Source organism: Copadichromis virginalis, linkage group LG3 (assembly GCF_057382275.1).
Source record: "Copadichromis virginalis isolate Kocher_CV1m ecotype Utaka linkage group LG3, C_Virginalis_male_GT1.1, whole genome shotgun sequence".
NCBI lineage: Eukaryota > Metazoa > Chordata > Actinopteri > Cichliformes > Cichlidae > Copadichromis > Copadichromis virginalis.
This window is the reverse complement of record NC_140620.1, coordinates 29,369,129-29,513,307: the sequence shown is the minus strand read 5'-3', so window position 1 is coordinate 29,513,307 and position 144,179 is coordinate 29,369,129. Positions and strand designations below refer to the sequence as shown.

The 144,179-nt window shown below is 40.8% G+C and overlaps 1 protein-coding gene and 1 pseudogene across 1 annotated transcript; one reads left to right on the top strand and one right to left on the bottom strand.

Moving 5' to 3' along the window:
- Window positions 1-8,453: 8,453 nt before the first annotated feature.
- LOC146714012 (E3 SUMO-protein ligase KIAA1586-like) lies at window positions 8,454-10,722 on the top strand (annotated as a pseudogene).
- A 12,897-nt stretch (window positions 10,723-23,619) lies between these two features.
- LOC146714011 (short transient receptor potential channel 5-like) lies at window positions 23,620-140,593 on the bottom strand. The gene is made up of 8 exons (XM_085439527.1): window positions 139,909-140,593; window positions 45,202-45,243; window positions 42,573-42,675; window positions 39,360-39,610; window positions 26,872-26,988; window positions 26,673-26,735; window positions 24,413-24,550; window positions 23,620-23,847 (listed from the first exon to the last, which is right to left on the bottom strand). Exons 2-8 carry the CDS (start codon window positions 45,232-45,234, stop codon window positions 23,620-23,622), a joined length of 933 nt encoding a protein of 310 aa, XP_085295653.1. The 5' UTR covers window positions 45,235-45,243; window positions 139,909-140,593.
- Between the last annotated feature and the right edge of the window lie 3,586 nt (window positions 140,594-144,179).

The following is a 144,179-nucleotide window of genomic DNA, read 5'->3' as shown; positions in this document are numbered from 1 at the left end:
TCCTGCCTCGATTGCTATCATTTATCAAAATGTCACACAATCTTTACCCCATTTGTCTTTTTTCCCCTCTGCGCTCTCCTTTTCCTCCTGTTTTCCCCAACTCACCTTTTTCTTACTTTAAAACAAAAACATTTTCTTTCTTCATTTCTTTTCTTCCAAACTTCAAGCCCCAAAAGAAAAACAAGAAAGAGAAGATCAATATATGTTTTGACCGCCCTGCTGTAATGTGACTCACTCGCTCTTCTGCTGACTCTATTTCTGTGCCGGTTCCCTCTGTTCCACCTCACTCAGGTTTTGTTTCGTCTCTCGCTGTTCACGTCTTCCCTCCACCTTCCGTGTCAGCTCATAACCACCGCTCTGTCTATCACAGCAACCCTCCTTCATCATCACCCTCTGCTCTCTCTCCTACAGGCTCTCCACTTCCTGTTGCAACCCATCAAAACAAACCGTGTAAACACTGAATATCACAAAGTCGTTTAGCTGTATTTCTGTCAGCTCAGCAGTTGGGAAGTAAAAGCACTTCCAGAATGTCTGAAACAAGTACGCAGAGAAATGTGAATGTATATCAGCTTCTTCATTTTCAGTTTAGATTTAGCAACTGCTTCTCACATTTGACACTTTATAAGTTAGAAAAATAAAAACAAAAAAAAATGGTACATTATCTGTCTATATCTATTTTGCTCTATATCTAACGTTCAAGAGAGTGTTAGAGATCTAAGCATCTTGAATAAAAGTTAAAAAAAGCTTTTAAATTTTTAAATCCCATACTTGTAATAGAACTATTTTTTATTATTTAAGTGTAAAACTAATTTTAGATGTGATGTTTCTTTCATTCAACATCTACTCATTAAACAGAAAGGGATCTCCAATGTAGAGATCTGAGCATTCCTCCTTGTACTATACCACATACACTATGTTGTTGAGAAGTTAAGTTTTTAACTTAAGGACACTCTTTCGAGGATGCCAATGTTCACATTTTGGACAGAGAGGACAGATGGTTTGAAAGGGGAGTGAAAGAAGCCATCTATGTCCACTGTGAGTGACCATCTTTGAACAGAGGCGGGGGTTTACGACACCAACTCTCTGCTATCTATAATCCAGTTTTGAGATCCCTTCCCAGACGCCTTAACGCCCACTCACATCCTGGGCCATCTGACCTCAGGAAATCACATGATAGGGTGGGGCCAGGTTTCACAATGAGCTCACCCGAAACCCTGGCTGATTGTGACCCACACCAGTTTTCAAACCTTGACTCGTGTGAGGTAGAGGATCAATAGGGGGTCCATCATCCCTTGGAGAAACTTCCAGAGGGCTTAAAATCTGGGACTCGCCACCATTTGTTCATCTTCAAGGAACTTAAAGAAGTCCAGATGACAAGTCCTGAGTAGTTTACCATCTCTATCTCGTTATGGAAAATGCTTGCGTTCCCAGTAGTGTGACGTCAAACCATAAAGTAGAATTTGTGCTTGAATGACACACAGAAGTGACTTGTGTTTTTCATCAAGATATTTGTTTTATTTTCTAGGGTTTTAATGCATGGTTGGAATGACAGATCAAAAGATCCTTGGCTACGTCTTTGTTTTGTTTTTGTTTTTTCTTTATTTTGAGATCCAGGGATGCCAGATCTAACAATGTCTAGTCCAGAGGCTTCAACACACAATACATATGCATTTGAAAGGATTTCGATATCACTTTCAACTAAAACATGGACAGTAGGTGGAATTTTGTTTTGCCACAGATTGTCTCATTATGTGAAGGAGGACATGAAGAGATTTGATGTGACAGAGAAGGATGCTAGAGGCAGGGTGAGATGGAGGCAGGCGACACAATGTGGCAACCTCTAAAGAGGAAAGTCGTACGAAATATTAGTGACTGATGAGTAAAGTCAATTCAAAAGAAATTTGAAGACTTCTGTTCTTGTGAAATTCTTTTTGGCTGTGATATTGCTGCATACAGTTGCTGCTGCTTCTGCAAGCCACTCTGCAACCCATCTCCATTTCATGCCATTCCATACTCCGTGTGATCTCTGTTATGTCTCTTCTGTTCTGTGAGGCATCAGGGTGGTGTTCTGCCCTGTGTTCAGTAATTGTTTTGAACACTGACCTATGAATCATTCAAGCATAAAAAAGAGACCTAAACTCCAGGCATGAAGCAGTGTTGTGTCTAAACATAACAGACAACAGATTTTAAATGGTGTGATACTTTATTACTAGCAGCCTGTCACAAAAACACACCATTTGTTCAAACTGGTTTAGCTGAACCCATTCAAAAAGACAAAAACAACAAAATCTGACAGGATCACCATCAGCACAATTCCCCAAAAGCCAGAAATGTGGCATATTTGAGCACAGTGTGGATAAACTAGAGGAGAAAAGACACACTGTCTACAGCAGATGAAAAATATCTCAGTGTTTTTGTGCTGCACATAACTGTCATTAGCAATGAAACTATTTTAAATTGTATCTTTAGGCACTTTGTTACCAGCAGCCCGGCACACAAACAGACAATTTGTTACTTTTTCTTTTGTTGAATGTACGGTTAATGGTAAAGATAACACTGTTTGACAGGCATGAAATTGTATTTTTGTACCAACAAAGTGATGCATGTTTACACAATTCAATAATTTTCTGCACCTATTTCCCCATTTACCAAAGAAAATGTATTAAAATCAGGGGTAACTCATGACTTTTGCACAGTACTTTAGTGCTGTAATACTAATACATTTTATCAGGTGCAAATAATCTCAAAAAGCTGAAAGAAATTAAAACTGAAACAACAGATCTCAGGGGTCTCGACACAGTTGAACTTTCAGTTATTCAAATATTAATTCATTGAGTAAGTATTCTTTTTTTGAATGAAATGTCAACTTGACTTCCTTAGTTTGAATCACTGTTGAGAACTGTGTGTGCCGTCAACTGAAGCTTCAAACTATTTACTAATGACTCCCACAAAAATTATTACCCCTCCACAAAAACAGTTCTCAACAACGAACCGTCAGTCTGATGATAACGACTATATTTTCTAAAAAACTTTCCATCTGCATTTAGCCACACTGCGTCTTTACTGCCCAGTTATTTATGCTCGAACACAATGCTTAAAGTTACTGCAGCGTTGCAGATGTTTTCGTCGGCTGCATCTTGTTTTGTACTTCTCTACACTAATGATAGCTCCATCACCATCCCGCTCTCCTCCCGTTCTCTCGCTCTCATTTCTCTGCAGCAGCAAAAGAAGAAAGTGAATAATTTGGGCTGTTATGGAAAGCCTCCGAGCTTTCCCTCTCTCCCTCACTGTGTCAGCAGTGTTGGATGGATTAAAGCACACACGCACACACAGAAAGATGCCAAGAACCACGGTGAAGAAAAACTGATGTAAGGTGCATCATTCACAGCAGCCACTTCACTTCTTCCTCTGGCTCCATCCCATCTTCCCATCATCTCCATCAATCTTTTCTTTTCTTCTCTTTTGTTTCTGTTCTTCCTGTAATTGATCTTTCCTCTCCAGGTTATGCCTTTCTGCCATTCCTCTGCTCTTGTAACTGCTAACTGCACAAGCAATTATCAAAGCTATATAAATGAACAAATAAGTGAAGTTCTGATGAACGAACCAAAGACCAATCAATTACAGGTATAATTATTCGACACCAGCAGCAGCAGCAGCACTTTGTCTCAATTTAAACTACTGCGACAGGTTTTGATTTATCATAATTCTTAGATTATTCTCATTATTCATTCTTAATCACAGCTGATTCAATTTTTCTACCTATTAAATTAGCACAAACGCTCAGCAGCAATGTTCACTACCTCTAAACAAATGACATAAAAGTTCACAAAAACAAAGTTTAGTTTATCCAGTCGAAGTTGAACACGGTTGAAAATGTGTCCCCATAAAACCACCATTAATTCATAATTCATCAATAATGCCAGTAACTCTAACTCAGATCACTCACGTGCTGGTCGTGTGTGGCAAAGGGGAGGGAGGTTTAACCAAGATGGGTTTGTGGTCAAACTTCGCCTCAGGGTGACCCTCACTCCTGACCTAAGCAATGTAAGGTCTCTCCCTCCTTATGGGGACGACGCTACCGTTAAAATATCTGGGTTTGGTGTTTCCAGCGTGATATTAGAGGACATCCAGTATTACTTGAAGCAATTTTTACAGTATTTTTTTATTGTGGTAAGTAAACAATTTGCATTTCAATAGAGAAAAAAAGGCTTCTTCAATGTTGCTAAACAGCTATTTATTCTCAGGGATATGGTCTTAATATTCATCAATAAATCAACAATTAATAGTTGCTATATATTAACAATAATGTTACAAAGACAATACTGAGCGTGAGCCAAGACTGGGACCTTCTCAGATTAGGATCAAACAACAATGGGATAAAAATCAGGTTAGTATCTGACAGGAAGTGCAAGGTACTACACCATCAGAGCCTGCAGTATGTATGTGTTTGTGTGTAGACTTAAAAGGAGGGCAGTGGTTTAACCAGGGAGGTCCAATCAATACAAGCACGTTTCTTTATGTGAGTTTCTATACGTGGTTGTGTGTAAACATGTGTCTGTTGGTCTTGTCCCTACTGCCAGCGATCCATGTACACAGACTTCCCCTTTAAATGGCAGCCTTAATTATTAAAGGTGTTTGAAGTGGATGCTTTTAAAGGTTTAGTACGTATAATCTCAGCATGAATAATACAGTGTGGCGTAAATACAGAGATGTGCTCAGATTTTCACTGACTTTCACCATATTTTTTTTTGTTATAAAAACAGACAAAAGGAAAGTCTGCACAAACCTGGATGAGACTCTACTGGATTAAAAACAATGACAGCTGAAATCATTAACTTAAGTATAAACAAACTAATATTTACCCAGTCATTACACAACACACAATTGAAATATCTAATCTCCCCATTACATTAAATATATGTCCAGCAAAACCTGGTTAGTGACAGTTTATGAACTCACTGTAATGTAAACAGGGAGTCTCTTTTACGTGAATAACGCTGCGTATTTCTCACGGAGTTGTATCGTGAAAATGTGAATCAGTGGCTCTCACCCACCATCAAGGGAGATCGTAGCCACCATTATAGTGTGAGTAAGGTCAGGTTAGCCAAGCAGCTTCTAGGCATTCAGGCACAAACTGTACAAAGATCTGAAAGAGGAGGCCTGAAGAGTAAAGCCAGCATAGAAGTGGATTCCAGCTATTAACCCTTAGCTATTGCTGATATAGACTCTTTTTGGACCAGGAGTCTATGTGAAGATGGCAAAAGGTAGAATAAACACTTTCCTGCTGAGTTTATGGTCATAAACACTCATTTGGGTCGTACCTGATAAAACATTGTAAACTATTTATTGCACTTTTTGGTCATTCTAAGCACCAGCCTTTGAATGTTCTCAATAATCCTCCTTCCTAAAGACACCTGATTGACAAGTCATTGGCCAATTAGCTTCACAGTCAGAGCCACCTCTCGATGTCACATTCAAAACACTAATCTGGAGACTTCAAAGTGGGAATTCAGAAATCAGTGGGTGATGTCATGGTAGTTATATCCTTGTATATTATGGTATCAGTCAATTTTTAAGCTAAGATTAGTTAACCCGCGGAGTTAAAAGTAGCTGGCAGGTAATAGTGACTTTTTTCTGGCTAATCACACTAGTTTCTTTAGCTTACTTAATTTTTTTCAACCAAGTTATCACACTACACTGTATTCGAAACGAGACACTCAAATATGGGTGATATATTATTTTAAATACATTGCGTTGGCCCTATCTTTGGAGTTAGGCCTAACAAATGGGATCAATACATTTGTTCTGGCCTAACAAATGGGCCAGAACATCTGTGCTTTTCTAACAAGTATAAATGGTTAGTTCTCACTGACTTGATCTTTTTTTTTATCCGTCTTCTTTTTGAGTCTTCACCTTTTACAAGCCTATTCTTATGATTGTTTTGTGATTTTCTGATTTCTTTATTTTGAGCTGGGGGATAAAATAAAAACCTATTTTCCAAACCGCACACCTATTGCTGTTTGTTCTTTCACTGCTGGCTCCCTCAATAACGAAACAATCGTACAAGGAGCTTGGCAACAACCAACACTATCATCTGTTAATAAAATGAATTTGTTGTTGTGGTCGATTTTGTATTTTCCTTATTTTATTATTGGACATGTAGTACTCAAAGCTTCTTCTGCAAGTAAACTGTTTTCTCTCTTTAAATCCCAGCGACTGGGACTATCACCACTATAGCTGGTACCACACATGCACTGCAGACTGGAACATTTGTAGACATTACTCGATGGAGGTGCATGTGACAAAGCACATTTCTGATGCATTCTAGGCAAATATTACCCGTTATTAAGTTCCTGTGTCCCCAGTACAAAGTCCGCTTGATGTCCGATTGAGCAGATTTTCACAGATTTGAGAACACCAGTAACAGTAATAGATGAATTTAAACTCCTTATGTATTCTGCCTCCCACACAGCCTCTTGATCTGCATTTCCTAAATATCGGAGGGAGGGGGGCGAGGCGCACACCCCCAGAATCCCACCTGTAATCTGCGCCTATGCCCATCTGCCTTTCTAGTTTGTTAAACTTTTAATCCTACTTTTTTTTCCCTCTCTTTGCACCTCTACATTCATTCCATCTCCTCACACCCTCTTTACTCGACCCTCCTCTGTTTTGCCTCTCTTCTTCCAGCCGTTCACACTTTTTTTCCCTCATTTATCAGCAGCTACCCGCCATGCTTTGCAAAGGTGTTGTGAAGGGTATCCGCCACTTTCCTACACCTCTCTGCCAGCCAGCTGGACACAGTTCATTAAGTCCCAGGTGTCAAACAGCCAATCTGAGAATTTATTTGACATTTAAATGCCCTCAGCATGAGGTAGCCTGTGGCAAGCCTGTGTGTGTGTCTGTGCGTGCGTATGTGCACAATTTACCCATTAAGTTGGAACCAGTGAGTTGAAACCCAGCGTTACATTGCTGTTACGCAACTCCTCACACTTCAAAACTTAATGCACTCCTGTCTCCCCCACCCACCCCCATCTCCTTGTCTCCTTCTGTTCGCTTTATCAGAAGAAAGGTTGGAAGTTCGATCAATAACCACGACCACGTCTACAGGGAGAAGACAGGACAGAAGACAAAGGAGGAGGAAAAGGCATGATGCGCAGAGGACAAGGAATAGAGAGGTGTGGAAAGCGGCGATGAGTACAGGAGCTGAGAGATAGGCAACAGAGAAGCAAAGATGATAAAGAGAATGAAAGGAAATGAGAGAAAAATGATAGACAACAAGAAAAGAGGAGAAAGTGGAGAAAAATTCAAGGGTACGACAGAAACAAGACAAAAAAGAAAAAGGAGAAAAAGTAAAGAAAGGAGGAGAAGCAGGAAAAGCAGGAAAGACAAGAACAATAAACCGGAAAGGAGATAAAAGGAGGCAAAGAAGAAGGGGTGAAAATGAAAGCGGAAAACAAACAGAAGAGAAGAGAGCATAAGGAAAAGAAATGAGGAGTAAACCACTAAAAAGAGAGGTGATGAGAGAGGTTGGAGAAGTGGAAAATGGAAGAAAAGGGTGCAGAAACAAAGATGAGAAGAAAGAGAAAGGGGAAAACAAAGGGAAAAGGGAGAAGGAAACAAGAGAGAAGTCAAAAGGAAAGGGAAAATGTGAAGGAAGAGGGGGGAGAAAATGAGAGAGAGTGGAGACAGAACAGATGGAACGACAGAGGTGATAAAGTCAAGAGAAGACAAAATAGCAAAAAAAAGAACATAAAGCAAAAAAGAAGAAGAGGAGATATGTGCAAGGCACAGAAAATGGAGGGAAAGAAGAGGGCACAAACAGAAGGAGGAGGAGGAGTGATGAAGAGATTGGGGAGTGCAAGGAATGGAGGGCAAGTTGAATTTAGAGATGCAAGGTTAAAAAAGGCAAAACGGAGAGAGACGCAAAGAATGAGTGTGTGTGTGTGTGTGTGTGTGTGTGTGTGTGTGTGTGTGTGTGTGTGTCAGCCAGCATGTATTGATCCCAGAGAAACATGGGGAGTATATTGGAGATGTAATTTGCATTGATCTCGCTGGAGAATGCTGACGAGGGTGTGCTCGTGCTCTCACGCTCTGGGACAAACGTGCACACACTTGCCGTACACCTCAACCCCGTTACACAGACAGGCTGTCGTGGTCGCTAGACTGCTGTCAGGTGTTAAAAGCCCCTCCCACCAAACAACACTGCAACTGATTGTTATTTCAGAGCGTGCATCGTGAAGCTCGGTTTAGACTCAACAGGTCAATGAGAGGTTGTGCTTTATGCACAGTGGAGCGGTGGATTCGACGCCGCCTCTGCGATGTTCTACACGAGCTGTTTGTGATTAGGCCGTGTTTGTGCTTCCATTGTCTTTGTGGTGCAGACGCGTTTATGTGATTGGAGATGCGACCCTTCTAACCGAACCGGCAAGCACATTACCCAATCGGGAGAGCCGATGAATGCCCGCAGGTAATGTACACAACATACATGGGCATGTAATGACTCTTCCCTTTCATTTAAACAGAGGCATCAAAGTAACTGCCTAAACACATCACCATGATGGCTGGTGATTGGACAGACCTGCTTTTAGAAAGACTTTAGTTTAGCTGCCTGAGAAGAGCAGACTGTTAGCTGTGCTATTTGCAGTGCTTTAAGTGGGCCGGTACGCGCCGGTACTCAGTACCGCCACTTCTAAATATAGCTCTTGAGAGTACCGCCACCTCTCCATGCGCCCAGAACGTGCTTTTAGCGTACCGGTACTCTCATTTGCACATCTGTTATAATCGTTTGGCTGCGCTGCCGCTTTTCAGAGCGCCCTTCACAAGCACGCTTCCTAATTCGTCCCACCGAGAGCAGAGACTACATTACCCATACACCAATGTGTTTTACAAGTGAAAAGCGCATGCGTCGCTTTTGCCATTGTCATGTCAACAACTCAACGTGGTCCGGAGAGGTTGTGTAAAACGCGCAAACAGCTGCTCTGTTAAAATACAAAAACAATGAACACTTAATATGCTCTCCTGGCTTCAGACTCTGAGTAGTAAAAGAACAAGGTCAGAATCAGAGGACTCGCTGGCTGACACCCCACCAAGCCAGAATGATATCGCTGCAGGTCAGATGAAAGCTGCACTAGTGCCGCAGCCGCGGACGACGGCACTTTTTGCGACGACGAGGACGAGAATGACACCATTTCTACCGATGACAACAGCCGCGTTAGCGAGCATGAGTGGCCAGAATGTTGGTCCCAAGCACAAGTCCGGTATTTCTCCACAAATTACAAGTGGCTGATCAGCAGAAATCAAAAGTTGGGTTGTAGTGTGTGTAGTCAAGTTTGTGCTCGCGTGGACATGCAGCAAGGGCAGAGAGTGTCGCAGGAGTGGAGTGGGTGCTTAATCTCGTCTTTTGGAAGGGACAAGGCTGCACAACAAAACTCACTACGAAAAAAAATAAAAGAGCACAGAGACTCAATTTATCACAAGAAAGCAGTTGAAATAAAAGAGAAGGCAACACAAAATACAATGCAAAAACACATTGAAGATATGAGAAAGGCTGACTACGCTTCAACTTGCAATGTGTTTAGAACAGCTTATAAGATTGGCAAGCATGGGCGTCCCTTTACAGACATGCCAATAGATGTCCAGTTGCAAGTCTTAAATGGTGTCAAGATGGGCAGAGTTTTGCACTCTAATAACTCATGTGCAAATATACTGGATCACATTGCAGCTGAAATGAAAAAGAAGGTAGTCAATGACATAGTGATGAATGAAAGAAAATTGTGTGTGCTCATTGATGAATCCACTACAATAAGTGGAAAGTCTGTGCTTGTCGTGTGCCTGCGGTCAGCTATTTCCAGTGAAAATCCAGACACAATATTTTTTGAACTGATTGAGCTGCAGGGGACCACAGCAAAGGACATCACTGAAGCACTGTTAGGATGTCTTCATAATAATGGCTTTGACCCTCACTACCTACAGGAACATTTGTTGGCATTTGCTTGTGATGGAGCCTCAGTGATGCTTGGGAGGAAAGCAGGAGTTGCTGCGCAGCTTTGTTCCAAATTCCCTTACCTGTTTGTCTGGCATTGTTCCAATCACAGACTGGAACTGGCAGTTTGTGATGTTTTGAAGGAGGTAGGAGGAATCAACCACTTTAAAATATTCTTAGATCAGCTTTACTCCCTCTACCATGCATCACCAAAAAAACCAAAGGGAGTTAACCGAGAGTGCTCACAATGTTGGACAACGTCTCCTTGTGATAGGCTGTGTTTTATCAGTGCGTTGGGTTGCTTCAAGTGAGAGAACAGTGAAAGCAGTATGGGAGAACTACCAAGCTCTGCAGGTACACTTTACAAGTGCTGCTGCTGATACCAGCAGGGACTCAAGAGAGAGAGCAAAATACAAATTATTTTATAATTTATTTTATATACATTTTGTGTAAAAAACAAAACAAAAAACTTTACAAGTGCTGCTGCTGATAGCAGCAGTGACTCAAGAGAGAGCAAAATACAAATTAGTTTATAATTTATTTTATGTACATTTTGTTAAAAAAAAATTTCAATACCTTTTTGCACATTTTATTTATGTTCAGTAGCTCTTTCTAGCTCAAGCAAATCCACAAACTAATAAAATGATTTATTATTTTGTATAAGGTTGTCTGTTGACTGTTGTATATAAAACCCATTCAATATAGTTGTTGTTACCTCAGGGGAGGCGAAAAAAAATAGAGTACCGGCACCTCTTTTGGGCCACTTAAAGCACTGGCTATTTGCACATGTCTATGGTAGCTGCCATCTTCATGCTGCTGCTGAATAAGAGATGACCACTGTGCAGTCACTGCGTGCAAAACACAACCACACTGTCTTTGAAATCCTTGTACTGAAGCTTCCTTATCTAAACACTTTGTCATGTTTTGACAAATGTGAATGACTTTTTCGCTGTTTTTGGATTACACACTGAGTGACCTCTGAAATACTTCTAGCCTGCATTAAGGTGGCCCTAATTTACTACCTCCAAATATCTCATAACTATACTAAAGTAGATTTGCATGATTCACAACCAATTTGAAATGGGAGGAAGACCATAAACTTTGGACTTTTAACTATTTTCTAGCTTTGCTAGATTCATACCACACCAAAATAACTGAGTAATAGAAAAACAACAAAATGACAGAAAAGTTCAGTTTTTACACTTTTTTTTATCAGTAAGAAACTAAAATGGTTGTGCATGAATAAAATCTTCTGTTTCATTATTATAAGACAGTTTGTGCACTGAGCTGCCAGGACCTTTTCTTTTCTTTCTTAAAACATAAGTCCAAAGAGTCGTGCTGACAGATTTCCAACATTTACCACAGCAGCATTTCTTCATTGTGTGGAAAAACCGAAACATGCACTTCCCTTTCTTATATTACCATTTCTCAGGGATTAAATGTAAAGTCAAACTTCTTTACACTGACAGAAAGGTGGATTTCACTTTTCACACCTTGAGGCGACAGTTGTAATTTGGAGCTTCGTAAATTAAATTGAACAGACTTGGTCCAACCCACTTAAGATCAGAGCTGGCTATATGTGGCCAACACTGTAAAAGGACTCTGACATCCCTGCTTTAAGGCCTTTAAGGTGATATTGCTCCTTGCAAATAAGAAGTATTGAACCGCAGGGTTGTGATATCTATTTTTAGTGACATCATAGAGATCCAAGAGTAGAAAAAAAAAAGACTGTCCAAAGTGGAGTGTTGAGAGTCATCTACAACCTGAACTTTTGGCTCACAGCAATTATCTGTACATATGTTAAGCAGCTTTAGTAAGAGTATCCACCACTGTAAAGGTTTAAATTTGCCAGTAAATAACAGATTATGTCCACATCAAAGTGTTTTTTTATTTTTATCTCTCTGATGTCACACATTTGGTTCCACCTCCATTGTGAACCACGACATTGTGGCTTAATTTCAAAGCCTTACTACAGATGTACATGTGATTCACATTTATTTTTCCAATTAAAATGAAATTTTCCAACATCAAATGCAGCTTCATTCTTAATAAGCTTTCTTAAAACACATTCCTACAGACCTAATCTGTGATCGATGTCATGCCCACTTTATTATTTCTACAGTCATTTTGCAATTTTCTGTCTTTTTTCTCATTATTGCACTGATTTCTCAACTTTACCTTCATTTTATCTCCTTTCTTGCCTTACTGGGCGTCCCATATGTTCTCCTACTTTATCTATCAAACAATTTCATAAATACTGTTTTAAAAACTGCTGTATAAACAATATGATTACTTAATGAATACAAACATGAGTATGAGCTTGCAGATGTATGTGAGTCTTTGCAAACACAGTATGATTCAGGGACAATAAAAGCGTGTGCAGGGCTACGTTTTGTATCACAAACACAGAGTCACAGCATTATATAATTTGCTCTAAAAGCCTGGTGTTGGTTGAACAGTGTGGCAGCACTTAGTGTGCGACACCGTGACCTCTGTCATGCAGAACGTACACACCGACACATGCATAAGCAACACACACACAAACCATAGATGGTGAATACAGGAAGAAGGCTTGGAGCTAAGAGGAGGTTAGCCACAGAGAGAAACAGACTAAGAGAAAGAGATGAAAAGAAAACACAATGAGAGAGCGAGCGACTGAGGGAGGTCTGGAGCAAACCGATGTGGCAAGAATAAAAGTGATGAAAGGAAAGATGCAAGAGATGAAAGTAAAGGAAGATGAAGATTGTAAGATCAGGTAAGACAGAAAGAAAGAGGATGTCACCTCCCTTACTCTTGCTGTCAGAGAGAGGGGAGGAGAGCGAGAAGGCGGGAACGAGGTTGCAGTATGTGGCAAGCTTATGTAAGTGTACTGACGGCGTTCATCACCCGTCTCCTGAGAGTGCCACAGATGCATGTGTGCACGAAAGAAGAGAGAGGAAAAAACCAAACCCACACCCGTGCGCTCGCGTGCACTCAAATAAACACCTGCGTGCTCTCGCTCGCCAGTGCACCCATAGGCAAGTGCACACATGCACAAAGGGCGCCTGGAGAGGCTAATGTGGCATCTGTTTGTTTGTCAACATCTGTTGTTGTCATGGTGTCCAGGGGCCACTGTTCCTGTCTGCAGCCTTTCTAACCACATGTCCCTGCCGTCTTTCATAACGTGCTCAAAGCTAGGGGCAAATTTAAATTGATAAACTTTCCAAGATTCTTAAGAAAAAAAAGCACTAAAAAACTTTTGAGTTATAAAGCTGGAAATGACTCAAATTCAGACATTAGGTGGTTTTCCCCTGAAGGACTTCCTTCATAGCTGTTCTAATGGAGAAAGCAGTATCTGCTCTGGGTTTCGTACTTCTGAGCGCACCAGCATTGACACACTTACATTCAGAGGTGCTGATAACAAGAAGCACCATTTTTAAATAACTCGGCCGCTTACAGCAGGAGCCAGATGAAGAACAGCATGACAAAAGTGAAAGTCACCCATGGATAAATGAGGCGCTGCCAGAGATTTTATATCAGAAAAAGATGGTGAACGAGGGAGAGTAGAAGGTGGAAGACGAATGAAGAGAGCGGGAGTAGTGGGAGATGAAACAAGGGAGTGAATTAGATAAATGAAGCAGTGTAAACAGGTGTTGCTTGTGACTCAGTCTGCTGTAATGCATGTTTGTCATGGCTGCCACACACTCAGAAAGAAGGGATGGAGACAGCGTAGAGGTAACCTGGTGAGTACTCGTCTGCAAAGGCCCGCATGTAAAAACATCATTACTTAGCTTAACTTTTGAAGACTTCCATCACGTTGTCTGAAGGAATCCATCAGTGCCATGAAAAAATGTCCAATTATGAAAAAACAGCTGTTAGCACAGTTAATAACACTGACTATGATTTAAATCACATCCATCCAGTTTTTCAAGTGGCATCATCCAGGATTCTATGGTCTCCCCAATTATTTTTACTGCTTACAGGTTAGGTGAAATGATTGAAAACATCCATCCTCTTCCACTTATCCAATTTAGGGTTGCAGAGGGACAAGTTCACTGTACTTAAATGGTCTCCACAGTCACCAGATCGTCATCCATTAGAGCACCTTTGGGATGTGGTGGGACAGCAGAGTCATATCAGCCAACAAATCTGCAACAACTGTGTGATGCTTTGGGGTGAATATGGACCAAAATCTCTGAGGAGTGTTTCCAGGACCTTGTTGAATTTCTGCCATGAAGAATTAAGGCAGTTCTGAAGGCAAAAAGTAGGTCAAACCTGCCACTAGCAAAGTAACTAATGAAATGGCTGGTGAGCATACTTATGAAGTATTATGGAAACAATCAACACTGACACTAACTATGTATTTACTAATATAGAAACCGTACTCTTTCTTCCCATTTCATTTAGACTTGCCTTAAGTCCTCATTTTATTAACCAATCACGACATTCTGCCCTGGTTTCCAGACCTAGATATTTCCCCACTTTCTTAACATCTCTCAGACAAAAATTCAAAAACACATTTTTGTTAATATCGTTTTCTCTTTCTCCTAAATTCTGTTAACTTCCTCACTCCATTTTTCTCTTTCCTTCGCTTCCAATTTTCCTCCCGCCTTCTTCTGTCTCTCACTTTATACCAAATTCGAGAAAAGCCTGATCTTTGCTAACAACTGTCTCTTCTCACTTGCATGCCGTCCTCCTGCTCCTCCGTCCATCTTCCACTTTCTTTCTTCTTCTTCTTCTTCTTCTTTCTTTCAGATCACTCACTTTTATTGGTACGAACACTTATGTGTGACAATACTGACGGGATTCCCATTTGTCAGGGCATCTGTAGTCTGCAGACTTTCAGAGTTTTTCATACTGCCACATTCTTGTTGTGTCAACATACACAAACACAAAAACACACGTGCTTGGATTTCGGTAAGTTGAAGAAAGAAAAAAAACAGAGTGCCTATGACTACACTACAAGAGGAACTCCAAGAACTTTAGTATAATATAAACAGTAAAAGGGAAACATTTTGTATGTGGTTTAAATTTCTTATAGCTGATCTGTAGCTAGCAGATCACGTGAAAATTTAAGTTCTTATCAGTCCTAAATCTGCCCTATAACAGACTCAATACACTGTCCTAATTAATAAAGGTCTAAAAGCCAAATCCTATGCTCGGTGATGGACGCAAACTGTCCAGGCTGTACCCTGTCTCCCACCCTAAGACAGCTCGGTCACTTTCCAGCTCTACTTTGCTCCAAATCAAATATTAGACATGCCAGGATTCCTAGTGAAGCCAGAACCTGCTAACGCTTGCTTTTAATGGACACAGACTGCTAAAACATTGCCATTCACACCAGTTACTCTGGTGTAGGGCTGGGCGATATGGCCTAAAATTCATATCGCGATATAATTTGAAGCATGTACGGTAACGATATATATTGCGATATATTCTTTTCTTCTGTATAACGTATTTTCCACACTATAAGGCACACTTAAAATCCTTTAATTTTCTCAAAAATCGAGAGTGTGCCTTATGTATGAATTCTGGTTGTGCTTACTGACCTCGAACCGATTTTGGCGTGCAGAAATCTGTTAAAAAATGTTTTAGTACAACTTTGGTAAGCCGCACTGCTTGCTGGATTGTAAGAGCATTACGGCTGCCGTAGTGAGGAGCTTCGCGGAGTAATCTGGGTCCAAAACTCCGTTAACTTCAGGTCCCAAAGTCAAACGAACACAGAATTAAAAACAGTCTAAATTCTTTCATCTTTAATTAAATCATCAGCGTTGCTGCTTTATCGGGTGTAACAATTAAGTTGTACATCCATGCATCCATGAAAACAGAATTTATTAAATTTAACGGAGTTAGAAGTTAACAGGAAGTTAGCTCGCTAGTTTACAGCTAAACATTTCATACCATGTTCTGACTGAGAGACTTTTGAAACTAATTAAAACGTACAGCTCTGCTACCAACATAAATGAAGACAGAAAACTAAACAGCAGTGGCGTTTGCAGGGTTACTGAAGTTGGACTACCTGGTATATAATGTTGTGCTACGTGAATGTGATTGCTAGCGACACAGCTAACTTTTTTTCCACTCAATAAAAGTTAACGTGAGGGATTCTGGTGGTCAGGGACAAATGCAATCACATAGCAGGATGCTATACACGGGCCAAACTTCAGTCAGGAGAACAACTGAGATTATTCATCCACAATACAAGGTTAGTTATTAATATACTGCAACAACATGGGAATAGAGCAGCTGCGAGAGAATTCAACATTAATGAATCAATGTTACGGAAGTGGAGGAACGGCAGTTTTTGGCTTTCCCCATATTTCAAAAGTGCTTCATCTCTTTGCTATGACTATCGCCCGCCATAATCTGCAGATGATAATGGTTGTAGCCGCTGCGATGCTTTCGACCAAAACAGGCGCAGCTTGATGACATCATCAACATGCACTATCGCGATAGAAATTTTGACTATATCGCTCTATCGTTAGCCAAATTTATATCGTTTCTATCATATATCGTTTATATCGCCCACCCCTACTCTGGTGTGCCCCCAAGGGCTTCAGATGACCGCTCGTGTTCAGCTTGTTGCTGCTACTGTGACTTGTGCTAAAAGCTTTAACATCCCAGTACACCAGTGTGTTTCAAGGGTATATATGTACAGAGTAGTTGAGCACTAATGATGTAATTCCCTATATTTAAGACTGTCCACTTGTGATCTCATCAACCATAATGTATGTTAAAACCAAATGTCAACGCAATAAATGGACTCAAATCCATCAAAGTTTCAGCCTTACTGTAGAGAAACTTGGAAGCAACCTACTTTTCCACCAATACCAATACAACAACAGCAGCTGCAGGAATGGAAACAAACCGTTGTAGTGTCTGACTCCAAACATTTCCAATTCAAACTCCCTCCAGAGATGAAAGTCTTTCTATCCTGTTCTTCATTCTCTAACTGAAAGCGCACGAGCTGGGTCTTCAGCTGAGCATTCAACTTAGTGCAGACTCCAGGGAGAGAGGATCAACCTGGGGCAGTGTTCCTGGATTTTCTTCCTGTACACCACTTAACACGCCAAGAGTAGATAACAGGTGGTTGTTGTTCTCCACCACCAGAGAAACAGAGTGACCCCGATTTTGGCACAGCTGTCACACCACCAGCTGTCAGATACAGAGATTTTAACATGAAACGTGTGATGTTAAGGAAACAGTAGTTCGTTGCAATATAGTTGTTGCTTATTTTAAACAGGTACTGCTTGATTTGAATAATTCAGTCAGTATTATATTACGTGATAACTATGCTATGTTTGTGTTTACCAAAAGACATAAATAAGACAAGATAATGTAATTTACTGTAGTAAGATCAAAATCAAAAGAGTTGTGTTTAACCCTTACATCCATTCATCATGCAGTAATTTTGGACTTTCAATTTCTTTGAACCGTTTTTGGATTTTCTCCAATCCGTGCATGGTCAGAAGTATTGGTTAAATGTTTGCTTGCACCTTGAGCCTGATGCTACCACCGCAATGCTTAACAATTAGTGCAGTGGTTTACGATGGAAAGGTTAACCTTTACTTCTCCAAATATACCTCCTCTTACTGAAGGCAGATAGCTCAATCTTTGGCCGTGTCTCAAATCAGGGGCTGCATCCTTCAGAGGCCTGAAGGATGTATTATTACCCACTTAAAGGACATGCATATCTCAGCTGGCATCTCTTTTGACCCAGCCATGAACTGTCTGCCTCAGTCGCAGCTTTTTGAAGACATGCATATTTTCTGCAGCAGCTCCACTTCATCTTTTTCTCAGCAAACCCTTCTCGTCCTGTTCATCTCCTTTTGCTTCTCATCCATTTCAGAATGTCTTATTAAGCACTGACAATTCTCTCTCTTCCTCCTTCCCTCTCAGTTGCTTTACTTCTTACATCTTCTCACTCGCACTCTTCCATTCCTCCCTCTCTCCCCTCAGTCTACATCTGAAGATGTCTTATTTTAAGAGCCGAGTGTCACTCGCGCAGTCTCCAGAATGCCATGGGATGTTTTGAAAAATACGACTTTCTGCTTTCTGTAAGAGTCTCGCTCAAAGGACTACTCTGCCAGCGCTGCAGCCAATTATACCTCCCAGCAAGGTGTAGTAGGTGTCAGCCCACTCCAGCACCAGCAAACAGCAGGAAGGCAGACCGTTAGTCAGTTTCCTCTGATTTAATGTGAGTTGCACTGCATGGAAGCATGACAGATTTTTTTTTTTAAATTAGTGTATTATTGTCACAAGTTGGAAACTGATGAACAGTGAACATGTTTCAATTGTGCAAACTGCCCATAAAGCTAGCTCCCATAATGTATTTACTTAGCTAAATCCCCACTGTGTATCAAAAGCTGTATTAAGTAGCGACATTTCTATTTCTTCTTAATGAGGCTTCCACTGCCTCATTAAACAAAAACAGTCATTTTGGGTTTTCCTTGATTCATCGACAAAGTATAAAAATTAAAATAGTTATGATGCTTTTTTTTCTTCACGTTTCCATTTTGAATTAAATGGGGTTTTTTCAGTTTAATTTCAATTGGTTTCCCGAGTGAGCTTTTAGGTTTTATTATTTAAACTCTTGAAATTGCTGTCGTTCAGTATTTAAACTAGTACAATTACCATATAGCTTCACTATGGCTACAAAAAATATTAAAAGCCTACACCAGGCTTTACTTGTACTAAGCGAGTGTAATAATGTTATAAAGCTAGATGCAAATGATTCATGCTTGTCTGATTTGTTTGATAAGTATGCAGTCCCATTGATCCAACTATGTTTGTTTGCAACAAACAGACTCAGACAGTTCCTCCCAAAAGCCATCAAATACATTTATGTCCCCTGTCAGACAAACAGAAAAGCCCTTAGAAATTACCGCCATGATCACAGCACTTATTGTCTGCGTTTGAAAAGATGTTAAAAACAAATTCAAGACACATTCAGTATTGGCTGATAGAGTCATACCAAAAAGAAAGTAGTCACAGAGCTCTATGCAGAGTCGAAGCATAGACTCGCATAGCATAGAAGTTGTTTTAGCTGCACAATGGATTCTCTAAAGCTTTTTTTTTATGGCTCCATCAATTTATATGATAATTTCTTAGCAGGCTTGCATTATATTATTTCCTCTGTCACTAATACACAAGGACAACTAAGCAGTTTTCATCTCTTCCCTATGTCCCATTCACATCAGTGTTTTTCCACTATAACTACTCAGGAAAGACACCCTCCATAACTCCAACTCCCCTTCACGTTCTCTCTTTACTTCACTTCTTCCCACCATACCAGAGACATAAAGTGCCCTCCTAAATCTCCATGTCACCACGCCTGCCAAGGCAAAATAGCTCCTGCCTCCATCCTCTTAAATCCTTTGCCCTGGAAAAGCACTTCAAGCCCCCCACTCATCTTCTCTTTTTTAATATCCCCCATTCCCGTTAATCTTTTGCAGCACCAACACACCTTCAAAGGTGAAAAAGTCATTCACTTTTCCTGCTCTCCATGTCTATTTATACCTCAAACTACTACTACAACACTTGAAAAGCCTGCACACATCTGTCATCCAAAAGTGGGCACACCAACTTTGTTTTCTGTCTGGGGATTGAACCCCAGTCTTTTTGTCTTTTTTGGTGTGGTTTTGAGTGGTACCAAGTACCAAAAGCAGCATAAATAAACATATAGTGCTCAAACACTTCCTCAACACCTTTCTTTACAGATTTGAATCACAAGTTTGCCTGTTTCAGCAAGTTTGTTTGTAGTGGGTTATCATTAGCATAGTCAGCATAATGACTGATACAAAGGTAGCATTCAAATTTTAAATATGCATATAACAAGTACAAGAACATTAGTAAGCAATCACAAAGTTTAAAAAAAATCTTATTCAGCTAATGTTTAATGTATCATTCAGCATGCTTTATTAGCATGTCAGCTGCAGGGTAGCATACACCATTGTTAGGCATGTTAGCCTATTAGCATGTCATATATGCATATTAAAAGTTTCACTTACAAGTTAGCATGTACAAATGATTCCGACATGATATCACATAAAACTATTAAACAGTATAATGGTTACCATGTTTAGCATGAAAACTGTCACTTTATTGTGGATATTGCAAACTTCACTAGATGTTCAGATGTTCAGCTCTGCTTGCAGGAATGTCTATAACCTTTAACTGTAAGACAGTTTTGAACATTTTGAAGATTACTTTAGGGTATGATTTTTTTCTGTGCTTTTAAATTTTCTCTACATTAAACAACACAAAAGCGTTTAATGTTTAATTAGTAGGGCTTGTGCTAAAGATTAAAGCAGAAAATTCTGATTTGGTGCATACTCCTTAAAGCTTCTCACCTTAACCTGTTTGATCTTCCTTCCCCAGGGAGGGAGAAATGCCATCCCTCTGTCTGGCACTCAGCGTGTCTATAGCCTCTCTTCAGATCTTTACCTTTGTCACCTCTTGCACTCAAGAGAGATAAAGCATTTCATTTTCCTGCTCTTACGTCTCCCCCAGTCCATCTACGTATCTTCCTTGACACCCCTCCTCTCCTCCCCTTGCTCTGGCCTTTCACTTCTGCTTTCATCTGTCTGGCAGTATCCCTCTGTTCCAGAAAGTTAGAAAGTGTAGGAAACAGACATGTGGATGGACGGGAAGAGACACAGACTGCCTTGGGGTTTTCCAAAACTCTGTTTTGTTCTCTAACTCTATCCCATCAAATCTCCATCTCTTTCTCGCTCATGCACTCGTTTGATCCCTCTAGCTCTCCATTTTTTCCCCTCACTTTCTGTCCCATTAAATCTCTCATTCGTTTGCTGGCTTTGTATCTGCTCACTCTTGTTCCAGCTCATTATCTCACTTTCCCTCCCTGTCCCTTTCATCCTCCCTCTTTTATTTAACCCTGCACCTCAACCGCTCACCAGCCTTCACCCTCTGTTCCTCCCTAGATTTTTGCTTCTACAGTGTACATCGGCTAGCATCCTCATCTCCTTTGACAAACCCCTATATAGCGAACTATTAGGTCCACCAATTCCTCAACAACATTACAGGAGGTGTTCTATTTTGTTTGTTTTTTTAAAAACAGAGCAGGAGTCGCAAGTTTGATTCCCACTCGGTATCCAGTAATGGTCCTGACTAGACCCCCTGCCCCATGCTAAAACTAAGCCCTGGAATGGCGCAGCTACATCTGCAGCCTGTCCGCAGCTTGGACACAAACATTTCACTACATGTTATACTGAGTATGTGACAAACAAAATTTTAATTTAATATATTTATATAAAACCTACTGATCTCATTAAATACATTAGAATGGGCATCATATGCATAGAAATACACTAATAGTTTAACTTAGAAACCTTCAATTATGAATGTGACTAAGATTGGAGAGTTTTCATCTGGCAAAGACCAATATAAATGTAGAATGTTTTGTGCTGGTGTGTGGGTTTATAAAGCATAGTGTATGTGGTCAAACCCCGCTGCATGTTAAAGGTGCTACAATCATTGAGAATAACTGAATATGACACTAGACCACCAGCATCTTAGACCAAAACAAGCTGATTGGACACAGCTCCCAGCCAACAACAACAAAAGAACCCATGAACAACCACTGAACCGCTCCAGGTTTGTAAAATGACTATGACACTGTCAGCTTCTCTCTTTGCTTTTAATGGAGACAGATTTTTTTGCCAGGCCTTCTGACATCTAAGATTAAAGTTATCTTAATCCCTCTCTCCTCTGCTCTGCTTTCTTATTGTCACTTGTCTTACTCCACTTATATACACACACAAAGTGAAATACAGGGAGTGCAGAATTATTAGGCAAATGAGTATTTTGTCCACATCATCCTCTTCATGCATGTTGTCTTACTCCAAGCTGTATAAGCTCGAAAGCCTACTACCAATTAAGCATATTAGGTGATGTGCATCTCTGTAATGAGAAGGGGTGTGGTCTAATGACATCAACACCCTATATCAGGTGTGCATAATTATTAGGCAACGTCCTTTCCTTTGGCAAAATGGGTCAAAAGAAGGACTTGACGGGCTCAGAAAAGTCAAAAATAGTGAGATATCTTGCAGAGGGATGCAGCAGTCTCAAAATTGCAAAGCTTCTGAAGCGTGATCATCGAACAATCAAGCGTTTCATTCAAAATAGTCAACAGGGTCGCAAGAAGCGTGTGGAAAAACCAAGGCGCAAAATAACTGCCCATGAACTGAGAAAAGTCAAGACGACCACCACTGAACAAGACACACAAGCTGAAACGTCAAGACTGGGCCAAGAAATATCTCAAGACTGGTTTTTCTAAGATTTTATGGACTGATGAAATGAAAGTGAGTCTTGATGGGCCAGATGGATGGGCCCGTGGCTGGATTGGTAAAGGGCAGAGAGCTCCAGTCTGACTCAGACGCCAGCAAGGTGGAGGTGGAGTACTGGTTTGGGCTGGTATCATCAAAGATGAGCTTGTGGGGCCTTTTCGGGTTGAGGATGGAGTCAAGCTCAACTCCCAGTCCTACTGCCAGTTTCTGGAAGACACCTTCAAGCAGTGGTACAGGAAGAAGTCTGCATCCTTCAAGAAAAACATGATTTTCATGCAGGACAACGCTCCATCACACGCGTCCAAGTACTCCACAGCGTGGCTGGCAAGAAAGGGTATAACAGAAGAAAAACTAATGGCCACCTTGTTCACCTGATCTGAACCCCATTGAGAACCTGTGGTCCATCATCAAATGTGAGATTTACAAGGAGAGAAACAGTACACCTCTCTGAACAGTGTCTGGGAGGCTGTGGTTGCTGCTGCACGCAATGTTGATGGTGAACAGATCAAAACACTGACAGAATCCATGGATGGCAGGCTTTTGAGTGCCCTTGCAAAGAAAGGTGGCTATATTGGTCGCTGATTTGTTTTTGTTTTGTTTTTGAATGTCAGAAATGTATATTTGTGAATGTGGAGATGTTATATTGGTTTCACTGGTAAAAATAAATAATTGAAATGGGTATATATTTGTTTTTTGTTAAGTTGCCTAATAATTATGCACAGTAATAGTCACCTGCACACACAGATATCCCCCTAAAATAGCTAAAACTAAAAACAAACTGAAAACTACTTCCACAAACATTCAGCTTTGATATTAATGAGTTTTTTGGGTTCATTGAGAACATGGTTGTTGTTCAATAATAAAATTATTCCTCAAAAATACAACTTGCCTAATAATTCTGCACTCCCTGTAGAAAGCAGAGCAAAGCCTGCACTGTTTGTAATCACTCTTTTTTGTCTCCCTGTAACAGCCGAAATAGCCAACAGCTTCCAAGGCAGGAGCTCACATATATCAACATGAATGTGTGGCCGGACAGGGTAAACTTTATAAGGGAGTTGAACTTAATTTGTGGCTCCGGACACCTTTACTTCATTATTCACAAAGCAAATCTTTGACTTTACCGTTGGGTTGTAATGTTATGTTTAACTTTAGGACCAAAGTGCTTATTCAGCCAGCTGATGGTCACTCTGCTCACATTGGGTAAAAGTATAGCAAATATGAAAAAGACATGCTACCTTGACTGTGATGGTCATATATAAAGCATCTTGGACATTCACACAGACTGTTTTATTCATAAGAAACAGAGTGATTTGATGAGGAGTGGTCTGAAAGATTCTTTAATAGGAGTTCCTATCCAAGCCGAGTCCCTACCTCTTTTTGGTGGTACTTGATGGCGAGTTTGAGCTTGGCCAGATCATGGCACTGTCTAGGGTCTAGTTCCTCACTCTGGTCGTTGTCTCTGTGGTTCAGGATGGTCTCAAGTTCTCTAGAACTCCTGGCCTGATCCAGGAGGTCCTTGGCGAAACGCTTGCACTGCTGAGACAGTTCCTCATACTCCTGACGAAACTCATTCTCCACCTGAAATAAGGGTGGAGTAAGATTAAAGCTGTAGGATTAATGGGAAACATGTGATGGCTCTTTGATTTCCTCAGTTTTAGATTCCCATCTGGTGTTGGAATAGCTTAACAGCATCACAATCTCCTTGTGGACCCCAAAAATGAAAGTATTATTTGACATAAACCATTCTGAAGTCTGCATCATAGAGACTCAGTATTGGAGAAGAAGTGTGTCTGTTCTTGTTACCCGAGAAAAGACTGCAGGGATTATAGTAAGGTATGGTGAGAGTCTTTTTGCTGTTACTTTTGAGACGATAAATACTAGAAAAAATGTGAGGCAGGGGGAGACTAGTCACTCTTGACAGCATAAGTGAAAGAAATACTTGAGGCAAATGAGTAAGAGGAAGATGATGCTGAATGCTACTCCTTCCACAGTTAATTTAACATCCCATCAAGTTTTAGGAGGTTGCTTTCCTCCAGTACATCTGTACCTTGGCTGTTTAGAAAAGTAATGGGCTATGTATGAAGAGAAGGAGTTTTGTTAAGTTTCTTCTTTTGGTCAACAAACATGACATCAACATCCATACCTTGCTGAGTTCTTTGAGTTCCCAGCCCAGTCTGAAGGCAGTGAGGATGGGATCTTCACTGGACAACGCAATGAGAGATGGCGAGGCCAAAGCCTTGTAGATGTTGAGTCTAGACCGTGAGTGTCGAAGGCTGTCGACCTACAAAGAATCAGGAAAGGTTTTTACCCCTCCTTTAAGATTTACATTAACTACGAGACTTGCAGAAGGCACCGTTAACATTGAGAAACAGTTTCAATCGGTATAACAAAAACTAACACACTGGCCATCTAACAGTTATGTTACACATGTAACATAACTGTTCCCAGAGTGGATGTTATACATGCATGGTTCAAGTGTTTTAACTGCAGGCCAACTATGTCATAGGGTAGCATCTATCACAGACAGAACAAGATGGTGAACTTTAGTTTTTCAGTTTTGTCTTCAGATTTTGCACCAGCAGTGTGATAACACTCGTTTAACCAGTTTGTATGAGTGACTATGGTGTGGTGAGTCTAGACTATGAACAGTCTGTTAACGTTTAGTGTTCATTGTAAATATAGATTAATAGAGAAATATTGCCTAATGCTTTAATGACTTATTGTCTGTTTGAACAAAGTTCTTTTCATTTCATTCCCTGGGCAAGACTAAAAAAAATAAGAGCAGCAAAGCAGCTTAACGGACATTATTTTTATCATTATCATTAGGGATGGGATGGGTGCCATGATGGCACCGGTTCTGACATAAACGGTAGTAACCAGACCGAAAAGCACCGCACATTTCGGTGCTTTATTTCGGTGCTTTTTTTTCCTGAGCTGTGATACACTTTAGATTCTAGCCAATCATTTTACGTTTCCGAGGATAGTAGGCGGGGCCAGGTACGTACGTTCTGTTAGAGCAGAGCTACAGATTAAAAATGTTCAAGGCGAAGCGGTCAAAAGTCTGGCTGTACTTCACAGCAAAATATGCAAACTCAGCAGCAACAAGTGCTTTAAGCTGATACTGTGATACTGTCAAAGGAGGTAACACCAAGAATCCGATGAAACACCTGGCGACGCATAGCGTTTTTTTTAAAAGCCCAGAAATGCGCCGTATTTGATAGCTTGCTGCGAGACCTCACACCGAGCACATCTACTGCGGGTGGGTTGCCTGTTATGCAACATCCCCCAAAAACACGAAGAGGAGAGTCCTGGCCCCTAGTCCTGCCAGTGTAGCAGAAATGATGACGGATGATGGTGGCAGCAGCCGTTCTTCTCTGCGTGAGTAGCTAATTTACGTTGAGTAGGCTAACCACGTTATTACATTAATGCATGTAAGGTGAACTAGCAAACATCATCATAGCTACATGCTGCTGTCTTCTTGTTTGATGGCAGATACTCCCTTCACCCTGGCTAAAAAGGCTAAAATGACCAAAGAAAAAGTGGGAAACAGCTGAACATGAGAGGTTTAGGACAAAGTTTGTGTTTTTTTCCATTGTTTAAGCACTGCTTCCAGCCAAGAGTGATACCATATATGCCCTATAGCTGCAGAAAAGGCTAACATTGTTATATTTTTACAAAAAACAGCTGAACATGAGAGGTTTTTGGACCAATTTTGTGTTCTCCATTCTTTAAGCACCGGTTTAAGCACCGGTTTAAGCACCGGTTTGAGCACCGGCACCGTTTCAAAAGTACCGATTTGGCACCGGTATCGGATAAAACCTAAACGATACCCATCCCTAATTATCATCATCATCATCATTATGGTGGAGCTGGGGTAAATTCGGTTTAAAGTTGCAGACTGCACCTTTTCAATTTATATAACAAAGCTGAGATCTACAGTATTCCTGTGTAATAGAGTTGGTGGTGCCTTGTATGGAAAGCATAAATAGAAGACAAGTCTATTTTTACATTGGATCTGAGGGAAATTTACTAAACCTATTTGCTGCTCTCAGGCCTGAAATGATTAAACAAGATTTCAAGGATTTACTATAAAGCAGTTTTGTACCATGACCTTCATAAAAATGTTTAAGTCTTCAAATGTAAGGCTCAGAGCCTGGTTATATCACTAAAGCATGCTCATTCATCTTTCATATTGTTGCAAAGTATAAAGTAAGAAAATTAAATGTGGGCGAGTTCAAAAAGTTGAAATGATGTTGGAAATTTCTGATGTCTAATCTAGGGTTCATGCTGGAAGTTAAAGTTTGTAAAAGCAATTTCAATATATTCAAATATAAATGTTTAGCAAACCAAACACAATGCAAGCAATGCAAAAGATGCAGCACTAAAGAACGAAAATCCCTTACCTCTGAGCTGGATACACACTCAACACAGTCGCATCGTATCTGATGTGGTCTGGGTATGGTGACCTACACAGAGCAAAAACATCAAACAACAAATCACTGATAAAATAAAGATCTCGCTTTATTCATTGACCATCAAGACAGACAAAAAAAGAGCTTACTACTCATTATGTTGATAACTTGTGCGTAAAACAACCATTACCTTCCGCTGGACAAGCAGCTTGATAATCTCATAGTTGTTTGTATGAGCAGCAAGCATGATGGGAGTTATATCTGGGGTGAACTCTGAAAACTGGCTGTCCATCATTAGAGAAGGAACCTGTAGGAGAACAACGTAAAAACCTCTTAAACTGGCTGTTATCTACCTTTTAATATTTGGGTAAAAAGCCTACTGCCAACCGCCAGTTAAACAGGAAAAAATGACTAAGAAACACTTTTATTGTCCAATTAAAAAGCTTTGATTCAGCTCCACATGTGACACTGTTACATAGGGGGAAAACTGGAAGTGAAAGACAAATTAAGCAAATGATGAATCCAATCAAACACTCTTGAATCAGATTAAAACAAATTAAATTAGTGTAATATATTTGATAAAAAGAAATTTCCTGCTTGACAACTCTGCAGAGGTATATTATTTAAAGCCACATCCTCTCCAAAACTCATTTTATCCCTCATGGATGCAGCTCTGAACACCAGCTGTACCTGGGAGAGAAGAGGGGAGTGGAAGATTGTTTGTTTGCCACGTGAATACCAGGAGGTCTGTCATTACAGGAAGACAAAGGAGAGATGGAGAGAGAAAAACAAGAATGTAACGGCTGCATATAAATAAAGAAAAAGAAATGCAGACGCATGTTAACAAGACGCCTTAACTAAGAGGATACAGTTTTCTAGACTAGTGCCACGTCTTCAGTCTATGATGCTATCGATCACTAGGTTAGTCCAGCCCATAACGGACACGTTACATCTGCTTCATATAATCTGTACAAAATGTAAACACGACCACTTGTAGCTTTACAGTCAGTTATATCAGGGGGCTGTGTGCCAGACTGTTTCTTGGCCCAGAGCAGGAACTTTCTGGAATCTCTGCCTGGCAACCTCACAAAGACAACAACAAGAGTGCCAGCCATATGTAGCAGAGCTTGGAAGATTGTTTTTGAGGCGGAGATCACATCGTCTTCAAACAAAATGCTGGGATCTTCAAAACACCCAAAACAGCTGGGAGTGCACTGCCATCAAATTTGTAATCTGCAGCTTTAAACGTCAATATGGAGTTGAGTGGTCACAAATCATTTTTAAGACGCAACACAAATGTGCAGTATTTGCCATCAATTGCATTTCCCCAAGTAATTTGATGTTATATTTATTACTGCGTGTTTTATTAATTGTTCTGCACTAACCTCTGTAGAAAGATAACTGCTATAACAATAAACTTAAAAAATATGTATCAATAGAAACGTGGATGGTAGATTTTCTTGAGCATATTTTAATAGACTCTCTTCAAAAATTCTTTAAAATCTCTTCAAAGTTTTGTTGAAGCATGCTAGAAATTAAAACTTTTTTGAGAAACTACCACAACACAAAGACGTGTGTAAAACTCCATTTACAGTACAACACAAACCACATCTGGCCAATGTAGAAAGACAAGGTACAGGCCCTGCTGCTGAGTGAAAAAGAGGGTAAGTACATCAGAGTGTCTGTGTACTGCTATATTATTGGGTCCTTGTCATCCAGGTCATAGTTGACCTGAGTTAAAGGCAACTCAAACTCACACAGAAGGCTTCTTCATTTTCCTTCAGATCAGGAGTCCCAGGTATTTAACCACAAGTGCAGTTTCCATAGGCTGGTGGTGGTTTATAAAGGGAGTAAAGTGTAGTTTAAGGTCCCAAGTATGTGCACACTTGAGCCAGTTGAGGGGTGTTTACCCACTGCAGTCGTGCTCTAGTCCAGATCTCCAAAATCCCAACTGTGTGTCTCTGGAAGTGGATGACATAGGCATCTGCCAAGTGCAATATTCCAGGAACAGGAGAGGTGTGAAAAAAAGAAAACCCTTCAAAGATCAAGACCACATTCTTTGTACACCGTCTCCATCAACAACAGAGCTCTCTGCACATAGATGGCATGCAGTGCTACACCAGTCTAGCAGGGGAAGCACTGCAAACAAGCTGAATAATGCGTACTGTTGTGTGGACTCTTTAGTCTTTTGGTAATTTCCAATTGTAAATGGCACAGAATAGGATTAATGGTTTAGAAAACAAATATTGCTCCAGACACTCAACTAGCCAAATGTCAACAACCTTGAGCTTTGCTGAAACGACCAACAGAACATGGAACATAAGAGCGATCAATGTTGAAAATGAGTGTAGAGATCTCATTAAAAATAAAAGCTAAAATTTATTTAAAAGGGTATCTTAATCCACTACTAACAGTGAAGGAGACATTCGTGATCAATTGATGGTATATTATATAAAGTTGAAGGCTGTCTTATGCTGAAACCAGGACCCTAAAGTAAAAGTTAAGAATGAGGCTGACAGGGTGCTGGTATGTCAAAGAAAAGCACACACACATGTACTCCCAGACATCTGAAGAAGAGAGAGGAGGGGGGGCTGAGGAAGGAGGGTACACGTGTGGACTCTTTCTGTCATGGTCCTGAGTCTGAGGACTCAGTGTTTTGTGTTCCTTATGCTTTTGTTCATTCAGAGTGTGTATTCTGTTGTGATTTTGCCATTTGTTAGGTTTCTGTTCTTTGCCTGCCTGCTTCCACTTCTGTGTTCCCTCTGTCTGTCCATGGTGTTATTGTGTCTGCTCATGAGTCTGCCTGTCAAGTTCAGTGTCCGGTCTGGTTCTCTGTCTGTTAGTTTCCTGTTTTATTCTGAAAGTTCATGTCTCATGTCAGTGTGTTCAGTTTTACCTCTCCCCTGTCTCGTTAGCCTTATTGCTCCCAGCTGTGTCTCCCTCCTGTGGCCCATTCCCTGATTACTCCCCGTGTATTTAAGCCCTGTGTTTTCCTGTGCTCTCTGTCGCGTCGTCTGTTTAACTCCATGTCAGTCTGCATTATTCTGTTACCTGGTATTCATTCTGCGTTTCTCTGTGAACCTCTCGTGTAGTCTGCTCTGTTCCATGTTTCTTCGTGTCTCTCTGCCCCTCGCCTCGTGTCCTCCATTTTGCATTAGTTTTCCCAGTTTAGGTTTATGTTCGGTTCTGTCCACACCTTGGTTTTCTGCACTGTAAATAAAACCCACTTGCACCTCCGCCATTGTCTGCTATTGGATCCTCCTTTCTCACCCTCCACACGACTGCCGCCCCAGCCGTGACAGTACGACGCGACCACAAGATGGATCCAGCAGCTTTGTCCGGAGAGAGTGACCTCGCACGCATCCAACGCCTGATGGACTGGGTAACCCACACCACCAACGCACGGGCAAAAGTGGTGGGGTTAAACGCCATCGAGGCAATCCTGGAGGGAAATCCCTACCTCTGCCAGCTTAAGGGAGTGTCAGCCTTCGTTTGCGACCTGCATAAAGCCCGAGGGGTGGTGCAAGCTCGGGGATCCACAGGCTTTGTCCAGCAGCAGCGGGCTACAGCCGCCCCGGAACGGCCACGTCAGCTTCGCCCGCCGGAGGAGTTACCCGGCCCGCTGGAGGAGACTTTGCCCAGCCCGTCGGAGCCGTCGGCAGGGAGGAGGCGACGATCGCGGCGTCAGCGCGTCACCCCGCAGCCGGATATCAGGACTTCAGAGCCACCGGCTGTGGTTAGTGGGAAGGACCCCTTGTCTGTTTTGGACTGTGGGACAGTTTATTCAGGGGCTTTGTTTGGTGCGGCAGATGACAATGAGAACTGTTTGTTGCCTGTTCATTCTCCTGCTCGGCTGTCTTTGCCTTGTTTAGCTGCACTGCCGCAAGCTCGTGTAGATGCACTACAGCATTCAACTCGGCCCCCGGCATCCCCGCTAGCCCGGTCATCTATGCCGTCTCCGTCTTCACCGACTCCCTCTGTACGGGAGGCTGTGCCTGTGCCTCCCATTTTGGACTCTTTTTCTAGTACGCATTATTCGCAGAGAGTCAAGCACGTTAAAAATGCAATCGTCCCTCAACAGCTGGCTAGTTTAGAGACTGTTACTTGCTCCAGGGCCTCACCAGAAGCTAAGTTACAGCCCTCAGCTGACTCTGGACCCCTGGAGGCTAAGAACCCAGCTCAGGACTGCACCCGGCTGTCGCTGCCTGAGCAGGGTCGGTGCTCCGCGCAGCCACAATCCGATCTGTTCCTGCCAGAGGCCCGTGTGCCTACTGGTTCTGATCTGTTCCTGCCAGAGGTCCCCGCGCCTGCTGGTTCTGTTCTGTCCCTGCCAGAGGTCCCCGCGCCTGCTGGTTCTGTTCTGTCCCTGCCAGAGGTCCCCGCGCCTGCTGGTTCTGATCTGTCCCTGCCAGTGGCCCGTGTGCCTGCTGGTTCTGTTGCGTTCCTGCCAGAGGCCCGTGTGCCTGCTGGTTCTGTTCAGTCTCTGCCAGAGGTCTCCGCACCTGCTGGTTCTGTTCTGTGTGTGCCAGGGGCTCCAGTGCCCACTGGTTCTGAGACTGTTTTTGCTGGGGGGCCCGAGGAGCCCGTCCAGCCATCCGCCTCGTCAGCTGGGGGGCCCGAGGAGCCCGTCCAGCCTTCTGCCTGGTCAGCTGGGGGGCCCGAGGAGCCCGTCCAGCCCTCAGCTGCAGTCTCATCACCAGCTGCAGTCTCATCACCAGCTGCAGTCTCATTACTCTCGCCTGGTCCAGCATCCTCATCAGCTGCTTCGTCTGGTCCAGCATCCTCATCAGCTGCTTCGTCTGGTCCAGCCTCGCCTGGTCCGGCCTCCGCGTCCTCGTCAGCCTCCGCTTCGCCTGGGGCTGCAGGGGCCACGCAGCCTTCGGGTCCCCTACTACCACCTCCACATCGTCGGTCATCTGCCAGGCCGCTTGTTGGGCATCTCCCCCACCGTGGACGCCCTCCTGAACGTCCTCCTGAACGCCGCCACTGCCTTCCGCGTGGCCGGCCTCCGGACTTGTTTCCACGCCGCCGTTGCCGTCCGCACGGCCGGCCTCCGGACTTGTTTCCACGCCGCCGTTGCCGTCCGCACGGCCGGCCTCCGGACTTGTTTCCACGCTGCCGTTGCCGTCCGCACGGCCGGCCTCCGGACTTGTTTCCACGCCGCCGTTGCCGTCCGCACGGCCGGCCTCCGGACTTGTTTCCACGCCGCCGTTGCCGTCCGCACGGCCGGCCCCCGAACTTGTTTCCACGCCGCCGTTGCCGTCCGCACGGCCGGCCCCCAGAACTGTTTCCGCGCCACTGCCTACTGCGTGGCCAGCCTCCGGACCTGCCCCACTGCTGCTGCCTTTCACGCGGTCGGCCCCCGGAACTGAACTGTTTTGGCCTCCGGGTCGGCCCCCTGACCTTGTCCGTCTGGGCCTTTTCGGACTATGTCCCTCCGTCCTGGACCCCCACCGCCCGCCCTGGTCGGGTCGTTTTCTGTTTTTTGGTTCGTGGGGGTTTTTTTTTTGGCTTTGGTCCGTTTTTGTGTTTCTGTTGGGCTGTCTGGTGCCAGCCCTTGAGGGGGGGGGGGGGTACTGTCATGGTCCTGAGTCTGAGGACTCAGTGTTTTGTGTTCCTTATGCTTTTGTTCATTCAGAGTGTGTATTCTGTTGTGATTTTGCCATTTGTTAGGTTTCTGTTCTTTGCCTGCCTGCTTCCACTTCTGTGTTCCCTCTGTCTGTCCATGGTGTTATTGTGTCTGCTCATGAGTCTGCCTGTCAAGTTCAGTGTCCGGTCTGGTTCTCTGTCTGTTAGTTTCCTGTTTTATTCTGAAAGTTCATGTCTCATGTCAGTGTGTTCAGTTTTACCTCTCCCCTGTCTCGTTAGCCTTATTGCTCCCAGCTGTGTCTCCCTCCTGTGGCCCATTCCCTGATTACTCCCCGTGTATTTAAGCCCTGTGTTTTCCTGTGCTCTCTGTCGCGTCGTCTGTTTAACTCCATGTCAGTCTGCATTATTCTGTTACCTGGTATTCATTCTGCGTTTCTCTGTGAACCTCTCGTGTAGTCTGCTCTGTTCCATGTTTCTTCGTGTCTCTCTGCCCCTCGCCTCGTGTCCTCCATTTTGCATTAGTTTTCCCAGTTTAGGTTTATGTTCGGTTCTGTCCACACCTTGGTTTTCTGCACTGTAAATAAAACCCACTTGCACCTCCGCCATTGTCTGCTATTGGATCCTCCTTTCTCACCCTCCACACGACTGCCGCCCCAGCCGTGACACTTTCATGTCTCAGAGGGAGAATGACGGAGAGTGCTTCTCCTCACCCTTCCAATCTTTCTGTCTCCATCTTTTCTGCTGCCTCATCTTCTCCTCGCCTCCCCTTTCCACATTCTATTTTCTCCCCCCCCCTCCAGCTTCTTGCATCTCTCTCATTTCCTTGTTTTCCCTTCATCTAACCCCCTCCTTTCCATCAGGTTACTCCCCTCATCTCTCTCTATCGTTGTCTCTTCCTCCTCTCACCTGCCACAACCCTATTTTCTTCATCCGATCGCTCTCTCTTTTTCTAATCCCTCTTTTTTTCCTGCCGTTATAAGGAGTGTGAGAACAGCTGCCACGGGCTGGGCCCCAAATAAAAATTAAAGAGACAGACCGAGAATACACAAACAAGTAAATATAAGCAAGGACACATGCAAATACAGAAACGGCAAATAACAGAATGAACATAACTTGAGTACAATTGATTTTTCATGCATTGAAATTGGCTGCACCATCTGCAGCTGCGAACGAGCACCACTTAGGAAACTCCAGCCTTATATTACTCGGGATTTAAACTTTTTCAATTAGGTGAAACTACACCAATGGCATATTTAGGCTCCAGATGTACACTGTTGGTTCCCCCAAAATGGAGCAACACGGTGAGATAGCAGGAGGTGTGATTGTTATGGGCTTGTTGCTCTTACATGTTTCTGAAGATGGGTCAGATCGCTGAGAGTTAAAGCGACATGATGAAATATGAGAGAAAGGTTTAGTTAAACTCAATCTACATTTTTCCCCCGATTTATTGCTGGCTGGATTATGTTCAGAGGAAATGTTTATCTTTATCTGCTACAACGGTGCAAAGGCTGAGTCCCATCTAAACTTGACTGCCACTATATTAATCACCTGGCAGCACTTCAGTGCACTGGGTATCGGTCAAAATGACGTACTGAGAATCAGAATGAAAAAGAAAGGTGATTTAAGTGAGTCTGAATATGGCCGGTTGTCTGAGACAGGCTGATCTGAGTATTTCAGAAAGTGCTGGGATTTTCCCACACAACCGTCTGTAGGGTTTAGGAAGCCAAAGAAAATCTGCAGCAACTGTGTGATGCTATCATGTCAATATGGACCAAAATCTGTGAAGAATGTTTCCAGCACTTTGTTGATATCACAAAGAATTAAGGCAGTTCTGAAGTCTAAAATGAGGTCCAACCCAGTACTGGGTGTACGTAATAAAGTGTGCGTTGAATGTTTAGATTTAGCCAAGAAAAGCACTTTAAACTTTTGAGAAAACGTATGGTTTCAGTTATAAGTTGGTTATCAGGTTCATTCACTCATTTGTGGAGTCTTGAGTATTGAGCCAGTTTCTGCACAGAACTGCGAGTGCATAAAGTTTTAAAATACTGGTATTCTGATACAAGACTTTTGAGTCATTAAAAAATACTTTAAGGGATACTTAAATTACTGGAAAGAAATGATAAGTTACCATTGTGTGTGTCTCATAATCAATTTTGGATGGACCAAAAGACAAGTTTAATTCAAAGCACTGAAAGTCCCTGAGAAGGCAACTCCAGGAAAATAACCCAAAGAGTAAAGGTAACTTTGAAAATAATTAAGGGCAAATAAACTCACAACAGACACAGGAGAGATGAACAGGAGAAGATCTGATAAAAGCTTCAGGGTGGGTAGGACTATTTATAAACAAGTAACTGATAACTGAAGGGAAACAGGTGAAAACAATCTAGACTTGGAGAATACAGACAGGAAGCAAACCTGAGGCAGGAAACAAAGTAAAACTGGAAACAACCGAAGGAAAGAAAACAAGAAAACACAAAGTGGCTGAGGCATGGCCAAAGAATCGGGCAGGACACTGAGGGAATTAAAAACAAATTCAAATTAAAATGGGAACCCACACCATCAGTACACATGTACCAAAACTCCACAGAAGTGATAAAGATCAAAGCAGAAGTGAGAAACTCAAATATCAAAAGCCTCAAAGACCAACAACACAAACTACAGAACCAACACAAGACAATAATCAAGACACCATGTAGCATGTGATCCCACTGCGACAACACCAGTAATCCTGGGACGGCATTTGTCTCCACAGTCTGTCTTTACTTAAGTGTTGTCTGCAACCCTAAAGTCTCTTGACTGTGTCATGCTGGACTGTGACTATAGTCTTGACAAAATCCACAGACAGACACATAAACACAAGCCAAAGTACTCAAAACTACCTGGTAGTGGTAGTAACAAGTGTCTCCAGGACCATATGTTGCCATGATAACACCACACACACACACACACACACACACACACACACACACACACACACACACACACAAGGTGAAAACAATTTCAGCCACGACAGAGTGGCACCTGTTAGAGCAGGTGTCTCTCAGACCACATTTTGCCATGATTACACACAAACACGCACCCACACAGACTTACACAGTGGAAAGAAAACCAGCTATGTCATTAGGAGGTACTAATACATTAAAAATGGCAATAAACAAAAGGGCTTTTAGTAAAACAAAGCCAATGTATTTAATGGCAGGCTGATAACCAAGCAGTCTGATATTTAGAACATTTTATTGATCCCAGGGGGAAAGATAAAGCTAACAAAACAGTTTTGTGTTTCTCACTCCCAGGACTTCATCAGCACTGAATATCAAATATTAGTATCAAGACAAGACCTATATCAGCCTGCTCTATCCTTTTGCTCCTGATACCTGGTGACTTTATTCAGTAATCTGAGGTCACACCACATAAAACTTTATACCCAAACCTTCACATTAAATTCAACAACTCAAAATGTCTGGCGCTTATAGAAACTGAAGTAAAAATAAAAAAATAAAAAAAAACCCAAACTTCCTTAAAATCTGTCCACAAACATATTAACACCTCCCAAAGCAGTACAGCACCTTTAGTAGTAGCTCCAGGTCCTATAAGCATCTCCAGGACCATGTGTTGCCATGATAACCACACTCAGATGCACATTCACAATCCAAAACATTTTTCAGCCACAACAGTGTCGCTGTCAGTCAAAAAATCCAACATATCTAGGGCACGACTGCTGTTGACCCCTTGAAAGGAGAACGATTGAAAGCAAAATTTATATAAAAGGTTGTTTTTGACTCCAAACTGTGTCAGAATTTGGACCCCTTTTTATTCTGGACTCCATTTATTCGTGGCTATTATCTGAAGCACATTATGATTTGGCTCTCAAATTACCCATTCATACGCTGATGGCTGCAAGCTCTCGTGAAAGTCACTGCAGGAAATGCTGGGAACAGTGTGGGGGTACTTTGGGATGGGGGCACACAGAGCCAACCATCAAACTGGAAATTTTCCAAAGAGCAGTCAAATGGTTTCTGTAGTTTATCACAGTGGGTCACACTTGCTTTGTTACACTGTAATGTGAAGAAGAAAAAAGTCCACAAAGGAGCTGCTGGTTTACTGAAAATGGATCTCAGCTAGAGTCCTGTGAAGTTATAACAAGAAATTAGGAGTGAAATTGCAGAAAGTTTGTGCAATGTTTTTCTGGCTAAATCATAAAAAGATGTTTTGTGTTATGGATTTACTTTAAATTAGATTTCACTTTAAAAACAAAACCAGACAATGCATGACAATAAAAAATCCACTGTATTGTCTCCTCGCATCCATCAGTGCAGACACACGTGCATCCAATCCAGATGAATACGCTCAGATCAAAACCCAAATTAACACTAACTCCAGTTACACACATGCAATTCTAATTATTTGCTTCACACATCAAAGGACACACAAAACCTTCCTTCATCTGCATCTCTCTTCGCAACTATTTCTCACTTTGACTCCCTCCTAATGTGTCTTGTTTCCTATATTTTTCCTCAATGCCCATCTGATTTCCTACATGCTGCATTTGCTGTTTTTCTTCTTTGTTTGACTCCACTCCATCTCTGTTTGCGCTCTTCAGGGCAAAGAGCTCCAGATCTAATCCTTTTGTCCATGCTTAAAAAATAAAAATCATTCTCTTCTTCCTCCTTCCCTCCCTTTTGTTCTTTGGGCTGTTGCCTCAGTCCTTCTATTTCGAGTATGCTGGTAATGAAGAGTGAGGAGTGGATGTGAACAGGGGAGTGAGGGAGGATGGACGCAGAGATATAGAGAGGTAATCAAAGAAAGAGGGGGAGTCAGACTGAGTCAGATGGAGAGGGATGGCAGAAAGATCAACAGTTTAACTTTGCAGGAGCAGATAAAAGGCCCTGATTCTACCTGTCAGTAGAAAAGTGCAGTTTAGAAACATACGTAAACTCACAAAGCACACATCCAGCTCTTAATATAAGTATCGAGCACTGATGTGCGAGTGTGCATATGTTTGTGTGTGCAAAACTCAATACTGTGCCCTGAATATTGGTGAAATAGATAGTTTCAGGGGCGTAATTTCCAGGGGGGTTAGGGGGGTTATGACCCCCCAAATAATCAGATCAAACCAAAATAACCCACCCAATAAAATTATGAATTATCTTGCATAAATAGGTGTTGATTTTCTTTACTCATTACCAATCTCTCTGTTTGCCACACTGCTACTCGTCTCTTCCTGTATCCATCTTTAGACTTCGGTAACTGTGCAGCAGCAGAAAAAAATGTTAATATTGTAGTAGAAAAGCGTTTGGGTTTTTAAAGCCACCCCCGATGATAATTGTGCAGGGGTTGAATTTTTTTCTATAACTCTAGTTGGGGTTCATTTTTTCCTACAGAAACTCCCACAAGCACAATTTTAAGCCTGTTATTCACTTAGCAAACTTGGTATTCATGTAATTTCACCCTGAATTACACCCCTCGCTAACCAAGCTAGCCAGCACCAGCAGCTACACCCTCCAAATTCAATCCTGATGCCGTAGCCTACACACACATATTGTTTTAGCATGCTACAAGACTGAGATCTTATTGAACGTATTGGACAATTGAAATAAACTGTATATAAAAGATAGACAAAAAAAATAACAACATTAATATGGGAGTAAGTTCAATTTGAATTCTTTCTAACGGTCAGCAGGGGGACATGTAATTGCAAAATTCCCATACTCCACGACCTCAGTACTAACTTTTCTGAGGATTTTATGGTAACAAATGTTAGTTTCAAGTCTTTCTGGTTAAAGTATGATGTTTGTTTTAGTCAAAAAGGATAAAGTAACATTTTCTTGGGCAGGTCTAACTCCATGCGGTGTGATTAACAACTACATTATGAGCATCCGGTGACCCTCGGAATCGTGGTCACATCCATCTCGCTTATGATGTCCTTGACAAAGCTAATATGACAATGACCAAAATACTCAATGCTTCAACAAACCAACATCATGGTGGTTATGTGCATCTTTCATATACAGTCTGTGCAATTCTGAAACAACAACACGGTGCTGCATGTCTCTTGCTTTCTAAATCTCACACATAGGCCAATATTTTATACAAGACAGTAAAACAGATTAACATGTATGCGTTGCTGCCCACTGCTTTATTATCATTATTACAGAAATCTGCGCTGTGCTGACATCACTGTGTATTACGCATGTGTGATGTGTAAGGTAACTGAAGAGAGACAAAAAGTATGAGAAGATAAACAGAAACACTGGAAGAACAGATTTGTTCTCATCCACATCCAACTGAGAGGCAATCAAAACCTTCCCACAATCCTCTGCTTTGGCCAAGGGTTGGTTGCTATGGTGACATCGAACCTCACAGCCTCAACAGTCCAGGAATATTTTTCAAGAAGACGTCTTTGTTTCACTTATTTATTTTTTACATTTTGCAATTTACTTCCCGTTCGTTCCGTCTTCACATTTACTCCCCTGTCAGTTTGAATCGCTGTGAATCAGTTTTTTAACTACCCATCTCTGAATCTCTCCATCTTAACCCCCTAACACCTACTCTTTAAACTAAACTGTGGTGTGTTTTCCTTCCTCTGCTCCTCTTTCTCTCTCTGACACACAAACAGAAATGCAGCAGGCAGACAAACATGCTGTCTGTCTCCAAATCCTATTTCACAGTTTGTCTGTGAAACGGGCTGTTTAATTTCCCTCCTCTCAGCAGAATGTGGCATGGAGCATTACAATGAATGGATGTGCTGCTCATTATCTCTCTCTCAAACACACACACACACACACACACACACACACACACACACACACACACACACACACACACACACAAAAATGGAAAAATACTCACACAGGCGCACATTCACGGATGAGTAAATGCAAACACGTGCATGCATGGATGTGTCTGGATGCAACACGCTAACATATACCCACAGAGGGCTCGCTCTCCCTCTCTGTTTGGTCTGAACCAGTGGTGTCGCCAGAAACATTTCCAGAGTCCAGATGGGGCCACTGAAAATGTGAAGTCGGTTCACCACAAACCAAAAGACATAAACTTTAGGCGTAGTTAAAAAGAAACATCCGCACACACCTGTTTCTCTCCGCTGGGCCTTTTGTGTGACAGCAGCAGTTCCACGGCACCCACCACCTCCTTCCTGATGGCGTACAGCAGGGCGTCGCCCGTGTGGATGCCGTGGTCGAGCAGGAGCTCCATGATCTCCAGGTTCTCGTTCTCGATGGCGATGAGGAGAGCACTGCGGCCCAGCGGGTCCAGACAGTTCACATCCATGTTGTAGTACACCTCTGCTTCGCGAAGGGCATGTTTCACTCCCGCATAGTCACCTACAGGAAGAGGATAGTTGAAGTGTGCAGGTGGCTAACCATGCTTGATCAAAAATTTCACTTTCTCACCCAAATTATTCTTTATGTGTCTACTGATGTGAAAGTCTGTAAAATACAAATCTGTCAGGGAGCTAATGCCAATACAGATATGTGTATGATATATATGCTTATTCATTTATACTTAAATATATATATTTATACACACAAACTCCTTGAAGAAGGGCCCACGCAGGTTTGTGATGAAATAAATGCCATCAAACTACATTTAAAATGCGGATATGAATAAAATATGTATAACAAAATAATTTTAAAAAAAAGCAGGGTAAGGTATCCTGAGAAAGGGCTAGTTACTGTGCAACTTACTATTGTTGTTTGTTGAAAAGCACTGTACATGTGTGTATGACTAGTATCTAATGTATAATGATCTTTTTAAAAGCAGGGGTGTCAAACATAAGGCCTGGGAGCCAGAATTGGCCTTGCAAAGACACTTTGGAAAATGTGAAGGAGTGTAAAGATTTTCAACTTTTAACTGTGTTTTCAGGAGTTGAAGAACAAAACAAAAACAAAAATCATTATAAATACGGAATAGTCTGGATGATGGAGCTACATGAACTACTGTAATATTACACATTTATTATGCATCCTGTACTTTTTGTTACATTAAGACATCTCAGGGATTAAATATTTAGCTAAATATCTTTACGCTAGAAAATGGAGTTTCATTTGGCCCACGATGTAAACTTATTTAAGGTTGTCTTCATTTTTGTGTTTGAAATATGTTGATGAACTTGATTTAAACTTAATGCTACGTTGCTGTATAAGCTGCATGCAGGACTCTTGTGAAAACCTTTCCTGTGTTTCTTACAACTGGTTGCAGGAAAGTGACATATTTAGAAAGCATAGTCAGGTCGGCAAGTGTTTGGAAAATGACACTTTTTGCTCTGCATGAGCATCACCCAGTGCTGTGTTTACTTCCTTAAGGTGCTCTGCTAGGCCTCTACTCCAGCTGCTTTCAGTTGGTACTTTTCTGTGGGTCTCTCTGCCTTCAGATTTGACTTTAGAGTAAAATGCTCTGTAAGGTTGTGATCAGGTGACTGAACTCGTTTCTTTGCTTTGAGAAACTCTTGGGTTGCTTTTGCAGTAGACTTCACGCTATGAAGCTGTGTCCGATTAGTCAATGAATTTCTGGTTGCAGCATCTTGTTCAAGGACGTTTGCTGCAGCACACGTTGCAGAGACACCTGTGTACTGACACACTGACTGAGCAGCTGCTCAGCTATCAGAAAGTATACAGGGAGTGCAGAATTATTAGGCAAGTTGTATTTTTGAGGAATAATTTTATTATTGAACAACAACCATGTTCTCAATGAACCCAAAAAACTCATTAATATCAAAGCTGAATGTTTTTGGAAGTAGTTTTTAGTTTGTTTTTAGTTTTAGCTATTTTAGGGGGATATCTGTGTGTGCAGGTGACTATTACTGTGCATAATTATTAGGCAACTTAACAAAAAACAAATATATACCCATTTCAATTATATATTTTTACCAGTGAAACCAATATAACATCTCCACATTCACAAATATACATTTCTGACATTCAAAAACAAAACAAAAACAAATCAGCGACCAATATAGCCACCTTTCTTTGCAAGGACACTCAAAAGCCTGCCATCCATGGATTCTGTCAGTGTTTTGATCTGTTCACCATCAACATTGCGTGCAGCAGCAACCACAGCCTCCCAGACACTGTTCAGAGAGGTGTACTGTTTTCCCTCCTTGTAAATCTCACATTTGATGATGGACCACAGGTTCTCAATGGGGTTCAGATCAGGTGAACAAGGTGGCCATGTCATTAGTTTTTCTTCTTTTATACCCTTTCTTGCCAGCCACGCTGTGGAGTACTTGGACGCGTGTGATGGAGCATTGTCCTGCATGAAAATCATGTTTTTCTTGAAGGATGCAGACTTCTTCCTGTACCACTGCTTGAAGAAGGTGTCTTCCAGAAACTGGCAGTAGGACTGGGAGTTGAGCTTGACTCCATCCTCAACCCGAAAAGGCCCCACAAGCTCATCTTTGATGATACCAGCCCAAACCAGTACTCCACCTCCACCTTGCTGGCGTCTGAGTCGGACTGGAGCTCTCTGCCCTTTACCAATCCAGCCACGGGCCCATCCATCTGGCCCATCAAGACTCACTCTCATTTCATCAGTCCATAAAACCTTAGAAAAAACAGTCTTGAGATATTTCTTGGCCCAGTCTGGACGTTTCAGCTTGTGTGTCTTGTTCAGTGATGGTCGTCTTTCAGCCTTTCTTACCTTGGCCATGTCTCTGAGTATTGCACACCTTGTGCTTTTGGGCACTCCAGTGATGTTGCAGCTCTGAAATATGGCCAAACTGGTGGCAAGTGGCATCTTGGCAGCTGCACGCTTGACTTTTCTCAGTTCATGGGCAGTTATTTTGCGCCTTGGTTTTTCCACACGCTTCTTGCGACCCTGTTGACTATTTTGAATGAAACGCTTGATTGTCTGATGATCACGCTTCAGAAGCTTTGCAATTTTGAGACTGCTGCATCCCTCTGCAAGATATCTCACTATTTTTGACTTTTCTGAGCCTGTCAAGTCCTTCTTTTGACCCATTTTGCCAAAGGAAAGGAAGTTGCCTAATAATTATGCACACCTGATATAGGGTGTTGATGTCATTAGACCACACCCCTTCTCATTACAGAGATGCACATCACCTAATATGCTTAATTGGTAGTAGGCTTTCGAGCCTATACAGCTTGGAGTAAGACAACATGCATGAAGAGGATGATGTGGACAAAATACTCATTTGCCTAATAATTCTGCACTCCCTGTAAACTCAGCATCATTTAACGGGTGAGTGGATCAGTAGAATGTATTTATGGAGGCAACTATGCGGCTAAAAAAAAGAAGATGGCTGTACAAGGCTGTGTGTGCATTTACCTTTCTCTACAGCTGTGAGGTAGGCCCGCTCCTCAGCAGACAGCTCCACCTCAGCACGGACAATCTGAAGTGGGATGCGGTCGCGGTACGGCGAATATGTCGCCTAAACCACAAAAACAGAGGACGCCAACATGAGGCAAACTGCATGTAAGTAGCGACATGAACAAAAAACAAAAAAACATATGAGCCAGCTATGTTATTGAACTAATGCACGTGCAAAATAAATTTTCACCAAAGTTGCACCCGTGTAGTGGTGGGTACACAGTTGTTTTGCCAAAATACAGCCATCATGGCCATACGTTTAGTTTTTTAATAATTTATTTAAAACTGTTCTTTTTCCCAGAGTGGTCTAACTGTACAGCTTTAATGACTTTACACAAAAACAAGACCTGGGTGTACAACTTATAACTTATTTTGAATTTAGAGTCAACAGTATACATACAGGCTCAAATATATACATACCATTATATACCATTTATATCTGGCACAACTTGCATAATTTTGGCTGGATATTTGACAGCTCTCGGTGGTCAAATGTAAGCCTTGGTGGAGTTTGAAGCATAGTTAATTCGTTTTTAACAGGGTTGAAATCGAACCTTAATATTAGCCCGCTTTATCCACTCTAAATTAGGAGATAGCACTCCTCCTCCATCATTTTATCCACTTTACTACCAGTGGCAAAAAACAGCCCCAGAGCATGACGCTACAATCACCATGCTCGCCAGCTGATGTAGTGGTCTTAGGTCTGAAAGCCTAATTATTACTTCTCCAAACAAACCTCTTGTCTTTGTTGCCAAATAGCTCAATCAGCTGACCATAAACCTTTCCTGCAGATGGCATTTGGCTTGACTATGTGGGCAGCTGCAAATTTCAGTCGAGCCTTGAGCAAAGGATTTAAAGCTGGCTTCACTGTGGACAGTAACCCTGGTGTTCCAGCAGTTTCCAGTTCATGCCAGGCTTATGCTCTGGTATTTCCTGGGTTGATTCTTAGCATCCTAGCCAATTTGCTCTCAACTGAGAGTGACAGTTTGGGTCTAAGCAAAGTGGTGAAACATCCAAATTGCTTGTTTCATGCAACTGTTTGAACTGATGATCTTGGAATCAGCAGTCGTTTTAAGCTCTTAGTTTTTTGGACATTCCCAGTGTTCTGATGTTTACTCAATCCAATGACCACTGTCAAACAAACATTTTATATGTGTAACGAGCAACTACCAGCTGTAGTCAAATGTATACTTTCCACCCTCTGTTGACAAAAACAGCATTTATAAAAATTTCAAATGTGTGTAAAAATTTGTGTTTTTTTTAATGTCATTAAAGATGTTTGCTGTACAATTATTATTATTATTATTATTATTATTATTATTATTATTATTATTCAGAATAGTTCACAGAAATCAGTAAAGGCATCAAACTAATACGAAATTCATTCTTACGATGAGCAGATTTAAAATGACAACAATTTTAACTTTATTGTTAATTAATTGATTTTTTTGTTTATGTTATTCGGAAACTATACGAAAAACATTAACATTGAAATTTGTGTTGATAATGTATATCTAGAAAGGGTTAATACCATAAAATTTCTTGGTGTAATCATTAATCAGGCCTGTTGGAAATCACACATCACTTATGTGAGGGGAAAGTTAGCTCGGGGCATTGCTGTCGTGGGGAAAGCAAAACAATTTCTGGATAGGAAAACATTGTATGTGTTATATTGTGCTTTACTATTACCATACGTGAGTTATTGTGTAGAGGTTTGGGGAAATACATATAAAAGTAATATTCAGACTATAATCATAATGCAGAAAAGGGCTATTAGACTAATAAATCAGGAGGGGTATAGGGCTCACACAAACACACTTTTTATTAAGACGGTGAAGTTTAAAACAGTGCAAATAATATATAAGGCAAGGAAAGGGATGTTACAAATCCAAATAAGTAAATGGTTCTTAGAAAGAGAAGGGAGGTATAATTGTAGAGGGAAGTGGAAATTAAAATTGCAAAGAGTAAGAACAACATTGAAAAGGATGTCTATTTCAATAGCGGAAGTTAAATTCTGGAATGAGTTACAAGAAGAAATAAAGGTTAGTAGTGATACTAACCAGTTTAAAATAAAACTCAAAAAATAAATTTTAAATAAGTATAAGAATGAAGAAAAGGCAATTAATGAAATGAAATGAAAGCAATATTAGGAAATCTTCTGTCTCTCTTGGCCACTTAAAGGGATCAGAAGCAGTTCTCATGATGACTGGAAAATGAAACTACTACCATTGGATAGTTTTTTTTTTTAATACTTCAGTGTATTTTAATGTGTTTTTCTTAGGGCAATGTGCTAAAAATTATTTCTGTCTTTAAGATACAGTTCATCTACCATCATCAATCAACAAGATGCAAGCACACTGAAACTCTCCAAGTGAAGCCTTTTCACTCAGGTATCTTCTCCACACACCACTGTAAACCCAGCAGAGTGATGGAGAGGCTGAAACACCAACGTGTCTGCTTTGTGCAATTCAGAACTTCTAACTTTGTGGAGATGAACAAGTTCCAATTACGAGAATGAGGTTAATTTTACAAATCAGCACATCTTGTAAGTTGGTTTCAGGATCAAGAACGAGACTGTTTGACTCACCTTTTTGTAGTACAACTGCGTCATGGGATTCATCTGGCCAGTCTGGAAAAAGGAAGAGAGAGCTGTGTTACTACCACGAGTGGAGCAAAAACAGTGTGAGGTGAAAGACAGGCGTGTGGACGGCTGCACAGGTTTGGTCCAGTTATCATTACGGTCAACAGCTGAAGCCACAAGAGCGGTTGCGAAAGAAAACTCACAGAGGTTAATCGAATAACGTGCAACCCCGAGCTCAGGATTGCGGACACCTGAAGTCTGCTTAAAACCAGACTCGTCAGTTCATGGACATTTTCCACTTGAGGACTTTTGCTTCTGGCCACGGAGAGAGCTTAAGCATTATCGAGGAAGAGCTTTTACTACTGCTGCAATCGTAGCACACAATGCTCCATGAGTCATGTTGTTCACACTGACACAGCACATATGCTTTTTATGACGATCATTTTATTTCTGTGCCATTTTCACTCAGTGGTGTTATCATTAAAGGAGAACCATCACCTCATAACTTCAGGTTTTATGTAAAAATATTCAGGCTTTATATTTTCTGCAGGGAAGTAATCTCGTGAACAGCTGTTTCTAAATCTCAGGTACAATCCACACAAGAAACGCTAAAGATAATTCTGCCACTCCACCAACAAAAAACTGAAAAAGGATTTACTCCATGCTCATTTACTCAATACACGTTTCAGATCATCAAACAAATTTAGCATAAGACAAAGATAACCGAGAAAAAAACTGCATTTTTTAAATGCCCCCGCCATTTCAGGCTGGGAAAAGTTTGCAAACCGTTACCGTCTAATTTCTAAATAAAGAATGTCAAAATGCTGCAATCAATAAGTAAGTCTGCACCAATGAGTGCAACTCACCTCTGACACGACTCTTTGCAATAAGGGACTCGACCCACTCAAGTGCAGACATTTTTACATAAAAAGCAAGCATGCCAAATGCCGATGTAAGTTTATTATTATTTGTATGGGAATTTTTTGAATTTCTGTTTTAAATCTATGAGGTTTGCAGCACTACACTGAATTTGCACTTCTGTGTATTTAGATGGACAGACAGCGAATTTTGTCTATTTATAACCGTTGACTGCTTTATTCTCACAGACTTAATATAATTGCCAGGTTGACCCCATTCGAATCGTAACATAACAGCATGCGGACTAGTCTCTCTTTACCACTATCTTGTTGCGCTAAAGCTACTTTGAAGAAGGCAAAAGTGTGACTGGTTGCAGACCTGGTTCCGGTCTTAGAAGGAGCCACTTCAAAAGGAAATGAGATCACAAATTCACTGCACACAGTTACAGCAATAACTGTGCTCTTTCTTTGGTCTCCAACCACAAAATGCTATAATTGTAGCATTGAGCAGGTTCACTCTCAGTGACATCATGTGGAGCAAAGAGTAGAAAAAAAGAGCCTGAGAGCTTTTCGCTCATAGGGACTCCTTCCATATACAAATACAATATGAAGATTCATTGTAGTAACAACACATGTATGACAGAAAATAAGGAAAAACATAACAGGTAACCAACACCGATGTCTTTACAGAAACCATTAAGTAATTCTACTGGATTTACAGTCACTGTGGAAGACTTTAAAAGCAGCAATGAAGACCTAATATCTTCAAATCTACTTATGGCTTCAGCTAATTCTACCTGATACTTAAAGAGAAGCTGACACAATGAGCGACTGATGAACGAGTGGACAGCTGGAGCAGTGCAGAGTAGCGAATCCACATACATTCAGCACAATACACAGCATGCAGGATAAGCCTCCAGTATTAGTGTCTCCAGACTCATTAATACATGTAATCCCCATGAACCACTGACTCCTAGAGAATGTTTAGAAGCTCTTCATATTTGCACATCTGTGCGTGTGATTGTGTATGTTACAAATCACATAGACACTGCACAGTAATTACCCCACAGTTGTTTACTTTAACAGTAAGCATTGAGGATGTTTTCCTACACTGTGTGACATCCGCCTTTAGGTCAGGAGATGCACACGCCTACAGTACAGCCAGGGCTAATCTAAAGAAGGGCATCAAAAAAGCCAAACACCATTACAAAAAGAAGGTAGAAGAACACTTCTCCAACTCCAACCCCCGACGCATGTGGCAAGGACTCCAGACCATTACAGACTACAGGACCACCAAACCCTCCCCCGCATCCTCTGATGTCTCCTTCCTCAACGAGCTCAAAAACTTTTATGCTCGTTTTGAGCGAGGGAACCCCACAACCACAACCAAAGCAGACGTGACGCCAGACCACCAACCTCTGACTCTCTCCCCCACCGATGTAGGAGCGGTGCTGAGCAGGATCAATGTCCACAAGGCTGCAGGTCCTGATGGCATCCCCGGGCGTGTTCTCAGAGTGTGTTCTGGGGAGCTTGCAGGAGTGCTCACAGACATATTCAATCTGTCCTTGGCCCACACTGTGGTACCGGCCTGCTTCAAATCCACCTCCATCGTCCCGATACCCAAAAACTCCAACCCATCTTGCCTCAATGACTACCACCCAGTAGCACTCACCCCCATCATGACTAAGTGCTTAGAGCAGCTGGTCCTAGCACACTTAAAATCCTGTCTCCCCCCCACCCTGGACCCCCACCAATTCGCATACCGCCAGAACAGGAGCACAGAGGATGCAGTCTCCATCGCAATGCACTCTGTCCTCTCACACCTGGACAACAACACCTACGCCAGAATGCTGTTTATAGACTTCAGTTCAGCATTCAATACAATCTACCCCTCACAACTCATCAGGAAACTGACAGACCTGGGCATCAGTTCCCTCATCTGCAAATGGTTACTGGACTTCCTGACCAACCGCCCCCAACATGTCCGGCTGGATAACCGCTGCTCATCTACCATCACAATGAACACCGGTGTACCACAAGGCTGTGTGATGAGCCCTTTCCTCTACTCCCTCTTCACCCACGACTGCAGACCTGCTGATGGTTCCAACACCATCATTAAGTTTGCAGATGACACCACGGTGATTGGCCTCATCAGTGACAACGATGAGGCCGCCTACAGGGAGGAGGTGGATCGTCTGGCTGAGTGGTGCGACACAAACAACCTGCTGCTTAACACCGAGAAGACCAAGGAGCTCATCGTGGACTACAGGAGGAATGCTGGCCCACATCCACCCATCCACATTAAGGGGACGGCTGTGGAGCGTGTGAGCAGCTTCAAGTTCCTGGGAGTCCACATCTCCGAGGATCTCACCTGGACGACCAACTGCTCCAAGCTGGTCAAGAAGGCTCACCAGCGCCTCTTCTTCTTGAGGACTCTGAGGAAGAACCACCTGTCCTCAGACATCCTGGTGAACTTCTATCGTTGCACCATCGAGAGCATCCTGACCAACTGTATAACAATCTGGTACGGGAACTGCTCTGCCTCGGACCGGAAGGCGTTGCAGAGGGTCGTGAAAACTGCCCAGCGCATCGCCGGAGCACCACTTCCTGCCATGAAAGACATCTACAGGAAGCGGTGTCTGAAAAGGGCTGGGAAAATCATCAAAGACCCCAGTCACCCATCACATGGACTCTTCACCCTCCTGCCCTCTGGGAGGCACTACAGGAGCCTCCGGATTAAGACCACCAGGTACCGGAACAGCTTCTTCCCCACAGCTGTCAGACTCCTGAACTCTGCCTCCTGACATCTGACCCACGTTAAACTCATGGACTGAACACACACACACACCCACAATGGACAACCGTACCCTCAAACACAATAATAACATGGACTGAACCACCACTCACAACCACTAGCACTTTATATAGCCTCTGTAGAAATTATATCTCACTTATCTTAACTGCACTACTGTATAGCTCTGTGTAAATAATCATTCTGTACATTCGATAATTTTTAACCCTACAACTGTTTACAACTTGCATAGTTCCCATTTCTGTATAGCTGTATATCTCAGATTTCTGTAAAGTTATTTATTTCATATTCTGTATAGTTTTTCATATTTATATCCTGTACATAGCCTGTACATAGCTTGTACTCACTACAGCCTGTACATACTTATAGTTATAGAATATTCACAACATACTTCATACCGTGTACATTATAACATACCATAATAGACCCATTTCTGTAATATACTCACATATCTATATTATTGCTTATTCGTTGCCCTGTACCTGTGCATGTGCAATGACAATAAAGTTGAATTCTATTCTATTCTATTCTATTAATAATCCAGCGGTAGGAAGCCATCAGAATGAGAGGGGGGAAAATGCAGATAATAATCTTCACGTGTCTTTGAGTAAGAAAGAGCAAATTAATGAAGCTGCTGGTTTGAATACTGATGTAAGCAAAGTAGTTAAGATCTTACTCGCTAATTACTGCTGTGGTGCTTCTGTGTGAAAGAAAAAAACACAACTCTTTAGTCAAAAAAGAGCAGTTCTGTAAGTCAGGAGCGACAACAGAATGAAAACGGTGGAAATCAGCACTGTGTTACATCTGAATATCATTAGTCACACAAGTTAAACACAGAGGCCAGGGGCAAACTGCAGTCAGCACAGGTGCTCATTTCCAGCTGTTCTCTCAACGGTATAAACACCCGAGGAGGTAAAAATAAAGCACAGACTGCAGAGTTATGCAGAGCTGACTGCAGTAAACAGGGGAGGCTTTTGAGAGCTGGTTCTTAAAGCTCTGATGCCAACAAACTTAATAAGGAACCTTTAATCACCCTTTGCTCGCCCTCGTTTTTAACTGACGGTTGCTCTTTAGAAAAGCTGCTATTGTAAGTGGTGGATCAGATCAGCTGTGGCAAACCCAGATCACATTAGTTCAACACTTTAATCTGTGGATGTTCAGTTAGACATGTTTGTGTGGGGCTGGAACTTATCCCAACAGTTAGTCCAACCAGGACAAGTAAACAAATGGTCACATCCATGCCTACACCTAATATAGAATCGACAATTAACCTAACAGACAATCAACATTTAAAATGGCCTGCATCATGTAAGACTAATGTTAGGTGTCTGCTTAGGATAATTCGAAGCTTATTAAGTTACTGATGGCCTAGAGACCAGTTAGCAACCCCTTGAAACATTTGGTCACTAAGGACACAAAGAACTGCAGCAAAAAAACATTTGTGATTACTTTGGTTGTTACCACAATCCCCTGCTTACCCACAGTTTGCATGGAAGATACCAACTTGTCTCCAATCACTTGCCAACCAACCATTAAGAAGTCCTAAAAATTGGAAAAATCTAAACCAGAAACGGGAAATCTTTGCCTTCAAAGTAAAAGTTGTGGCACATCATGAAACCACCATTTTTCAAAGGGTGCGACTCTTACTTTTAAGGCAAATGGTTATACTTTCTGGTTTTTGTCACACTTTTCACAATTTCCCTTCCATAGCAACTTCCACAAGACTTCTATACAAAATATATGCGACTTCAATTTTTTTTCTTCCCACTCTCACCAAGTGCTTGGTCATTTAGGAATTTGCATAGTTTGGTTTTTCTGAATTGCTGAAGGGCTTTTAACTTATAATATTTTATACATTTTATATTGTAACTGGCTTAGACATAATTGTTGAGTCTTTAAAAACAACTAAAAATAAAAAATGCTGATGATGAGCTTAATTGTCACATTAAGATAAGAAGAACACTAGTAAGCAACGGAGTTCTTCAAGTTCTAAAGGCTTTAAATGTAGACTCCAGTGATGCTCCAGTCTGTGACCAGCACACAGACTTATGGACATAATCTTGCAGATGATGACAGATATGCTAATGTCACAGATGTGGGTTAGGACTCAGTCTGACACTGTAAAATGAACCTATTATTGCTGCACCGATATAAATCTGCATTTCAACAAGGCTGTAATTGGTTTGGCGACGCAGCAGAGAGGGAAGAAGATGCTGATGGAGCACAGAGAGATATTTTTAGAGGCTCTGCCATTTGAACACGAAGAATGGAAAAAAAAAAGCACTGGGCTTTATTTGGTGAGGGGTATGAGCAGACCTGGTTTTACAACAGTGACTGAGGAGAAAAAAGAAGAAGTGCCTGCTGGTCACAAATAATGATATAGTTCTTGTACTTTGTTCAGGTGTAGCTAATTTCACAGTTCATTATCTTCGGTGTGTAAACATTAAATGGCACATCTCAGAAGACAATAAAGAGTCAGAACTTGATTGCTGGAGAAAACGGCAACAACAACTCAGTCTGCCATCAGTCTGAGACTGAATGGGGTCAAGTTGGCAATGTGTTTGTGATAATTCAGTGATTAACTGTGATAAATCAGCAATAATCACCAATCTGTTGCCACCTGCTGTGATCTACATACACATAAATTTACATTATTTACATATCCAGCAAGAACATCACAGATTTGAAAGAGAAACTCTTTCAATTCTTCCATAAACAGTGATGTAGTTGCTGCAGGACAGCAATTTAATCATAATTTAACATTCGGTTTGGCTGTGAAAAAAAAAAAAAATCAGTCTGTGCAGAATGAAGTTTCCGTTCAGGACAAACATGCAACATGATCTAGAAACAAACTAGAGATAGAAATTACAGAACTGATTGAACTACAGTAAACTGAACTTAAACCACCATCTCACACATGCACCTCGATAAACACACTACAACACTTTTTTCACATTTGAATCAGTAGTAGAGTACCTTCTAGGTAAAAGTACCGACAGAAACAGTTCCAACATAGAAGAAGTGGTTGAAAGCTGAACAATACAAAATAAAGCCCAATAAATTCAGGACTTTAAGACCAATACTGATATTTGGTGATTTACGATAGGCATCCCAGTGTAGCTCACCAGTTGAGCCACATGGCTGAAATACATCAACCTGGGTTTGAGGCATGCTCTTTTTTACTTGCTACATGTGGTCCCTCTCTCCCCACTTCCTGTCAAATCAAATCTACCATGTAATGAAGGTAAAAATGCACAGTGCCCTCTGGTGGACAGTAGACACATAACATGCTTGAAGGGTGTTTCTCCCATCCCGTTTTTACTTAAATTCTCATTTATTGGTCACCGATATGTAAAAATAATAATAATAATAATAATAAGGTAATATTGGCTAACAATATTGGTTTGGCTGATAATAAATTCCAACAAATATAACATGTTAAAAAAAGGATGACTTTACAAAAACAAATGAATAAAGTTTATAAGCTCTCTGGGTCAAACTCAGACAGCTGCTTAATAAAAACAAGACCAAAAGGTATGCTTGTGTGAATATAGTCATTTATTAAAATTTATCTGAAATGGATAAAAAGCAGCCTAAAGAACAACTGAAACACAGGAACACTGTGTCAGTGATGGATGCATCACACAGCGATAGCAGAGGTTCTTGTTTCCGTCTCATCCTTGAAGACCTTTAATGGAGCTTAAAAGAAGTCTTCAGTGCTGACTCACTGCCCTCATCAGGACACCAAAGATTTAAAATACTCAAAGTCCACACACACACACACACACACACACACACACACACACACACACACACACACACACACACACAGCTCATCCTGTCAAGTTCAAGCAGTTTGCTTCTTTGGAGAAGAGCGACAAATCACTGGCACAAAGCTACAAGTCCTGAATTCTAAATGTGACCACAGAGTCCACTGTGAACGACCAGGTGTCAGGTTATCTGCGCGCGCGGATAGCCGTGGTTACAAATCAGAGATTTCTTCACCTGAGAGTGACGCAACCGGCTTTCTCTGCTGACACTGTCGCACTTTCACAGTATTAAGTTTGTCATGGGGAAAAAGAAGAAGAAGAAGACGTCGCCGCTGTCAGTGGCCCCTTTATCAACAGTTGACAGACAAATTAATACCTCCAGTTACCACCATTGTCAAGTCAACTGAAAATGACAGTTGCTGACTGGCAGAGGCCGTTTCCATGGTGCTTTGAAGCACAAGCGCTACCGAGGGTTTTTACACTGAGTGCAAGGTCGACCGTCATCCCCAAATCCTGAAAGCACTTTGGTCGTTGCACCTCAGATCATTTATTTCTACGTTAATGAGACTGATTAGGCTTTATTAGCCACACAGGAAGGAGGGAAGAGGAAAACGCCGTGACCTCGGCGTCATGTATGTGTCTGCCCTTTGTGTAATGAGCTCTAGTTTGCCGTTTTGATGCAGCCGATTTATTATGCAATGAATTCATTCACGGCCAGGGTGACCTTCACACCAGTAGAGGACTGGACTGGATCAGGATTCAGGATGTAGAGCGGTGAACCAGTCTGAGCTGAGCTGGACTGCAGCAGACAAAGCTGGACTGTAATGTAACAGAGTGAAAGTGACTTGACTTGCATTAAGTGCAGTTTCATTTACTGTGAGTGGGCACTGCCAGGACAGTTTCAGTATGAAGGGTGGGTGAGAAGATGAACAGAGTGTGGTGTCCAGCAAGCAGCTTTTTTTAAACTATTGATTTTGTTTGGGACACCTAACACACATCAGCAAGTTGCTCCTCAAGGGAAAGAGAGCTGAAAAGTGCTGCCCCAAGGCCTTTTATTCAAAACTGAAAAGCTATTGTAGTAAAGTAGCTCATGTCTTTCATCCTGTCTTTTCATGTCTTTATCCCGTCTTCCTTCTCCCACCCCAATCGGTCGCAGCAGATGGCTCCGCCCCTCCCTGAGCCTGGTTCTGCTGGAGGTTTCTTCCTGTTAAAAGGGAGTTTTTCCTTCCCACTGTCGCCAAAGTGCTTGCTCATAGTGGGTCATTTGATTGTTGGGTTTTTCTCTGTATGTATTATTGTAGGGTCTACCTTACAACATAAAGCCCCTCGAGGCGACAGTTGTTGTGATTTGGCGCTGTATAAATCAAATTGAATTGAAAAGTCCAGGAACACAAGTGTGGAAGTGGGGATAATAGAAAGAGATAAGAGGCAGCTGAGCTCCTAACAAAGCTAAAGAGTAAGGGATGGAAACATTATTGTCTTTACCCAGGCACAATTCCGGTTTCTCATGCAAGTTAGCAACAGACTCTCGGACTAAAGCAAGTAGGCAAAACATTTTTAAAAAAGGCAGCGGCATTTGTTAACCAGCCTAGAAGTCTGTAGTGTTGATGTCTGTGAATGTGCTGAGGGTGTTAAAGTCTGTAGTGGTACTGATGGGTGAATGCAGAGCTAAACTTTAGCTCAGTGCAGATTATGGAGAACCAGGAGAAGGAAAAACATCATAGTTTGTCTCCCTTTTATGTAAATACCTCACCAATAATGTAGCTTTCATCATTACTGTCTCTAAAAAACTCAAAAAACAAGACATGTCTGCTGCCGTGCTTTTCTTTGGTTTGCAGCAAGGTTACTAAATCTTAACTAAAGACTAAAAAGTAAGTGTGGGAAAAAAGTTTAAATATTCATAAAATAAGGAAACGTACAAACAATATTACAAAAAGTATTACACTTAGAAAAAAATAGAGGTGTCTGAGAGGTAACAAGTAAATGAAACTAAAGTGAATGGAGACTAAAAATAAAATAAAAATAATTAATCACAATGGCTCTGGACTGAACATCCAATGTGTGGGCAATAATGCAGAACTTTATTTAGTCACTCAAAGGTTTATTAAAGACCGACAGTCAGTGAGTTGGTTGTAATGGAGCTACAACAGGACAAACACTGCAGGATCCTCCCCACTGGGAAGTTTGCTGTTAAATGGAATAAATCCAGGTTGTTTGTGGTTTAACACTTATCCTACGACTGAAACAATGACATCGCCGTCTTGCTCAAAAGTGGTCCCAAACCAAAACAACAAAAACAGAACCAGGGATGGAAAAACAATGATGTTGATTCCACGTTTACTAGCAGGTCAGTTGGACTCAGAACAAAAGAAATACTGTTCATATCGCTGCATTAGAGATCGTTCCATTAAAGATTTAATACATTAACGGGAAACTAGTTTTGGTTGCCATCAGGCTGTGACTGAATCAATTGATAAATAAATATATACAAAAATTAATTAATAAAAAAATTAATCAGGAATTATGTCTTGTCAATTAATTTCTCTTTGCTGTAAGTTCAGGCAGGACTCCCAGATGGCGACATCACAGATTTAATGTAGGCACGGCTATTTTAGGGGACCGGTTTAATTTAATGTAGAAACCCTTTATGGGCGCGCGCACACACACACACACACACACACACACACACACACACACACACACACACGTTATCGATAACCCGCTCACATATTAAAGGATGGATCGGTGCAGGCTCACTCCATCTACTGAGGGACCGTCACCAATAAAATAAGATTATAACACAAAATGAACCTAAAATAAGATTGATCTAATTAAGTTACACTCTCTCACCAACCGATGGGAAAAACGTGTATATTTTAGCTCCACGTTTCACGGGCATTCATTTTCTCGTGCCACATATATCACACTGTACACGACTGGGAACATTTTTTTATCCGTACGCCTCATTTTTCTTGTTTTTCTTGCGGGCTGTTTTGGGGAATAATCTGTTATATCCTCCTTCACGGTTGTTTTGACAGCCAAGCGATGCAACAAATTATGCTTTTCATGCATCCCAGTATAGATGTTTTCCTCTGGCAGGTCACTGTGTGACAGAGAGAAGCCAGAAGCTTTTAAATCTCACCAAAAAACCCAACAAAAATACCCACAGCAATTTCGCCATTCCCTGCCTCGGACTACTGAGCGAAGCCTTATGTTTACTGCTGCAGAGCTCTTGCTGCCCCTTTGCTAATTAACTTGTCTCCCCCCCCCCGTAAGAACACAGGCAGAAACAAACACACAGACATGCTGACTCTGCTGCAGAGAAACAGCAGTTTGCTGATTTAGCTCATTTCTGCAGTTGCGTCTGACTTTCTGGCTCCCCTAACCTTTAGGGGAAGTTCTGAAAAAAATAAAAATTTAAAATAAAATTCACTAGAGATTCAGTTATTTAACTTTTGTGAAAACAGGAGTTACACAAATCACGTCTTACTCATGCTTAGCCGAGCGGCTAAACAAGAATATTGTGCATTCACAGAAGTGGAAGTGATGGGATCTACTCGTGCCTGCAGGTCATTGTTGATGGCTGAATTATGTGGCTGGGTTTAACTCTGCAGTGGCGGGCGGGCAGTTGCTGGAATGCAGATGCGTTTAAGATCTGCATAGCGAGGAGGAATTTATGCTGACGGCTTTACAACGCTCTACTGACTTGTGGTACAGCACTGCAGATAAACCCTCTAACTCACCTCCTATCTTGCTCCTTTGCTCCCTCTTTCTCTCCTCTTGTATTTTATTTTTTACAAAAGTTTTTCACCACCCACGGCACACATCCATCTATCATTAACTCCCCGCCCGTGCCGCTTTCCTCTCTACCCTGAACTGTGTTCCCTCTTCCGATCTACCCTCATCTCTTCTCTCCTGCCAGCTTTCCCACCTGCGTTTTGTGCATGCAGCTATTTGTAACCACTCTTTATTTCCTCTCTTTCTTATCTGCCTCCCTCAGACGTCTCTCCAGCCTGAACATCCTCATTTTTCACTTCCTGCATCTTCAAATTTTCTTGTTCCTTCATTTATTTTTTCCTTCTTTCTTTGGCTCTTGTTTCCATCTCACACTCACTTCTCCTTACACTTCTAATCTTTCCTCTGTTTCCGTCTCATTGCTTTTGGGTTGCTGTTCCCATCTCGCTCTTCTCTTGGCTACAGCAGAAACAATCCTCCACAGCTCTGCACGCTTGGCCCACTCTCTTCTTCTCTTGCATTTCTTAAATCGTTGTGCTTGTTTACAGTGATACCACACCATCATCCCAAGCTCTTGTACAATTTCCTTTATTAAGACGAATAGAATAGAATAGAATTCAACTTTATTGTCATTGCACATGCACAGGTACAGGGCAACGAAATGCAGTTTGCATCCATCCAGAAGTGCTTTAGTGATATAGATATATTACAATATATATTAGCAATAATATAGATATGTGAGTATATTACAGAAATGGGTCTATTATGGTATGTTATAATGTACACGGTATGAAGTATGTTGTGAATATTCTATAACTATAAGTATGTACAGGCTGTAGTGAGTACAAGCTATGTACAGGATATGAACAGGATATAAATATGAAAAACTATACAGAATATGAAATAAATAACTTTACAGAATCTGGGATATACAGCTATACAGAAATGGGAACTATGCAAGTTGTAAACAGTTGTAGGATTAAAGATTATCGAATGTACAGAATGATTATTTACACAGAGCTATACAGTAGTGCAGTTAAGATAAGTGAGGGTGTAGATAGTTTCTACAGAGGCTATATAACGTGCTAGTGGTTGTGAGTGGTGGTTCAGTCCATGTTATTATTGTGTTTGAGGGTACAGTTGTCCATTGTGGGTGTGTGTATGTTCAGTCCATGAGTTTAACGTGGGTCAGATGTCAGGAGGCAGAGTTCAGGAGTCTGACAGCTGTGGGGAAGAAGCTGTTCCGGTACCTGGTGGTCTTAGTCCGGAGGCTCCTGTGGCGCCTCCCAGAGGGCAGGAGGGTGAAGAGTCCATGTGATGGGTGACTGGGGTCTTTGATGATTTTCCCAGCCCTTTTCAGACACCGCTTCCTGTAGATGTCTTTTATGGCAGGAAGTGGTGCTCCGGCGATGCGCTGGGCAGTTTTCACGACCCTCTGCAACGCCTTCCGGTCCGAGGCAGAGCAGTTCCCGTACCAGATTGTTATACAGTTGGTCAGGATGCTCTCGATGGTGCAACGATAGAAGTTCACCAGGATGTCTGAGGACAGGTGGTTCTTCCTCAGAGTCCTCAAGAAGAAGAGGTGCTGGTGAGCCTTCTTGACCAGCTTGGAGCAGTTGGTCGTCCAGGTGAGATCCTCGGAGATGTGGACTCCCAGGAACTTGAAGCTGCTCACACGCTCCACAGCCGTCCCCTTAATGTGGATGGGTGGATGTGGGTCAGCATTCCTCCTGTAGTCCACGATGAGCTCCTTGGTCTTCTCGGTGTTAAGCAGCAGGTTGTTTCTGTCGCACCACTCAGCCAGACGATCCACCTCCTCCCTGTAGGCGGCCTCATCGTTGTCACTGATGAGGCCAATCACCGTGGTGTCATCTGCAAACTTAATGATGGTGTTGGAACCATCAGCAGGTCTGCAGCAACAAATGAATTGATGCAGGAAGTTGCAACAGTCATACTGGGTGTGTGTTAAAACAGCCTGCTTTGTTTACCATTAGATCCTCATCGTGCACACTAAGTGGACTACAGACAGGGGCGGAGAGCTCGGGTCTGCTGATAACAATATGTCACCAGTTACTGCTGCTCTGAAGTGCTGATGGGAGTTGGTCCTGGCAAGCGCCTGATGCAGCACAGCCCCAATCTGCAGAGATGCTGCTCACTGCCAGCAGCACGTCACATGAACAATAGTGGCACTGCAGGCTGCCTCTCACTGTAAACGGAGCCTCCAAACAGCAGCATGACCTCAAGCCCCGAGCTGCAACCACAAAGGCTGAGAAGAGGCCGGCATGGTGTAAAATGTCCTCTGATGCAGGCGTCCTGTTGTGTTTGTTTGATTCCCCAATAAGCTGAAGCTTTGCAGCTTTTTGAGAAGTCAAACAAACACAACAGGGGGAACCAAAAGAAATTCGACTGTACACAGAACACTCAGACTGTATGGGGAACAATGAAGGAGTATTAAGGCCACATTAAGAAAAAAAAATATTGATAATTTTGAGAATAAAGTTGAAATATGGAGATTAGAGTTCTTGTTTAAAGGGAAAATGGCACAGCTGCTATACTCTCTACAAAAGTTCTTAGTTGGACTTTGTTTCACTAATACTAATGAGTTAGCACATAAACACAGTGTGGTGATAAGAAAAAGGATGCTGAAGGTGCAGGAAGTTGCATCTGGTCAGAAGTTTAAAAAACAAACAAACTTGGAAGAGTTAGTCAGATGTGCACAAAATGAAATGTCCCTATGAAATGGACACATGCAAGGTTATCCATGGTTACAGCCTCGTACAATAAAGAGGATATATGATGTATCACACATGATAAGGCGCCTGATCTACAGGGCATTTTGTAGAGGGTACAGCAGCAGTTTGTCTTAAAATAACTGTAATCATAGTTTATGTTGCTTTATAAATCTTTGCACACAGCGCTGTGCTTTTGCTCTCGCTTAAAAGCCCAAACTTCACTCACTAATTATTTCAGCTCCAGGCAAGATGATGTGAGGCTTTGGTCAGCAAGGTCTATCCAAAGGAGTGTAGGATGAACTTTTAACAAGGTTCCTGTCTGCACTCATGCAAAATCCCTCCACTGTCGCTTTTGTGCAGGTCTCAGGAGGCGTACCATTCTGCTGTTCACAGACCTCCCGTGGTGGAGGCTGCAGCTAGCTTGGAGCAACGGTTCCTCTTGTGAGAAAGGCATCATGTTACCCATGATGCCTTTCTCACAAGAGGTGAGAAAGGCCTGGTCCAAGCACTAGACCCCCAGCACATCAACCCAAACCCATTTCCCCATCACTGATTTATTTTGCTCTCAGTTTAGTCATGTTTAAAGTTCGAGGAAATCACTGGTTTCGCACCAAATCACTGAAAGCACAGCTAAGTGCTTACTATTCGTATGGTTTGTAGTCTCAAGGGAGGTAGTACGCACTCCATCTGTTTGTCTGTTCGCTTGAAGCATTCACAGTTTTCAAGATATCATTCTGAGATTTTGTGTGATGGTAGAAACCAACAGCTGATTTAATTTAGGTGAAAACTGGGTCACACCAAATGTGAAAAATCTGTAAAACTTTTGTATTACCAGCAATTTTTAGACTTAACAATATACTAGGCCTTGAGGGACGCAAGTATCTAGGTTGGCTAAGCATTTTACCTTTATTGATAGGAAGCAAGGTCAAAGGTCATCTTTAAAACAGATTTCAAGAAACCCAACTGAGTAATATGAAAGTAATGAAGAGAGCGTTACAAAACTGTTTATTTTTTCAGTATAAAGTCCAGCAACTTCATAATGATGCCATGATGTTTCACAAAATCAAATAACGAATAAATGAATAAAATGTACATTTTCAAGTTTTTACAGCTTGTAGAAGCAAAAGATTTCAGATTTCTTCTCCAACTATATGGGCAAGATAATAAAATACACTGTTTTAGTACATAATGTTTCAAGATCAGGGGTCAAAGGCCAGCATGTTGCTACAAAAGCAGACTGATGTTTTAATTAAAAACATCAGAACATCAACATTTTATTACAGCCTTTGCCCTTCAGAGGGAGTTGCACTCTCTCACTGCTCCTGTTTAGTTTAGTTTGTTATTTTAATTGTATGTGTTAGGGAAAATGTTCTAAAACACTTCTTCAGTAAAGACTCAGAGAAGAGAAACACACAGAACTTCTTGCTAGCAAGGGCAGTCTCCAGACTGAGAGACTCGCACTAAGAAACTGCCCCGGTCTTTATTTATACTTCAGTGTGTGTGTGTGTGTGTGTGTGTGTCCTGCTGATCAAAGGGTCATATAACATGAAGGCACAAAAGGTACATCCTTGGTCACAAAGAGGGCAGTCTCCCCCTCACCCTAAATAACATGGTGAGGAAGTCCAGCAGTTCATCTATATGTAAAGAAGCACTTAAACTAAAACAGACATAGCTACGTTAATCCTGCCGTAAAACAATAAGAGAAGGTATGACCTCTCTCGTGCTCCCAGGATGTGGGTGTGCATTCTAGTGTGGAATACACACCAAGCCTTTGCAGCCTGTTACAGATCACACACAATTAATTATATGCCTCTAAGTATACATGGTTGAATATTTCCTAATACAAATGACTACATGCAGTATTCTACCATATGCAAACTTATATCACTAAAAGATTATACTGACTACTAAATACAATTTTCCATTAACAGTATGAAGGGAATTTTTTAGATTTTTGATCATCTGTTTCCAAAGTCACACAGCCTTAGTTTACGTACACTGTGAGCTACACTGCTGGAAATCAAAACAGAAGACTGAACCTGCCCAGACGTGTTCAGCTAAACAGATCTACAATCCTGCCTTTTACACAGATCTTCTACTTTTCTGTGAAGTTAAAATAACAGGGGTTGTATCAGCCAGTTCACCCCTCTCACATATTAAGGTATATGGGTTATGCAAATATGTCTTTGCAATAAATGAATTTCAAACATCTAACCTTCAAGTCCATATGCAATATAAATGAGCGAAAAGGTTTTAAAATAGCGGCTCAACGACTTGAGTCCATTAAATTGCTGCAAAGCTGTCAAACTGTATATTTATTAAAGCGAGTCAATTAGAAAAGCTAAATTAAACATTTGGACTGGTGTAAATCAGGCCCAGAGCAGCCAGAGCCTGCAGGTAGAGAAAACAAATGGTTCCTGTTTTAAAGTCGCTGCACTGGTTGGCAGTAAATCACCAAAGACGTGTTATGATACTTGTAGCAGCTACTAAAGACTTTTGATGGACTCGGCCCTGAGTGTATTAATGACCTGCCCGATGCTCTGACTTCCTGCCAAGCTCCCCTCACATTCTCAGGCTCTGTTCTTTCCAAAGTCCAACCCAAAACCAAGACATCAGGCCCTCACTGCACATCAGTCAGCAGCAGAAAACTCATCTTTATTAGCCTCAGCTTACTTTAAAAGATCACTGTTAGAATAGTGTTACCCAGAGACACCTGCACCTGAACAAACGGAAATAAAGTCTTTAATCTCTGACACTCGTAACTGACACTTTTTTGCATCACTCTCCTCCCTTTACTGATGTTTTTGTGATTTTGAGTTTAAGTGATAATTGAAAAGGAAAAATAATCCCACTATGATAAAGTCTTCTCAAACTTAATGTTCAGCACATACAGTCCCGATCAGAGGTTTTTTGCATGCTTGGATCTTAACAAGTTTCCCAGTAGAGCTTCAACATGCCATGTCAAGAAGAAATGGGAGTGAGAACTTACTGAAAACAAAGCTTAAATTGAAAAAGGCTTCTACAGCTGATCTAAAGTTTAGCACCACATGCCTTTAAAAGGCCACATCTGTGCAAAAACGTTGATTCATTGTCATTTTCTGTCAGGTAGTCACACTGTCATGACATTCTGATGGCAAAGGTAAACAAAGTTTCCCCTTTTGGACGTGGTTGGGTTGTTGAACTGCATAAACAGGGTCTCTCGCACTGCGTCATCGATGCTGCGGTGGGATACAGTAAAACACTCATTTGGAATTTCTTAAATGATACTGAGGGTTATGGAACAAAAAAGTCAAGGGGAAGACCCCAGAAAATGTCTCCAGCACCAAGCCAGAGGACCCAATTGGCTGACACTGGACAATCGTCAACCCAAATTAATGCTGTTACTGGTGCCGACTGCAGCCCCATAACCATCAGACGGCATCTGAGACTGAAGGGCTTCAAAAACAAAAAACGTCCCCTTGAATGCCACAGAACTGACCGTTCTGAGCACCAAACATGGGACATTGAAAGGTGGAAGAAAGTTTTATTTTCTGATGAGAAAAACTTAACCTTGACCTGTTTCAGTTTTTTCAAGCAGTCAAACTTTTGATCGGGACTGTACAAGTAACCATGTTTGGATGAAAGGGTGGAGTGCTCAGTGATGCATTCAAAGACTGCATGGGTGCAATGCACAAATACAGCTTACTGAAAGCATACTAAATAAATAAAAAAAATAGTAGCATTAATTAATATCTTTTGATAACTGCATTAAATTGTGTTACCAAAGGGACAAAAAAAAAAAAAAACACAAATATGTTAAGATGTCCTACTGAATGCCTTGAATTGACTGAGGCAGTGATGAACTGACAGCTACTCTCCTAATCAGCCCCTTTACCTTTTGCTCCCACACCAATAATGCAGAACACATTTTGTTTGCAGGCTGTGAACATGTTTATAGCCTCTTTAAAACTGGCCATTTTAACACAGACTCTATGGTGACCGACCTGCTTTCGGAGCCAGCCTCTAGTGGTCTTTAGAGGAAGTGCAGTTTTGCACATTTCTGCATTGGCTTTGTTTTTCAGGACCAGGAGAAGCTGTTTGGTAATCATCACATAATCAGTACCAACACTGAATTTTATATGTATATATTAATATGTACCTTAAAGGAGAAAATCTACAATTCCCATTGAATGCCTAATTTTTTAATTAAGCACATGTATCAGCAGCAGAGATTATATTAAAATTTAAAGGGCAGACAACAGCAGAAAACAGCAGAATAAGCAGCGAGTGTCCTGTTGTCTTCAGCCACTCAGCAATAAAGGCTGCAGTCTAATGAGAAAGTGCAGTGAGGAGAACTTGAGAGCCAAGCGCTCACTGCTTTTTATTGTATGTGGGTGGTTCTCTGTTGGTTCTCTCTCATCACTCATCCTTTACCATTTTTTCTTCCTCCTCTCCACTCGCCCTCCCCATCTCTCCAGCTAAGTATGACCGCTCTATGTTTTCCTAATGCTTCTCTCCAGCCTCAGCACTCTCCCTCCTTCACACGCCTCCCCCACACTGTCACTCCCATCTCTGTCTTCTCTTCACTCTCTACTCTCCCCTTTCACTCATTTTTCAACTCATGTGAAGACTTCCTCTTTTACTTCCCTTTTAATTTTCTCTCTGCAATTCGTTACTCATCATTTAACTGATATATCCTGTTTAAGATTGTTAGATTATCTCGCCACGGTATAGCTCCTGCTGTCTGCAACCATTTCTAATGGTAATATGTCCTTGTATTTCTTATGTACAGGAAACGACAAGTTCTCAAAATTAAACAGCAGATTTTTTTTTTTATTCTTTTCCATAACTGGGCATAAAAAATTTTTCTTAGCTGATGTTCAGGTTGTATATTTCTATCACTCTTGTAACAGTTTTCTGTGGTACTCCACCAGACTTCTGTTTGCTGATTTCTCATCAGCGTTCAACACTCTGCTGCCTCATATCCTGGCCACTAAACTTTCCTACCGATTTCACCTGGATGATCAGCTAATCCTGTAGATATTGGACTTTTTGACCAACAGGACTCAGAAAGTTCGGGTCAACAACTCTCTTTCTGGTCTCCGTTCCACTTCCACTGGCTCCCCCCAGGGCTGTGTGCTCTCCCCCTTGCTCTTCATCCTCTACTGCAGATTCACACATCCCAACTGTCACCTGGTTAAATATGCTGATGACACAGTTCTCCTGTCACTGCTGTCAGGCCCCTCACAACACCACAGGCCTACTCTGCAGGAGTTTGTAGAGTGGCGTGACAGCTCCAAACTTGGATTGAACGTGAGCAAAACCAAAGAGATGGTGATGACCTTCTCCAGCAGGCAGAGGGATGTGGCTGCTTCAGTCACCACCACCATCCACAGGAAGCCAGTGGAGGTAGTTGAGTACTAATACCTGGGAACCATCTTTGACAACCTCCTGAAATTCTCTGCCAACACAGAGGAGATTCTCAGGAGGTGCCACCAACGACTATACCTCCTTAGGAAACTCAACTCCTTTGGAGTCAGCACACCCATCATGATGACTTTTTACTATGCCTTCCTGAAAAGCATCATGACCTTCTCTGGCGCAGGTTTTCAGCCAACAGGTCCTTAGACAGGCAGCCAAAATCATCAATGACCCCTCTCACATTCTTCACCCTGCATTTCAATAGCTCCCCTCTGGGCGACGCCTCCGCTGCATTTCCTGCAGGACTGAGAGGAGGAGAGCCACCTTTGTCCCAAAGCCACCCTGCTTTTTAACTCCAGCAGATAAGAACATTTCCACAAACATAAACTACTCTATAATCTTTTTATACTGCCGACACTTTACTCACTTTGACTCACTTAGTTATTTATTCACCTATTCAGTCACTTTAATTTTAAAACTGTTTATATACTGTATATTCTGTGCATTTATTATCTCACTCTTACTGCCCTGTCCTCATCTTCAACGTCATGCTGCTCTGTTTTTATCTTAAATGCCCCTTGGGGATAAATAAAGTATCTTTGATTCTGATTCTGATTACAGCCTTAGTTGATGTTTGGCTACAAAAACCACATTATTTGATTTTTGATATTTATGATTTGTTCTTAGCTTTGGTTAAATGAAATATTTATTTCACCAGAAACTTTCAGCAGTCCTCAGCTAAAGGTTGCAATGTGCTCTGGATCTTGGCAGATATCCAGGGAGTCTGAGCAGCTGCAGTGGTGGAAATATATCTGGAGGTGCAGGAGAAGGTGATCTTGAAGGAAAGATGGGCCTGTTATTGCAAAATGGGCCATCAATAAAAATGTGTGCTACATGGTATAAATATAAATATCCAATGTAACTACTATAAAAATCAATGATGTAAAAAATAAATAAATAAATAAATCAAAGTTCAGCAAATAGCTGCAATATTCTATGAGCTGAGTGATGATGATGATGATGCCAAAAAATAAATAAAACAAAACAAAATAAAAAACAAACCCATTTTGTGAGTTATGTTACATATGAGGTATTTGAATGCGTCTAAATAATTAAATTACATACAAATACAGCCACTGATGTAATACAAATAACCAGCCTTAAAATTACAGAAGAGAACTGTCACAGTCTGGTTATGGTTATATTATGGTTATACTGGTTATTAGGGGTGCAACGATACTCGTATCGATATTGAACCGTTCGATACAGTGCTTTCTGTTCGGTACGCATATGTATCGAACAATACAACATTTTTTATTTATTTTATCAACTTTCCTTCTGACGATGCTGTCTGTGTTGAGCGCTCAGTGGATCTGCGCTCGACAGTGCAGCCTAGGCGGAGTAGTCGAACGCAGATTCACTGAGCGCAGGGCAAGCTAGCGAGACAGAAGTTAAGCTCTCCTTGCAACATGGCAAATTGAACCTCCCCACCCTCATTCAGATCTGGCGTTTGGAACTATTTTGGTTTTCATGTGACGTATGACCCTGAAGGTAAGCGGGTCATGGACAAAAGTAAAACAGTATGTTGGATGTTTTATTAATCCTTTATTTATCTAGGTAAAAATCTCATTGAGATTAAAAATCTCATTTACAAGAGAGACCTGGCATCATAGCAACAAAAGTCACATACCACATAGGTATATAACATTTAAAACAAATACAATATCCCATACAAACATGTGTAAAATATACAATAACAGATCAAATTAAGAGTACATTAAAAACAATCACACTGAGTAAAAGAGCTGTTCTCTCGTTCCTTTAAGACAGACTTAAACTCTCCCAAGGTAACCAATTCTGATAATTTCAGTTCCTTCTGCAGATTATTCCAGGAAGCAGGGGCAGCGTATTTAAAAGCCCTTTTCCCCAATTCTGTTCTGATTTTTGGGACAATCAATTGTATGATTTTGTTCGAACGAAGGTTGTATTGGTTGTGGTTTTTACACATATAAACAAATAAATAAGATGGAACCAGCCCAAGGAGAGATTTATAGATAAAAATCAACCAATGGGAGAGTGTACGAATATGCAAAGATGGACATTTAGCAGCAGCATACAAAGAACAATGATGTACACGACTTCCATAGCCAGTAATAAAACGTAAAGCACAATGGTACACAGTATACAACCTCTTTAGGTAGTGGGCAGGTGCATTCATAAATAGCAGGTCACCATAATCTAATAAAGGTAAAAAGGTTGCACGAATCAAATGTTTTCTCACTTGGAGGGAGAAACAGGATTGGTTTCTAAAAAAGTAACCTAGTTTTAGTTTTAACTTCGACACAAGCCTTTGAATGTGAGTCTTAAATGACAAATTCTGATCTATAATGATCCCTAGATACTTGTAAGATGTGACCATTTCAATTTCAGATCCTTGAATTGTTTTAATCTTAGGAGACGTAGCTAACAACTCTTTGCCATTTTAGAATAACATGAACTTGGATTTCTCTGGATTTAACACCAACTTAAGTTGAGTTAAATGGGACTGAACGACATCAAAGGCAGACTGCAGAAATTGCAGGGTTTGTGCTACTGAAGGGGATGAACAATAAATAATTGTATCATCTGCATAAAGATGAAATGCTGCATTTGACAAATTATCACAAAGGTTGTTTATGTAAAGAGAAAATAGCAATGGTCCTAATATGGAACCCTGCGGAACTCCTTTGGATACTGGGAGAAAAGAGGAAGAAGACCCAGCAGCACGGACACACTGTTTTCTTGCTGACAAGTAATTTGAAAACCAACTTACAGCATTTACAGATAGACCAATATTGTTTAGTCTATTTAATAAAATAGCATGGTCAACTGTATCAAAAGCCTTTGACAAGTCAAGAAAAAGAGCAGTACAGTATTTTTTGCAGTCCATTGAATCAACAATGTCATTAACCACTTTAATAGCAGCAGTTATTGTGCTGTGTTGTTTTCTGAATCCTGACTGATGTTGGGAAAGAACTGAATTTTTGTCCAAAAAGTCTTTCAGTTGTTCACTAATGAACTTTTCTAGAACTTTTGCTAGAACACACAATTTAGATATGTGCCACGCAATGCTCATTTACATGGGTGGGAACTAGTGTGTTATCGCAGTTAGCTCGTTAACGTGTTTCCCGTCCAGCCCCATGCACGGGGCGATCCGAGGTAGCTCGTTAACTTGCCGTGTTGTGGCGTTAACGTCATTTCAACGAGATTAACGCTGACAGCACTAGTGGGAACACAACAAATATGACTGCACATTTACTCCGACATCATCCTAGTGCAAAGACAAGTGGAAGCAGACAAAAACAACAAGCACGCATGCTACATACTTTACCCGAGTCATATAGACAGCCGTTAGCACATGATTCTCCTTATGGTGACCTGATATGTTTAATATGCTGCTGAGAATATAGCCCAGAAGAAGCGTATAGTATAGCTTTTATTTTGGAAAGAGACATTTCTCTGTAATAAACTCTCTTTTCCAAAGATGAGTGATTTCTCGATCAGATATATATATATTTTTTATTACTTTGTTGTTTCAGCAACATTAAATTTAAAAACTGTACTTTTGAGTTAAAATATATATTTATAATTTTAATAAATGACAAATTAAAATGGCATGAACATTTTTTTTGTATCGAAAAACTATCGAATTGTGACACCAAAGTATCGAACCGAACTGTGAATTTTGTGTATCGTTGCACCCCTACTGGTTATATAATGTACTGTGTTTAAAAAAAAAGTGAAGATGTAATTCACAGTTAATGTAATAAAACGATATATAAAAATCAACTCAAAATACTACAATTCTAACAATGTACTGCAAGTTATTGATTATATCAACTGTAACATGGGTTTTTATGTGTAACTTTACAAAATACTATTAGATGTTTCATAGATCTGGAAAATGTCAATATATAATTATAGTGGATTTAGTCAATTTAAAAGACGTCTAGAAATTTTTCTTGCAATAATGTATCCTGCTAATTAAACAGATATTTGTTCTTCCTCTTCTTTGTGTCTCTCTTCCACTACCTCCTCTTCTCTGCACATTTTATAATCCCTTTAAATGTTCCAGCATGACTTTAGACATTTATCTCACTCTCACTACCTCCACTTCATCACTCACTGTGCCCTCGGGTAGCTTTTCCTCCGGGTGTCTTAGTCCATCTTTTCTGTACTTAATCAAACTCCCTCTGTCTGTCTTTTACTCCCACTTCCTGTCTCGGTCTTGTCCTCTCGCTTACTACAGTCTAATATGATCTCATCTTAGACGCTGATGTTTTTGCTACTGAAAATTTCTTTTTAGAAAACCATTCTCTCTTTTTCCCCTATTCACCTCTCTGTATCATTATCCACTGTACCCCCATATATTTTACCCCAAAACTCACATTCTTTTCGGTATCTCTGCTACCACTTATCTTTTGCTTTCTCCTTCTCCATTTCAGCCGCTTGCTCTTGAGTTTTCCTCACATCATTAACCACCATCTTCGCTGTTTCTGCTCCTTGGGATACCATATCTTCTTTCTCCCCCTTTCCCTCCATCAGGGCCCTTTCCTTTAAAAGTGTTTGCACTGCTTGTGTCATGTGATGAGTTTCAATAGACATTTATTTGACTCTTTTTAGGAAAATAACATGACTTTTTTTCTAAATTTTGAGATGCATTTGGTTGATTTACTCTACAGTTTAGGACACCATGCAGATAATCCATGAAAATCTCCCAAATATGGGCACACCAAAGAGGTTTAAAGAGAGAAAACCCCTCTAATCTCTGTGTCCGCAGGACAGCACAAACACAACATAATCAGCCTAAAAGGAAGAAAATGCTAATGTTCACGACCGCGTGCCAAACTGCAATCAGATAAACATTACCTGAAATTTTAGAGCCTGCTGGGAGATCAGAGTGCAAAAACACTGAAATTAGCAGCTTTGTGAATTAGGGGGTTTTCACAAAAACAGATGCCCTGCAGCAAGAAATACAACCCTCCTTAATCGTGTCAGTGTTGGCACAGCAAGAGGTCTTGTCACAGAGGGCCAGAGCAATAAACAAAATGGAACAAAAACAAGAAAACTTCTGATTCGAGTTCCTGTTTACACCCTGTGAAAATTATTACACTCTTTACTAAGTAAAACAGAAACGGATGCATCAATATTGTACACAAATGTGGGCAGTACAGTCAGCACTTATTACTCAGTCAGTACAAACTGAAATCATTCTGACAGAAGAGTCTGGGTTGACTGTTTACACCAGATGAATTTTACACATGATTTATTGTACTGTGCAAAACTGTTCAGCCACTGCTTTTATAAAATGCTCTTGAAGAATAGTTCTCCAGCCTCCATGGAGACCTTTCTCTGGACATTGGCTGCTTTTTCACTCATTGCCAGTAAAGTTATACCAGGTTATATTTACAGAGAACAAATTGAACCATTGAATACCCAACTATGAATCATTCAAGCATAAAAAAGGCATCTGACTCAAGGGATGAAACTGTTTTTGGTACACAGCAGTCAACTTAAAAGTAACACAAATAAACAAAGAGTATCTTTTAATACTTGCTGTTGCTAGCAGCCTGTCACGTTTCTTTAGCTGAACCCATGAAAGATGAGACATGCCAATATTACTACAGTTTGACAGATATAATATAGCACTTCTGCTTTTAGCTGAAAACTTGGCATATTTCAGCATGATGTGCAGTGTTTCCTCCTTAATTTTGAAGAGGACAAAAGAAGAAATGGCAGGGATAAAAAAAAATCTCTTCAGCAGATGAATGCTATCCTTTTTGGTGTAAAAGCCCAAGTATCCACAAGTGTTGGAAATTAGTAATAGCCACAAACTCTAAATATTACAAATAATCACTAATATTACTGATATTAAAAGTTCAAAGTACATGGTTCTGATAACTGTGACCGGCACTGATACCACTGCCTGTAGTGGTAGAATTACTTTTCTTATTAGACTGAATGTGAAATTGGTGTGGACGGATGCTCAGAGCTGAGCCCCATGTATCCATAGTCCCCAAAATGCTGTTAATGAGGAGTTAATGCACTGCAATGAGTGTTGGATGAAGGAAAAGAATCATTCATCGAGAATAGATTTCTGCATTCAGACTATTCTCCACAGCCGCACACTACCTGCTCATCTCAGTACAAAAGCTGCTCTGTTGATATTTTAAGCTTCTTTTGGTTTCATCTTCTTTACTTGTAGCAGCACCTCAACACACTAATATTTATATGCACTACTTTTAACTAAAGTCGCTCATTGATGACAAATTAAGCCATGAGGTGAAATGCATTTCCTTTTTTAATGAGAGCAGTTTAAAAAGGAGGATCATACATTATCGGATGGCAGACTAAAGGAGAGGAAGCACCAAAAAGATGGTTGGAAGAGCCATTTATTCTATTTTGAAAAAACGCATTCATGTTTTTCTGCTCGCACACACATTCCTAAATATTTAGTGTGGCCATGCGAAGTGAACTAAAATAGTATAAAGCGAGCCAGAGGAAAAATATGGGAGCTGATGGATAGAGGACGAGCAGGGAGGAGAATCAGAAGAAGAAATCCACGGCAACAGAAGATAAAAAAGGAAAACATGACAAAATGGGGTAAACTAGAGGACAGAAAGGGGTATTGCGTGGAGAAGGAAGAAGGACTAACACAGGAGGAAGAAAAGATGTGAATTTCAATGAGTGCCCTCACGTCATGTTTAGAAGAGATAACCAAAAAAAAAAAAAAAACCCACATCAAGCTCTGTTGTGTTTTGTTTAAGGACTACAGTGCTGCCTCTTTGATGAAAAAGGGCAAGAGGGGTGAAATACAGGGTAAAAGGGGATCCCCCCGCCCATCCACCAACGACCCCAAAATTCAACCTAGAGGAGCCTTCATCTGCTGTGAGCGAGGTTTAGGAGGATTTAAACCAAGACCTGCAGGGTTTTCCTCCTGCTGTTGGAAGGGTTTAAGGTGTCGGGCCCTGCCAGAAAAAGGGTTTGCCATCAACAGGGACTGGATTCAACTGGCAAGCTGCAAAACAGATTGTTAACAGTCCACTGAGAGCACATGCCCAATGCGAAGATCAAATTCATACGCTCAGCCAAGCATGTTAGAGCCAGAAGAGACCCAAAGTTTTGAATCGCAATGATCATCGTGTTAGGAGATTTAAAACTTTATTTGGTATATCAGAGACGACATTTCATTTTCACGTTTACTCTTGTGCAAAGAGAATCTCACTCAAACTGACTTGCTGTGCAATCGCACCCACGCACAAGCATCTTTGATTCAAATCTTACTCACTTAACAGACTTTATTGCATTTTAGTGAGAACCACTACAGTCAAAAGGAGAATATTTCCGGCTGCAGTCATTTCTATTTGACTGTGTAGCTCTGTCCTCCTCGGACCTCCTCACCCCTGAGCTACAGGGGTGGCTGTAGCTCAGGCGTTAAAGCAGGTCATCTACTGATTGGAAGGTGGTTCAATTCCTGGCTTCCCCTAGTGTGCATGCCAAATATCCTTGATCAAAAGATACTAACCCCAAATTGCTCTCCAATGCATCCATTGGAGTATGAATGTGTGTGTACATGTTAGTTAGAAAGCACTACTAAAATGTGGTTGTGCGAATGGGCGTGAATAGGTGAATGCACAAGTTGTGTAAAGCACTTTGAGTGCTCAGAAGAGCAGAAAAGCACTATATAAGAATCTGATTGGGTGAATGAAACTTGCAAAGCTAAGTGCTTTGAGTGCTCAAGTAGAAAGGCTCTATAAGGACCAGTCCATTTATGCAACAGCAGTCGCAAAATCCCCAATCACGAATGGCCACTGATACGACTTTAAGACAGTCCAAAGACATGCAGCTGGTGAGGTTAGGTATTCTAAATTGCCCATAGGTGTGAATGTGAGTGTAAATGTGTGTCTCTCTCTCTCTGTGTTAGCCCTGCAACAGATCAGTGGCCTGTCCAGGTTCTACTCTGCTGTTCGCCCTATGGTAGCTGGGATTGGCTCAAACCCTAACCACAATCCTGCAGTGGTAAAGTGGAAGAGAATTGATCAATGGATGACAATCTGACAAACACAGAATGATGTGAGGAGCTTGTCCAGAGGTGGGTTGCAAAGGTGCTTGCAGATATGCTGCAGCAATGGGCACCAAAAACACTTCCAGAAATTTTACTCTCAAGTGGAATGTGGGGGTTTAATTTCAACAGTCACATCAGACAGAAGTATTAGTGAAATATGATACATGTTACAAAGGAAATCATTGGATATTTTTATGTTTAGCGCATCAACGGCACTCCAAAAAGGACAAAAAGAGTAAATTGTCCTAAATTTCACGTGGAATTTCTTCTATTGCAGGCTATGCTGCATCACACAATTCTCCCAAAGATCTCTCTATTAATATCTCAGATACCTAAAATTAGATTTCAGTACATGTGATAGTAGTGGACCAGCTGAAACACTGGCTGACGTGAGCTGGCACTGAGTTTGCTGTATTAATGCCACAGTTAAACCCAAGCTGAATATGAGCTTTTGTCCCAAATGCAGTTTCATTCGTGCAGCCAAGTACAAAAATTTGGTGAACTGGGGATTTGTAAGACAAAGCTAAACATGATTTCTGTGTAAATTTGTAGGTTACGTAAAACTGTGTGGAAGATGAATCCCTGCTCTGTGGGTCTCCTCCACCTGTTTTCTCCATCCACACCTAGATGGCTTTTTTTTTAAAGGCAGTTTTACTTCAAACTGTGGCTGTGCAAAGTGTTGAGCACCATGTGGCAAATTTGATTTCAGGCTATTTAAATAAAACTAACTCAGTTTGACTTTAGAACCTGAAGCAGCTTGGGCAGGTTGGATAAAATCCCCGGTAGGCTACTTACGGCACAAAATAACAAATCAAATTGACGGCAGAACAAAAACAACACAATGAGAAAACTCCTCAAAAAGCTTCAGAGAACTTGTAAACAGCTTTTCTGCTTCTTATTTGACCTCGGTTTAACATAGAGATGTTAATTACAAACAAACCTCAACCTCAACCTCAGTCTGGCGCAAGGCAGAAGGAGCCACTGAAGAAGAAAAAAAAAAAGAAAGACAACAGAGAAAATTCTGGCAAACAAAACTCTGTTGGCAGATGATGCAATCCTTTGTTGTATAACACTCTAAATATAGACCCAAAAGGCATTCTGCATTTGGGAAGATGAGACCACAAGCTGAACTGAATATATCCCAACCCCAGTGCGACCTAAAATCCTGGGGGAGCCGCTGCTTCTGTATCCCTCCACCTCTAATCCCTCTATTTCCCTTCTTTCCTTCTTCATCCGTCCCTCAGTTTTATTTCACCGTGACTAATTTCACCCTCCTTCAGCCTTTTCTCTTCTAATCCCACTTCTCCTTTTTCGACAATTCTCTTCCCTTCCTCCCTTGTGCCGGTTTCCTAATCTCGCACCTCTTTCTGAGGCTCTTCATTGCTCCTCCACGTTCATTCATCCTTCCTCCATCCAATAATCCTCCATTACCAATCCTACCTCGATTTTTGCCCTTTTTAATTCACTTGTCTCTCTTTTCTCCATCCATCATTTCCTGTCATCCTTCACCTCTCCCACCTTCATCCATCGTGCCATCTGCTAGCATTCCTCACCTCTTTGTCATTTTGACTGTCACCTCTTCCCTCCATCTTTGATCCCACCTCCCTACCCGCCTTGCTGTGCCCTTTCTTTTCCTCTTCTCCCGTTCATTAATCCGTCATTTTATTCCTCTTTCTCCTCCCATTTCTGTCACGTTCGATATTTCTCCTCATTTTTCATCTGTCTTTTCTACTTTCCCTTTCAGCTGAGTTTGATTTAATTAACATTGTCCTCCTCTCCCTCCATCTCTGTTCTCCAACCTCCTTTTTCCTTTTTCTGTTTTCCTGCTTTGATGCTTGCGGCCGACTCTTGCCCAGAGGTCATGGCACCTAAATGAGACACAGCTTGCGACGTTGTCAGTGTGTTTTTATAAAACACCTAAACAACAAACAGCCATGAACAACAAAAAGCTTTCCTCTGACAAAACACAGATTAGAGCAACAGCTGCGCTGATCATGAAATCTCTCTGCTCTCAATTAAATTAGGTTGCATTTGCAGAAACTTTGAGCGAGATTCAATTAAAACTCCACTCATGCATTCATTCAGCACTTTACCCCTCGTTCCTGATGTGACTTATTTGGTTGATATGGCAGAAAGAGCAAAATAATAAATGAATAAATAACTTGGCAGTTGGTTTTATTTGAGCTGGCATGAGAGCAAAAAAAAAAAAAAAAGTGTGTGTGTGTGTGTGTGTGTGTGTACGTACACGTGCAAGAGAGTGTGTAATGTGTGTCGTTGTCATGAAATATACTGCCAGAGGCAGACAGAGATGGATCTGGGAGAACCGGGCCATTCGCAGCCCCCCAAGAGTACAGAAGACTTAAGGCCACACATCTCGGTGATATCTGTGCACCCGTCACAGGAGGAGTAGCAGGGAGCACCTATATGGGGCGCCCACGACCAGGATGTGGGAGTCCCAGTGGACCAGAGGTGATGGGCCAAGGAGACCCCGGTGAGAGCTGAGATCAGGGTCTCAGAGCTCCCAGCGCTCAAGGAACACCCAGCCCCCACCAAAAGCTAAAGGGGGTCTGAGCCACCATGGACTATACCCACTGAGGGAATGGGTCAACTAATGTTGGGTGGGTGTGTTGTGGTGTGTTTGAGTGTGATCGTATAAAGGATGAGTAATACTGTATGAAAACTAGAGTGCTGCTAAAATTGGGGGAGGGAGGGGGCATAGCTTTTAGTGGCACTTGTGCATTTTAAGCTGACAGGAAGCAGCAGAAACTTTAGTGAGAAAAAAAATGCTGCCAAGAGTGTCCAGCCTCTAATTGACTTTTAGATCAACTTCTTCATCCCTGCATGTTCTTACAAGCTGCATTTTACATGAACAGATCAGTTTAACTTAAGTCAAAAAGTGGAGCGACGTCAAGTCAGTTCATCACGAGACACCTGCAGCACCATTTGACCTAGCAGGTAGTGTATGGGACAGTTTCTCTAAAGAACTTCTTTTTTCCCCATTTTTTTAGACGTTACAATCTAAGCAACAAAGCAGATTTTCAACCTGCTGTACCGCATCATCTGTGTTACGACTGCTTTACTTTAAAGCTGTGAAACTGTGCAGTGAAATCCGTGCGTTTTGGTGCAATTTCTGCCATTAATTGGATTCACTTGCGAGCCTGATGCAAGTCAGAGCAACTCTTTCAGTAACAAGTTAAACTTTGAGGAGCTTTGGCACACAAATAACTTATCAGTCATCGCTACCTTCCTGATAAAACTTAACCAAGAGCAGAATTAAACCCCCACACCCTATGACCATGTTGGATGATCATCAATTTTCTACTATTTTTGAATAAAATCAACACCTGATAAGACTTCAGGAACAAAAACGAGGATATGTGTCAACTGAAAAGGGTGCCGTCAGGGCACAAGTTCCTAGACTGACTAAGCATTTTACCTTGACCTTCAGTTTTATACTGTAAGGTCAAAGTTGTTCTTGGGGAAAAAAACTAAACAAAACAAATAAACAAGTCATCTCAAACACTCCGGTTAGCATTCATCTAAAGTTCTGATCAATGATGGAGATACTGAGGTGAATTGGGACATGGCTGTAGCTCAGGAGGCAGAGGGAATCATTGAAATTGAATTGAAACGTTGATGCTTTTTGTTTGTGTTCCCTGGCTGCTCCAGTCTGCATGCCAAAGTGTCCTTGGGCAAGATCCTGAACTCCATGTTGGTCTCCAGTGTGTTCATCTGAGTGTCACTGCTAGTGAGAAAGATCTTGGATGTAGATAAAAGTACTTGTACGAATGGGTGCGAATTGGTGAATGAGGCATGTTACATAAAGCGCTTTGAGTGCTATATAAGAAACAGTTCATTTGTCCAGGATATCCTGAATTTTTCTGTCACAAGCGTTGCTTTTTTGCCAGTGTTAGCTGCTGTTAGCCCCTTTTAGGTGTTGTTAGCTGCTTCTTTAAAATGGCTCTGATGTTTTCACACTCTGGCCTGCAGTGAATGAACTAATTACATTCTCATATCATATCAAAGTGTTTATCAGAAGGAAAGTGAGATTTTTACGACACACACTAACATTAGCTGGCACACCATTAGCTTACAACCAGCCATCTGGAGACGGGATGTTCCCATGTCTAATCAGGTGACAAAAACGAACTGTGACAATATCAGCTTTATTGACCAGGTATGTTTACACAATTGTACTGTGCCTCTCAATTCATGTATCAGAACTGCCGACAGACAGTAGTGATACGCAGCACATATAGCATATTTATATCATGAATAAATAACCATGTTTATGCATGTATTCTCATGTTAGAGTCCTGACTTCAGCTCAGCAGATGAGGCTTCAGCTGAAGAGTGAGTGAATAAGGTGGAAATGAGGCAGAAGAGAGCAGTGGAGGGGGAAGCAGACGCACAAAAGGAAGAGAAAGAGATAATGAAAAAACCCATTAAGTATTAAACATATTAAATGATCATACATAGTTCAAACAAGTTTTTTGTGATCTTTAAATTCAAACAAACTTATGACTGACACTTCACAGCAGTTATTTTCACTTCTCAGGAATCTTCAGCACCAAAAAGTCTCCTGGGGTACTCCTTTCAATTCCATAACAAACATAAAAAGATGGCTTTTAGACAGATATGAGATTGAAGTTGAATACATGTTTTAGTAAAAACTTTTGACTGGATCAGTCTAGATGTCAACATGTTGGTGTTTCAACCCACCAGTACTCAGGACTCCTTATTGCATTATGGGTCAGCACATACCCATCTTCAAATTTCGACTACAGTGTAGGCCGTATAGCTACAGCACGCCCTCATGCTGACAGTCAAGTGATGACCATGCTCCTGCCCCAAGCCCCTGATTGACACTTGGACACTGTGCACTTCTACTGAAAACTGATGGCTCGGTTTGACACTGAAGTTGTATTTTTCACTATGCAAGACTGCCTTCCAATCTCAGATCGCCAATGCCCTCCTGCAAGTGACCAGAATAAGATGTCAAAGAAGAAATCCAAAAATAGCAGGAGCTCTGAAAGTAGTGCAGCATTTCACAAGGAGGCAAGCTCGAAGGAGATAGTGGCCAAACTTAAATCTCTTCTGGTTTCTGCTTTTTATATTCTGCAGTTGTACAAACTCCTGATCCAACTGTAATACCAAGCTAGGTAAAAGGGGGACAATACAGTATACAAAAAAAAAAAAAAAAAAAGCAAAATACGGCATGTGTACAAATTTTCTAGATTTAAAGAAAAAAAACTTGCTTGTTACCTTCTCTGCCTCCTTTCTGCCTTTAATTTAGTCATACGTAATTACACAATGAGCTATAATTGAATTTGTTGCGCTACATCAGTCTTCTTAATTGGGTTAATCTGCATGTGTGTGTATGTATATGTGTGTGTGTGTGTTGGGGGGGGGGGGGGGGGGGGGGCTCTGCATGCAAATATTATGGTGATGGAGTACTGTGCAAGTATTTTCAAATCTGTGTATATGTGTTAGACTTTCACTGTTAATCAGTAAAATCATTGTCCTGATATGCATCGTTGGACCCCATATTAAAGGAGTGAGGTATCCAAACACACACACACACACACACACACAGAATTTTCTAAAACGGTGATAAACTGAGGTATTATCATATCCATGTGCAGCCACAGTGTGCTCTTTTTATATTTGTTTAAGTTTGTGTTAGAACTGTTTAAGAGCGAAATAACACATTAAGAATCTCACCACATTCAAGTGTGTGTTTGTGTGCGTGAGTACGATGCAAAAACAAAAACAAAAATGATGCCACAGTGCATATACAAATTCTGTTTTTCCTGGCATTCACAAGCTTGCTCTCTCTCTCTCTCAAACACACACATGCACACACGTCTCTTGTGGTGCTTAGTCATGACAGCAGAAGGGAAAAGGATCGCCATGGAAACAATACTTGGAGTCGACCAGTCAGAAAGCAGCTCTTATTTCTCACAACATCAGGTTAGAGGTTAAAGCAGCAGGTTTGTTCGTGTGTCTGAGTGCCATCCTCACTATCTCATCTGAGATTAATATTAAAGACTTCCGGCAGACTCCTGTCCCTTTCCAAAAAACCGACACCATCTGTCATTTTTAAAGCAGCTTAAAAGGAAATTCCACGGGCAATTTAAGAAGTCTAGATCTTTATTCAGCATGTAATACTATCAGGGAGAACGCTGATGGTTCCAAATTTACTCAGCAATAAAGGCAACCAGCCCAATCCTAGGGTCAGTTGGGAATAATGGGACGAGACATCAGAGCTGTGGCAGTTCTGCAAGATTCCAGAAAAGGATGAAAAAGAACTAGATCTGTTAACCAGATTCACTTTATAAAGTATAAAGCATTGACAAGTGAAAACTATTCACATTATTTTAGTAAACACTTACTTTCTGCAATATCTTTAGTGCAAAGTAGAAAAGTATGAAGTTTCAGCTAAAGGACTTCAGTTCAGCACCACGGACAGCTCAGTGACTGATGGGCATACACTGTGCAATCTTGGGCCATCCCAGAGGAAAGATGACCAGTGTGAATTATAGTGTCAGCTTTGATCACAACATTGAAACTGTGCTTCCGCATCACACAGTGAGGGTGGTTCAAAGTTGATTGTAGTAACCACAGTAACCAAAGGTAACCCAAATCTACTAACCTACAAATCTAACCAGCCAGTAGGAATCCAGAACAAAATGATGCCTTGATCATACTGACAGAGGTGCTTATGGTTGGGATTCCAACAAAGGTTCAGCAGGTATCATCATAGTTTAAATCTATTAAACTTGATGCCGTACCAATAACTATAAGAGCCACGTGGTACACTGTAGCAGTCCAGCTTTGTCAGACAGACCCTTCTAAAGGCACTAAAAGCAGGGATCTTAAGTGTGGTGTAACAGCAATGCTTGGTAAGAACTTGTTTGTCCCAGAAAGGCAACAAAGAAAGAATTTCCCACTTTTAACTGCACATTCTACTCATAGTATGACATAATAGAGCAGAGCAACACCAGCATTTCTCCACTAAATGTTCGACAGAGTTCATTGAAGTACGGTGGCCTGTTGGAAAATATGATTTTAATGTTTGCAGCCAAGTGACAGACAGACACACAGATATTGCCCACACACAAATGACCGTTCCTGCTGTAAAGTGGAGCCCTGAGCAGGAAAACAAACAGTAAAGGTGTTTGATGTCTGCATTTGTACTTGCATTTGCTCTCAATCTTATACTGGCTCTAGAAATTGGCACTCAGTCACAGAAACTTTTAAAATCCCGTCTAGTTGCCAACTAAACATTTGCTGTGTACACACATATACTTTGTTACCTATAGGGCAGGTTGGCTCAGAGCCTGATTTTGGCACTGCTATATTTTCATCTCCTTGATGCCTGTGTTTTTGTACCTAATAAGGACTTACAGGTGCAGTTGGTGGCACCGCACTAAGACACATACATCCGCTAATACAGATAATGAAATTAGTGAGCTAGACTGGAGGCACAAGTTCACCTTGTGCTAAACAAAGCCTGAATATTTGCCCAATGCTGTACTTTCAGCTGAAGCAGTGATCCAAAACAACATACAAGAGTTGGGTGATTGGACAAATATGGCAGCTGTTGGTGACTGGAGTCCATTGCTAGTGATTCCAGGAGCAATGCTTTTAACATTGCCCCGGACTTTCAGCAGCTCCATAAAGACAACTGCAAAACCATCTTGCTGCCATTTTGAAAATATAGCAGAAATTAAAGGATGTCCATCTAAAGCAGTTCCACAGAAACTTTTAGATGAATCAAACTGTTGTATCTCTTCCATTATTATATTCCATTATATATTATGGCATTTTATAGAAATACCATGACCCACAGCTAGCAGATGTATCTATGGTATAAATGTGAAAATACTAGAGTTTTTTTTTTTTTTTTAATGAAAGTTGACCTCTGATCTTCAGGTCAAAGTTGCTGGGATTCAGACTCGTCTGAGATTTTTAGTAGATGCATCTATGGTTTTAATTTGAAAATCCTACATATCCTCATTCTCGAGTTCTCACATTCACACACTCAGGTGTCCATGCTGCCCACCTGATGACAATACCCCATCAGCCTTTCACCTCCAAGGAGTGAAAACGCTAAATATTTAAGCGATCACCACTTGTTGCTTGAGTGATCATGTGTTGTGTTGTCCTCTAGTATATTATTTACTGGACTACCAAACAAACAAACAAACAGGGGATTTGATTTTGAAACAGCATTTTTGGTGACTGGTGACCTGTCCAGGATGTACCCTGCCTCTCGCCTAGAGGTGCAACGGATCACGGTTGATCCGTAACTCGAACCGATCCCACTCCACGGTTCGGCACGCACGTAATCCGAAGATTTGAAAAAGAAGGAAAAAAGTATGTGTATGGTGCGCGTGGTCAGTCTGTCAAGCGATAGTTATGGCCAGCGCTAGCGGTGCAAGTGGAGGAGCAGGGGAGTTTACGGCATTTAAGCAGCCCTTTGCAGGCCAATCCGACCGGGGTAAAGCTATTACATAAGCTACTGGGGTGTTTAGCTGCAGACGGGAGGCTGTATTCCCTTGTGCAAAACAAGGGGTTTAAACTATGATGAACGTGCTTGAGCCACGCTATGACATCCCGTTGCACGTCCACTTCAGTGACAAGATCGTACCCAGGCATGTATGAGCAGGAAAAGTTTAAAGTTATGGCTGAACTGTCCCAGGCATCTTCTCTTGCCCAACTACAAATGGGTGGACCTCCAGGGCAACGGAAAGCTATGTGACTGCTCATTATATCACAGCGGAGTGGTAGATACAAAGCTCTGTACTACTACTGCCCTATATTGAACCTTAATTTGTTTTTATATAATTGCGTGGAATGAGTCTGGAGTTGAATGTTTTTAATAGCAAAATATACTTAAAAAGTTAATAAGTGAATGTTAAAATTTTTTCTTTTTTTCTTTTTTGCTGATCCGAAAATTTATCCGATCCGTGACTTAAAACCGTGATCCGATCCGAACCGTGAGATTTTTGATCCGTTGCACCACTACTCTCGCCCTAAGACATCTTGGACTCCAGAAAGGATAAGCAGAAGCGAATGGATGGACAGTGTTTTTGGTCACGTCTGAGATCTCTCCTTTGTTCACTCAGTGTTCCTTACATAATGGACATAATGGTGAAAAGTTGCCTGAGATCTTGGTTTTAATCATTAACATTTTTGCTTCATCACTGACAAATGGCAAAGGTCACTCTGGCTTCTTCATCTATACACCGAGAACACTTTGGGCTCTAAGAACAGCCTTAGAACACTTCCAGTGGATCCTGCTAACCTTTAACAATTAACATGTTCCTTTAACTTCCTAAGACCCGAATCCTTCCACGACAGGCATTTTTAAATTTCTCTTTATATTTGGGCATATTGGGGCCCGATGAATGTAAAAACATTCCAGATTTTTTTTTTACCTTATTTTTGTTTTTAAGAAAAATAAGAGCCACATATGAGGATATTCGTTTCAAAGTTTGATAGAACAGTAGCAGTATAATGTCCTCGTAAGTGGATATCAGGCCCATGTAGAGCAGAATTGAGTATTTTGGTCTAAATAACCCAAAATGTGATGTCCACATATGCGGACGGCAGGTCCTAGGAGGTTAAAGTGCTTTAATATGGACACGTCTGTCACCTTGTTCACATGCTTCAAGTTATGATCACTTCTAAAAAAGTCACACACGTAAGCGAGCATGCCAGTCCGTATTAAAAAAAATTAATAAATAAAACAGGCCACAAGCTAATTAGCTTCCTCTGTATGTAATCTCCATGTTAGTCTGTGTATGTGTGTGTGTGTCTGTGCACGCATGCGTCTGTGCATGTGTGTTGGGTTAATTAGCCAGGAAGACGACAGGCAGACGTTAGATGGCTTCCTTTGATCTGACGCTGCTAAGTACTTCCTGGAGACAGACACACACACACACACACACACACACACACACACACACACACACACACCTTCGAAACAGAGATGACAATAGCAGGCTTTGCTGTGACATCTGCACTTTTTCTAATTATAGATCATTGAGCTACACTCCTGAGGGTTACACTAACACCGTGTCCAGAGTTACCTAACCTGTGTGCGAGGGTGTGTGTTGATAGAAAGTTAGAGAACAGCAGGTCAAAGTGAAGGGCACTAAAGCACTTTGCACTTAAGAGTTAAAGCAAGATAAATGAGAAGAGAAGGGCTGAGAAATTGTGCTCAGAGAGGGAGCAGTAAGGGAGGAGGAGGATAAGAGGACAAGGGAATAAGAGATTTTTGAAAACAGCAGAACAACGTCAGGAGAGACGACGGCTACGTTTACACAGCGCTCAATATTTCTGTTCTAATTGGTCTAAAAACCCAGACAGAATAAAAATACTCTTTATCAACACTGCAGTGAGAATACAACAAGCCCAGTCTAAAAACGGTACCGTAGAAAACAATTTAACATGATTACTTTCAGGCAGTTTACTTCCCTCGCTCCATTTTAATTATGCTCCTCATCCCAAAATAGCATCATCAGAGCCAAATTGGCATTCTGTGAAGAGTTTGCTCAAACTCTTAAAGAAATAAGAGCAACACAGTAACTACAAATCCCCCAACAGAGGAAGGACATCCATCATCAGGGAGCTGAAACACGTGCCAGAGGAGACAGTCAATGAGGAAGATGAATACAAGACTTTCATCACCTTTGTCACACTTCCCTGATTTACTATGACATGTAAACAGCTTGGGATTGAGGACACACAGCGGTAAAGTAAACATTTTAATTGTACTTAATTATTTTAATACAGAGTGCATTTGATTGCAGACTGCCGTCGTCGCCTATAGTTTGCATGGAAGACATGGATTTCTCTGCAAACACTCTCCACCAACTTGCCAAGCAACTTGGAAGCTCAATAGTGTAATGCAAACTGGAAATGAAGACTACCGAACTTTACAACAAACTGCTGCCTTTAAAAACATGTTCGTTTCAAAAGTAGGAAGCACCTTTTCTGTTGCACTTTTCACAATTTCCCCTACGACTGCTTGTGCGAGTGTTTTTTATGAAAACTAAAGTGAACTGCAGCAATTTCGTAGTGACCAAAAAAACCACAAGGTCGTCTTTGTTGTAGCAACTACTTTGCCACCAATTTCACCCATTTGCCAATTAAAGGTATGATATGTCAACTCTTAGCCGTCTTAATTGAGGCTACGTCCGGGTATTTTTGAAAACGCAGATTTTTCTAGGCACCTTTGGTCCACACGTAAACGGCGTTTTCGGTCACTGAAAACAGAGATTTCTAAAAACGCCTGCCAGGGTGGATATTTTCCAAAACTCAGTTTTTGCATTTACGTGTGGATGAGGAAAACGGAGAAAATGCAGCGTCAAAGGTGTGCGCCTTTTTTGACATCACACTGTGCACCACGTTATTGTTTAGGTTTAATGAATTTCTACAATACTGTTAATTGTACTCTCTGCAGTGTTTAAATGCTTACATATACACACACAGTTACTGTCCCTCCACATATATATATATATAGGACTCTGTTTTGCTTCTATGCCCCATTTTTGTTTACTATTTCCCACCGAGGCTTCTAGACTTCTGATTGGCCAACATTTCTACACGGTTAGGAATATATCGCCACCTGTTGCTTTGGCATGTTCCTAGCAGCGTTTTCCTTCATTTCTGCCTTTACATGTGGACGGGATTATTTTTTAAAACGAAAACGGAAAATCTCTGTTTTCAAAAATACCCGTGTACGTGTGGACGTAGCTTGAATTGCAAACTCCTAGGTACGATGGGCACTGTAGGACAAACATGTTAGTCAAACAAGAGGTTTAAATAAAAACAAAAACACTCAACACCATAATAGGCTGCAGCCGGTTGCTCTGCTTTTCCCCATAATATGCCAGCTATCATTTTTCTTTTACTGTTTGTGTATCAAAACATTCTTATATGGATTATATTTGAAAGTATTTGTATAATACAAGTACTTTTTAATAGGAATGAGAATAAAAAAATTTTTATAAAATGGATTTGTGTCAATTCTATGGCATAAATATTTTGCTATAGTTTTTTGTTTTTACCCTCAAGTTACCTCAAAACTCTGTTCGCTGTTCATCTGTAGTGAGCCTAGGCTTGTAATTGACTGTTGATGTCGGCTGTTAATGTGCCAGGTGTCTACATCCATTTACTCTGGAGGCTGTAAAACTTTGTAAAAGGAGTCTGATACGGGTCGAAGAGTCGGTGATCCTCACTTCTGTCCAATGACAGCAATACTGAGGTGAGTTGTTCAGGATATCCTGAATTTTTCCGTCAGTAAGACCTGCTGTGTTTTTGCTGCTATTAGCTGCTGTTAGCCTGTGTTACCAGAACTTTCTTTGAAGTGGATCTAGCATTGTAGCTCTAAGACACAGAAATATGTATAAACAAGTCTGACTTTGGTTCAGGAGATGACGCTTGAGGTGAGGGGGGAGAGGATGGCATTTTATCTTTTGCGGTTTTTGTTTCTCTGGTGAACAGGACCCGTTCTCAGTTGTTTAAACACAGGTATGATCCTTCATATCTTTCAGTCTGAAGGTACAGACACAAATTAAAAATCACCTCCACGGCACACAAACGCCTACAAGTTTTCCTCTCCTCCACCTTTGGCATACTGCGTATGGGGCTCGGTCTCGAGCCTCATGCATAAAATATGATTAGGCAGAGAGGCGATGTTCATCTCAGTCACTGTATTCAAGAAGGCAACATGGCGGCTCCCATGAAACTGTGCCTATGTAATTTTAAAGAATTAATTCCAAGTTTATGAGAACACATCAATTTGTTGGAAGACATTTTTATGAGCAATGTAATATTTATGAGCACATTCTTTTCTTTTAGATATTAACTAACCTCAAAACCTTGACTGACTATACCTTCAGAGAAGCTGTTGTTGGAGATTACAGCTGTAAAACAGCAGGTTAATGCTGGCAGGTGTAGCAGCTAGTACTGAGGACATTTTCTGTAGTGTAGAGGCAGCTGATGGCAGGTAGAGAGCTGAAATCATTGAGCTCATATGAATATTTATCTCCATACATCGTCAGCTTGAATGTGTCATGCCAGTGTGAACAGTCTGTTCCTGTTACAGCAGACAGGATACATGATGGATTTTCTAGACTGTGTCGGTAGTTGTGTTTTTTCCTCTCTCCGCACTATGATCCATATCAGCTTAAGTAACTTTTAATGAATTGAGCAAGTTTGAAATTAAATCCCATCTCCTCCTCTTTTCTTCCCCCTCTCTCTCTGTCTGTCCTATAAAATATTAAAGTGATGTGGTCTTTCCTCCCATTAAATAGCTATTAGCCATTACAGACTGGGCTGGCAGAGAAATGAGAAAAACATAAAATTCTGATCATTAAAAACAAACCAAAAAAAAAAAAAAAAAAGTGAGTGAGTGAGAGCGGGGCAGAAAGAGTTATCAAGGAAAAAGAGGGACACAAGACAGAAGCACTGAGTCAGCTGCTCTTGTACAGTCTGTGAGATCGTGTCAGCTAGAAGATGTCATAATGTCAAAATAAAATTGCAATGTCAAGGCAGAAAAAAAGCTGATCGGGAAATGAAGAATATCAAAGTGGGAGAATAATGATTGGCAGCTGGAAATACCAGGACAGGGAAAAAAAAAAAACAGTTGAAAGACGAGGTTTATTTCCTCAAAAAGTGAGTTAAATTAAGACTTTTGAAGCTTCTATGCTGCAAATTATACCAAAAAATAAATAAACGATAAATGATGCATGGCTCCTAAATGGGGGGGGCGGTTTGCCAATGAGCTTTTCTGCTGCAAAGAAAAACAAGCAGACAGAGGAAAAAGTGGAAGAGAGATGAAAATCCAGAAGGAAAATAAAAGACCCAGACAGAAAAGTAGACAGATGGAGGAGAATCACTTCCTCCTTCAATGTGAAAACAGTACTTAATAAGAGCTATTCCAGGATAAAACTGTGAATATATCAACATGTCTTTGCTTCAGTGACATGAAGGGGAGGGGTCTAAATATTCATCGGTGAGGAAGAAACTGCCAGATAACTGTCTGACTGCTACCAGAAGAAGAGACACTGAGTCAGTAAGTCATCTAACTGTTCACTCGCTGAATTAATTTTCTTCTTAGTAATGGACATTTACTCAGACAGACACAATGGGAGAGTGTCACGGTCCCAGTGTCTCTCTGGTTGGCCCACGCTGGCTACAGGTTTTGTTGTTGTTAGTTTTAGTTTTTTGTCTCTCCTCCTCCTCTCTACCTGGGTGGAGCTCATTACGGGCTCTCACTCTTGGCCCACGCACCCCTGTGGATGGTGTCCACCTGCGGCTGATCTGGCTGATTTCCCCAGCTGCTATTTAAGGCAGTGGCACAGAGCAGCTCACCGCTGGAACGTCGAACCACCTGAGTTCGTGCTCGCGGCATATTCAAAGAAGAATCGCTTACACGTGTTTTATGTTGTGGAACTAACCTTTGACCTTCTGTCTGTAGATTCTGGACCGAATCACCGGACCTGTCCAAGTGGGGCAGTGTGTGGAGTGTTGGAGCGAGTGCGGCTGAAGAGGAGTGCGTGTGTGCGGAGGAGCGGTGGCGGTGACTGAGTGGAAGAGGAAGCGTGTGTGTGGATTCCCCCCCCCTTCTCTCCCTGGAGCCCTGGACCCCCTCCCAACTCACTGTACATATATTTTGCACTAAGGTGATCCCTATTGTAAATAAATCCCCTTTTGTTTCCTTGAAAGAACTGTCTGCGCGTGGGTCCGTTCAGTAGCCATGACAGAGAGCAGCCACGGCTTGTGTGCGAGTGCAATCAAAGCTTTGAAGCAGCAGAGTGAAGTGAGGGACAAACACAGAGGCAAAGGCAAAAGAAAATAAGTGAAATTGAGGAGAAAAAGGGGCGAGAGCAGTCTTGATTAAAGCTGTTGTATTATGCATATACATACTTTACAATGGTGTAAGATCATACTGAACACAGTCAAAGATTTACACAACAGAGGTCAACGTCTGTGCAAATGATCCCCGTGGGACAAACACTCAGACTGGCCTGTTTTCCTACTCTTGTGTCTGAATGATGTCAGTAAGAGCTGAGATGCCATAGATGGTCATATGAGCTGACTGTGAGGACGAAGAGAGTGTGCCCTTAAACAGAATGCAGTTAAAGCAGCTCGTTTCAGACAGCGAGTGAAGCACTGGTCTGCACAAAGACCCCACATAAGATGAATAACGATCATGTTATACTATGAGTGAGTAGAGTTGGAAGAGAGTGAAATAGACTGTTACTTTTCTATTCTAACTGATCACTCAAAGCAATTTTTACTTGAGCGAATCCACACCATTTCTTTCAGCTGCTCCATTTGAGCTCATTCTTACATAGCATTTTTCTACTCGGAGTGCTTTATACAACATGTCATTTACCCAATCATACAAGCACTTTGTCCCATAGGAGCTTTCGTCCAACATTCACACACTTTAATACGCCGATGAGGTGTATTATAGGTGTCTTATACTGTATCTTTAGTATCTTACCCAATGACACTCTAGTGAGCAGACTGGGATCTAACCACCAACCTTCTGATTAGTAGATGACCTGCTCCTGAACTACACCCACCCAGTTAAGGTGCGAGTTGTCAAAGCAGATAATCTGCCCCCTGTCACCTGTTCTCCAACAGCCTCCACTATCACACAAACCTTCTGCTTGTCCTCCATCTTCAGTATCCTTTGTCCAATATATCCACTATCCCTCCTCTGCACATGTCCAAACCTTCTCAACTGTGTCTCTCTGATATACTCACATCTAATCCAATCCATCCTAGTCACTCCCAATGAAAATCTTAACATTCCAATCCAGTCTCCAAACCAGAAATCAGTGCAGTTCTCACTAGTAATCCTTTATGCTTTCATACAGTGCTTTCTAACAGTGCTAATCCATAGATATTCTCATGCTGATAGTTTCATTAAAAAACAAAGCTGTGAAAAGGAAAAGATGCACAAAAACTGGGCGAGATTTTAAACTGTATAGAAACCTTGTGGGACCATAATTTCCTCATGTAGAATTTTTATTCCCCTTCTTTTGCTCCATGGAGATGCAGAGTTACAATATAAAACATTGATATATTTATGATGAAAACACTTGAAGTAGCCATCCACTTTATATCCTCACAGGGAACGTTCAAGTCAGCAGTTTATGTTTCCCCTTACTTCTGTATGAGGTACAAAGTCCCTGAGATCCAAACCATAGCCTTTCAAATGGTGGCCCGACATCCACTGCATCTTCCTTTGTATGCAAATGTTTTATAGGCTGTGCTGAAAACAGAGGCCTGAGATGGTCCAGGACTGTAGGTCCTTGTCAGACTGATTAAGTAACTCTGAAGTTTGATAGCATGCTTCCTACCCCTTCTTTAACCCACATAAATATGTGTCGATAAAGCTGTTGGAGCGGTTCTATGCATTTCATCCATCCATTTTCTTCAGCTGGTCCAGTTGTGGGGCTTTGGGGCCTGTCCCAGCTGCCTGAAGCAAAAGGTGGGGTACAGCCACCAGGCTGTTGCACAGCTCTATATATTCCAATATAAAAGAGAAAATTACAACTATTCCAGGTAAATAGAAACAGAATCTCAGAAACTTTAGAGCAAAGCATCTACATTTGTGAGGGAAATTAACTAAAAAAAAAATCAAATGAAAACGAAGGTGCAAAACACAAAGGTAACAAAACAGGACAAACTGTGGTCTCCTGGCTTAAAAAACTGTGACTGCCTCCATCCAAACTCTAAATGTAGACCATGCACCATGCTGAGAGGGCTGCTTTCTCTGTGTATCTTATTTCTAAAGCCAGTGAATCAAGGCACTAACACCAAATGACAAAGTATCAAAATATTGCTGGTGTTGTGTCCCAAGGACTCAGCTACATTCAGATCTCAATGTTAAGCACCAATCAGTCCTTTACAAGCATTAGCAGGCAGTTAGCTGGTACTGAGGACAACCTACATAGGGTTTAACATCAAAGGACACATTTTTTGTATTTATGAGACACAGGGCATCAGTCTTTTAGGCCAAGGGAATGAGAACAACCTAGCTTCTTTGATAAACATACTAATGAAAAATAGGAGATCTAGTAAGCGCCCTGTACCAGTTGTCTATAGCTGGTGCATGAAAAACATTTTGGAAAATGTTGAGGTTTGAAACCTCTGTCCGAGTGCTTCTTGTTAAAAATCTGCTACATATATACTGCTGCACACGTTGGCACATGATCCATGCTGAGCTGCAGTTGCTTTCTTTGTAATTTCACCATCATGCATGGTTTTAGGAATAAAAGTTGACTACCACCATGGCGGCAACAGATTGTACAAGAAAAGAGACAAATAATGTTCCAAGAAACAGGAGTCGCTGCCAGCTCCCTCTGACCCGTTTGGTGCCAGTGGAGTCATACAGATGAAACCACTATGGTGCTTTAAACCGGACCTCAGCGCTGGTGTAAAATGTGAACAGCTGACCTGTTCTAAACCGACGACAAGACCAGAGGAAATAATGTGAAGTAATAAGAATTCTAGATTCAGCAAGAGGAAGACGTGAAATGTAGCAGCGTTTCCTGTCCCGACGGTCATCAGTTGTTGCAGAGGCTCCCTAACGACCACGGCTGTCATGGTTACCAGCATGGCTGTCCTAACAACAAGCGTGGCATGTCATACAGCACAGCGCCGTCTGGGAACAATCTGTCTGGATGTGACACATCTCTCTCACACACACACACACTGACATATATGCCAGGACAGACACACGAGCCCACATTTGTACTCGCTGCACACTGAAATATACCAAGAGACAAAATGTACACACAGAAATGAACACTAAACACATACTTGACGATTAAAATGCTTAAATATAACAGGATTTATTCACTCTGTGGATCGGGCTTTAAATCTGCCCTCTATCAGAAGTGGAACCGTTAAATAGAGACCCTTAAGTATACAAATACCAACACACCATTTCATGAAAACACATAGCTTAACCTCATGATTTGCAGCCAGCGGGGCATCAGGGAAAAAGATCTGCACGCTCTCACTCATACACTATGTATGCATACACACTTTTGTTTATCCATTGAGCTGCATGCCAAATATGTGCACAGAAACACAAACACACACACACACACACTGCTGTGCAGGTCCAGCACTGACAAATGTCACTTCCTCTGTGTGTTTCTCTTTGATCTCTCTCTCTCTCTCTCTCTCTCTCTCACACACAGCTGCAGTGGTGCATGGCTACTCTGCAGTACTTGAGCGTGTCTGCATTCAGATATAAATACACAAAAGCATGAATATTAAAACGTACAGTAGGAATGACAAATTCTGGCTCTCTTGTGAAGGGCACTCTTGCACCATCTCCCCTTTTCTCAGGTCATGTGATCTCCTTATCAAAGCTAATGTGTTGCTCTAAGTGTCTTCAGAGGGCCATCCATCAATCAGAGAGCACAGATTCCTCCCAGGGTGGGTTCGGTGGGATTAGTAAGCACACTCAAGACTGCAGAAAGAAATGTTTCAACATTTTGCAACAAAAAAAGAAAAGAAAAGAAAAGGCACATCTAAAAAACTAAATATTGCACAGTCGTACATGTACTTGCACTCCTATTTTGCTACGCTGCAGGGGGAGAAGTGAAGGAACCTGTGCAAGGATTATTGATCCAGTGTCTGCTCTTAACACCTTTATTTTTGTTTCTCCTGCAAAGCTGCAGAATTTACATTTCACATGTTGTGTTTAGGGTCTCGCCCTCACTGTTGGATATACAGCCGCTTAAAGGATCAACCATGCGACATTTAAATCTTCACAGATGCAAATAGTTGTAGCAGAAAGTTTACAGTCAGTGGTACAGTCAACTCCTTCTGTGAGACTGAGAGACTCAAATCCTCTGTACACAGTCTTCGTGTTTTTATTATATGAACATTTTAGGTTATCAGTAAACTTTCTCTTTATTATTGTTTTAATACTGGCCTGGGAAACAAATTTGGTTCTTTCATTATTTTAATGATGTTTGGTTGTTCCTAATTTCCACTGCATCGTTTCCCAGGGGTTAAGGAAACCTGAAAGCTGTGGGAGTAGTTTGCATAGAGGGTGAGAGTGTAACCCTACTTATTTATCTAAAGCTACAGTTTACACATGTAAATGTCAAACACCTGCTACTGACAGCGTCTACTGAAAATACACGTGTGTAATATGATTTAATGATGTTACCTAAATGCCTGATGTGCAGTAGTTTGCTAGACAGCATAGCAAACTGGCCAAAATTATGGGTACAGCTCATTCAAACATCTTCAAAATAGACACTGCACTTTCTTAAATGTGCCAAATACGAAAGACCATTGAATATCATTGCTTTATAAATACAACTGAAAATACTAAAAATGAGTTGAGTAAACACTTGTATATACCTACGTATGTCTTCTATGTTTCATAGTAATGTCCACATCTTCTAACTTGTGGCTACTTTTCTTTCAATCAGCTGATAACAGAAAAAAAACCCACTGAACATTGTCTACTTGAAAAGAATAATATATAAAAATAACTGAATGCTTGATCCCTTTCTCCACCTGAACATTGCCCTGTAGTAAATATGATCCAGCGCAGACAGATACTTTATCTCCCCCTTTTGACTCGCACACAGCCTCTAGCCAAAAGGCCATGTGCTGTCGTTTACAAAGAGACATGGGAGCTGAAATTTAATTTTACCACTGTGATATCAGCTGAGGTTAAGAAAAAGGAAAGCTCACCATAACATGGAACAGATATTGCTTAATGCTGAGTTAGAGCAGTGACAGAATCAGTTCTCTTCGAGTAGCTTTGGAGAACTAGCTCACGTTTGGGTAGCTTTGAGGAGAGATTATTAATTAGTGTCATTAGAAGCTGAGCTAATTTAGATTGGACAGAATCTGAAGGTCAGATCCGCAGAGGTGGGACCAAGTCATTGTTTTGCAAGTCTCAAGTAAGTCTCAAGTCTTTATCCTCAAGTCTCAAGTCAAGTCTCAAGTAATGTCAGGCAAGTCAGAGTCGAGTCTCAAGTCACTGGTGTAAAAGTCCGAGTCAAGTCACAAGTCTGAAACTTTGAATTTCAAGTCCTTTCGAGTCTTTAAAAAAAAAAAAATGAAAAAATAATGTTGCAGTTATATGCTAAATGTAAATATTAGACCATGTAATTTTAAAATCTGTGTTTTTCTCAACACATGACAAAATAGTGAACTTAGAAAATATACACAAATTGTGAAATTGCACCTCTTTAAAATGCAGCTCAATTAAACTTAGCTCCAAGAATAATTTTCACCGACAGTTCTGAGATAAGCTGCATGTTATTCTTGGATGCGGTTGTAGGACCGGCTTTAAAATCGCATGACAAAAATATCATACACATTAAAAAAAACTGTATCACCAACGTAGCCTGGACAACATTTGCTAGTTGGATGAAGTCAGCTATCTCATCTTAGCATATTTATATGCATATTTATAATTATATGGTTCTTGGAGTGAGTGCATACACTCATGAAGTTTAGTAACTTCAGGTCACTGCAACAAGCCCAGGTACAGTTTACCGACGGATGGGTACAGGACCTTGAAATGCACCGTGTAGAACGAAAGACCATCGTACGTATCATAAGTTTACCAGTCTCACAAATTGTCGTCATAAATACACATTCCTTAACCGTTTATTAATAGGACCTTTGAGCTCAACGGTAATTAATTAGTAGTGGAAATAATTTCTGGTAGCATCACAGAAATGTAGCAGTGACAATAATACTGTATGCTGTAATCGTACTGGGCAATTAGTGATACAAAAACCCTGTTTTATCCTGTGAATAAAAGTATATGTTTTTATCAGTGTACCATAATAACAGAAGCGAAACACAATATTGTGTCAGGACAATTTACTATTTATGCACAATAAACAAAGAAGCATAGCGCGACAATTTCTGTTCAGCGCCAGACTTGCTTGTAACCTATATCACCAATTATGTTATGAAAAATGACGTATTAACTACTAAAAAACACTGACCTTCGTGTAAATGCTTGGAGCAGACTAACCTGTGAGCTGGAGTGTTCTGGGACGTTATATTTGGTCTTTGAATGGCTGCAATCCAGTCGCGTCTTTGTTACTTCGGAAACATGGCTCGAACAATTTCTCTTCAACGACGTAATCCGATAACAACCGATCTCTTTACCCGTCGGCTTCCCGTGGCTGTCATGCGACCGGCTATTGTAGTTAATAATACAACAGCTTCTTGGCATTTTTGTGTTTCTTTTTATCGCTGTATAACTGATTTTAATTGAAAGCCTGCGTGCGCTAGTACCGCTTGCCACGAGTTCCCAGAATCCTTTGCGGTTCTACCCGTGAATGACGTCACATTTTCAATCTCTATATAATATGCATGTTAAATTTTATATTTGGGGTAAAATATCAAGTCTTTTCAAGTAAACCGGTTCAAGTCCAATTCAAGTCCCAAGTCATTGGTGTAAAAGTCCAAGTCAAGTCACAAGTCTTAGAACATTTTTTCAAGTCAAGTCTAAAGTCATAAAATTAATGACTCGAGTCTGACTCGAGTCCAAGTCATGTGACTCGAGTCCACACCTCTGCAGATCCGCCAATGATTGTTGGAGCCAAAGCATCTAGGTTTAGTTGGGCCTCACTAATCTTAACCATTCTCCAGTCAAGCCTCATTTCATCACGTTTTCCTCCTTGCAATTCTTAAAGTAGTAGTTCTAAAGTAGTCTTGACCAGTGTTGGGTAAGTTACTTTAAAAGTTACTTTAAAATAGTAACTTAGTTACATTACTAGTTACTTCTCTCAAAAGTAACTCAGTTACTTCAAGTTACTCGTTACTTTCAAAGTAACTAGTTACTAGGGAAAGTAACTTTGGTTTTACTCAGAATTCTCTTGTTAATGTGTTGCTTCCATAACTTTGCCAGTCTTCTAGCTTGCTTACTTGCCACAAGTGCACTGTGCCACCTACCAATAGAAAGGAAAAGATAATGTGCATATTTCCACGAGAGAAATCCCACGCCTGGACCGTCATTGACTGCTGCCATGATTCTAGCCTACGTCACAGCGTCACGTGCGCCTTTTACATCAACACAAAAACTGCAGTCGTGGTGCTTTCGATTGTACTCAGAACTCAGAAATTCTGCCTTCTGAATAGGAAGATGTAGGTAACACCAGACTGCAGATGAGCTGCATACAGGGCTGGACTGGGACAGAAAATCGTCCCTGGCATTTTGACTAGAGACCGCCCACCATTATAGGAAAAATCATAAAGCCTTTGAATGAAAATAAACACTGTTGTGACAGTGATGTACACTGTTCTGATGGTATATATGCATCAATCAATTGTTTGTTGTAAGATTCAGATAATTATTTTTTAAAAGCTAGACATTTTAAATAGGAATAAGAAAGAAAAGTATTTCTTTGTGCCCCCCTTTCCCTGTTAATGCCCTACATGCCCCCCTGGCAACACTTTGCTAGACCCGCCCCTGCACAGTTACCAGCTGTCAGCTACTTAGAAAAGGATCCTGGTGTTATTTGTCTCTCAGAAACAGTTCATAACTTCCCTTCAACTCATTCATGTCACCTAAAAGGTAAACCTGTTTCTCCATCACCTGTTCAGCTCTGATGATCCAGTAAGGACATCTCCTGGTTTCATCTTCATGTTTCCCTCTCACCACATAACCAATATCATGACCAGCAGCTTTACAGCTGTGGCTCCATCAAACATCAGCTGATACTAGAAATTAATATTAAATAAATTCTAACAACAGCTGATCAAGCTTAAAAGTGCTGCTGTTGTTTAGCGCGACATCGGCTGGTTTCCTCTTTCGGCGCAAAGTGAGCGATAAACAAACAAGAGAGCCGATCAGCTGATCATTGATCAGTTTCATGATTGAAGTAGAAACGGGAGAGGGAGGGGGGAGGATGAGAGAAGAAGAGGCAGCTGTGCAGCAAAGACACAGAATAACTCCAGCTTTGTGTCTTTTTCATTGTAGCTGAATTACGGGACAAACTGTTCCTTTTCACCTCAATAAGAAACGCGCAATATTTTCTCTGAATACCAGACGGGACGGTTGGAAACTCTAATAACTTATGAACAAAATAAAGTGCAACATCATTAACTTCATAGCACCACCCAGCTGTATAGAAACTCCATCATGCTAGCTAGCACGCAGTACGGAAAAAGTCAGCATAACGAAAATAAACTCCACCTAAACTTGGTTTATATCTGACCCAGAGAGACTGCAGGTCATAACTTCTTACCTGAAGTTCAGTTCACACTTGGACCGGCGGCCGCCTCGGGTCTCTTTTCCTTCTGCGTCCCTTTTCCTTCATCCACCTGCTGGCCTCCACCACTTGCTAATGTTACTGAATCTGTGGAAGCTCCGCGATAGCCACCACACGAAGTAATGAGTAACGACCCTATCTAAATCCCAGTAACGACTAACGCGTTCCTGATTTTGGCATAATAACTAGTTACCGTGCTCGTTACCACAATAATAACGTAGTTACTGTAACGCGTTACTTATTAACGCGTTAGTCCCAACTCTGGTCTTGACCAATAGTTATCCATGCTTTCTGAACTTTTCAAAGTTCTTAATTGAACACTGGCTGCTTTTCCACTCATTTTCAGTCCAATCCTTGAATCTGGCCATTTTCAGATAAATTAGTTTATTTAGCCACATAAGCCTGCCCTATGAATCATTCAAGGCACCGAACTCCGGAGATGAGCAAGTGTTCAGTCTACACATAGCAGAAAAATTGGCCAAGAACCAATTTTGTCTTGTATCTTTAGGCCCTTTGTTCCTAGAAGCACATTTAGTTATTACAATTTCTTCAGCTTCATTTTAGAAAAATTCTAAAGAGAACACAGTTTGACAGGCATAAACAGTACTTGCACCAATGAGATGCTTCCCAAAGTGCTCTTACCCAAAAACTTGGCAGGCCTCGAGACCACCTACAAAAGCATCGGAAAACAAAGTTCTTAAAAATAAATTAATTAATTAATTTAATTAAATCCAGGAAAGACCTGACAAGACTCAAGAGATGCATCCAGGCCTTTCGTCAATATGAATGGAAGTGTTCAGAGAAGAGGTACAAGAGAGAGTGGCTACAGCCAAATGAATGAAACTCATGGTTTGGTGCTGCCAGTATTGTTGGAGATCAGAGAAACATGATGAGATTGCGATCCAACATGCTAATCAGGCCCATCTGGAAAGGCAACAGCTTCATAGCAGCATGACAATGACACCAAACACACTGTAAGTTCAGTAAAAGCAAATCTAGATTGAAAAGCACACAGTGCAACACTATCAGTCATGGTCTTGATGCATTCTCAATCATCCAGGAAAGTAAGGCTCCAAAAAGTTGATTCTGTTCATCTGGACGTGGCGTTTTGTGGGAGAAACGTTTCGTCACAAACGTTTTTCTCCCACAAAACACTACATCCAGATGAACAGGATCAACTTTTTGGAGACTATCAGTCATGGTTTGGCCTCCCCACAGCCCAGATATGAACAATACTGAAGCAGTGTAGGATCATGTTGACAGAGAACAGAACAAAAGGAAGCCAACATACAAAGAAGAGCTTTGTATGTCCTTCAAGAAGTCTGAAGAACTATTCCTGAAGAATACTCAAACCAACAGTTTAGATCTTCTAACTACAGGTAGCAGAGAATCAGAAAAAGTTGCTTTAAAAGGAGGTGGAGGGGAGCTAAAAACTCCCTGTCAATTCACAATTCAACTTTTAGTATACTGAAAGAGATGTATTTATAATAATGTTCACAGTAAGACCCATTGCTTCTACACAGACACGAAACCCAAACTTTTACACACTCCTGGTTTGAATTATACATTAGATGTTGGTGAAGATCAGATCAGATTTGTCTTGGTTGGATTTGTTGAAGCTTAAAGCTCACAAGAACATCCAGGGTAACGGTGCAAAGCAGATCAGGGACAGAGGACACATGAAGACGTGACAATGGCAGAAAAAAAAAAGATCAGAACCAGAATCAGCGAAATCTAGAAGGGAGTTGTTCTGGTTTGCTGCATTAGGAAGACTGTCTCCTTCTGCTTTTTTTCCCCCGTATGTGTGTGGTCTTGAACCCAGATCAATGTATCGATTGTTTCTCAGCATTTAGCTGAACCTCTACATCAGTTTGGAGCTGTTTCCACTAACGGCACCAGCTGACCAGCAATAAACCAACACGGGGACATGTTTACGGGCTAAGAAGAGTAGTGATGTAAGAGGTGAAATATCAATACAGTGCCATCACAGAGGGAAATGAGCAGCAGACTCCAGATAGGAGCTGCAATATTATTACATTTCACTGCAGGTGGTGAGAATCTCTGCCTGACCAGCTCTGTAGCAGGAGGAAATGAAGCTTAGAAAATGTTTTTGTTTTGTTCTGAAATATGAAAATGGTGCAAAAAGATGATTTCAAGAGGCAAACCACTAAATAGTGGGTGCATTTAATGGTTTTGTTTTAAATACCGGATTGAGTTGCATTGCAAAAACAAAGCTTTCTTATTGAAATAAATAATTCAATTACAGAATTAGAACTTTTCTAAACAGACTAACATTCAAAGTGCACACTGTAAGAAGTCCATGAGAAGCCCATTTGCAAACATTTCATTACTTCATACTTGGAGTGTTCCTCATCATAGCACGATGTGTTCATGTTATAACTTTTGTTGTAATTTTAAGTAAAAATAGACAATGTTTTTTGTTGTTGTTATGGTATATAACCAACAGGCACAGTTTATTCCAGAATTAGCAGCCCAATTAGACTGACCGTAAATGTCAATTTTAGATGCACCTTGTTAATCAAGGTAGCAACACTATTGCTATGGCTAATTATTTTTGCTATGCTACAATTATGGATTCCCAAGTGAAATTTATACCTTGCATCTTATATGCAGTTCCAACGTCCAAACATAATGTCCACTTCTTTAAAGCTGGCTGAACTTAAAGAGGAAAAACTTTATTATTCTTTTAATTACCGTGCTAAGCTGAGTGAATGTTTGTTCAATCTATCAATTCAGACAGCTAAAGAAAAGATACGTTTGATGTCATAATAACACTGAGCGTTAACTGCTAGACTGTAACTGATCACATTCTGAGAGCATCTCTACAACAAAGTATGTTGTCTGGATTTTGTTTTGGTTTTTTTGAAAGATGATGCAGTTACTTAATTTGGATTTTAATTAAAGGTCGCCTTTTTGTATCCTAACAAATGGCGTCCTTGGAAATTGAAAACCTTGTGATTGAAAGCATGCTCAACACTCAGAGGGCTCATTAAGCAGAGTATCTCATCCGTGGCTTTTTAATCACAGCATTGATGCAAACATTTTATCATTGAAAGGTTTCATATTACAGCTTTTTTATTCTTGACAAATGATGGAACAAGACTTCATATTATTGATGACAATCACTGAAGGAGTTAAGACACTGGTCTAAGGACAGTTTGTCACTGACAGCATTTCTTGTCAGGCTAGATTTTGCAGTGACAGTGTACATGACTCCCTTATTTACACAGCCTGGCTATACAATTGAAACTATTGTTTCAAACTTGGGTATTCTTGTTAATCATCTACATGAGAAAAAATTTCTTACTTTTGAAAATAACCCATTTTCTGACGGGATTACATGAAAAAGATGATTTTTAAAAAAGGAAAGAAAAGAAAAAGATTTCCTGGATCTGTTCAAAAGGCAGCAAAATATTCTATCATCTTCTCAAAAAGGTCACTCATTAACTCTGATTTAATCAGATTAAATATTTTTTTTTGGCACCAATTTCTCCTGAAGGAGTGCTACAATAGCAATATAGACTGATATTTTGTATACATACAGAATTATAAAAATATTGAGGTCAATGTTTATTAAAGTTTCTGTGATATGCATTAAAAGCTACTTACCAAGACAGCTTGACTTCTTATCACAGCTAAGTATCTGCTTAGGGGTGATGCTACTCTGCAACATGCGCTGAGTGTATTAACAATCAGCTCAGTCATGCCAACCAACTTTTTCTGCATTTTATTTTGAAAGGAAAATGTTTTAACTGGAAAATACAGGAAATACTGATCTTTGCGATCGGTTACAATCAGCCAATAATATTCGTCAGGCTGTACTTGACACATTTGCATTGGTGTGTGTTTCCTTTAGGCAGGGTCTGGTTATCCATTTCCATTTGTTTCCTGCCTTCATGCTAGGCTAAGTCACTGTAGCTTCATGTGTCACAGGTACTGTATGATTAACACGTCTTTCCCACATGGTTAAATTGCACAGCCCCAAAGGAGAAGTCTGTCTTGTTTTAGAATATCTCTTCACATAACGACAATTTGTATTGTCTCATAGTAAATTCAAATTATTTTGGCTTGCTGTGGTATTGGGAGACAAGGAGTTTTGATCATGGGGTTGAAAACATTCAATTGTCAAGGAGTTGAAGAGGTTTTTAATGTGCTATTGATTTTTCTGACTGTTAAATCAAATGTCAAAGCACTCTGTAGCTTGCAATGATAGACTGCAATAAGCAGCCCTTAAACACTGAGATGTCATAAAATTTAAACTGAGTGTGTGATCAAAACTGTTTGCAGCTTCAAAGACACCGGGTGTGTTTGGTTTCCACATTAGCACACCGTTTCCCCCTTGATGTCGTCCATTAAGTGATGAAAACTGTTTCAAGTGCACACAAGTGTTAGCCTCACTACAATTCAGAATGAGAACAAGCAAAACTAATCAACTTAAGTTCAAAGTCCCATGGCCCTTGAAACCAATAAAACCAAACTGCATTAGATCCTAAAAAAGAAATAAACACAAAGTGCTTTGAAAGGGGCCGAGAGTAGAGCAGTGCCAAATACAAATTATAACAAAATTCATGCCCAACATTTCTGCAAGCTATTGTTTTTCCATAGAGCACTCGTTTATTTTACGATGAGACAGAGCATTTAAAGGGTTAATTAAGCTCATTTCCACATTTAGCTACCCATCCTCCAAGCCAGCTTTACTTTGGTTGGCTTCCCCTCCTAAACAGAAGGTTTGAACCCCAGACAACAAAAATACACATACATAGCCATATCACCCATTCATTTCTGCCTTGTGTGACTTGTGACTATTTGTCTGCCACCATGTTTTTATTTTTTCATTACCTTGAATCATATGAAGCTCATATGGTTGAAAGAGTAGAGGACTAAGCCCTCAGATAGTACTAGCATGCTTGGTTATCAAACTGTACCCATATGTTTTATGGCTCTGACCCTCAGGCACATATATGAAATAATTATTGCCAAGCAACAGATTCATAAAAAACAAGAATGTAAACAACAAACAAAAAAGCTAAAACATCTTGAATAAACTGTACCGCATAACAAGCCATATTTTTATTTAGATAATATATTAAAATGCTTCAAAATATTTAAAGCTGCACAGAAAACTGCACAGAAAATCCCAACCCAGATGAAGGGCTTAGCATGAGTAGTGGTCAGAAGAAAGCAGAAAATGTATACAGGGAACAAACAGAGCCATTTCCGCTATACCTAGTGCAGTGGGAAACATCAATATGCTTTTTGTGACATTTTGTTTGGTGGTGTGCTGTGTGGTTTTTCTAATGTGAAATATGTGCTCCAAAAGGTTGGGAAACACTGGTCTATGGGAACTGACTCGATTTTGAGACACCCCCAATGGCACTTAGAGGAACTGCTTCACTGTTTTTGTTACTTCCACACTGGCTTCATTTTTCAGATCCTGAGGTTGCTTCGTGGTTTGAACAGCAGGTGGTTAGGGTACCTGTGCTCACAGCAGAGCAGTGTGGCTCAAATGACCCTATTTAGATGACCTCACACTGACATCATAAAGGTTTTTGCTCAGAGAGATTACTTGCACACATGTTAACTTCATTCAAAAAGCTTTGCAGTGAGAATCCACCAATGAAGCCATATCTTAGATATGAAAAACATTGCAGTCAAAAACTTTACCGTTTTTCACTGCCACCTTTCCACAGTCATACTTTAAATTTTACTGCAGTTCACTTGGGAGTCAGATATGACATGTGTAATCTTGCTGGTAACAAAGGTAAAAACAAGGTGTTATTACAGCTTCTATACATATACACTCAAACTAAAGTTAACTTTCTCTGGCAGCCTATTTCATCATTTTGGGGGTTTCTTCCTTGATTTAAGGCAGTACGACATCTTAATAAAAATAAATAAATAAATAACTTGAAACAAAAGCTCCCACCATCTTCTCTCCTGGTGAAGTGGTTAAATGAGACATTTCTGTAGCTGAAGAATCTCTTTTCTTTTCAAAAACCAGACTGTCAAGTAACTGCCAAGCGTCCTTGAATAACAACCTGTGCCTCCGTCTGCTTATTCACTGTGAATCACACTGGATAAGAGCATCAGCTCAACACAATGAGACACATCAGTGTATCTCAAAAGCACACGCATCAGGAATTTGACACCAATTCTCAGGTTAAGCTGTAAATATCCCTTTGAGCTGGTAAACTATTTCTAGTTTTTGTGCTGAAACCTTGAAAGAATGTACGATGACATGGATATTATAAAAAAACAAAACAAAAACATTAACCTTGAGCCATCTATAAAAAGGATGCACACACAACATAAATCAGTATTAGGTCCTTATTAGCACAGGGAAAATGACCAATGGATGACAAAATTAAACAAAAGTACAGAAATTCTTTATGCCAATTTTGTTTATGACTGAAAACTACTTAATTAACCAAAGTAATAAAAACACACAAAATGAAGGATTAAAAAACCTGAATAAAGAATATATTACGTTTTGTTTTCAGTTTTTCTGGCTGTCGATGTATTTGCATCAGTTGCTAAGTAGCGCAAACTGTGAGCTTCCAGTTATGCAACAGTCCTGTCAAAAGCTCATCGGTTAAAGGGTCCTCAAGTAGGAAGAAAATAGCTGAAGACAAAACCTACAGAATGACATATTGTCTTATCTGGGCAGTTTTAAAGAGCTGAAATTGGTGGATTTGATCTTTTTCTAAATGATTCCAAAAGGCTGCGAGCACTTCACATTTCATCATCTTATTGCACCACATGTTTTTGCTGAAGTGCTCTGATCTTGAAAAATCTAACTGTACTCAGAAAAAACACAAAAAAACAAACTCAAATAAAATACAAAACAATCAATAAAGAGGAGTCATTTCAGCACAATCTAGGGCCAACAACTAGAAGTTTGGCAATTACTGAATTAAGATTTAAAATGTTTTAAGTCTACATGAGTGGCTGAAAGTGGCAATGTTCTTTAGAAAGACAAAATAAGATTTCACCACAAGATGATCGGTAGAGTGTATGCCACATGTGTCAAAGTCAAGGCCACATCCGGCCCGGCGTACATTTATATCCGGCCCGCGAGATCATTTTATATAGATGTACTATTATTGTTATGCATGACCCGGCGATATGAGGCGCTAATAATATACAAACTACAGATCCCATAATGCAGCACTGCAGCCTCCTTGCTGAACGCTGGGCTAACTGGGAACATTCCCGCGTCAATCAAGTCAAACTTCTGTTATTACGAAGCTAGCCGCTCACAATGGTGGAGAGAAAAGTTGATTCTTTCAGCGCCGGTGGGTGACTGAATATATGTTTACAGACATTACTGGTAAACCCGTGTGTCTTATTAGTGGAGCTAATGTGGCTGTAATTAAGGAATTTAATTTAAGACGGCACTACGAGACAAAACGTCAGGATAAGCTAAAAAACCTAAATGCAGAGAAGAAACTAAAGAAAGTAGAAGAATGAAGAAGAATCTGACATGTCAGCAGACTGTTTTCACCAGAGCAAAATCACAAAGTGAAGCTGTTGTGAAAGCAAGTTTTATTGTAGCAGAGGAGCCAAATCAGCCAGGTACCACTCTGAAGAGCTGCATGATGAAGCTGTGCGACGTCTTGTGTCCAGACAAAACGCAGATTTTGTGAGCCTGAGCAGAAATACGATTGCTGATCGGGTTTGTGAGATGGCCACTGATTTAAGAACACAGTTGTGTGAAAGAAGCAAAAACTTTATTGCATACGCTCTTGCTGTGGATGAAAGTACAGACATGATGGACATTGCACAGCTGGCCATCTTCATCCGTGGAGAGGAAATAATGAACATTAAATCGATGCACGGGACAACGACAGGCAAAGACATTTTTTAAAACGTATGTCAAAGTGTAACCAACATGAAACTGCCCTGGGACAAACTTGTTGGACTTACAACAGATGGAGTGCCGGTGTTGTGCGGTGAAAAAAGCGGACTAGTCAGCAGGATGCGAGTAAAGATGCAGGAGGAGAAATGTACCGGTGAGTTAACAGCATATCACTGCATCACACACCAGGAAAGGCTGTGTGGTAAAGTCCTAAAAACGGAGCATGTAATGATCACCGTAACGCAAACCTCCAACAGCAGAAACCTTGCATGTAAAACAGCTTCTATGGTCCAACGTTTTGTCAAATTTAATCTACTGATCCATGTCCTGTAAGTACTCATTCCTTATAATAAAAAGCTGGTTATGAAAGGTGGTCTTCAGGCCATGAAGTTCATTTTAATAAAAACCAAAATTGCTGGTGAATGTCCTTAATCAGGTCTCGCTCACTGTATGTCTGTGGAAATTAGTCTGTTAGCTAAATGACTCAAATGTAAAGTGGAGGCTCTCTGGTACAGCGGCTGTGTTATCGCCCTGTTTGCCTGCCAGGATCCCTGCTGTGCTGATGTTCCCTCTGAAGCTGTGGAAAAACCCTCAGACAGCAAGAATCTGGTCCTCTTTCACACTCGATCTAGCCAACAGGGCCTGATGCTAAGCACTTCAATCACAAATTCTTTTGTCTGAGTGAGACATCTAAGGGGATGGCTGGTGAAAGCAGCAAGGTGAAAGTGAGGTTGTTGCCTGTCAGAGACCATAAAGATATAGGATGTAGGTGGAGCAGAGAAAGAATAAAGTTGACTGACAGCTACACAACTAAAGTCACCTCCGGTTCATGGCAACCATGGCTAAACAGCCAGTGTGTAGCTGTGCGGACAGGATTTCTTTCTTTCATTGGTGGATGTGATTAAATATGTAACACATCGTTTCATTCCGTTATGAATGTATACAATTTTAGAACACAGGCTAGTTTTATGTAGCTCTGTATTCAACTGATAACACACACAAAGTTATAGCTTCAAAAAATTCTGCAGCCGCTGTGCATGTTATATGATGAACTTGACAGAAATAGTCAAACCTCTAAAATCTGTTTAATAATAACATTTATTAATTATTGAACAAATATATTATTTAGGTGTCCTATTATGATCACAAATTATATCAAAAAATATATTACCCTTTTAGGACTTTTTGCCATTTCATTTTTCCTGTCTTTTGTTTCTTGATTTCATAAAGTTTTTGCATTACCAAAAAATACAGAAAATCGTGCCACGTATATATGCACACACATGTGAGTCAAATGAACATGTAAGTCAAGTGAATTTATAATGCTCTACAACTAACAGGAACAACAAATCAAGAAACTAAACAAAGTGTCAACAACAATTAAATGCAAAGGAGTAAAAGGCAAGGTCCTAAATATAAGTCTATCGAGAAGGTACATATGAAATATGGATGTTTTCTCCTTCATGTCAACCATTGCTTAAGCTAGTTACTTTTTTGGTGCATTGAGCTGAGGCTTGTTGTTGCATGTTTCAAAACTGGAATTAATACATGCGGTGACAACCCCAGACAAGAAACTTGACAGTCACAAATATTTTTCACATTTTTTGATTTTAACAAGATCAGAGTTAAAGAAAAATAATCATGATGCAGAATTTGACACTTTAAAATAGAGTTCTATACAAGCAAATGTCTCTTAAACTCCCTGCTGGCTATTATAAAGAATGCAGACTTAAGGCACTTTTCTTTCTTTTCTTTTTTTTTTTTATTACTGGCTCAACTCCAATAAATGATTACTCCTCATTATGATATAGCTACAGTACTACTGACAGTACTGCACTAAACGAGTTTTAGCAGATGTTTCTTCAGATAGTTTTCAGGAACTTCACTAATGAATTCTGTTTACGACCACTGCAGCAAAAACGTCATTTTAAAAGTGCCTCACATATCCTGCGAAAGCCGATACAGGGAAATGGTTTCCACCTGGTTTCTGACAATACCGCATCCAATCAGTTGAATCCTCTAACCAGTATAATTACATCTATTTCCCCTGATCACTTTACAGATAATCGTATTACTGCTTATAGTTGAGCTTTCAAGCTATTTCTCAGGCTTGCCTTGTTTTCCTAGTTTCCAGGAAAAAAAAAGATTTCTAAAAAAGTAAAGAATTAAGAGAGCTTGACGCATCAATCGCCTTAATTGAAAGCAAGGAGGATAGTTGTAAGGGAGAAAACGGATCACTTTTACATGCAAAACAAATCACAACCACCCCCAAGTGCAAAGATACACCGGTTAAAGTAAAGAGAAAAACTGACTCTTGACATTATTGCAAAAGCCAATGGCTTTTACAGCTTCAGCTGGACCAGGGATGTCAACAGCCCTCAGCCCGAGCGAGCTGTATGTCAGGAGAAGCTGGCTAATGCTAACATGGTGTCAAGCAAGCTAAAGAGGCACCTTGAAACCAAACATCCCTTTAGAAAGAGAAACTACTACTTAGAAAAGCATTGGATTTGAACCAAGACTATTTTATTGTGAAAAGGCGTCTGATCAAGGCAACGGAGCTGTTTGGAGCTGTATGCTAGCAAAGTGACGGAACACTAGGTCCAAATGGCATAAACGTGTCATCAACAATGCCTTCATCTGACAATGCAATCAAAAGAATTGATGAGATGTCAGATTACACAGACAGATGCTATTTGCTCTGGTTTAATGGTTTACTGTTATGTAACATCACAAATCGTCCCAATAGAAAAATAAGGAACGAATTGACTAGTTAGTTTCAAATGGCTAGAAAACAAATCAGTTATCAAGAGAGCTGATAAATTATCCATTTCTGCTGCTCAATAATGCATTAAATGTCTCATGTCAGCTTCAGAGTGCAAAGAAAATGTGTAAAAATATATTTAAATAGGTCACTGAGAAGAAGACAGAAATATTAAGAATTGAAATTCTGCTCTTTAAACATGAGTGACCTATCAGTGTTTACACATTTATTAGAAGGGACATTTCCACAGTGGAAAGTCACAAAATCTCCAGAGATGCCAAAATTGCTGGATGTGAGTTCGTGAACCCATGAGGAGGCGTGTTCATAATAGGAGGTGAAATAAACAGCAAAAAGGAAAAGATGAACATGCAGTGCCACCAAAATGAGGTGGCAAATACTGCAAACCATAAATGTGGTGTATGACAGTGATTTCAGCAACCCATCCCTTAGCTGCTCTCCCATTTTCATTCTCGGTCTCAAACACACATATGTACACACACAGAGGGTGTTAATTTTTAATCCTATCTGCAGCCTGCGGATGGCCGGGATAAGAGTGAGTGAGTGAGCGAGCAGAGAAGGCAGCAGGAGCAGGAAAGGAGGGGGATGACAGATATATACAGCCAGAGAGATGATGAGACAGGCCATGTTGGCACACACACACACACGCACACACACAGCAGAGGTGAGAAGATGGGCGAGAAGTAGAAGAGACAATGTGACAGCCAAGCGGATAAAAGTGGTGAGACAGAGTGGCATGGAGACCCTCTGCACTAAAGACGGCTTTCGCTGCTGCAGCTGTAGACTCCCAATGTTTCAGTAACCCTACACCCACAAGCTAGTGCACACTCTTACATGTTTCTCTGTAGCTTCATAGCTGTGCGTCTTCCCCAGTAACATATACACATTTATTCTCCTTAAGGTGATCTTTAAGACGCACTTCTCCCCTAGGCTGACTGCACTTTTGGAAGGTGGTTGAATGGGTGGTTTGGGGTTTTCAGAAATGGGAAACTATGAGAGAAACAGTGTAACACAAACCAAGTAAAAAAAAAAATTAAAAAAAATAACATAACAAACAAACAAAAACCATTATTTTTCTCTCCTCTGTCTTCTTTAGATCTAGGCTATGCAAGTCATTTCTTGGAAATGTGTATATTGCAGTCAATAGCATATTGACTGCAATATACACATTTCTTGGAAATGTGTATATTGCAGTCAATAGCATATTGACTGCAATATACACACAGGATATGTATGCATGAGGAAATTTGTTTTACACCTTCTAGCTTAAGGACACTTCAGCATGCGGAGGAGCCAGAAATTGAACCACCAGCCTTGTGATCAGCAGACGACCCACTCCGCTTCCTGAGCCACAGGTGCACCTGTGAGCTGAAATCATTAGTCAATCTACAGAAAACAAATTATCACAATTATAATAATTGATTGATAGCTGCAGCCATTTATCAAGCTGTAATGCTGAAACACAACAGCTCCATCCTCCTTTAAACGGGATGACTTGCTGTTTTTCAGCCGAGTATATACACAATACTTTTAACTGCATGAGGGGGACAAAAAAAAAAGCAAAAAAAAAAAGCAGATTCTTTCAACCGATCGATTTCAATCTTGAAAACGAATTGATAGATGATTTGATCATCATGATGTGGAAATAATGCAGCTTCTTCTTCATACTTCATCATAGACTGAATCTGTGTGCGTTGAGTTTACACTCAAATTAAAACATGCCTAATTTGCATAAATTCAACTAATTAAAAAGAAAAACTGAAACGTAAAAGTTTTCTGGACCCAACAGGAAGTTCTCGGGTGTTGGGGAAGATCAGGCAATTAAGACTTTGACAAAAATTTCTATATGAAAATATATATTATTTCCTCTTACAATAAAATATTAAGGATCCCCCCAAAATAGGCTTTTTGTTTTGGTTTTAAAATTCATTCATTACTTCATTCATTTAGATGTAAAAATATCAAATATCCTCACATTTCTACAAATCAAACACAAGGATTTGACACCTTTTTAAAATCATGATATTACTGTTGCAGCTGTTCTTAAGACAAAAACAAGCAACTGGAAGGCAGCGAGTCTGGAGATGTTATAAAAAACTGTTAAGTTTCATATTTTACAGACAAGCATGACTAACAAAGTGCAGAAAATGATGGGAAGACTAACAAATGAAAATAAACTTTCTTCATTTTTCTTCAGGTTTTAACATTTTAGTAAATTAAAAAACAAACAAAAAACCCAAAACACTATTTGATGAGTTAGGTGGTTCATTCATGATCATTCATGCAATACAGTAATTAGCTGATCCACCTCCTGTAATAGTTGTAAAACCCTCAGGTGACCAGTTTCCCCTGAGAACCCCTGAAGCTGTAAATTGTCTATAAACAAAACAAATGTCTGTAGAGTAGAAAACAAAAGTGCATCATCATGGTGACGATGTAATCTAATCAGTGTAATTTCTAGACATTGATTTGATAATGGCATTATTAGATTTACATAATTTATAAAAGCAAAATAAATTTTGAGGGAAATCTAATTGCAAGTATTTGCAGCAACTACAGCATGATCTACATTTTTAAGGGGTGTGCATGTTAGATCAGGGATGTCCTGCAGGTTTTATGTGTCCTTGATCCAACACGGCTGATTTAAATGGCTAAATTACTTCCTCAGCATGTCTTGCAATTCTCCAGAGGCGTGCTAATGAACTAATGTGTGTTGACCCAGGGTGAGACCCAATGTTCCCTCTAAGCTGCGCACGTGCGCAATTGCGCACCGTTGGCACGGTCTCTGCGCGCACAAAAAAAAATACTAACCTGAATTGAAATTAAAATTAATACTTCAGCAATCGTGTTTTGCAGTGTTAGTCAGTGAGTGAGGCACAGGCACAGCCGAGTTTATTTCTCACAGTTTTTTGTGTCCTTATGGTTCCAAGCGCTGTCACCAATCTTTGCATTTTGTTATTATCTCATGACACTTGTTTAATCAGCTACCATCTCTCCTGTGGACTTTTTAATGTCTACAGTCTCAGATCAACACAGCCCTGCCCTTCCCATATTAGATTATTGATGAATGTGTGTTGTTGTTATTCAGCCTGGTTCAATGTGCCCCTTTTTTAACTTTGAGCACCCGCCCCTTTAAACCTCTCTGCACGTCCCTGCTCCCGTATGGGATTAGAACGATGCCACCTTATCCAATAGCTCAGCCGATGCGTATATACGCAGCCAATCAACGTCGTTGACAGGCTATGACAGCGTCCTTATGTGCCGACACCGGTGTTTTAGCAAAGCGGCGTGGCTGATGTGGAGTGAAGCCACATTAATGACAACGTGTACAACCATTGGAGATGTGAGCAGGACAGACGGAACAATTGACGGAAAAAGTGTGGACTTTATACCAGTTTTTAAATTGTGTTGATTGGCCACGTAAAACCAGAGTTATGATAAAAATATGCGATGTTTGGTTTTCTTCCTGAATACTATCGTTGTTTATATTTACTGCGGGAAGAAACGGTAAAAACTGTGTTTTATAATGAAAAAGGATCGAAAGCCTGTGAGCAAAAACAAACCCCACCCCCCACCTTTCCTATTGGTCCAAAAAAGTACCATGTCGACCAATCAAAAAATGATATGGCAACGTGGCATCTTGTTGTTAAGAAACGGGGGGAAGTTTTAGGAGTGACGGCGGTGTTTTGAGATGTGAGAGATTTGAGACGTTTAGTGCAAATCTTGTGTAGTTAGTGTGTAGTGTAGTCAGTAGTTTTGTTGTGTGTGTCAGAACAATGAGGCGACGGCTGAGTGTTACAGGTGTTACAGGAGTGATACATCTCCTGTTGTCAGGCCTGCAGGTATCAGGATGTTGTTTTCCTTTATCTCATATTGGACGGAAATAATTTTTTGGAGTGGCACAAGTAATTTGTGTGGCATCAGATTTGATGCAGAACAGCTGATTGTTCTGTAAATAGTTTGAAATGTTTATTTAAAAACGCCTTGGCTGTGTTAAAAAAAAAAAAAAGCTGAAAAACACTTTGATGTTTCCAAAACTCAGTAACTTTTTTGAAGAAGTAACTATATAATTAATTTCCCAACATTGGTCATTATAAACTGTATTTTGCAGTCAGAATTATAGGACTCTCTCCCACACCACAGACACATACGCATTATACAAGTCAGAGCTTTATAAAAAAAAATAAAGAAAGAAAGTTGTGTTTTCGAAAGTTATTTTTACTTCCAATAGTGTTAACATACTACACAGGTCATGAACAAGATTTATTTATTAATTTTCATTGTATGTGGGCTAAAGCACTTAATTAAAAGTAGTCTAACATAAATGTAAACGCTGTAATTTGATTCTTCTAATAAACCATGTAACTTGGATGGATAAGATGCCGGCGTGACCACAGTGCACACGTCTGCTGTTGCTCACAGTGGTCCACGGGACCGCTCAGGGAGTTTGTGTGTTCGCTCAGACACGTGAAAAATTAGAGGGAACATTGGTGAGACCTAAAACCTGCAGGACCCCGACCCTTGAGGCCTGGACTTCCCCCACTCCTGCTTTCTTTATGACCTTAAAGATTGTGGTCTGGTTTAAAAAGGAAGAGTCTTTGGACCTTAGAGATAGCAGGAAAAAAAATCTTTGAGATGAAGTTTATTTACATGTTACTTGTAGCCCAAACCTATAATCTTGCATGTGACTGTAGACCTTGGTTTTTGGTGGAAAATTGTATATTTTCTAACAGCTCACAAATATCTCTCTTCATTCATTTGTAACAGTCTGAATGTAGTCTAGTCAGGGTTTATGCTGCACCAAGAAAACAAATTTGCTGTATAAAAATCCAATTTCCAGGAGACACTGTTGGATAATTAACAACGGAAGAGAACTGATGAACCAATATAATAAAGAGTACAAGTAATCAAATAACAATTTTATATACTTTAATGGCACAGTGACAAATAACTGGATGACATTACCAAATCATGTCCAGAGGCCTGCAGTTACCGCCATTAAAAATTCAGTACAGTCAACAGTGAAATGGCAGAGCTGCACATCAGTGCTGCCGGTGACAGATTGGTCGATGTGGCACCAATCTGTCACTGTTCTGGGAACAATTTCCTGTAAAAGCACTGGATATCAGTGTATCAGGGCATGGGGAATTTGGTGTTAAAGGAACATTCATTGTAGGTTGTAAAAGCCTGTTTGTCAGTTTGAATCCCAAGTAAGACGAGGACACCAGAGGAGAATATTGAGGGAACACCTGTCAAGTCGCTCCCTGGTTCTGAATATGAAGCAGAGCAGAGGCCGAGCTCACGGGAGAAGCTCTGAATTGGACAAATAAAGATTTAAGATAAGTGCATACTCCTCGAGGGCTGTTGTGTGGTAGCACTGCTTTCTTTAAATCTCCGGCCCCGTTGAGAACCCGACTCTGTTGACTGATTTTCATCATAAGCCTCAGCGGAAGACGTTGGTCCACGAGCACAGAGATTTAGATCGTTTCTGCGATAAATCCCTCCACAGAGCTGAAGACCAAGGTTAATTTGACACAGTTTTCCACTCACTCTGGGTTACTGATTTGCAGCAAAGCCTTTTGACAAAGCTACTACATCTGGAATATTGCAATTAGATACTACTGCCATACCATAATAAGTGTCATCAGTCATTTCAATTTCTGAATCGTCATTCAGAAGATATGGGATGAGAAGGGCATTACTTTAGCAGCTTTTTCCATGAACTCTTGCCGGTATGTGCATTTGCTTTGACACTCTCAAATTTACATTCCCTCAAACCCACTGTCCTTTTGCATTTCTGCCACAATTCAATAAACAGCACCATACCAACCAAAAATAAATTGAGATGTGTGCATGAACTTGAACATGAACAGAAGAAAATAGATGGACGGTGTCCTTTATAGCTGGATAAAAGACATTTTTGCTACCGACCCCTTCAACAGCAGTGCATTGTTTAGCATGGGTACTGGTACCTTTGTTTGTTTCTCTAAACAGGTAGTGTGCCAACTGCATCTCCTGTGGAAATACTCTAAGCATAGATAGTCGGAGCAGTCAGAAAATCATAAAACAGTCTTCAAGGAAACAAAGGTTTTCTTAACTGAGAGAAAACAAATGTAACCAACCATGATCCATCCTATAGTTAATTGTGATGTACTACCTTTCAGTTAAACATATTTGTACTGTATATATTGCTAACAAATATGTATTACATTAAACACACGGTTAAAGTGTGAAGAGAAACATTAAAAAATACAGCAAGAAGTTTAGAGGGGGATAAAAACTCATATTAGCTCGTGGTTAAAAAGAAAAAATGAAACAGAAATACCATTGGACTCATTTTGATTCTCTTCCTTTAGCCGACTTTATGGATCCATCTGTTTTTCTTAGGTTCAAGTATATTACAGATAAAATGCTTTCATTGTTATCTTTATATGTAGTCCTGAAGAAATCAATGGAAAACTAATCGTTCAAGTTCTCTGCTCCTATTGTAGCAACACAGTATCATGTAAATTAATGTATTTAGACTCGACTACTTGATTCATGATTATAAACGATAATTGTCAATTTTATAATCAAAACAGTCGTTAAGGTTATTTTATAAATAAAATACTACATTTAAAGAAAGTACAGTGTTAAAAGGCTCAATTTTTCCATGTAAAAGTGACGTTAAGCAGGTGACACTACCACACATCAAACATTTGAGCCTCATCAGTGAGACATCGGTAGCAACCATTTATCCATTTATTTCAGCAGAGAGCTCTCCCTTTAAGACTTTGAACAATAGTATCTAGGAGCATTCAAGAGGTTCACTCAAAGGCAGTTTGACAGCAATGAGAACAGTATCCTTCTGCTTCTATAAAAATATTATCCACCAACAGGATGAATGAGGTATTCTGGATGCTGTAGCTGGAGGTTAAACACTTCACTTAAAGGGGCCTGGGTCAAAGAGGGTAGTGCTGCTCTCGCACATCACATTTGGCCTGATTTATATTTCTGACCTGTTCTCACTGCCTCTCACGGCCTAAATCCCCTCTAGCTGTATCCTTTCTTTTTAATTTTCAAACTGCCTACATTTTGATATGGCCCTGCTCAGAGCAGTGCTCTCTCTCCCCCTCTTAACGCCGTAGGCAAAGTGACTCGCTTTGTTTAAAGTTTGATCAGATCAAACACATCTCTATCCATTTGGCTTGGCCACTCACATACAAAAGGTGAATATTTCACTAACAGAAACAGCAACAAAAAAGGCATGAAGAGCAAAGGGTTTCTGGCCTGTTACAGTGTCAAGTATTTCAGGGTCTGTGATTATTCTAGACCTAATGTCAGTGCTCTCTGTACTACGTCTTAAAATCCACATACCTCACTGAGTGGAATTCATTGAGTTTTAAAGAAATGTAACAGATTAAATCTAACACACTTAGATCTTGTTGGTGGCAGGGAAGATATAAACACACGCATGCAAGTACACACATGCGTGACCAAACAGAAGTTATTTTATTTGCCAAACACTAAATTTGCTGCTCTCCAGTCAGTCTATCATCCAACTCCACCATCTTGGACTGCATCTGCTTCATGTGAGCTCTGCGGAGCAGCACATGAAGCAGTTCTCAACATGCTGCAGGTTCTGGCTGCAGCAGATTGGAAAGATATCTGATCAAGAAAAATCATTATTGTTAGAGCCTGCAGTCTAACACAGGGTGATGGGTGAAAACATCTGGATAGCATCCAGCAATTGGAAGGTCAGAGGCTTGATCCCCAGCTCCTCCATTCTGTGTGTCAAAGTATCCATAATAAAAGCAGGAGGAACCACTGTGACTGCCCAACTCGAGTAGAAAGGCACTTTACAATTACCAGTCCACCAGACTTTTAAACTAAGAGCGAGTTAAAGCTAGTAAAGCAACTGTGGATGACGTTATTTAGCATAAAAAATATCCTTAAATGACTAAATGCATTTACATCTGGGTGCTGCGTCCAATCAAAGCATACATGTAGGAAACATGATTACAGAACAAATGTAACAGATGCTGGCTCTGGCTGTTTTCACTGCAAGCATTTTAGTTGAAGTATTTTGATGCTTCCTCAGTACAATGTTCCAAATATAAGTGTCAACATAATCTCAACTATCTTTAATGAAGGTCTCCCTTCATCCTTTCCATCGTCTTAAATTTCTCTCTTTACTATAATTCTCTGCACATTAAAATGATAGGATCAGAGTTTTTATGCTATTTGACTTAAGATCAAACCAGCCCTTCACACACAGGCAGAGGTTTCTGTTATCCCTGATTTAGGAACTTTAGGAACCTTTTCAAACTTTAAGTATTCCAAATTACTTTTTCTACCATTAGTCCTTTTTCCACAACTAACATGGGTTTGATCTAATTTAGAATCAAATCAGTAACTCAGATCAAATAAAAAGGTTTTACACATCACGTAGAAACATGATGGCTAAAAGCTTTTCAGTTTTGGATTATTAATCACCATGCAATATGACAAAAAAAAAAAAATCTACATTCAAGTGGTTTGAATTTTGAATTAAAAAATTAAAAGTAAAAAAATATATATTCATGAAGCAAGTCTAAATGGACATAACAGTCAACTGTGGCTAGCTCAGTGCAGTTCCAGTTAATGCTGTTTATTTGTAAAAACAAAAAAGAAATCCACTCCATGCTTTGTTAATCCTCCATGCACTCCACATTCATTGAACACAAAAGACTCTGCTTTAGGTGCGTCAATCATGAAGTAAAATAAAGAAAAATCACAAAACCAAACCAAGGCCAGCGGTCTACTAGATCGGCTGACTGAAAGGCCTTAGGGCAACAAAGTAAGGTCGGTAGTTCATGGCCCAGCTTGTTCCCAGACGTACATCTGGCTGGAAGATTTGCTTCCCTGGCTGAAGGGTCTGATTATTACTGATTGAGAAAGAAATTTTGCCCGAGAGGCTTTTCCCACACTGACCGCTAGACTGCAGAAAAAAAGGGAAAATAGCCTGAAGATCTCCAGCACGCCAAATCAGACTGATCTAACGAGTTGACAGCCAGGAGGGTGTGGACGTAAGTTCAAAGGTAACCGTCGAGCAATCGCCACACAGTTCCGCAATAGATAGATGTTTTTACTTTCAATTGTTCTGCTGATATGCATCCATTTATGTTCAGCAGTTACAGGAGACTAAATAATTTATTGACGTATGTAAACAACATTAACCATGAGTTGGTACAATCCTGCTCCTCATGCTGAAAGTTGGAAACGATATCCCTGGTGGCTCTCTCTCCTGTTACTGTCGTTCTACTGATACTGTTACTTTAAAAGATCTGTGCTGTGTCCCCAGTGTACCTAAAAACATGGCTGACGAGTACATCAAGACCTAAATGCATTGCTGTCACGTCCAATACACATCGTTGTCTTCCCTGAAAAGAATCTTGTATAATTACAAGCGTGCTGTGTGTGTTCAGGCACCATTTTCCCTCCCCTCCTCCCACTACCATGAGGCCTGAGGACTCTTGTGGCGGGAACCCTGATCGTCCCAAAGCAGAAAGTCCAACAGATACTGACCTACACGTGCACACATGTAGAGAAAGAAAAAAAAAAAAAGCCAGAGCTGCTCTCCGACACACGGAAAACACAAAATTCAGCCCATTATCTAGAAGTAATTGCTGTGTTTTGGTAATGGCTCTCTGCTCATTATTCGTCAAATTATGGATGACTGCTTTTCCCGCACATCAAAGGCCAAAATAAATTGCTTCATTTCAACAATGAGACTCTCATTGTGCTGCTGCTGATTTTTCTTTGTCAGCTAATGGATTGGAGTTGTGTATTTAAACATGTCAAGCTGGATTCATATGAGGTCACTCTGCAATTTAGAGGATCATATGGGGCAATATGGTGACTATTATATTACTTCACTGAGTGCACGCCGTTTCTGGGGCTGAAAATACAAAAAGCTCACCTTTTTTCCTCCTCAGTTGAGAAAAAAGGTCTTATCTGTTCATGTGGGGACAGAAAATGACACCACCTATCTTCTGGTTACCTACAGCTCCTTGCAGAGACCCTGAGAGGATACAATTCTCATTACAAAACCAAAAATCAATAACATGCCATAAAACTACATAAATATTTGAGGATGGCACAAAAGTGCTGCATGGTAAAAATTTAAGGACCTTTCAGAATAAGGTCTGCATCACTTAACCTTTATGAATCAAAGCTGTGAGCCACCAGTCTCAGATCCACCGTTGCGGTTTTAGCATTATGCTAAGACTTGTATGTTTTTTGGTTAGGATAAGTGCTGTTTCAGTCTTTTGGGGACAAGATCAATTAGGCAACCTCGAACAGGCTGCTTTATCTCACACACAGTATCCAATAGCAACAACACTTCTCAGCAACATTGGCCTAGTGAAATACAAGAAGAAATACCAAGGCCTTCAAAAAGTCGGGGGAAGCATCTGAGAGACGCACTCAAATACACCTGGTGCATCGAGGCTCTACCCACAAACCATATAAGCCAAAGGGTCCAGACTCCAGAGGTCACTTGTCAATATGCTAAAAGGTCAGAACCGTTTAAACTAATATATTCGATGTGGTTTTACTGTGTGGCTGCTTGGTGTATAACTAGCTCAACATACACACAGATGCATGAATGTTTACAGTCCTGTGAACAAACACACAGGCTGCACTAAACATACAAACTGATGCAGAGAACAGACACAGGTGCTCACATACTTACAGCAGATAGCCACCATGCTAAGAAGACATGAGGAGAATGACTATTGGCAGGGGCAAAGGTCAGCAGAGGACGAGGTTACAAAGAAGTCTGCATGTCAGCTGGTGTTAAGGTTTCGACAGTGTAACCTGCCCTTTGAACTGCATGACTGTGAAATCAATGCCTTTAGATATGGAAGCAGGCTGTGTATGTTTATGTTTGTGTGGTTTACTGTGCAACTTTATCAAAGAAAGAGCTCAGGTCTAGTTCTTTTTACCCCTTTTCCTTGTATGGTCCAGTACTTGGGATTTCTGCTTCTCTTGCATTTATTCCAAAACTGAAGTGATCAATGTAATTTTACTTGTCAAATAAAAGCTGTGTGAATTTGGCTGAAGGTATTCTGTGAGAAACTTAACACAGAAACAAACATTTAGGCTTAAAAAGGAAATATTAAACTTGAGGCTCAACTAATACGTAGTCTTGTCTTTGTTTGATATGATAGTTTTGCATTTTGGATTGTTAACACAACATTTATACATGGAAGACAAACGACGCCCAAACCTTTCCTGCATTATTTATATAAGTTATATAATCCTTTGTCATTTTGTAATCAAGTCTGAATAAAGAAGTATGAGGCTGAAATGAAATTCATCCACCAAACTGTGGTTTTTATTGTTAGAACAGGACTTCATGAAGACACCAACAAATACCTCTGAAAACACGTGGCTTCTTTTTTTTTTACTGAGTAACTGAAATTGCTTAACTCCAGGGATAATGGGACAAAATGAAAAGCTTAAAATCTAACTAATGCCAAACATGATGCAAAGAATAAATATTTACAAATATACACATGTCAAGAAAAAAAAAATAAAAAAACAGACTAGAAATACCTTGACTAAACTCCCCTCACCGTTTCCCCATGTGCCCTTAAGCACAGAGGCTACAAACAAAGTTAAACACAGTAACCCTTATTTGCGTGGGCTGGCTTGAACCCCCCAATCCCACTCCAAAACCTCAGTTGCAGATAATAGGTATCATGATGCTCGTTTCATGGCCGTTTCATCCTGTATGCAACTTCTTCACTAGATGATCCCTATGAGTGCCACACATTCCAATTCCTGGAGTACCAAGTACTATGGCGATTAAAATGTATAAAGAACATTAAAAAAAAAAAAAATAGTAACATACAACATTGTTGCAAATAAGTCAAAAAATCTTTAATCTTGAGATTTAGTCCCCTGAAATATCCATTAAACTTTTATGTACCTGGAAAATATCAAGCAATCCAGAATTATTTTGTTTTTGATGCATTTAATGGTATATTCCCTTTATTATTTTCCCCACTTATTTTAGCAGTTTGAAGCCTGCATGCTGAGGAGACTAAAATCTAAAATTTTACCTATAGCATGCGCCATTACTCCCCTGGCTTCAGTTTCTCATCATTTTAAAGAAAAACACCTCATGCTTAGTTTTCCCTTTGTGAATAATTTAATGTTAAATCGTGGAGATCTGCAGACTGTCACAGGAGAGATGCAGTGACCTGCTGAAGGGGACACACAATCAGTGTTGCCAACTTAGCGACTTTGTCGCTATATTTAGCGAGTTTTCAGACCCCTTAGCGACTTTTTTTTAGAAAAAAAGTCGCTAAAAAAAGACGTGAAAGTGCGTATGGCTTTTACTCTCAACAAGCAGCAGGTGCTGTAACGCAGTCAGTTCTTCTTTTACTCTTGTGCTGTTTTGTGGATCACAAGGTTTAAAACTACTTATAAACACACAAAGTAACTCCACCAGAGTGCCTATTCCGGGTCACTTTTGCCAGTCCAAGCCCGGGTAAAGGAGCAGGGTTGGAATTGTGACATTAAAAAAAAAAACAATAATTGCTAAAAGAAATGTAATTTGTAGTTCTAAATAAACTCTAAATGCATTTAGGACATTTTTTACTCACTTTATGTCTCTTCCACGATGTTATTTCTCTCCAACAACATAGGTTACAATTAGATTCGCATGACCAATTATGCAAATTAGGCAATGACGTCATTTAGCGACTTCTAGCGACTTTTAGGACAACCAATAGCGATTTTCCTTACTGAGGAGTTGGCAACACTGCACACAATAACTCTCTCATTGACCTCAGAGTCTCTCTGAACAGCTAGACTCTTCCAGCTTACACTTCTTCCATTACATTAAGTCTAGTCTGGATCAATGCTTTTAATACCACAGACCTCTTTTGAACTTGGTTATATAACCAAAGTGGGGAGAAGAACTTAAATTTACTCAGAATGTCACAAACAGCTTTGTCTGTTTTCCTCTCTTTCTTTGCAGCCATTTTCTGTTTGATTGAATTTTAATGACTTGTATTTGTCATTTTTAGATTCTGCTTCCTCTTTTTCCCCCAAATAATGATAGCGTATGTCACAGGGGGTGGGCTGTGGTGATGGAAAAATAAAATTCTGGCAATTTTAATTAATAGCCAACATCTACTTGAATATTTCACACTGTGATTTGCCTCGATTTGGCAAATGAACAGTAATATTACAGTGTCTGTAAAGCCCTGTGTATCTGAAGCCTGTTACTCATAAATCTGTCTTTTTGACTTTGACTCTCTCCTCAGTCTCACTCACACAGAAACACCTTCCTCTGAAGCCTACATGACTAAGCTGTGGAGGTCAAAGGCTGCACATCAAGATGTCTAGACAGCGTTCTCCAGACAATTTGACATTACACCCCTTCATGACGTCACTACAGGGGTGCGTTTCTGTTTGTTTGCGCGCATGTGTGTGCGTCATTGTGGTGAGAGGTGAGGACAATGTGTGTTATGACTGAGGGTCCGACTTACAGAGTGTCTGTGACACCGTGTCTCAAACAAGCCACCCCACCCCCTGAAAAAAATATTAAAAATTCTCTAAAAATCCTTCTGGAAGTGTTTAACAAGCACACAGACTTATTTCATCTTCCCCCCTCTTTTGTTACTCGATGTCACTTCCCGATCTGCTCTGCCCCATCAAAAATAGACCTCACTATTTTGAGCAACAGAAAGTGTGGAGCTACTTCTGGGATGCTTCCACAACTGATGGAACTGCAGTTGGAGCACAAACAATGCAGCCCCACCCGGCGTATTTCCAAAATTACTCACAATATGTCACCCGCAATTGTCAGAAATGATACGTCCATGGAGTTTCTTCTTTCATTTCACCCTCATTTATGGCAAGTCACAGAACAGAGTCAAATCAGTAGAGGATTATGGTTCATTGCAATCTGAGAATACAATGAATGCATCAATACCATTTTATCCACATGAGATGCAATTATTGTTTTTGACCTTGTATAAGTACGAAAACTGCAGGGGAAGGGTGAGATCCTCCTTTAACAGAAGATGCCATGCTATATTTTTCTGGTTAAAAAAAGAAATTTACCAAGACTTATGAATGTTGTAGGTCACTGATCAACGACAGCATTGCCATTTATTTTAGCATTAGCAGAAGAAATGGTAACTACATGCCAGAAACAATTCTTGCATGTTCAGTTTAATACATATGACTATGACACTGACAGCTGTGTTTTAAAGCCTGAATTATTTGTTCCCATTTTTAAGTGTTGTTAAGTGTTAAATCTAGATCAGTGTCTTAACACTAAGCAATTTACTTTACAACCTTTTTTTTTTCCTCGTCTGGGAATGAGTGTGTACTTACCTAATGAATAAGATTCATTGGATTCGTCTGTTTGTGCTCCACATCCAATATTCCATCTTGCTTTAGCTTTGTTTAATCTCTAAATATTTACAGAAGAGTATAACTAGTATGCGGTAACACAAACAACGTCTGGCCGCTTAAACTAGAATGAGAGGTTTGCCAAGCTCCTCCTGCCCCAGGTTGAGACACTGAAAAGCCTTTTTTTTCTCTCTGATGGTTACATCACCAATAAATAGACGGAAGCACTGACTAATCAATGCAGTCCATTAACTCCATTTACAGAAATGAAATTGTCTCTGGTATCCACAAAACCATAAAGAACTTCTACAAAACCATCCATAAAAACATAATTGTTCCTAATCAGTATTAGCCAAAATTCAACTTATTGTGTTAGATTATGCTGAAATATTACCCATTAATTATCTGCACAGGAAGTACTTGGATCATTGTCATGCTGTAGTGCTTTCCTGAATAATGAACGCAGTTGGCTGCTGGACGCTATAGTTTGATTTTCGTCTTTATTGACAGCCGTTTGAGACAAAGAACTGCAGGAGTTGAGGGAGCACTTTGTGCATGTCAAATTAACATTTCATTTCAGGAACAGAACAAAAGAAAACAGAAAGAAGCCAGAAGAATCATGACAGGCGTATTGCAATAATGGAGAAATCTGTCTGCAATATAAGAGGTACAACGTCTAGCTCAGAAAAACAATATCACATCCAGTGAAATTATATTTAACATCAGGTTTTAGTTTTCTGTAAACCTTTGCTTTTATGGTGACTTCTTATTTCTTGCCTTGCTAACTGGATATAGATCCTTGGAACAGCATAAAGTGGTCCCTCGCTATAACGCGGTTCACCTTTCGCGGCCTTGCTGTTTTAGCGCATGGTGTTCTCCGTCCTGATTGGCTGTAGACCATTGTACAGAATACATTCAGCTTTTAAAATTTACATAAATCTTTGATGGCTAGCAGTGTGACTCTGAAGTGCTGTACTGTATGTTTGCAAGTTTTCTCCCCGACAAACAACAATGTCGACAAAACGTTTTGCACCGTCAAAGGCAACCGCGGTTCATTCTATAATATCATCATATCATCATTCTATAATAGCGACTTATTTTTCTTGCGGGTTATTTTTGGAACGTAGCTCCCGCGATAAACGAGGGACCACTGTACACCAAAATCCAGAATGGTTTGGTTACTACACTACATGGCAAAATGCCGGTGTTTTACATATGTACAAAATAGTCTGTGTCACTTTGTTTTTTAAAAGCTGGAAAACAAAAGTGATCTGACTTGACATTTAGTGAAGGTTTGCCTATTTTATATCTTATATATTTTATATAGATATTATTTCTCCTCCTATAATACTAATTATTTTACTATTTTAAGTATTTCTGGAATTTTCCCATTTTTTGAGCTGATCAAACTAATTATTTTTCACTATAGTGAATTACTGTGAATTTTATGTAGTCCCTACCTAAAAGTATGAAACCACATGAACACTGGAGCAGCTACAGTGAACAAGTTGAGGATTTTTGCTCGGGAAAATTATGAATAGAACCTAAACAAAAATCACACTTTCAGTTCAGTTTTCCAGGTTAGATTTTAATTACTTTTATGTTAGCATTGAAAACCTGTAACACAACAATTAAAGTCAGTATATGAACTATTACTGATGTAAGCAGACGCTGTGTTTAATGTGAAGGAAAGGAGTCTTTCAAAATAGATTTTTATATAGAAAAAGTGGATAATAAAATTAAGACAAAAGTAAGTAATTTGAGAATGTATAAATGTCTTGTTTCTATAATTCTATATCGCTTTACTAGTCCCTAAGGACCCCAAAGCGCTTTACACATTCAGTCATCCACCCATTCACATACTGGTGATGGCAAGCTACATTGTAGCCACAGCCACCCTGGGGCGCACTGACAGAGGCGAGGCTGCCGGACACTGGCGCCACCGGGCCCTCTGACCACCACCAGTAGGCAACGGGTGAAGTGTCTTGCCCAAGGACACAACGACCGAGACTGTCCAAGCTGGGGCTCGAACCGGCAACCTTCCAATTACAAGGCGAACTCCCAACTCTTGAGCCACGATCGCAATACCTGCATAGTTGAGACTCTGCAATCGCCGGCAAACACTTGTGAATTGATCAGGGAATCTGAAGTGACCAGTGGTTACCAACTGGTCTCTTAACCAGTTATGGAGAGGTTCACTGTCCAGACCTTTAGGGTTATGGATAAATGATGTACAGTTAATTCACAGTCAGAAGGACTCTCATGTATTAAAAAAAGATAACTCCCCCTCGCAAACTACTAAAGAATCTGTAGTAGTTAAGTGGCACCCTGAGGCAGGTGTAGGCGATAATTATACTGTACATTAGCTGTGTTTGAACAGCTAATCTGATAATAGTGAGTATAATGCAAAAAAAAAAAAGAAGAAAAAAAAAAAGAGGTGACCATGTTTTCCAAACTCTATGGAAATGTCCAGTGTATTCCTATAAACAGTCTAACGCATAAAGATATTTGGAAAAAACAAAGATAATTTGTTTCTCTTTATTGTATTTTGTTAGAACTAAGTCCTTACTTTCCAGGACACAGACAAACAATTTTGTGGTATTGTAGTTAAAAATGACACCTTTTAAACTAGGGTTGTCAAAAAATGAAAATAAACTAGAAAAAGTTGCATTTCCTGCAAAAATGCTCTGTGAATGCTGTGTAGTGGAATCTGCTGAAAACAGCTGAATAAGGAAAACTATGTGCTGAAAGAAGGTGAAGAAAATGAAAATTATGCTGGAAACAGAGGAAGAAGCAGAAATTTTTGCTGAAAAGGGGTGAAAAAACTGAAAATTCTGCTGAAAAGTAGAAAAGAATCTGAAATTTCTGTTGAAAAATAGTTAAAAAAGTTTAACTGTTAACTGAAAAAAATGCATAAGTGGGATTCAAAGCTGGGCCTCCTGCTCTGAGAACAGCTGCTCATCTCACTGAACTAAAACACAGCTCACCCTGGCAAGCAAAATCAGTGACCACACTGATAATGTGGTCCATTTATTTTAATGGGACAAACAGATAATAATAATTTTAATATGTCAAAAAGTATTGAAGTTATAAGCACCGGAAAGAGCAGAAATAGCAGAATATTGTAAAATTTAAACGTTAAGTTAAGCGCCAAAAAACGTACGGAAGCAACTAGAATAATATAGTGGAATAAAGTATAAAGAGAAACTGGATCTCGGATTGGGCACTCATTTGCATGAGTTTCAATACCAATAGTGCCGTCTTTGTCTATTCCAGTTGACAAATAACCGCAGACAGTCGGGCACACAGCTCCTCCTTCACTAACAGCTGAAGTGTTTCACATTGACAACACTAAACAATGCTTCAGGAGGAATTTTGAGAGGTCAGCCTAACCCCCAAGAATATTCAAGTACTAAACAATTGTCATAAATGTTAACCTGACAGAGCACATGTTAACGTTAGCTGCTTAACTATTAGCAATTACCCTTTAGTCACAAATCCAGCCTCAGGGGGTCACAAGCTAATGCACTCCCAATAACTGGCACTAGGATAATTAGAATGGGTGCATCGGAAAGCAGAACTGGAATAAAATCTGTAAAAGAAAAAAAAAGAAAAAGAAAAAAAAAAGCAGATTCATCTGCACCCAAACATACCTTTATCCAATGGCAACATTATCCATCTTTAACTTTAAAAACATATTTATAACTCTGTTACCTTTATTAGACTGCCAAGTTACCATTAAGGTGACAGCTAGCCACTTTGGTTAATAACAAAATGGTAACATTAATGTGGGAGTTAAGCAGTAAATGATATCGGTCCTGCTCATCTCTACCATTACATTTATATTATTTAATTTTACAGGATGACACAATAATTTGTCTGTAGAAACTACGGTTTCTCTTAGCCTTCAATCACCCAAGTATCATACATTCTGCCTCTGCCTTAAGTGTTTTATCTGATGTAGGTTACTACAATGTTGTAATTTACACATCCACAAATATGTGAGGGTCCACATAAACTCAACTGAGGGTGAATGCAAGGATGTCCCCATATCTCTAATTTGTTGTAACCGGGCTCAAATACAAATGCACGTCTCCTCCAAGTGAAGTACAAAGTCATGTAGTAAGCACCACTGCTTTGTGTAGTGTCAGCTTTAATCCGCCTGATCTCTCAAACCTGATAACAAAGTTCAGTTTAAAATCAAGATACTTAGACGAGAATTAAGCCATTCAGTTGATAAATCGTCCAATAAAAATTTCTGTCAGAAAGCCTGTAATGATTGGGTGACTGTGTTTGACGGCCTGTGTGTGTGTGTGTGTGTCCATCAGTCCTTTGGCTCATTAGCTCAAGGTCCCGAGGGATTGTTTTGAGGCTGCTGTTTTGAAGGACTGGTGATGATGTTCCACTCACTGACAATATGACTCTACTACCAGCTGTATGTGTGACGTGTGTGTTCTCAGCTAATAAAGCATATATGACACTGATTAGTGTGAGGCTACAGTTGTGTAAATATAAGTGTGTGTTTCCATGCGTTTGTGTACAGAGTGATAAGTGATCACTCTGCTGATTAACAGCACCACCACTTCCTGCCCCATCAAAACAACTGCATTAAATGTGTGTGTGTGTGTGTGTCTGTGTGTGTGTGTATAATGTGACTGGATCAGCCACTTCTGGTGCTATCACACTGAATGAATAGCTGTGATCAGTGGTTATCGCTGATAACACGTTATATAAGAGATATAACCTGTAGGTGCAATGACATCCACCATCATTATCATCCATTGTAATCTGTGATAAACAGAAAGCTACCCACATTATGTAATAACTGTCTAGCAGTTGCATAAAATACATGTAAAAATCTCTGTTTAAAACGTGAGCTTTTTCACTGGTTGATAACAACATGAGAGCTTTTTTTTGGGTGCATAAACCTAACCAGCCTCGCACACTCACCTCCAGTTGTTTAAGATGCAAAAATATATTTATTTGCAACACTTACCATTACGCCTGCACCAGGCAAGTGTTTGATCACAAAAAGGCCATTTTATTTAAGAAGTGACTGAAAAACTGAAAACAGCCAGCGTGTTTCAATGACTGCAGTTGTAATTTTTTTTCCATACGAATTAAGATCTGAAAGAATGATTAGATTAAGGTAGAGACGTAGAGTACCTGTGTTACATTAAGGCCCAATGGTCTGCAACATCATCAGTCCCTTTTATATATGCTTGCTCTTAAGGCAAACAAAACAAAACAAAAGGTTCAATGACTTATTTACACTAAGGTTGGGCAATAAAATCTTTCCAACTGACAATCGTTAGTCCAATAACCGACCATAGGGATATACTCAAGTATGTAATCATGCACAGACTGATTTGCATGTTTACAATTTCTAAGTTTTGTTATGAGGGAATATTTGACCTTTACTTGTTTGTTTCAGTATTAATGAAGCTACGTTTTGGATTATTCATTTATTTATTTATTTGAGATGCAACAAATCGCACAAAAGACTTAACTTTACATAAAATGTTTTTTTAATGTTTGCTGGAAGAGAGATTTAGATTTTTGACTTACAAAATTAAACAAAAAGTATTTGTTGTTTGGTTGAGTGTATGAGACAGATAAATGCTGGAACAGCCTGTAAACACGGTTATCCAGTCTTTAAGCCTGACATAATTAGCCGTGCCTGGGTCCAAATTCTTCTGCAGATCCCCAAGTCACACGACCACTGCAGCATCACTGAGAGTTAAAAACTGTCCAAATCCTTTCATCTTTAATAAAGTGATCAGTGTTGCTGATCTAAAAGGTGTAACAATTAAGTTTAACGTCCAGGCATCCATGAAAACCGAATTTATGAAATTTAATGGAGTTAGAAGTTAGCAGGAAGTTAGCTTGCTAGTTTCCATCTAAATATCATATACCATGTTCTGACTGAGGGATTTATGAAACAAATTAAGACGTACAGCTATGGTATCATTTCTGACATACACTGAACAAAAATATAAACGCAACACTTTTGTTACTGCTCCCATTCCCCATGGGATGGACGTAGAGACCTAAAATTCATTCCAGATACACAATATAACCATCCCTCCCAAACAGTGGTCACAAATCAGTCCAAATGTGTGGTAGTGGGCACATCTGCTATATTGAGATAATCCATCCCACCTCACAGGTGTGCCACATCAGGATGCTGATCTGACATCATGAGTAGTGCACAGGTGTACCTCAGACTGCCCACAACAAAAGGCCACCCTGGAATGTGCAGTTTTGTCTCACAGCAAAATGCCACAGATGCCACAAGCAATGAGGGAGCGTGCAATTGGCATGCTGACAGCAGGAATGTCAACCAGATCTGTCGCCCGTGCATTGAATGTTCATTTCTCAACCATAAGCCGTCTCCACAGGCGTTTCAGAGAATATGGCAGCACATCCAACCGGCCTCACAACCGCAGACCTCGTGTAACCACACCAGCCCAGGACCTCCACATCCAGCAGGTTCACCTCCAAGATCGTCTGAGACCAGCCACCCAGACAGCTGCTGGAACAATTGGTTTGCACAACCAAACAATTTCTGCACAAACTGTCAGAAACCGTCTCAGGGATGCTCAACTGCATGCCCGTCGTCCTCATCGGGGTCTTGACCTGACTCCAGCTCGTCACCGTAACAGACTTGTGTGGGCAAATGCTCACATTTGATGGCGTCTGGCACGTTGGAGAGGTGTGCGCTTCACGGATGAATCATGGTTCACATTGTTCAGGGCAGATGGCAGCTGAGAATGTCCCAGTTCTTGCATGGCCAGCATACTCACCGGACATGTCACCCATTGAGCATGTTCGGGATGTGCTTGACCGGCGTATACAACAGCGTGTACCAGTTCCCACGAATATCCAACAACCTCGCACAGCCATTGAAGTGGAGTGGACCAACATTCCACAGGCCACAATTGACAATCTGATAGACTCCATGCGACGATGTGTTGCACTGCATGAGGCAAATGGTGGTCACACCAGATACTGACCGGTTCTGGGTCCCCAGACCCCCAATAGCGCAAAAAACTGCACATTCCAGGGTGGCCTTTTGTTGTGGGCAGTCTGAGGTACACCTGTGCACTACTCATGATGTCAGATCAGCATCCTGATGTGGCACACCTGTGAGGTGGGATGGATTATCTCAATATAGCAGATGTGCCCACTACCACACATTTGGACTGATTTGTGACCACTGTTTGGGAGGGATGGTTATATTGTGTATCTGGAATGAATTTTAGGTCTCTACGTCCATCCCATGGGGAATGGGAGCAGTAACAAAGGTGTTGCGTTTATATTTTTGTTCAGTGTAAATGAAGACAAGAAAGTAAACAGCAGTGACTTTTATAGGGTTACTGAAGTTTGGCTAGCTGGTATATAATGATGTGCTATGTGATCGCTAGCGACACAGCTATGTTAGCATAATGTAAACAGTGAAGCTGGAGGATGAACAGCAACTTTTTTTCCCACTCAATAAAAGTTAATGTGAGGGTTCCCGAAGGTCCGGGACAAATGCAATCGAATGGCAGGATGCAGTAAACAGACCAAGCTTCAGTCAGGAGAACAACTGAGATAATCAAATTCAAATCAAATTCAAATTTTATTTGTCACGTACACAGTCATACACAGTACGATATGCAGTGAAATGCTTAGACAACTGCTCGTGACCTAAAAAAAAAAAAGGCTATGAATAAGATAGGAAATAAATATGAAAAATTAAAAAGGGTCAATTTAACTAAGAAGGAATATAATATAAATTAAGGTTAAAAATGAAATAACTGTACAACACAATTTAGAATGAAGGGTAAATTTAACTGAGAAAGAATAAGATAAAATATATAATTTAAAGTTGAAAATAAAATAACTGTACAACAAAATACTGTGTATAGAACTATATAAGAATGTATGAAGAAATATAAATAAATAAATAAATAAATAAATATATACACAATAACAGCAGCTGTACAAGTATTAACTGGAAATGAAGAATATAGTGACCACTGTTGTGCAATCCACATTATGTCTTGTGCAGTGCAAATATGCTTAAAGTGATTTAAGTGATGAAGTGAAAACAATGTCCAGAATGTCCAGTGTGTGTGTAAGAACCATATGTGTGGGTCAGTACTGTGTGGTGGTGTGAATGAGAGACCGTATCGCCTGCAGGAAGAAGCTCCTCCTCAGTCTCTCTGTGTTGTTGTTGTGTGCTGTTCCCGAACCAGGTTAAGATGTTTCCCACCAGGATGCTCTCTATGGTGCACGAGTAAAAGTTCCTGAGCACCTTGGAGGGCAGTTGGAAGTCTCTCAAGCGTCTGAGGTGGTAGAGACGCTGTCGGGCCTTTTTCACCACGGTGTTGATGTGACAGGACCATGACAGGTCCTGCGTGATGTGAACTCCGAGGTATTTGAAGCTGTCCACTCTCTCCACTGGGCACTCGTTGATGACAGGGGTCTGGTAGTTCCTCTCCTGCTTAGTGCTGAAGTCCACTATCAACTCCTTTGTCTTACTGACGTTTAGAAGGAGGTTGTTCCTCTGGCACCAGTTCTCCAGATTCCTAATCTCCTTCAAGTAGGCCGTCTCGTTGTTATCAGAGATCAGGCCCACCACGACGGTGTCGTCAGCAAACTTGATGATGGTGGTGGAGCTGGTAGTGGCCACACAGTCATATGTGTACAAAGAGTACAGCAGGGGGCTCAGAACACACCCCTGGGGGGCTCCAGTGCTGAGAGTGGTGGAGGCTGAGACATGTCCGCCCATCCTTACTGCCTGTGGTCTGCCAGTTAGGAAGTTGGAGATCCACTGACACATAGATGAGCTGAGTCCCAGATGCTCCAGCTTGGTGGTGAGTGTGGAGGGAATTATGGTGTTAAATGCAGAGCTGTAGTCTATGAAGAGCATTTTAACATAATTCCCCCTTCTAGTGTCCAAGTGAGTAAGTGATGTGTGAAGGAGATGAGAGATGGCATCGTCTGTGGAACGATTTGGACGGTAAGCGAACTGTAGTGGGTCCAGTGTGTCTGGTAGTGAAGAAATGATGAAGTCTCTGACCAGGCGTTCAAAACACTTCATCACTACTGAGGTGAGGGCTACAGGGCGATAGTCATTGAGAGAAGCAGGGTGGGGTTTCTTCGGGACAGGAACAATGATGGACTCTTTGAAGCATGTGGGGATCACCGACTGAGATAAAGAGATGTTGAATATTTCAGTGAACACAGGAGCTAGCTGGTATGTGCAGTCTCTGAGGATACGACCTGGGATGCCGTCTGGTCCTGCTGCTTTCCTGGTGTTCACTCTCTTGAAGGCTCTCCTTACTTCATGCTCAGAGATGACGAGAACGTTTCCGGTGCTGGCAGTATCTTCCTGTCTAGCACTAGCATTGTTGGAGTCCTTAGCTGCAGCCTCGAAGCGAGCATAGAAAGTGTTCAGCTCGTCTGCCAGAGTCACAGCCGCGTTCGTCATACCGGTTGTTGGTGCTTTATAGTCCGTTATTGTCCTTAGTCCCCGCCACAGGCTCCTGGAGTCACTCTGTTGGGGTTGTGACTCTAGTTTCCTCCCGTAGCGCTGCTTCGCCTATTTCACCGCCCTCCGCACGTTATATGACGCGGCTTTGTACGGGTCCATGTCCCCCGTTGTGAGTCCCGTGTTGTAGGCAGCGGTGCGGGATCTCAGAGCGTCGCGGATGGTTTTATCCACCCACGGCTTCTGGTTGGGAAACGTTGTGATAGTCTTTGTCTCCACGGTATCATCCACTAGTTTCCCGATGAATCCCACAACTGCTTCCGTAAACACGTTGACATCATCATCGGAGCTGTTTCTGAACATGTCCCAGTCTGCGTCATTGAGTGCGTCCTGTAACGCGGCCACCGATTGATCTGTCCAGCGCGCGACCTTCCTCTGAACCGGAACTTCCTGTTTCAGCCTTTGTTTGTATTTTGGCATGAGGGAGATGGCGGCGTGATCAGATTTGCCAAACGGAGGGCGGGATTGTGCCTTGTAGCCGTCCTTGACCGTAGTGTAGCAGTGGTCCAGTGTCCTTTCACCTCTGGTGGGGCAGGTGATGTGTTGATAAAAGTTCGGCGCTGCGCGTTTGAGGTTGCCGCTATTAATTATCTTTGTCTTAAAATCGCTGGGAGCCAAAATCGCAACTGAAAATATATTTACTGCACGGCCCCGATGCAGATCATAAATATCAAATAATGCAATTAAAAGAAAGCAGTGCCTCTAAAGACAATTCATTCAGCAATTACATTTTCCACCCCAACTCTGAAGGCAATTTAATAATACATGATGATGATGAAATTTCTAGGAGGCTGTGTTGCTGTATGTGTGAGTATGCACTGCAACACGTGCAGCTCCTGTCATGTATCAATGCATGCTCAGTCGAGTGTATAGGCATCTCAAGTGTGCTCACATGCATCACAGTGTGCGTGTGTGTGTGTGTGATGAGGTATCATGGCAAACATTTGCCTTCTGAGTGTCTCCTGAAAGATCATTGTGACTGTTATTACAGAGAAAAGAAGAAGAGTGGACATGAGGAGGAAGACGTATTGGTTTCACAATACTGGCGCTAAAATTGTGACATTTTGACCCACTGTTTTGTAATTACCGTCACATGACTCTGTTTTTGCAGAGAGAAAGGCCTCAAAAGAGTGTGCATTAGGAGGCAGGAGTCACAGTGCTGTGGGAGACCAGGAAACAAGATCACATGAACATCAATCACATGAAGTACCTTGATTTCTTTTTCCCCCTGGACTTTTCACACTTCATTTCATTTTCAGTCGCTGTGAAGTACATACTCCACAACCATGTTCACCCAGCCATTACTGTAAAAACAACAATCTACACTGTGGACCAATGTACCGTTACACACTTTGTTGGTAGAATAAAGTGGAAGGGATAGAGGAAGACAAGAACGGGGAGGATGGTGAAAGGGGTGAGGTAAGAAGAGGAAAAAAGGAAGGGGACTAAACAAAGACTGAGCTATCATTTTAAAGAAGAAGAAGAAGAAGTACTAGTACTGCAAGATGACGGAGAGAAAAGCAGCAAGGCGAGGGGAGAGAAACGAAAAGAAGACCCAAAATAGAAAACCAAGCAGAGAGAGAGAGAGAGAGAGAGGGGCAAGGAAAGAAAAGAGGTTGCGTGAGATAGACAAGACACTCGACGTCACAGCTTTGCCTTTGAGTGAAGTGATGAGAGGAGAACGGGGAGCGGAGGGAAAAGAAAGGAAGATGAAGGGGGAGAAAAATAAGACAGGAGGGCGACAAGTGGAGCGAAAGAGAATAACAAAATGAAGGCAAATGAGCTAAGTGAAAGAGGCGGAGTTAGAGAAGGAAGGAGAAGTGATGGAGGAAGATCAAAGAGGGAGCAGCATGGACAAGGGATCATCAGTGAGTGATGAGAAGGAGAAGGGGGGAGTGAAGAGTCCAGGAAGGATGGAGTGCACTGCCTGTGTTTCACTCTGCTGCACAAAACAATCACAAGCCAAGCACCTCTCTCTCTCAAAAATAAAAGAGTGGAGGAGGAACAAAAAAGTGATGGAAAGAAAGAGAGAGAGGACTGTGGTAGTTTAAAAAAAACAAAAAGTCCTCACCCACACAGGTCAAAGCTGAGCAAAAAAACCCAAAACGCTTCCTGTCAGCTGAAACCCAGCTTCATATCACACATGTGAAAACTCAAAGAGCTCCAAACACCATCGCAACACCAGCTGCACATTTAATTATTGCTCGTTTAATGACATCACAAGCCTACAAAATGGAAACGAAATGAAAGAAAATAAAAATATTCATTCTCTAGCTTTAGGCCAACAGTCTCTACGAACTCACAGTGAAAAGCCAAATCTGCAGTAATGTCAGCAGGCAGAAAGGAGCAAATCCTCATTCACAGAGGATGAATCTTTTCTTAATAAATGCCCAAACCTCTTTCTGCAATAGCAAATTCTGTAAAACTGATTTTATCCACTATTTAATACTTTTTCAATATATTTTCTGTTAGTCGTCCTACATTATCCCTTTAAAAGTCAGGGGCAGTGATATACTAGTGAGAAGCTTAGGGTAACATCACATTGAAACCTGTATGTGATCAAGTTCCCCTTTTGTTAAAAAAATGTTTTTAATTCTTTTAGCCACTTTTTCCTCCTTTACAAAGAAGTCCCACAGAGTAGGACTTAGCAAAAACGATTCTGCACTGTGCATGATACTCCTACTCCCAGCTCATCATTTTTCAAAATGCAGTGACTGTCGAGATGATGCATACTTTAGTCCAAACCGGGATCAACCTTTTCTTCTTTCAGCTGCTCCCTTCAGAAGTTGTAGTCGATCATTTTCATGATCACCTCCATCTCACTCTACCCTACCATCCTCCTCTGTCACACCAGCCTTATGCACGTCCTCTTTCACCACATCCATTAATCTTCTCTGTGGTCTTCCCGTTTTCCACTTACTTGGCAGCTCCATCTTCAACATTCTCCATCCAGTATATCCACTATCCCTCAGTTTGACATTTCCAAACCATCTCAGCCTTGCCTCTCTAACCTCATCTCCAAACTGCTAAACCACACCTGTCCCTGTGATGCACTCATTTCCAATCTTCTCCCTTCTGGTCAAGCCAATGAGAATATCTTCAGCTCAGCCTCCTTTTTGTCAGAGCCACCGACTCCAAACAATAAGTCACAGCAGGTTATACCACCAGCTTCTAAACCTTCTTCTTCATCCTTCTGGCACAAACTACCCCAACACTCATCTCCTCCCACTCCAACCTGTCTGCACTCTCTTTGTCACCTCTCTTGGGCACTGTCTGCTTTGAATGGTCAATCCCAGGTATTTGAACTTCCATCCCTCTTCTCTCCGGCGCTTACCTCCACCTCTCCAGGATCTCTTCCACCTGCTCCCTAGTTTCACTACAGGTGTCTGAACCTAACAAGCACCTGAAAATCAAACACATCTGGAATTGGAAAACAAACAAACAAACAAACCAAAAAAAAAAAAAAAAAAGAAGGAGGAGGAAGAAAGAACCCAAAACACAAAGGTCTAATTAGGACGTGAAGCACAGCCTTCTGTCTCCTGAGGTTAATGTGGTTACTGCTGGTTAACTGCAGTTGTTGTGCCTGAAACTGCATGTTTCAGGCACAACAACAGTAACAGAGTAAAAAAAAAAACATTTTAAGGACAAAAACCTGTCCTGGGAATTTCCCTGTAAAACACATGATATGTGAGCAGCGAAAGTAGGAAAGGAGAAAATAGGTGTAAAGTGCTGACAACAGCTTACACAAGGTGAGAAGCAAATACAACACACTGAATTCGCACATGATGTTATCCAGTGACTTGTTACCCCCCCTCCTGTCTTCCTCACGAGTTGCAGACACACACAAGCCAAATCTGTGTGACTTTTGTCAATTACAGCTCAGCTGGAACATAAACATGTTTAAAGCAGCCACGCTACTCCCAACTAAGCCCATGTTTTGTGGGCCTACAGACAAGGCCAATCAAACAGTTAAGACCAAATGTGACCCATAAAAGGGCTAATAAAGGAATGCTCATTGCTATCTGGATACAGCCATGAATACAACCTAATTCACTGTAAAACCTTTCTTCTCCACAAAATAAGGCAAAGTGGGGTGAATCTGCATGCATTCACAAATCTAAATATAGCCAAGCCTCTTCAAACTAAAAAACGAAAACAAAAAAAACAAAAAAACAACGCAATTCAGTCAATAACGGCGGAGCACGCATCATGTTAACAAACCTGGTGGATGATCATAAACCTTCAGCTGCTCCTTTTTCACATGTTCAGATTTTAGATTAACAGAGAAGCTGCAGCCACCTGATGATAATGTTCAACAATGCAAACACCAACTCCACTGGTTCTCTTATGCATGTTAAAGCCCTCTCAAAGCACTTTTACTCCCATGCTTTGAGTTCTCCACTTTTATCTCGTTTTTTCATCTCTCGCCTCTGTATCCCAGCACCCTCGTTGATGCTTGTGCTTAAGAAATGCTAGATGCTGGTTAAAAGTCACACGTCAACTTTCCATCATTTATAGTGCAATTTAAGAGAAAGAAAGCACACAAATCTGACTCCAGTATAAGTCTGTAGAGCTCTATCTGCACACCTTAAATGCATCCCTCTCTGCAGCTGCTGAGGTAACATTTGGACGAAGCACAAAAAAAGATGGGGAGGGGGGCTCACTGAAGTGTGTTGCATAATCAACACCATCGGAACAAACAGCAGAAAAACATGAAAAACCCTGACATTTTGTGTCTTGGGAGACGTTCTGTGTCAGAATACAGATTGACAGACCACGTGACTTTTGCGCATTGCTTTGTGGGTACCCGTGGCAACAAAATCAAAACACTGCATCGAGCGCTAGTATTTCCAGCACCGGTAATCATTATTTCTGCGGTTTTAATCCCTACTTGCATTTTATTTGGCCCCAAAAACAGTTCTGTACAAAATGACGGAGAACACGGCAGGTCCGTACAAAGACTGACTGGACGAAAAGGCAAAAAAAAGGACGGGGAAAAAAAATCAAAGGAGTGAAAGGGTCAGACCCATACGAGCATACAGAGTGGAGTAAGGACGTTAGCGTGCTGCCCAACTTTCATCACGCACATATTTATTATTATATGGTAATAAGTGTGAGTGCATACACTCACAAAATGTTTAGTAACTTCAGATCCCTGCAACAAGCCCAGGTCCAGTTTACTTTGGTGATTTGGACTATTCCATTTCCCAGCTGTTCTTTTGTTTCCCCCCTTTATTTCCTGTACAGGCAAACACAATCGTTTCAGGTTGTAGTATTACACAACATTTTCAGATCTAATAGAAATAAAATGAGTTTTTCGTAATTCATTCAATTTATTGTCTTTATTTATAACTGACATTGTTTCATTCTATTATAGAATCTTACAGGAAAGAGGCAAAATTGTAAAAATCCATTATGCTTTATTAGCTGCTTCGGTGAAAAACAAATCAACAATGCAAAAAAACCCCAAACATTGCAAAACAACATATTGGAAAACATGTATTCATCACTTGATTGCTTCAATACAACCCTTGGGCACATATATGCGGGACTTTTCGTGGCTGTTTTGAGCTCTCTCTCTCTTAACCGATCAAATCTTGCTGTGGTAGCAGCTTTAAACTCGGTCTGACACAGGCTGATACAGGTTGATAGAGGGTGCCCAGTCTGGATCGCATTCCAGCATTTTGTAGGCTGGTTTTCCTACAAAACACAACAAACATTAGCCCACAAAGCCACAGTGAACAAAGCAGCATAGCACAACGATTTCAATTCAAATCAATATAAGACTTATTTGTAACCTACATCAACAATTATGTTATGATAAATTAAGTAATAACTACAACAGAAGATGTACCTTTGTGGAAATGCTTGGAGCAGACTAACCTGTGAGCTGGAGTGTTCTGGGACTTTATATTTGGTCTTCGAATGGCTGCAATCCAGGCCATCCGTCGCCTCTTTGTTACTTCGGAAACATGGCTTAAACAATTTCTCTTCCACGACGTAATCCAATAACAACCGATCTCTTTACCCGTCGGCTTCCCGTGGCTGACATGCGACCGGCTATTGCAGTTAATAATACAACAGCTTCTTGACATTTTTGTGTTTCTTTTTATCTCCATGTGACTGTTTTCATGTGAATGCCTGCGTACGCTAGTACCACTTGCCACTCGTTCCCAGAATCCTTTGTGGTTTTACCCCTGAATGACGTCACATTTTCAGTCTCTATATATAAAGGTGGATGAGACTGACTACCCATCTGCTTTGATCAGAGCCAAACTGGATGTTGTGATATTAGTCAGTGCTTTAGCTGAATCTTCCTTAGACATTTAATGTGTTATGTTGATTTCATTTGATAGATTCCCCCCCCCCCTAAATACTTACTCACTGTTAATTATTAGATTTGCCAGGGTGATAGATCACCCAGTATTAGCTACAGTATTTGCTATATTATCTTATATATTCATATTTAAAATGATGAATGAAAATGTAAAAGGTAATAAAAAGACAGGGAACTTTGCAACGTCTCTGTTGGAAACACCACAAACACAATCAGTGTCTGATCCAAGCAGAGCCGTAGAGAGCTTAAAGGGGTAATCCATCACTCATTCTCACATTGACACTACATAACTATTGGCCGATATATCAGAAGATCTCATTGTTTGAATCTAGCTAAACAGTAGTTTGTTTAATTTGACATTTAACTTACATGAAAAAATATACAGTGATTGGATACATCCACCAAGCACCTCGCTCCTGAAGGATACCTGCAGTCCATTCTCATTCCCGAGGCACAATATACTGACGATTTGTCAAGTCCCGCGGCGTTCCTGAGGAATGCGAAAGGTGACCTTCCGCATTCTTATGCTACGTGCCGGGTTATAGATAAAATCCAGTACAATAACGCTCCCGAGGTAGTACTCATTCCAGCCATGTATTCCAGTCCTAACGCTAACCAGAACCTTATCCCAAACCTTAACCAGCACTTTAATCATTTTAGATAGTGTTTTCCAAAACGATTTAAGTAAAATGAAAGTACATATGTAGATTCATTCCAAATGGTTCTCATATTTCCTTTGTTTTGTTTTGTTTTTTTTGATCTTGTAATCTAGGGACGTCTTGGGTGCCTGGAAGTGTAATATATCGATGATTTGTCACCTAGCATATGCTTTGGGAGTAAGAACGTGTTAATACCTGCACACAGATCTGCTTCTGATATTTTGATGTGAATACCAACAAGAAGTCTACTAATATTCTATATTTCAGTTTCATATGTTTGTGAAACATATTACCCCAAATGGTAGAGAATTTTCAAAAAAAAAAAAATAAAATCGGGATCTAGATCAACTCCAGGGGTTAATCACTTCTGCAGAAAGTTTTTAGTCACCATAGACTGTAAGATGTTGCAAAGACTGGCGATCTTGCAGAGGCACAATTTCAGAAACTATAGTTAGATTAACACTAAGACTTTTCCCATCATGCTCCAGATGAAAATTTACCACAAAAAAGTTGATCAATGGATCACATACAGAAGCAGGTTTTTGTGTTTCTACTGAAAAACAAACAAACAAAAAAGCAATACAAAAGTGTTGATTTAACTCGAGCATCAAGACCCTAATCCAAGACAGTATGAGCATTTATGTACATTAAAAATATAACTGTGACACTGAAAGTGTTGGAAAACTACTTCAGAGTAAGGTTGTCCATAACTATACAGTCAAACAAACAAAAACTGAACGCATAAATTGAACCAACCACAAAGCTCTTTGTCAGAGGTAATTAACAGAGACACAAAACAGACCAACAAATGACTAAGACAACGGATTAATAATCAAAACTGATTTGTGTCAAATGACTAATCACTTTAATTGTTAAAAAGGAAAAAAGGGTCTCCTCGAATCTGCTCCGGCAACAAATATTCAGCTGCTGCTACTGCTGCTGTAATTACTCGTGATAATTAGGAGGATCTAAATTATTTTGTTGTCCTTTTGTCCCGACTCACACAAACATGTCGGCTTTCCCTCACAGAGGCGTGGAGCTCGGGCTGAAATGAACGTTTCACAATTGCTGACAAGCAGATGTTTCGCAATTAATTAAAATCTCAAGCTACAACTGGGCGCAATAATTGTTCCTTTGCTGCTGGATGTTCGTGTTGTGGAGCCACTGCTGTGTGTGTGTAAACTTAATGTTTAGTCTGATATTTCAAACAAAGCTTCCCGTCAGAAGGAAAAGGGAAACGCTTAAATAAAAGTGTGTGTTGGGGGGGACGCAGCTTAATATGCAGGAAAAGCCGTTGGGTCCGCGGTGGCGTGCGCACTCATAAAAACAACACATGCGCACGTTCTGCAGCTCCATCCGTCTCTTCTCACTTTTTTAATTTGTTTTTTTATTTCTTCTCTTATGTGCTCTCATATACACGCGCGCACGTGTCTGCATGAACAGAGAAAAGCACAGTCTAGCCACACGTGCACGCCCGCCCCCTAAACCCCCGCCCCCAAAAAACACTGCACAACATCCTTCTCGCACAGGCAAAACGCACGAACGCGCAAGAACCGAGCCTTCGGAGACCAACACAAACTCTGCAGCCCTCCTCTCTCTCCTTCTCTCTCACACACACACGCGCGCGCGCGCGCTCTCTCTACACCCCCTCTCTTCCCAGCATTAGTCAATAGAGTCAGGATACATAAACCACCCACCAGTCACCCAAAGCATCTCCCAGCCAAACCCTACCTCTCTCTCTCTCCCTGAAACAACACACATACAACCCGCAACAGCCTGAGCAAGAACAGGACAAGAACAGCAAGAACATTCAAATTCTTAAATTAAATCAGGCCAAGTGCCCAGAATTCATAAACACGCAACAGCACGAATTCAGGTAAGCAGCGCACCCAGGTTGGCTTATCAGCACGTATGAAAGCAGCTCCAGCTCAAGTGTGAAGGTGTAATACAGTCAGAACATGTGGGAGGGATGGACGAGAACTGTGGCACAAATTCAGTCTTTCTTTGGGTTTAAAGCACATCTGACACACTCCAGTCTTTTTTTTTTTACTTGTTGTTGTTGTTAAGACCAGGCGTGTGGAGGAAGCTCTTAGTTGAGGACAAGCCGTATATAAAAGCTGTAAAAGTACCAGCTTTATTGGCCCTTCATTGCTGCTCTTGCTTATGTTAAAACTGACGCTCCAACACCATGGCCGACGTTTAATTTTGGGGAAACATGATAACAGGTACAGCCGAGCGCTGGCGCAGTTTCCAGGCAGCCTTTCAGTTATCTTGTTTATTTTTTAAAACCGGCCACAGCTTCAGTCAATTAATCAATTACGGACGCATACAGGTGTTAATTCGCGCTGTTTGCCGGTTTAAGCCGGATTTAGAAGAAGTCAATGTTTGGTGGCTCTTACCTTTTTGTCCGGAGACCTTGTTTCTCCGTTGGTGTGGGGAAAAAATAATAAATAATAATAAAAAACGGCCGCTGCGCTCCTCCAAAATGAACGTTAACTCCCTTCTCCCTGGAGGTCTCGCGCACTTCACGTGCGGAGCTTTCTCACTCTCTGCGCTTGTCTGTCCGTCTTTCTGTCTTTTCTTTTCTCGCGGGATTTCCTCCTCCACCTTCCAACCGTCTTCTTGTACTTCTCCTCCTCCTCTTCTTCTTCTCTGCTTCTTCTTCTTCCACCACTTTCTTCTTCTTCTTCTTCAGCTCGTTCTCCTCGCGCCATCCGGACGAAGACGGAGCGGCTCGCGACGCTTGTGCTCGTGCTGCTGATGCTGCGCCTCCATCCTGACGCCGGCGGCTGCTTCAGCGGGAGATAGCAGAGATGCTCTCTCTCTCTCTCTCTCTCTCTCTCTCTCTCTCTCTCTCTCTGTGTGTGTGTCTGAAATCTAAATCCTGTAGCTACAGGTGATGATTTTTTTTAAATCCGAGATAGAGTCTTAGTGCAGCCCACGCGGTTGCTTGCAGAGTGTCTTGTTTCCACAGAGAGGCGTCGGTAACCGCAGCGTTTGACACGGACGAGATACCACTTCACGTCCTCTCGATCTCTCTCGCTGTTGACCCCCATCAAACGAAATGGTATAGATCCACTCCATTTCCACTCCACTGCATTTGGAATAGGAACGCTCCTCTCTGTTTCTTTTTGATTTATATGGTCGTATTTTTCTTTTTTGCGACAGGCGTGTTTAATAAAGACTTTGCACGTTGATGTTTTCTACTCAGCTCAACAAATATTTGATAAGGCATCCAGCACTTTAATCGTTATATTATGGAGTTGTTAAAACAGTGGTGCTTCAGCATTTCATTACACAGTTAAGGATCTTTATGCTTCTTTTGTTGCAAGGAATACTGAATTATCTTTACCCTGCATTTATTTGTGACGTTTCTGACAAATAAATGCAAACTAAAGGATGGACAGATAGATCAATAGATGGTTGCAATAATTTTTAAGCATGATAACTTCATAAAAGCACAACACAAGGGGAAAGCATGACATTTAAGTAAATCTGTCAAAAACCAAAAAGAACATTTCAGAAAATAGCACACATAAAGCATGTTTCATACAAATAACTATTCAGAAAAGCAATGAAAGCAAAAACACCCGATTTCATCTATTTTTTTCATAACTTGTTCACTACACCAAAATAATCCAACTGTTTAGTTTTTTTTGTCTTATTTTCAATGAAACCTTCTGTTTAAATTGATTCTTAAACCACTTTTCACCCCTAGAACAGCCTGTAGACTGCGTATGTGAAATTCATTTTACATTGTGGGCCACATACAGCTTACTTTGATCTTAGGTGTGCCGAACCAATGAAATCCCTCTTTCTGCTTCTGGGAAAAGTGCATTTTCAACAGTATGTCTCAGTTTTTTCACATGATAAAGAAACATTGCTGAAGTAAATGAAAGAAATCTCTCAGCGTGGCTGTTTGGGGTTAAATTATAAGCAATAAATGTGTAAAACTACAGAAAAAGTTCTGGTAGCTCGATGACTTGATTGTGTGGAATCTCTATAAAACAACACACATTTGGAGAGTCAACGGTGACAAAAAACAAATGAGTAGACTTCAGTTATTTGGGGTTTTTTTTTTTGTCTGTGTAGTATGAAGGACTAGTATTAAAACACATTTTTAAAGTCCAAAATTTATGGCCTCGTTAGCATTTTCCAAAGCCCCCCAGTGGGCTGTAGTCTTTGCCGGACTGATAAAAATCTGTGATGGTCTAAAATGTTACACAGAGGTGAAATTGAAATATGAGTATTACAGTCTTAATCCATGACATGTAATCTGCTACCCTGCACCATCTCCGTCAACAGGATGGATTTAATGTTGTGGATTTGTTTAGCAGTTGCACAGTTCAATCAGCTGCATTACTTTTGCTCTTCCTCCCCCTATAGTTTAAACATTAGTAGGCAACTAATAGGTGCCTGGAATCTGATCATTACTGACCCTTTTGAAGGTTGTTTTTTTAAATTTCTCTTCCATTAGTATTACATCCTTAGGACTAGCTGAAGTTTTCTATCTGATGCTGGACAGTGTTTAGAGACTTTCGTCCATGCTCTTCTTGCTAATTAGAGCTGTCAGTCATTGCCAGGGGGCGGGTCTCAAGTGCAGAGGCCAGCTGGAAATTTGAGGGTGCAGCTTGAATGCTAAGGAGGCTTTGAAGCAAAGGTCCAGTTAGACGTGCACTGAAATTAAATGGTGACCTCTTGTAGTTAATTAAGGGCACAGCAGCAGTCCCCTTTATGAACTACAGAAAATAGAGACTGATAAGTTTGAGGAGATAACTATTTTCATTTTATTTTATTTGAAACAAAACTGGTGCCTTATTGATTTTCTGATGCCTAATGATCAACAGGTAAAGATTTACTGTGACAGACTGGCGACTTGTCCAGGATGTACCCCACCTCTTACCCTATGGCACCAGCTGATGGATGGTAAAGATTCACAACAAGAGGTCACAGGTGTGTGTAAAGTGTTATACTGCAGCTGGTTGTAATTTTCATGGTGACTGCTGTCCTGTCAGAGGTACACTAATGCCATAAAGCGGCTTGTAGTGCAAGAAGTTGTTAATACTTAAAGAGAATATCTATTTTCTAATTACAAACCATTGAAACTGTAAAGAAAATCCAGGAATATCTTTTAAAAAAACATGTAAAGCACTAGTTAAAGACTTCAGGCTGAACCACTGGAGCTAGACAGGCCTCAGACAGGTGTACATACAGATTGCAGTTACACAAGACTGAGACAATCATATGTTCTCCCACCTTGATGTAAAATTGAAGCTAGCCTTTATTGATTCCCTTAAATGGATCCATTGTATTTAATAATATTTAATTTTAATTATTAGGAGCATTGAGCAAGCATTGTGCAGTTACCTTAGGATGTTTGGAAGACTGTAAAGGTCAAATCTCAGACAGGAAACCAAAACAAGAACAGGAAGAACATGCAGACTTGGTATACACTTGCTGCGAGGTGATATTGTTTGCCACCTGGCCATGAGTTCTTATTGTTTTCATCAAGACTTGGTGTCCCATCAAGACTTAATATATTGATTAAAAACAACCCCAATTAACCAAAAAAGTTTGGATATTGTATGAAATATACATTAAAAAGATGCAAGAAGACGTTCTCTCTCTTTTCTCTTTTAAAATCTTTAAATACAGCAGCACAGACCAGACTGATGGGAGACTACATTCTGTAGTGGTCTTGCAGAAGCACCTTGTTTGGCCTTGGGTTTACCCAGAGTAAAGCTGACCTTACTAGCAGGTCTTAGCCTCCACATTCTCTTTTGTCTCTACCATGAGGGGGGACAGAGAGACGAGAACCATAAAGTTAGAAATGCAACATGATTTCAGTGTCTTTTTATTCTGGGGAAACATTAGTCCTGTGCACACACAAAATGTGGACTCGAACTCTAAAAAGAAAACTGCTTCTTTAGAATTGACGTCATTGCCTTTGAAGACCAAAATGTAACAGTTCAGCTACTCCAAATACACTGATGTCGTACCAAATTCACTCCCTGTGCTCATCTCATCTGATGCTAAATGTTCCAAAAGGAAAGAATGAATACATTTGTGTGTGTGTGTGTGTGTGTGTGTGTGTGTGCATGGTAGCAAGTATAATCCATCATAACGCAGACACCTGGTGCCTCTGCTATTGCCCCTGCTTTTCCTGGACAGTGTGTGTGTGTTTGTTCTGCCCAGTGTGTGGGAGTCGGTATCCATGGGACGCCTGATTCAATTACTGGATCATCATGAAGAGATGAATGGAAAGATAGAGAGGGAAGGAAAGAGAGACAGGGAGGGAACAATTGTAGGAGGATAAGATGAAAAGAAGAAGAAGAGTTAGAAATAAGTCAGAGAAAGGGGACAAAAAGGAGATCAGTGGAATTGAGTCTGTGTGTGTGTGTGTGTGTGTGTGTGTGTGTGTGTGTGTGTGTGTTTGGGTGGGGGGGGGGGGGGGGGCGTCACAGCGTGCAAGAAAATTGTTAGATGAAGGAATTGAAAATACATTAAAAGATGACGAAAGAACAAATTGAAGGGAAAGGACTGGAAGGGGGCCTAGACTAGTAGCAGAAAAGCTGGATGTATAACAGAGCCAGGTTGGGGGTTGGGGGGGGGGGGGGGGGGGTTAAAAGTGAGAGATGGATAAAACAGTGGAAAGATATAAGAGCGGAGG

Coding starts and splice junctions, on each gene's coding strand:
- LOC146714011 (XM_085439527.1), bottom strand. CDS start 45,234: ATGAATCCCATGACGCAGTTGTACTACAAAAAG. Junction 42,676..45,201: donor CGCAGTTGTACTACAAAAAG/GTGAGTCAAACA, acceptor TTTGTGGTTTAG/GCGACATATTCGCCGTACCG. Junction 39,611..42,572: donor CCTCACAGCTGTAGAGAAAG/GTAAATGCACAC, acceptor CTCTTCCTGTAG/GTGACTATGCGGGAGTGAAA.